General features: G+C 37.7%; 1 protein-coding gene across 1 annotated transcript; it reads left to right on the top strand.

The window, feature by feature from the left end:
* Window positions 1–36,428: 36,428 nt before the first annotated feature.
* On the top strand, window positions 36,429–103,115 carry LOC117326381 (unhealthy ribosome biogenesis protein 2 homolog). Its single transcript, XM_033883115.1, has 29 exons — window positions 36,429–36,585; window positions 43,799–43,925; window positions 44,355–44,489; window positions 52,264–52,407; window positions 53,818–53,951; window positions 55,477–55,600; window positions 55,798–55,889; window positions 58,378–58,620; window positions 60,565–60,673; window positions 62,582–62,733; window positions 65,443–65,606; window positions 66,394–66,572; window positions 68,438–68,677; window positions 70,714–70,860; window positions 72,439–72,596; window positions 75,212–75,343; window positions 76,332–76,424; window positions 77,832–77,946; window positions 82,260–82,496; window positions 84,418–84,525; window positions 85,899–85,997; window positions 86,958–87,206; window positions 87,539–88,066; window positions 90,556–90,678; window positions 92,936–93,055; window positions 94,463–94,643; window positions 95,457–95,556; window positions 98,198–98,309; window positions 102,480–103,115. The coding sequence occupies exons 3-29, from the start codon at window positions 44,487–44,489 to the stop codon at window positions 102,633–102,635; spliced, it is 4,242 nt and encodes a 1,413-aa protein (XP_033739006.1). The 5' UTR covers window positions 36,429–36,585; window positions 43,799–43,925; window positions 44,355–44,486; the 3' UTR covers window positions 102,636–103,115.
* The last annotated feature ends 2,116 nt before the right edge of the window (window positions 103,116–105,231 follow it).

The following is a 105,231-nucleotide window of genomic DNA, read 5'->3' as shown; positions in this document are numbered from 1 at the left end:
ATTACATCCGAGTCCCACCAAACACGACTGTCATTAGAATCACGCGCACGTAGGCCGCCTAAAATATTTTTATTTGTCATCCTTCATTACTTTGTATTATTGGAATTATTGCATCTTAAACCTGTGTACTACAACAGATATAATACCTGTATCATCTACAACAGATATCATACCTGTATAATCTACAACAGATATAATACCTGTATAATCTACAACAGATATCATACCTGTATAATCTACAACAGATATCATACCTGTATAATCTACAAAAGATATCATACCTGTATCATCTACAACAGATATCATACCTGTATAATCTACAACAGATATAATACCTGTATCATCTACAACAGATATCATACCTGTATCATCTACATCAGATATCATACCTGTATACTACAACAGATATCATACCTGTGTACTACAACAGATATCATACCTGTGTACTACAACATATATAATACCTGTATAATCTACAACAGATATCATACCTGTATCATCTACAACAGATATAATACTTGTATAATCTACAACAGATATCATACCTGTATCATCTACAACAGATATAATACCTGTATAATCTACAACAGATATCATACCTGTATCATCTACAACAGATATAATACCTGTATAATCTACGACAGATATCATACCTGTATCATCTACAACAGATATAATACCTGTATAATCTACAACAGATATCATACCTGTGTACTACAACAGATATCATACCTGTATAATCTACAACAGATATCATACCTGTGTACTACAACAGATATCATACCTGTGTACTACAACAGATATCATACCTGTATAATCTACAACAGATATCATACCTGTATAATCTACATCAGATATCATACCTGTGTACTACAACAGATATCATACCTGTGTACTACAACATATATCATACCTGTATAATCTACAACAGATATCATACCTGTGTACTACAACAGATATCATACCTGTATAATCTACAACAGATATCATACCTGTGTACTACAACAGATATCATACCTGTATAATCTACAACACTTATCATACCTGTATACTACAACAGATATCATACCTGTGTACTACAACAGATATCATACCTGTGTACTACAACAGATATCATACCTGTGTACTACAACAGATATCATACCTGTATAATCTACAACACTTATCATACCTGTATAATCTACAACAGATATCATACCTGTATCATCTACAACAGATATCATACCTGTGTACTACAACATATATCATACCTGTATAATCTACAACAGATATCACACCTGTGTACTACAACAGATATCATACCTGTGTACTACAACAGATATCATACCTGTGTACTACAACAGATATCATACCTGTATAATCTACAACAGATATCATACCTGTATAATCTACAACAGATAGCATACCTGTGTACTACAACAGATATCATACCTGTGTACTACAACAGATATCACACCTGTATACTACAACATATATCATACCTGTATCATCTACAACAGATATCATACCTGTGTACTACAACATATATCATACCTGTATAATCTACAACAGATATCATACCTGTATAATCTACAACAGATATCATACCTGTATAATCTACAACAGATATCATACCTGTGTACTACAACATATATCATACCTGTATAATCTACAACAGATATCATACCTGTGTACTACGACAGATATCATACCTGTGTACTACAACATATATCATACCTGTATAATCTACAACAGATATCATACCTGTGTACTACAACATATATCATACCTGTGTACTACAACATATATCATACCTATATAATCTACAACAGATATCATACCTGTGTACTACGACAGATATCATACCTGTGTACTACAACAGATAGCATACCTGTGTACTACAACAGATATCATACCTGTATAATCTACAACAGATATCATACCTGTATCATCTACATCAGATATCATACCTGTATACTACAACAGATATCATACCTGTGTACTACAACATATATCATACCTGTGTACTACAACAGATATCATACCTGTGTACTACAACAGATATCATACCTGTATCATCTACAACAGATATCATACCTGTATAATCTACAACAGATATCATACCTGTATACTACAACAGATATCATACCTGTGTACTACAACAGATATCATACCTGTATAATCTACAACAGATATCATACCTGTATAATCTACAACAGATATCATACCTGTATACTACAACAGATATCATACCTGTGTACTACAACAGATATCATACCTGTATAATCTACAACATATATCATACCTGTGTACTACAACAGATATCATACCTTTATAATCTACAACAGATATCATACCTGTGTACTACAACATATATCATACCTGTATACTACATCAGATATCATACCTGTGTATTACAACAGACATCATACCTGTGTACTACAACAGATATCATACCTGTATAATCTACAACAGATATCATACCTGTATAATCTACAACAGATATCATACCTGTGTACTACAACAGATATCATACCTGTATAATCTACAACAGATATCATACCTGTATAATCTACAACAGATATCATACCTGTGTACTACAACAGATATCATACCTGTATAATCTACAACAGATATCATACCTGTATAATCTACAACAGATATCATACCTGTGTACTACAACAGATATCATACCTGTATAATCTACAACAGATATCATACCTGTATAATCTACAACAGATATCATACCTGTATACTACAACAGATATCATACCTGTGTACTACAACAGATATCATACCTGTATAATCTACAACATATATCATACCTGTGTACTACAACAGATATCATACCTTTATAATCTACAACAGATATCATACCTGTGTACTTCAACATATATCATACCTGTATACTACATCAGATATCATACCTGTGTATTACAACAGACATCATACCTGTGTACTACAACAGATATCATACCTGTATAATCTACAACAGATATCATACCTGTATAATCTACAACAGATATCGTACCTGTGTACTACAACAGATATCATACCTGTATAATCTACAACAGATATCATACCTGTATACTACAACAGATATCATACCTGTGTACTACAACAGATATCATACCTGTATAATCTACAACAGATATCATACCTGTATACTACAACAGATATCATACCTGTGTACTACAACAGATATCATACCTGTATAATCTACAACAGATATAATACCTGTGTACTACAACAGATATCATACCTGTATAATCTACAACAGATATCATACCTGTATACTACAACAGATATCATACCTGTATAATCTACAACAGATATCATACCTGTATAATCTACAACAGATATCATACCTGTGTACTACAACAGATATCATACCTGTATACTACAACATATATCATACCTGTATACTACATCAGATATCATACCTGTATCATCTACAACAGATATCATACCTGTATAATCTACAACAGATATCATACCTGTATCATCTACAACAGATATCATACCTGTATCATCTACAACAGATATCATACCTGTATAATCTACAACAGAAGTAGATAGACATGCATTCAAAATAGGCCACATCAACGGAAAGACATTTCAAACTAGGTCATATTGACAACAAATATGATTCAAACTATGTCATATTGACAACAAATATCATCTAATTTAGGTCATATTGTAAATAAAGACAATTCAAAGTAGGTCCAATTGTCAACAAATACGATTCGAATTAGGTCATATTGACAAGTATGATTCAAACTAGGTCATTGACAACAAATACGATACAAACTAGGTCAAATTGTCAACAAATACATAATGTACCATTCAAACTAGGTCATATTGTCAAAAAGGACAATTTAATCATAACTTGTGATTTCCATTGTTAGAGGACTTTAAGTCCTGTAGTTTATAGAAAACGATTACAACGATAGTGACTTGTCCCTGTCCTTTATTACCAAACTGTATCTATCTACAAAATAAAAATAGTCACTTCGCTAACAAACTCTGTCTACAAAATACCAATAATGGTCACCTCACTACCAAACTCTATCTATCTACAAAATAATAATAATGGTCACCTCACTACCAAACTCTATCTATCTACAAAATAACAATAATGGTCACCTCACAACCAAACTCTTATCTATCTACAAAATAACAATAATGGTCACCTCACTACCAAACTCTATCTATCTACAAAATAACAATAATGGTCACCTCACTACCAAACTCTATCTACAAAATAACAATAATTGTCACCTCACTACCAAACTCTATCTACAAAATAACAATAATGGTCACCTCACTACCAAACTCTATCTACAAAATAACAATAATGGTCGCCTCACTACCAAACTCTATCTATCTACAAAATAACAATAATGGTCACCTCACTTCCAAACTCTATTTATCTACAAAATAACAATAATGGTCACCTCACTACCAAACTCTATTTATCTACAAAATAACAATAATGGTCACCTCACTACCAAACTCTATCTACAAAATAACAATAATGGTCACCTCACTACCAAACTCTATCTATCTACAAAATAACAATAATGGTCACCTCACTACCAAACTCTATCTATCTACAAAATAACAATAATGGTCACCTCACTACCAAACTCTATTTATCTACAAAATAACAATAATGGTCACCTCACTACCAAACTCTATCTACAAAATAACAATAATGGTCACCTCACTACCAAACTCTATCTATCTACAAAATAACAATAATGGTCACCTCACTACCAAACTCTATTTATCTACAAAATAACAATAATGGTCACCTCACTACCAAACTCTATTTATCTACAAAATAACAATAATGGTCACCTCACTACCAAACTCTATTTATCTACAAAATAACAATAATGGTCACCTCACTACCAAACATTATCTACAAAATAACAAAATGGTCACCTCACTACCAAACTCTATTTATCTACAAAATAACAATAATGGTCACCTCACTACCAAACTCTATTTATCTACAAAATAACAATAATGGTCACCTCACTACCAAACTCTATATCTACAAAATAACAATAATGGTCACCTCACTACCAAACTCTATTTATCTACAAATAACAATAATGGTCACCTCACTACCAAACTCTATCTATCTACAAAATAACAATAATGGTCACCTCACTACCAAACTCTATTTATCTACAAAATAACAATAATGGTCACCTCACTACCAAACTCTATCTACAAAATAACAATAATGGTCACCTCACTACCAAACTCTATTTATCTACAAAATAACAATAATGGTCACCTCACTACCAAACTCTATCTATCTACAAAATAACAATAATGGTCACCTCACTACCAAACTCTATCTATCTACAAAATAACAATAATGGTCACCTCACTACCAAACTCTATCTACAAAATAACAATAATGGTCACCTCACTACCAAACTCTATCTATCTACAAAATAACAATAATGGTCACCTCACTACCAAACTCTATTTATCTACAAAATAACAATAATGGTCACCTCACTACCAAACTCTATCTATCTACAAAATAACAATAATGGTCACCTCACTACCAAACTCTATCTATCTACAAAATAACAATAATGGTCACCTCACTACCAAACTCTATTTATCTACAAAATAACAATAATGGTCACCTCACTACCAAACTCTATATCTACAAAATAACAATAATGGTCACCTCACTACCAAACTATCTATCTACAAAATAACAATAATGGTCACCTCACTACCAAACTCTATTTATCTACAAAATAACAATAATGGTCACCTCACTACCAAACTCTATTTATCTACAAAATAACAATAATGGTCACCTCACTACCAAACTCTATTTATCTACAAAATAACAATAATGGTCACCTCACTACCAAACTCTATCTACAAAATAACAATAATGGTCACCTCACTACCAAACTCTATCTACAAAATAACAATAATGGTCACCTCACTACCAAACTCTATCTACAAAATAACAATAATGGTCACCTCACTACCAAACTCTATTTATCTACAAAATAACAATAATGGTCACCTCACTACCAAACTACCATATAATCAGTATAATAACTACCATCACATTACTACCCTGTTATCAGTGTAATAACACCCATCACATAACTTCCCTGTTATCAGTGTCATAACACCCATCACATAACTTCCCTGTTTTCAGTGTCATAACACCCTTCACATAGCTACATTGTTATCAGTGTTATAACACCCACCACATAACTACCCTGTTATCAGTGTAATAACACCCATCACATAACTTCCCTGTTATCAGTGTCATAACACCCTTCACATAGCTACATTGTTATCAGTGTAATAACACCCATCACATAACTTCCCTGTTATCAGTGTCATAACACCCACCACATAACTACCCTGTTATCAGTGTAATAACACCCATCACATAACTACCCTGTTATCAGTGTAATAACACCCATCACATAACTTCCCTGTTATCAGTGTAATAACACCCTTCACATAGCTACATTGTTATCAGTGTAATAACACCCATCACATAACTTCCCTGTTATCAGTGTCATAACACCCACAACATAACTACCCTGTTATCAGTGTAATAACACCCATCACATAACTACCCTGTTATCAGTGTAACAACATCCATCACATAACTACCCTGTTATCAGTGTAATAACATCCATCACATTACTACCCTGTTATCAGTGTAATAACATCCATCACATAACTACCCTGTTATCAGTGTAATAACATCCATCACATAACTACCCTGTTATTAGTGTCATAACACCCATCACATTACTACCCTGTTATCAGTGTCATAACACCCATCACATTACTACCCTGTTATCAGTATAATAACACCCATCACATAACTACCCTGTTATCAGTGTAATAACATCCATCACATAACTACCTTGTTATCAGTGTCATAACACCCATCACATAACTACCCTGTTATTAGTGTTATAACATATCACATAACTTCCCTGTTATCAATGTAATAACACCCTTCACATAACTACCCTGTTATCAGTGTAATAACATCCATCACATGACCACCCTGTTATCAGTGTCATAACACCCATCACATTATTACCCTGTTATAGTGTTATAACACCCATCACATGACCACCCTGTTATCAGTTTAATAACACCCATCACATAACTACCCTGTAATCAGTGTAATAACACCATCACATAGCTACGGTGTTTCCAGCGTTATAACACCCATCCCATAGCTACCATGTTATCAGTGTCCTAACACCCATCACATAATTACCATGTTATCATGGTCATAACACCTATCACATAGCTATCCTGTTATCAGTGTTATAACACCCATCACATAACCTTGTTATCAGTGTTATAACACCCATCACATAATTACTCTGTTATCAGTGTCATAACACCCATCACATAACTACCCTGTTATCAGTGTAATAACACCCATCACATAACTACCCTGTTATCAGTGTAATAACACCCATCACATAACTACCCTGTTATCAGTGTAATAACACCCATCACATTAACTACCCTGTTATTAGTGTCATAAACACCCATCACATAACTACCCTGTTATCAGTGTCATAACACCCATCACATAACTACCCTGTTATCAGTGTTATAACACCAATCACATAACTACCCTGTTATCAGTGTAATAACAACAATCACATAACTACCCCTGTTATCAGTGTAATAACACCCATCACATAACTACCCTGTTATCAGTGTTATAACACCAATCACATAACTACCCTGTTATCAATGTAATAACACCCATCACATAACTACCCTGTTATCAGTGTTATAACACCAATCACATAACCACCCTGTTATCAGTGTCATAACACCCATCACATAACTACCCTGTTATCAGTGTAATAACACCCATGATATAACTACCCTGTCATCAGTGTAATAACACCCATCACATAACTACCCTGTTATTAGTGTCATAACACCCATCACATTACTACCCTGTTATCAGTGTCATAACGCCCATCACATAACTACCCTGTTATCAGTGCAATAACACCCATCACATGACCACCCTCTTATCAGTGTCATAACACCCATCACATAACCACCCTGTTATCAGTTTAATAACACCCATCACATAACTACCCTGTTATCAATGTAATAACACCCATCACATAACTACCCTGTTATCAATGTAATAACACCCATCACATTACTACCCTGTTATCAGTGTAATAACATCCATCACATGACCACCCTGTTATCAATGTAATAACACCCACAACATAACTACCCTGTTATCAGTGTTATAACACCCATCACATAACTACCCTGTTATCAGTGTCATAACACCCATCACATAACTACCCTGTTATCAATGTAATAACACCCATCACATAACTACCCTGTTATCAGTGTTATAACACCCATCACATAACTACCCTGTTATCAGTGTCATAACACCCATCACATAACTACCCTGTTATCAGTGTTATAACACCCATCACATAACTACCCTGTTATCAATGTAATAACACCCATCACATGACCACCCTGTTATCAATGTAATAACACCCACAACATAACTACCCTGTTATCAGTGTAATAACACCCATCATATAACTACCCTGTTATCAGTGTAATGACACCCATCACATAACTACCCTGTTATCAATGTAATAACACCCATCACATAACTACCCTGTTATCAATGTAATAACACCCATCACATAACTACCCTGTTATCAGTGTAATAACATCCATCACATGACCACCCTGTTATCAGTGTCATAACACCCATCACATTACTACCCTGTTATCAGTGTAATAACACCCATGATATAACTACCCTGTCATCAGTGTAATAACATCCATCACATAACTACCCTGTTATTAGTGTCATAACACCCATCACATGACCACCCTGTTATCAGTTTAATAACACCCATCACATAACTACCCTGTCATCAGTGTAATAACACCCATCACATAACTACCCTGTTATCATTGTAATGACACCCATAACATAGCTACCTTGTTATCAGTGTCATAACACCCATCACATAATTACCCTGTTATCAGTGTCATAACACCCATCACATAACTACCCTGTTATCAGTGTAATAACACCCATAACATAGCTTCCTTGTTATCAGTGTCATAACACCCATCACATAACTACCCTGTTATCAGTGTAATGACACCCATCACATAACTACCCTGTTATCAATGTAATAACACCCATCACATTACTACCCTGTTATCAGTGTAATAACATCCATCACATGACCACCCTGTTATCAGTGTCATAACACCCATCACATTACTACCCTGTTATCAGTGTAATAACACCCATGATATAACTACCCTGTCATCAGTGTAATAACATCCATCACATAACTACCCTGTTATTAGTGTCATAACACCCATCACATGACCACCCTGTTATCAGTTTAATAACACCCATCACATAACTACCCTGTCATCAGTGTAATAACACCCATCACATAACTACCCTGTTATCATTGTAATGACACCCATAACATAGCTACCTTGTTATCAGTGTCATAACACCCATCACATAATTACCCTGTTATCAGTGTCATAACACCCATCACATAACTACCCTGTTATCAGTGTAATAACACCCATAACATAGCTTCCTTGTTATCAGTGTCATAACACCCATCACATAACTACCCTGTTATCAATGTAATTACACCCATCACATAACTACCCTGTTATCAGTGTAATAACACCCATCACATAACTACCCTGTTATCAGTGTAATAACACCCATCACATAACTACCCTGTTATCAGTGTAATAACACCCATCACATTACTACCCTGTTATTAGTGTCATAACACCCATCACATAACTACCCTGTTATCAGTGTCATAACACCCATCACATAACTACCCTGTTATCAGTGTTATAACACCAATCACATAACTACCCTGTTATCAGTGTAATAACACCAATCACATAACTACCCTGTTATCAGTGTAATAACACCCATCACATAACTACCCTGTTATCAGTGTTATAACACCAATCACATAACTACCCTGTTATCAATGTAATAACACCCATCACATAACTACCCTGTTATCAGTGTTATAACACCAATCACATAACCACCCTGTTATCAGTGTCATAACACCCATCACATAACTACCCTGTTATCAGTGTAATAACACCCATGATATAACTACCCTGTCATCAGTGTAATAACACCCATCACATAACTACCCTGTTATTAGTGTCATAACACCCATCACATTACTACCCTGTTATCAGTGTCATAACGCCCATCACATAACTACCCTGTTATCAGTGCAATAACACCCATCACATGACCACCCTCTTATCAGTGTCATAACACCCATCACATAACCACCCTGTTATCAGTTTAATAACACCCATCACATAACTACCCTGTTATCAATGTAATAACACCCATCACATAACTACCCTGTTATCAATGTAATAACACCCATCACATTACTACCCTGTTATCAGTGTAATAACATCCATCACATGACCACCCTGTTATCAATGTAATAACACCCACAACATAACTACCCTGTTATCAGTGTTATAACACCCATCACATAACTACCCTGTTATCAGTGTCATAACACCCATCACATAACTACCCTGTTATCAATGTAATAACACCCATCACATAACTACCCTGTTATCAGTGTTATAACACCCATCACATAACTACCCTGTTATCAGTGTCATAACACCCATCACATAACTACCCTGTTATCAGTGTTATAACACCCATCACATAACTACCCTGTTATCAATGTAATAACACCCATCACATGACCACCCTGTTATCAATGTAATAACACCCACAACATAACTACCCTGTTATCAGTGTAATAACACCCATCATATAACTACCCTGTTATCAGTGTAATGACACCCATCACATAACTACCCTGTTATCAATGTAATAACACCCATCACATAACTACCCTGTTATCAATGTAATAACACCCATCACATTACTACCCTGTTATCAGTGTAATAACATCCATCACATGACCACCCTGTTATCAGTGTCATAACACCCATCACATTACTACCCTGTTATCAGTGTAATAACACCCATGATATAACTACCCTGTCATCAGTGTAATAACATCCATCACATAACTACCCTGTTATTAGTGTCATAACACCCATCACATGACCACCCTGTTATCAGTTTAATAACACCCATCACATAACTACCCTGTCATCAGTGTAATAACACCCATCACATAACTACCCTGTTATCATTGTAATGACACCCATAACATAGCTACCTTGTTATCAGTGTCATAACACCCATCACATAACTACCCTGTTATCAGTGTCATAACACCCATCACATAACTACCCTGTTATCAGTGTAATAACACCCATAACATAGCTTCCTTGTTATCAGTGTCATAACACCCATCACATAACTACCCTGTTATCAATGTAATTACACCCATCACATAACTACCCTGTTATCAGTGTAATAACACCCATCACATAACTACCCTGTTATCAGTGTAATAACACCCATCACATAACTACCCTGTTATCAGTGTAATAACACCCATCACATTACTACCCTGTTATTAGTGTCATAACACCCATCACATAACTACCCTGTTATCAGTGTCATAACACCCATCACATAACCACCCTGTTATCAGTGTCATAACACCCATCACATAACTACCCTGTTATCATTGTAATAACACCCATCACATAACTACCCTGTTATCAGTGTCATAACACCCATCACATAACCACCCTGTTATCAGTGTCATAACACCCATCACATAACTACCCTGTTATCAATGTAATAACACCCATCACATAACCACCCTGTTATCAATGTAATAACACCCATCACATAACCACCCTGTTATCAATGTAATAACACCCATCACATAACTATCCTGTTATCAGTGTAATAACATCCATCACATGACCACCCTGTTATCAGTGTAATAACACCCATCACATAACTACCCTGTTATCAGTGTTATAACACCCATCACATTACTACCCTGTTATCAGTGTTATAACACCCATCACATTACTACCCTGTTATCAGTGTCATAACACCCATCACATAACTACCCTGTTATCAGTGTAATAACACCCATCATATAACTTCCTTGTTATCAGTGTCATAACACCCATCACATAACTACCCTGTTATCAGTGTAATAACACCCATCCTATAACTTCCCTGTTATCAGTGTAATAACACCCATCACATAACTTCCCTGTTATCAGTGTAATAACACCCATCACATAGCTTCCATGTTATCAGTGTAATAACACCCTTCACATAACTTCCCTGTTATCAGTGTCATAACAACCATCACATAACTACCCTGTTATCACACTTTTAATCATCAGATATATTTGCGTTGAATTAAAGTTTCAATGTCTCAATTCATGACGCCATGCATGAAGCTTCTTTGCAGGAAGGGAAACATCAAAATATCAACGAAATATTTATTAACACACTCGGCATGGCTAAACTAACACACTCCCTGAGTACGTCGGAACATTATTTGTTAATTATCGTGTATCTTATGGAGCCGGTCTTGGTAAGGTGCCCACTGATTCGGTTATACCACAGTACGGACAATAGAAAATGTATATGGCCCTCTGATTCGGTTATTGCAATGAGTGTATGGCCCACTGATTCGGTTATGACAATGTGTGTACGGCCCACTGATTCGGTTATGACAATGAGTGTATGGCCCACTGATTCGGTTATGACAATGTGTGTGTGGCCCACTGATTCGGTTATGACAATGTGTGTATGGCCCACTGATTCGGTTATGACAATGTGTGTATGGCCCACTGATTCAGTTATGACAATGTGTGTATGGCCCACTGATCCAGTTATGACAATGTGTGTATAGCCCACTGATTCAGTTATGACAATGTGTGTATGGCCCACTGTTTCGGTTATGACAATGTGTGTATGGCCCACTGATTCGGTTATGACAATGTGTGTATGGGCACTGATTCACTTATGACAATGTATGTATGGCCCACTGATTCACTTATGACAATGTGTGTATGGCCCACTGATTCGGTTATGACAATGTGTGTATGGCCCACTGATTCACTTATGACAATGTATGTATGGCCCACTGATTCAGTTATGACAATGTGTGTATGGCCCACTGATTCGGTTATGACAATGTATGTATGGCCCACTGATTCAGTTATGACAATGTGTGTATAGCCCACTGATTCGGTTATGACAATGTGTGTATGGCCCACTGATTCAGTTATGACAATGTGTGTATGGCCCACTGATTCAGTTCTGACAATGAGTGTATGGCCCACTGATTCAGTTATGACAATGAGTGTTTGGCCCACTGATTTAGTTATGACAATGTGTGTATGGCCCACTGATTCAGTTATGACAATGTGTGTATAGCCCACTGATTCGATTAATACAAGATGTCTATGGCCCACTGAATCGGTTGTACTATATCGGCTAGCTCATATCTTTCTTCACCAGAACCATCGATCTCGGAGATCGAGTAGCCCTGGCTACAAACTTATTTGAAATGCTGACAAGACAATTTACTATATAACAATCACGGGGAATTGAAATGGCATATTGACTCGATAAATATGTTGTAGTCTGTGTCGGTCGAGAGTTTCTTGATAATTTGATTGTGTGCCAATAACGAGGGTCCATATACTGCCAACAAGAGCTTGGAACTGTTGCGCCCAACTGGACGGAACACAATGGTGTCGGTACAGATTTCTACCTCATTGGCCTACACTGGCGCTGGTTCTTGGAATGATTATAAAATGTCAGCTACAGTAGCGAGGATAAGGTTGATAATTATCTAAGTTTAACTAGCTGCCTGTATGATGTTGGCAGGACATTGTAAAACATTGACCAACACTACATGTATCACGTACACTTAAAAAAAATATTTCTCGAAATATTATTTCAGCAATGAAACCCTGTATCATTTTACAGCATTAAATTACCAGCAGACGAAAATCGATGAAATGTGCAAACACCATATGGCAATATAACTTTTAATGTAACAAGATGGCGGCCATATACGGTATCAGATTTGTAGTCAGATATGAAAATACATTGTAGTTTTACATCCCGTGACCAGACGTTTAATCTCGAGATAGCGAAGGTACAGTACCACAATTTGATTCAGAGCGTCGCCCGATGTGAGGGCAGGGCACCGAGACTATTAAAGGTAATCGATGGCGATGATAAATCTTCCTTCAACGTTTTCTCAACTTTCCGCACGAGCGCACAGACCAAAATCGTTCGAATTGGCATAAAATTGTCAGGAAAATAATCGTTCGAAATCCCACATTACGGCACTGTCAAGTTTATCTGGATAAACGAGTTCATGGGATATTATCGAACAAATGAGAGGTCGTATGTCTGTCTCCTACAGCCTCCGCCCAAGGGAGTGTAACAATAAGGTGGAGTTTTACAGGGTAATTACTTAAGGAAACTCGACATACAGAGCACGTGCTGGTCAATCTCGATCGCTAATTAACCGGTCAACTATCGCTGACCGGTAGTATTCCGGCGCTCGACATATTGCTTTTAATTCTCTCGACACAACCATCATGAACACCGAGATTGTTATAAACTTGGAACGTCTTTCCTTATTCACACATGAATGTTACCGACAAAGCACTGTTTGTAGTAAAGCATTCTAAAAATTGATTTTTTTATGTTTTATTCGCTTTTTTAGTTTGAAATGCCTGAAAAAGCGGCTTTATACCAATGAGTGTTGCGTTTCGATTTTCAGTCACGCGATGGACTCGACCAAATTACATGTGGAAATGATTCACGATGACAATAACATCTTCATCACGTTCACTCTGAATTTATAAGGTGTATAAATAACTCATTGGTCGTGTCAAACCCATGTTCGCACGCGATTACGATGTGAATTGAGGTGAGCTTAGGTCGGCCGCCCGCTAACAACACGGTGTGACTTTAGGGGGGAAATGCCCGAATACCTCGCGTGCTGGCGCGTGTTAGAACCGTTGCATGGAGTGAGCACGTTCTATCGTGGATGGTCTGACATTTAGGCGTCCTGATATGGTGGTGTCACTGTCTTCAGGTCAGTACCTCTACCATGTATCAATTCCAGCAGAGTTATTTAACAGAACGATGCTATTACATGTGTAAGTTATTACGATTGAAGATCAACTTTAATCTTTTATCTGTAGTAATATCAAGGTTATCTCTATAGAACGTCCGTGCTGTGGATCTATCTCGGTTACTCTCTACGTCATTGTGTATGTCGTCAATTCAAATCCACAATTAACCACTTCCGGTACCAGAACATCATCTCAAATCAATCACTTCCGGTGGCAGTTCCTCGCTACAGATAAATATAGTAACGACCATTCCCTTTTAGAGTCAGTGTCGTGATGGTAGCTGACATCCAGTCTCTTGAAACTAACATCATTCCGTGACCACCTGGTTCACCTCAACTGAAGTCAATTCCCGTATGTAAGCCTTAAAGCATTTTTTCTCATATACTTCACAGAGTTATACCGTGGTTGCCAAGCAAAAGATCACGGGAGGCTAAAGACAGCTTGCACGCGCTATATGACGTTGCTCGCAATAACGTAACGTCATCATTATACGTTGAGGAATCATGTCGTAAAGTATGCCGTCATTAATTTTGACGCATATTCCAAGGAGCATTGAAGATAGCGCGATGAAAAACTTTGATAAAAAGCTTACATTTGCCTGCAAGCATGTGAGAAAACTAATCAAACATGAGTCTGTTCCGCAAACAAGGATATCCCAACCCTCGTGTAAGAGTTTGGCTGGGCAGCACTCAGCAAGCCAAACCGACTTGCCATTTTTGTTTACACTCGAGTAGAGATATCCACGGAACAGACACATGTTAAATTCTATTGGTCAATTGCTTCAGAACTTGATGAAACGAAATCACGATCTCTCTGAGATCATATAACAAATAAAAACCTTTGTTTTCCTGTCGTGTCGCAATGAGTCTAGACAGTAACAATTCAGTATACACTACAGTGGACCCGCGATAATCCGGACGCCGATAGTCCGGAAAACGCGCAGTCCGGACGGAAGTGCACGGGAACGGATTTCCGTAACGTTATTTGTATTCACCAGTCCGGAAATTTGGATTCTGATTCCGGAACCCCATTTTGGGAACGGAACGTACTAATCCGGACGATTTTTCACCACATGGAAGGGAAAATGTCGGGGCAAGTCACCCGTGTCGACAGCTGTACAATCCCTCGCTTGACACTGTGCGTAGTCATAGCGATCGCTGCCAGGTCATAGCCGCAGTGCTATATTATCGGAATAAAGTTCACTCTTATACAGTAATATTATGTTTCCAGATTACAACTTTTTCTATGTGTTTTCTTGGTAATTCATCAGCTTGGTCTATTTCCAAGTGAAACCGGACACTTTTCAACTCTCGGCCTTATTGGGACAATCGTCGGTATGAAAATGTTATACCGGCCCTTTCGGCCTTTACAATTCCTGCGACAAACGTCAGAATGGCAACTGCCATACCAGCCCTCCCAGCCTATACATTTCCAGAGACAAACGTCGGCATGGTAACTGACAGTCGATATCAGAATTTAACAAATTCCAGACATGCCTTAAGGAAATACCGATATTGATTGATGAAAGTAAATTATCATGCTCGATAACAAAGGACAAAAAAAATGAAAAAAAAACACAGGAGAACGGTTTTGTGATTTTGTGAATTGATACGGAAGATATCTATTTCTCTGTTGGCCTATTACGGCTATTTGGCTAAGTACGAAATACACTATAACATTGCTTATCGCCTAATGTTGTTAGGAAATGCTGAATTCAAAAGTAAATTTTCATTATTGGAAATATCTATTCTCATATATATATATATATATATATATATACAAGTTAATTCGGTAAAGCGTTCTTACAAATAAAGAACAATGTACATACATTAGAAAATAAATACCAATTATCTAAATAACACTGACCAGCAATCTGGGGGGTTGTAAAAATGGTCATATATGTTTGTTTTTTTCTGTGTTAGATTCGTGCTACAATAACCAGCGTTAATTTCCACTGATCTGTCTACAGGTTGTTTACCCCGAGACAGGTGATCGGCTCCTTGTATCAGTTCATGTCTTTAGCCATACATGTAACTAAAATTAAATGATGGTCAATTTGTCTAATTGACTAATTACGTGATTAAAGAATCAAACTAAGACTCCATGTAACAGTTAAAATGATAATAAATAAATGTGCCATACACAACCTCCCTCTCAGACACTCCCGAACGCTAATGATAATTTTAAATTTTGGCGGGAAAAGAATAAACTTATCGGCCAATGAGGTGGTGTTTCACTATCTGAACCAAGTTCCTTAAAGTTATAATCTGGTGATGTTTGTGTGGATTTATTTGAGGAATTAAGGTTTGAGTTAGGTACTTCATTGATACCAGAATGAAGAGTTATAGCTAAAGATTCGGAAAACAAATACATACGTTCCTAACGTATATTATACGTTATTAAAAATAGAAGGTGTATAGTAATTAATGCGCGAAGTGCAAACAGGAAGGAATTCGTCATCTGGGGTTTCCCAGCCCACTGTTCAGGTCAAATCACTGCTCGAAGGAAAAGAACGAACCCCTCCCCCTCCCAGCCCGGCATATTCACATTCTTGTACATAATGTAAGTGTGTATGTTGGGGAGGGATGGGAAGGGAGGGGTGGGGGTGGTTGGGGGGGGGGGGGGGGGGGGGCGTTTTGGTGGGGGTGCGGGGATGGTATGTTAAATATTCTCATTCTTTGCTTGAATGGGGATGTATACTTAGGTTTCTCTCTTAATATGCCTATTTATGCGGAATAATTATCACTGGTCTTAGGTTTGCGGGGAAGTCGTAATTATCTCTCTATAAAGTCGTCTTGTGGGGAATATAACCCATAATTCTTCAAGCCGACTTGCTAGTTGTTCTAAAAATAGCACATTTTCAACTTTTGGCGGCAACTTACAAATTTTCGCATCCGGATTCTTTTCAAATAGTGCTTGGATTTATGGGGAATCAGAGGAATCCCCCATAAAACCGATTATTCCCCACAATGTTGGTCAAAAGTCTAATTATATTCCCCATAGGCATGGTATTGCGAGTCTCTTTCTCTCTCTACCCCGCGCGTGAAGAAGCCGAAGAGTTAACAGTCGTTTCGTCCCAAAATGATTATACCTGGATACAGGAAAAATCTGAAGAATCAGAGAGTACGAGATAACCAGCTGGTAACATGAAAACTGTCATCAGAATTTAGTTACAGTGATATGAACTACTTAGAAATGTATAGAAACTTGTGGGCGATATTACATAGAAACTTGTTGGCGATATTACATAGAAACTTGTGGGCGATATTACATAGAAACGTGTGGGCGATATTGCATAGAAACTTGTGGGCGATATTACATAGAAACTTGTTGGCGATATTACATATAAACTTGTGGGCGATATTACATAGAAACGTGTGGGCGATATTACATAGAAACTTGTGGGCGATATTACATAGAAACTTGTGGGCGATATTACATAGAAACTTGTTGGCGATATTACATAGAAACTTGTGGGCGATATTACATAGAAACTTGTGGACGATATTACATAGAAACTTGATTACAGAACATCATGATGCACTATCGTCCATGAAATGGTAATAAATATAACAAGTATGTTGTGTATAAAGTCTGGAAAACTCTCGCAGTATTCTGTAGAGAATCCAAATTGGCCAATGTCCATGAGAACAAAGTTATATAACATTATATATCAAAAGTGTACAAACCAGAAATTACGGGTGCCGAAATCACCACGTGATACTGGCTGCCAGGGACTGTAGATGTTGTCGACGACGGGAGGCGACCAAATTTGAGTCTCGGACAGCAGCACTGTGATGTAAGAAATGTGAGGAATGCTGATGGGGATGTCCGAATAAAAACAATAGTTTAACAAACAAACAGATAGCAGCATGGAATCCTAGGGCGGAACAAAGCCTTGAACTTTCGTACAAATCTCGAGGGTAGCGGGTTTGTAGGTTGGTAATCCAGTATCTCTCCATCGAGCGACGCTTCCTTTCATCCCAGGTAGGGCTAATATCAATAGCAACTACCTGCATGTTCTTCCAGCTATGACTTGGTAAATTAAGATGCCTTGCCCTGTTTTCGTATAATAACGGCGAATTAAATAGTATCCATTTTACAGAAATATATCTAATCAACACCAACAAAGAAATACAACTTAATAAAGGCTTCTGAAAATGATAGCAAAAGTTACATACCCAATACAGGAATACGAAATAACTACTTCGGGGTACCATTTATTAGTTATTTACTTTGGATAAAAAAGCGATTGGAGGGTGATTAAAACATCAGGTTCGTGTAACAGTATATTCTTGTTTTCAAGCAAGCGTAATTTTGGTAAACTGTCAGCTTTGGATTGAAAGAAAACAAATCCGAACTCTTCTTCGTTAGAGGTACGAAAGAAATCGCTGGCATCCACCTTAATACCTGCACGTTGGATCAATGTTGTTGCCAATGTCCCAGGGCAGTAATTCATTATAATGGCTTTACTTGGTGACTCAAATAATTACCTGCGTGCCTGCTACTGCAACAACAGTACACTTGAGTTTGTATTTGATTTCTGTGTTAAATATGGTAGCGCTAAGTGGCGTGTAGCCCTCGTGCGCAGACACACTGCACGCGCATGTGCACCGTATTACTGATAACATCCTTAGATTCTGGTGTATAGGATGCGTGGTAACTCCCTGTGGGACTATTTTCGTTTCACTCTATACGAGATTTGTTCACTGCATCCAGAGGAATGGTTTTTAAAGTTCAAAGCAATTACTTTCTCCTGTGACATTTCCTCTTTTACACGACGGCTATACCATAGTGTTATCTCTGTAATAGTGCTGCTGATATCAAATAGCGTTAGATTATGTCACTTGAAAGTCAGAGAATATTTAAAAACTGCGTGGATGCACAGCATCACATGCACGTGAAGTGTACAATGATGGTAGACAATGATTTAGCTATGGCGTACATTGTATACGACATTTCGTATTTTGGGTTTCTCCTGATGTTAGGGATTGATATTAATTTGTCCCTGTCCACAGAAAATAAGCATTCATGTACTGGTTCCATTTTGTGGTTAAACGTTACTTAACGAAATTCCTGAACTATAAAAAATCGTAGGAAAGTATTACCGAGTCATTCTGTAATGCTTTCCCTCGGAACATCTTAAAATAAGGAAGATTGATGAAACTGGCCCTTGGTATTTCTTCTTTTTAAAGATTTTGAAGAATTTCACTCCTGTCGGCTTTTAAGCAAAGTTAATTGTTTCGTCATCCTCATGGATAAATCAGAACACGTGGAAAGAAGACAACAGACGAAACTAAAACCATACGTCATTCCAATATAGATGGCATAGATAGTTTGTTGAAGGCAACTTTCTGTGTGTTTCAAGGTCAAAATAAAGGTCAGAGTAACCTACTTTTGAACCAAGACATGTCGCCTGGAAGGACTTACATGTAGCTACACGTATATAGGTGAACACGTGCCCTAAGTATGAAGTTCTAATGACAAGCCGTGTACGAGGATGGACGGATACATATCCCTATATAGCTATAGTCCCCCGGTTCTCGTGGTGTTATTTATAGATCGTTATTAACATAATACTGTCAAACATGGTGTTATTTATAGATCGTTATTAACATAATACCGTCAAACATGGTGTTATTTATAGATCGTTATTAACATAATACTGTCAAACATGGTGTTATTTATAGATCATCATCAACATAATACTGTCAAACATGGTGTTATTTATAGATCATCATCAACATAATACTGTCAAACATGGTGTTATTTATAGATCATTATTGACATAATACTGTCAAACATGGTGTTATTTATAGATCATTATTGACATAATACTGTCAAACATGGTGTTATTTATAGATCGTTATTGACATAATACAGTCAATCATGGTGTTATTTATAGATCATCATCAACATAATACTGTCAAACATGGTGTTATTTATAGATCATTATCGACATAATACTGTCAAACATGGTGTTATTTATAGATCGTTATTGACATAATACTGTCAAACATGGTGTTATTTATAGATCGTTATTAACATAATACTGTCAAACATGGTGTTATTTATAGATCATTTTAAACATAATACTGTCAAACATGGTGTTATTTATAGATCATCATTAACATAATACTGTCAAACATGGTGTTATTTATAGATCGTTATTGACATAATACTGTCAAACATAGTGTTATTTATAGATCATTATTGAACATAATACTGTCAAACATGGTGTTATTTATAGACATATCTGACATAATACGGTCAACATGGTGTTATTTATAGATCGTTATTGACATAATACTGTCAAACATAGTGTTATTTATAGATCATTATTGACATAATACTGTCAAACATGGTGTTATTTATAGATCATCATAAACAAAATACTGTCAAACATGATGTTATTTATAGATCTTCTTAAACATAATACTGTCAAACATGGTGTTATTTATAGATCATCATCAACATAATACTGTCAAACATTGTGTTATTTATAGATCATTATTGCCATAATACTGTCAAACATGGTGTTATTTATAGATCGTTATTGACATAATACTGTCAAACATGGTGTTATTTATAGATCGTTATTGACATAATACTGTCAAACATGGTGTTATTTATAGATCATTATTGACATAATACTGTCAAACATGGTGTTATTTATAGATCGTTATTAACATAATACTGTCAAACATGGTGTTATTTATAGATCGTTATTAACATAATACTGTCAATCATGGTGTTAGCTATAGATACGTTTTGATATACATGTATAGATAAATCCTTATGGTCGTATATCAGATACAACGTTGTAGAGAAGACAATAAAACAACCCAAAAGTGTACATTTTGATATGAATAAGTAAGAAGTGATAATTACGTTACAAAGCATCTCATAATCCATTGTTTTCGAGTCCTGCCAAATAATACAAATATATGAACATGTAGTATACAGAGACGTTATAAAGTGTTGGGACACATTTTTAATGGATTTCCACAGCCTTGTAGAGAACTACTTACTCGTTCCTCTGAGTATTTTGTATAATTGTCCGTAGCCACTTAAGGGATATTTAACGTTGCATTTTAAAAATTAAATAGCAACGGCATTATTAGTAGTTTAAACCTATTTTATTAACATATAATAATGACAAAGGGATTAGTCAGCAAGTTTTACCAACTTATAAACGACTTCTCCCATAATAATAACAAAATAATAAACAATAACATAGTCACATGATGGCATATACAAATATTCAGAAATATGATAAAGAAACGAAAATATAACAAGTGACATTATTCTAAATGTAGTAATAAAGAACAAAAGAACGAGACACTTCTTTAGTACATAATTATGTGCCTATTTTATGAAAATTCAGCACTTACGAAAAAAATATCAGGTGAAGAGCTTATAATTGTCTACTAGCGGATTTCAAGAACATCGAAAAACAAAGTCATAAACAAGAGGCCCATAGTGCCTGCTTCGCTCACCTGATTTTTTCAGTAATGATGGCAAAATACTCTAATATGAGCTATACTAGATATTGCAAATAGTTTCCTACTTTTGAATTCCCTTTCCATACAATAGTTTAAACTACAGGTGGACCAATCCTGTCATTCTTGAAAAAGGAAAAAAAAGTGTTTGTTTTTGGTTTTTGTTATTATTTTTTTGTTTTGCTATACAGTCGAACCTGTAATAGCAGACACCCTTATATAGTGGATACCTGTCCATAACGGACAGTACCAGGAATCCCAAATGAAAATCACTATTTAAGCAATGAACAGTGGTTTTAATGTTGTTATTGTCGATATGGCAGCAAGATGTATGGTGGGCAAATGGCATAGGAACCCGTTATGTTAAAGGGTTCCCATGCTACATTTGCCCACTATAACAACATTAAAACCACTGTTCAATACTTATATTTACATTGTCTTACCATTTTCGTCCACTTTGAAAAAAACTAAACCAACACAAAAAATCCCGCCTTTTTTAATGTCACATGACCCACTGGGTGTTATAGCCTGAGGCACTGGGTGTTATAGGCGTATAGTGGCAACTGCCTCTTAGCATTGTGTCAATGGGGAAATGTGGAGCAAATGTAAATATATAAATATCATGTATATAGCGGACACCTTCTTAATGCGGACAGCATGAATGTTCCCCTTTCGGATGTCCCCTTTCGGGTGTCCCCTTTTCTACCACCCCAAGAGTGCCACATCCTTTTATACAACATTAGATCTCTTTCGGCCAATTACGCTTCCGACCAAATTTTATCAAAATGCATTCAACTGTTCAAGACGAGTGGGGATTTAAATGATTAATCACTATTTCCCCTATTAGGCCCTACCCCATTAAAGCCACACCTTCTGTTTATTCATTAGATCTCATTGGCTATTATGCTCCAGAGAAAATTCCATCAAAATCTATTCAGGCGGTCAGGACTCCTCCCCTCAAGCCCTTGGACAGCCACAGCCTCCGTTTATTTAACTCTTCCTTCGCCAATTAAATCCTGACCAAATTTCATCAAAATCCATTCGGACGTTCAGGACAAGTAGCGATTAAAAGGATTTAACTCGATTTCCCATATGGGCCCCGTCCCTCCTACCCTAGGTGAGTCACACCCTCCGTCTATTAATGTTTGCCCAATAATGCCCCAGGCCAATTTTCAGCCAAATCCGTAAAGGAATTTTCATCAATTTCCCATGTAAGGCCCTGCCACTCAAGCTCCGGCGGAGTCACAGCCTCTTTTTATACAACGTTTGATCTCCTTTACCTTTTGTCTAATAGTACTCGAAACAAAATTTCATCAAAATTCATTCAGGCATTCAGGACTAGTATGGAGCTTACCCCAATTTCCGCTATTTTGCCCCATCACTCCAGCCCCAGGGGAGCCACACACCCCGTTTATACAACATTTGATCCCTTTGCCCAATAAAACCTAGGATTAAACCTATTGGGCAAAGGGGGTCAAACGTTGTATAAACAGAGGGTGTGGCTGGTTTAATCTTGTTCCTCTCCCAAAACTGAAAATCCAGGTAACAATTTTTTTTTTTTTTTTTTTTGACAATCAGGATTTGTTTACACAGGAGTCTGATTATACCATATACATATATTTTTTAACTGATATATATTTACGATATATCAGCATGATTTACCTGTACAGGTAACGGGAAGTTTGATTTACCTGTACAGGTAACGGGAAGTTTGATTTACCTGTACAGGTAACGGGAACTTTGATTTACCTGTACAGGTAACGGGAACTTTGGATTTACCTGTACAGGTAACCGGAACGTTGATTTACCTGTACAGGTAACGGGAAGTTTGGATTTACCTGTACAGGTAACGGGAAGTTTGATTTACCTGTACAGGTAACAGAAAGTTTGATTTACCTGTACAGGTAACAGAAAGTTTGATTTACCTGTACAGGTAACAGGAAGTTTGATTTACCTGTACAGGTAACAGGAAGTTTGATTTACCTGAACAGGTAACAGGAAGTTTGATTTACCTGTACGGATAACAGGAACTTTGAACGAGTGGGGTAAATTATGCAATATTTTGATGCTGCGCACTCGTGAAAAAATATCAAAATGCTAGCCACACTCGTAAAATATATTTGGTATTACTGAACACACTGTTAAATATCCTCTAAACATTTCTCGCTACGTACTATTTGAAATAAATGACTAAGATTTTACTATCCTAAATACATGTAGTAAATTTTGTTTCTTCTTTTTGAAATTGATCAGATTCGATTTCGTTTAGGTTAAACGGTCATAAAGTACAGCCCTCGGCCATTTGAACTAAACTCACAAGCCATTCAAATATACTCAAATATACCAAAATATACTCAAATACGAAGAAAATTCACTCACATAGCCTCATTCTGTGTGTAACATGGTAACTAATGTGTGAATATTGCAACATAAGGCATGAAAAGGGAGGTAACTCTTTTCCATATACATTCTCGCACTGAAACAAGTCCCCGAAGAAAATGTGTTTCTTGGGTTTGTAGCTATTTCCTGAGTAAATAACACACCCAATGGGTACTTTCTATATACGAGAATAAAGAGTAGGGTATTGAGATTTAAAAAATTAAAAATATACACTCTTGGTATAAATAGAAAGATTATATCCATTTAAAGAATCGGTCTTGGTTAACATGTATTTTTTCTAAGGAGTCTTCCAGACTCTTCTTTCTAAATATATTCAATTATTTTTGTTAATCCATCAAAATACTCCGGATGATTTTTTGGCATTAAACAATAATTGTCATAAATTATAGGGAAAGTCTTTTGTCCATAATTATCTAACTGTCACTCATACCCGAAATGTAACAATTTTCATATTAGTGACTGCATGTGTACATGTATTTGATGCATTGTAAATGGAAATTTTGGTTAAAGCAACATACTCTTAAAGAAATGTTTACATTTCGAGCTCTTTACACTTTTCATACTTAATATATACCCAACAAATTATCGCGAATCAAAAACTGGAGGAAAATGTGTATTTATGAAAGTAAATTGGAAATTCCCAAAAATAACTGGGCCCGACAGACCAAGATTCTATACGAATTAGTCCCATAATGCAACGGGCGGAACAAAGAAACGTAAAAGGGACTGGCATCGGCAAACCCCGAGTATTTCCGTAGGAAAGGAAATGCTTCGTTGGAACTTAGCGAGAAAGGAAAAGGGAATAGACTCGATATCAGATTCTGTCGGACGTCTATTGTATTGGATTGCTGGTTATCCTTTGAACATTGTCAACTTCACCGATCTAAAAGTTTATCGATGTTTGGTTGTATGCATATTGCTACATTTTAGAATTAAGCATTTTGTTTATTTTGTTCAGTCATTACGCGAATATTCTGTTAATATGTTTAAATGAAAGCATTATTATGCAAAGTTCACGTATACTTGATATGTAAACAACGGCCATGTGTGTAGTGTATACGTCTCTGTTTGTGCAGTGCACTTTGATACAGCCTCGTTCTCGGCTTCGTGACAAATCTCGATAAAAATAAATGCGGCGATTGCGAGTTATTTTTATACACTGATGTCTCAAGGACTCCCCCGGTCAAGCTCATATCCAGTGGTCATGCGTGCAACTAGATTTTTATGTTATCTCGGAGAATGTGGCTTTGATTAATCAAACAATGCATACGGTGTCATTTTAAATACTGGATATATTGTCTGGGAGTGTAGGACAAAAGCCCAAAACTACAGGGACACTTTAACGAAACTTGGCATGTAACAACACACTAGAACATGAGGATATTATTTATATCCTTGATGGGGCTGTGCCCCTAGGGACTTGAGAGGTCGGGAAAATAAGGGAAAATAGGGGAATTGTTTGAAATCTTTCATTTGTAAGAATGACAAAGATGTTTTCATCATTAGGTGCACACACGGGTTCCTAACAGTAATTACTGTCTATCTGTCTTCGTGTGTGTCCATCCAAATATTTAGTTCATTTCTGTATTAATTGACGAATTAATTGACCAATTAATTTAAATGAAATTCATTTTTTATGCTCAGTCCACAAAAATACACACTGACATCAATATAAAATCAAGGTCTTTAGGTCAAATTTTGTATATTTTCACTGGTGAATGTTTTGTTATGATATTATGACAAAGTTGGTTGGAATTGATCAAGTAGTCAACTGACCAAATTGATAATGTTTTACAATCCCACCATCGTCATTATCATGAGGAAATTCCACATAACATAATATTGTATGATACGAAAATCGAAAATAAGAATTAAAAAATAATGATTTAATGTATAATCCAGGACTAATACATTTACATAATATGCAGGACACAGTGCGAAGTCAAAGTAAGATATATGATCATTTCCATTTTCATTTTCAGGTGGTCTTCGAATTCTAAGACAGCATTAAAATACAAATGTGATGGCATTACCATTTTATATTATTGCTTTAACTTAGAAATCAGCAAGGTTAAGAAAATTATATGGTAGACAAAGTTTAGATTCAATTTATGTATAAAATATTTGTTGTTTTCCCTTATGCAGATACTTATAGAGCAAAGAATATGTACATTATGTCAAGATAATGATATTGATGATGAATACCATTTTATTCTCAAATGTAAATTTTATAACAATATTCTACGTACATACATTAAGCCACATTATTATAGAAGACCAAGTGTTTTTAAATTGATACAATTATTAAGTGTTCAAAATGTTTCTGAATTGAGTAAGCTAGGAAAATTCCATTATTTAGCGACAAAACAACGTTCCAAAACTGAAAATCCAGGTAACATTTTTTTTTTTTTTGGACAATCAGGATTTGTTCACACAGGAGTCTGATTATACCATATACATATATTTTTTAACTGATATATATTTACGATATATCAGCATGATTTACCTGTACAGGTAACGGGAAGTTTGATTTACCTGTACAGGTAACGGGAAGTTTGATTTACCTGTACAGGTAACGGGAACTTTGATTTACCTGTACAGGTAACGGGAACTTTGGATTTACCTGTACAGGTAACCGGAACGTTGATTTACCTGTACAGGTAACGGGAAGTTTGGATTTACCTGTACAGGTAACGGGAAGTTTGATTTACCTGTACAGGTAACAGAAAGTTTGATTTACCTGTACAGGTAACAGAAAGTTTGATTTACCTGTACAGGTAACAGGAAGTTTGATTTACCTGTACAGGTAACAGGAAGTTTGATTTACCTGAACAGGTAACAGGAAGTTTGATTTACCTGTACGGATAACAGGAACTTTGAACGAGTGGGGTAAATTATGCAATATTTTGATGCTGCGCACTCGTGAAAAAATATCAAAATGCTAGCCACACTCGTAAAATATATTTGGTATTACTGAACACACTGTTAAATATCCTCTAAACATTTCTCGCTACGTACTATTTGAAATAAATGACTAAGATTTTACTATCCTAAATACATGTAGTAAATTTTGTTTTCTTCTTTTTGAAATTGATCAGATTCGATTTCGTTTAGGTTAAACGGTCATAAAGTACAGCCCTCGGCCATTTGAACTAAACTCACAAGCCATTCAAATATACTCAAATATACCAAAATATACTCAAATACGAAGAAAATTCACTCACATAGCCTCATTCTGTGTGTAACATGGTAACTAATGTGTGAATATTGCAACATAAGGCATGAAAAGGGAGGTAACTCTTTTCCATATACATTCTCGCACTGAAACAAGTCCCCGAAGAAAATGTGTTTCTTGGGTTTGTAGCTATTTCCTGAGTAAATAACACACCCAATGGGTACTTTCTATATACGAGAATAAAGAGTAGGGTATTGAGATTTAAAAAATTAAAAATATACACTCTTGGTATAAATAGAAAGATTATATCCATTTAAAGAATCGGTCTTGGTTAACATGTATTTTTTCTAAGGAGTCTTCCAGACTCTTCTTTCTAAATATATTCAATTATTTTTGTTAATCCATCAAAATACTCCGGATGATTTTTTGGCATTAAACAATAATTGTCATAAATTATAGGGAAAGTCTTTTGTCCATAATTATCTAACTGTCACTCATACCCGAAATGTAACAATTTTCATATTAGTGACTGCATGTGTACATGTATTTGATGCATTGTAAATGGAAATTTTGGTTAAAGCAACATACTCTTAAAGAAATGTTTACATTTCGAGCTCTTTACACTTTTCATACTTAATATATACCCAACAAATTATCGCGAATCAAAAACTGGAGGAAAATGTGTATTTATGAAAGTAAATTGGAAATTCCCAAAAATAACTGGGCCCGACAGACCAAGATTCTATACGAATTAGTCCCATAATGCAACGGGCGGAACAAAGAAACGTAAAAGGGACTGGCATCGGCAAACCCCGAGTATTTCCGTAGGAAAGGAAATGCTTCGTTGGAACTTAGCGAGAAAGGAAAAGGGAATAGACTCGATATCAGATTCTGTCGGACGTCTATTGTATTGGATTGCTGGTTATCCTTTGAACATTGTCAACTTCACCGATCTAAAAGTTTATCGATGTTTGGTTGTATGCATATTGCTACATTTTAGAATTAAGCATTTTGTTTATTTTGTTCAGTCATTACGCGAATATTCTGTTAATATGTTTAAATGAAAGCATTATTATGCAAAGTTCACGTATACTTGATATGTAAACAACGGCCATGTGTGTAGTGTATACGTCTCTGTTTGTGCAGTGCACTTTGATACAGCCTCGTTCTCGGCTTCGTGACAAATCTCGATAAAAATAAATGCGGCGATTGCGAGTTATTTTTATACACTGATGTCTCAAGGACTCCCCCGGTCAAGCTCATATCCAGTGGTCATGCGTGCAACTAGATTTTTATGTTATCTCGGAGAATGTGGCTTTGATTAATCAAACAATGCATACGGTGTCATTTTAAATACTGGATATATTGTCTGGGAGTGTAGGACAAAAGCCCAAAACTACAGGGACACTTTAACGAAACTTGGCATGTAACAACACACTAGAACATGAGGATATTATTTATATCCTTGATGGGGCTGTGCCCCTAGGGACTTGAGAGGTCGGGAAAATAAGGGAAAATAGGGGAATTGTTTGAAATCTTTCATTTGTAAGAATGACAAAGATGTTTTCATCATTAGGTGCACACACGGGTTCCTAACAGTAATTACTGTCTATCTGTCTTCGTGTGTGTCCATCCAAATATTTAGTTCATTTCTGTATTAATTGACGAATTAATTGACCAATTAATTTAAATGAAATTCATTTTTTATGCTCAGTCCACAAAAATACACACTGACATCAATATAAAATCAAGGTCTTTAGGTCAAATTTTGTATATTTTCACTGGTGAATGTTTTGTTATGATATTATGACAAAGTTGGTTGGAATTGATCAAGTAGTCAACTGACCAAATTGATAATGTTTTACAATCCCACCATCGTCATTATCATGAGGAAATTCCACATAACATAATATTGTATGATACGAAAATCGAAAATAAGAATTAAAAAATAATGATTTAATGTATAATCCAGGACTAATACATTTACATAATATGCAGGACACAGTGCGAAGTCAAAGTAAGATATATGATCATTTCCATTTTCATTTTCAGGTGGTCTTCGAATTCTAAGACAGCATTAAAAATACAAATGTGATGGCATTACCATTTTATATTATTGCTTTAACTTAGAAATCAGCAAGGTTAAGAAAATTATATGGTAGACAAAGTTTAGATTCAATTTATGTATAAAATATTTGTTGTTTTCCCTTATGCAGATACTTATAGAGCAAAGAATATGTACATTATGTCAAGATAATGATATTGATGATGAATACCATTTTATTCTCAAATGTAAATTTTATAACAATATTCTACGTACATACATTAAGCCACATTATTATAGAAGACCAAGTGTTTTTAAATTGATACAATTATTAAGTGTTCAAAATGTTTCTGAATTGAGTAAGCTAGGAAAATTCCATTATTTAGCGACAAAACAACGTAATAACGCCATTTAATTGTTTAATTTACTATATGTCAGTCTACAGTGTCTATAACGTACATGAACTATTGTGTACTGCCATATATAATGACGGTATGTTCATTTTTATAATATATAGAGGATATTGAATGGTTTCCCGTTTAATATAACATATATTTCACGAGTATGACAGAATATCGATATTTTCACGAGTGCGAAGCATGAGTGAAAAATATCGAAATATTCTGTCAGACCAGAGACATATATACGAGTGAAATATATGTTATATTTAACGGGAAACCATTCAATTTTCTTTTTATTGCATTTCATAAACTTAAAAACAAAATCAAAAACATCGAAATATTAATAGTGTCAGAAAGTGCGGGAATTAGTAATGACGTCATCTCTTTGTGACGTTACTCCAAGTCAACTTGACGGCGCCATTTTGAAAGGACTGATCAACGCAATATTTAAGAGTTGTCTGCTGTTATAGGAGAATCTGTGCATGAATAACTAACATCAAGTGAGTATTTTGTCAAAAACTAGTCTAAAATTTTCAGAAATACAGCTAAATAACCCATTTATCTATCTCCGCTTCGACTGGAAAAATCGGCAAGTTTCAACGAGGTGAATACAAAGGTCCGCTCTGATTGGTCAAAAACGAGAAACCTTATATTTTCACTGCAAAACTTATATTTCCACTGCAAAATCTTATATTTTCACTGCTCATCGCTGCAGTGAAAATATAAGTTATTAGTTTGATAATTTTCTATATTTCACTGGCAAAAATGCAATAAATAGTAATACTAAAGTGTACGTATACATACATTGTATGTGTATATTAAGCGTAATGGACATGTACTTTAGTAATTGTGTACTGTGTCATACTATATTACATTGTATTGTTTTGTAGTGTTGAATCTGAATCTATACAACGAAATAGATATCTGACTTTGTAATTTGTATTGCTCTTCACGTATATTACGATTGTGTATATTATTATACATTGTATGTACTAACGGGCAATATGGCCCACAGTTAATAAAGAAATTGACTAAAATGACTATTCATATATTTACTTGACAATGGGATTATACACAATTAATTCAACTACATATATTATAGTTACTCCACCCATTTTTAGACATCTACACTTACACTTGCAATTATGGAAGTTATTTCTACCATATTTGAAAATTAAGTCATGTACTCACACCTGGGGAGATGATTGACATGCCTGTGTAACTTACACTAATTGGCCAGTTTATTAAAACATTTCCTGAGGCTATACCTGTACTGTCCAGGTAATAAAAGGGTGTCACACCTGTGTCAGCAGGGGGGTTCCTATAAGTAATGTAGACCCCCATTTTTCACCTGTGAGATAGTATACTGAGGATTTCCTAAAACTGTCTTTATAACTTAAACCAGGTATAACTCAACTTGAGGGGGTCTTATGTCCTACACATGTACACTCCACTAGCAAAAATAGGGCCACCCCAGGAATTGATTAGATTAGAAGTTATCAGACCAAAAAAATCAACTATTAGATAAAAGTCCATTTGCTGAAGATATTTTCTGTAAAGTGATTAGGGAATTATGGATGGCAGTTACTCCTGTTTTCTATATTGCACCCACTTAAATGTCTTGAAGAAGGAAAAAATAGTCAGGATTTTATTGGTGACTTTTGTATATCTTATAGCATTTTAAAGATGCATAATTAATTCAAATAGCTGTCCATTTTGCAACATTCGGATTTCCGTTTTCCGGTTCCTTCTTTTACTTTCTCTCAAAGCGATGCTGTGAAATTGTTAAAAAGCAGAGACATGTAGAATATCTGATATATACGTCTCTGGGTAAAGTGAACAAATGGTATTTTAAATATGACCAAACACAATGTTCAAAAATACTAATGTGTCCATTCTCTAGAGGCAACGACCATTTCAGGTCCATGATTCCAATCCATTTCGGTAACTCTGTTGAAAATCAGAATGAAAAATCTCGAAGATAAAAAATTGATCAAACACTTTCATGTCTAAAAAAAACCCAGTTATATTTCATCAAAGACCTAAATTAGTATATAAGTCTCTGATTTTATGTATGACTCAATTGTATACTAAAGAATACTGTACAGACACTATTCTATAACTAATACTAATAGCAATTTAAGGTAAACTTATTGATATACACATCTCTGATTTCGGTAGTTCGTCACAATCGGAAATTGGGTCGCTAATTATCAGGTAATTGGATAATTATTTAGAATACTTTCAGGTAAAATAAAACAAAAATATTTTGCATGAGACCTCTACACCAGGAAATTCTATATCAGGTCAATTCTCTAATGAAAATTCAACTGAGACGGCAACCCGGTCGAGAATCGCGAACGATTGAACAAATAAACCCGTAATATTTTATATACGATACAGTATGTACATATAATATTAGGTATATTATTGAGTGTATTGGAGTAAAAAGCCAAAGCCGCCCAAGGGCAAAAAGTCTCGTCTGTTCGCGGAGATAGATTAAAGAGACGGACAAACCCGACTGACGATGATGTAGGGGAGATCACTCTGCATTACATACGACCTTATTGGAACTCTCCTGTGTGGAAAAGAAGATGGCAGCGCTGTATGCAGGCACGTGGAAATGTTTATGTTTAAATTTTTATACCTGTAAACTTGAATGTTGGCCTGTTTATAAGCCTTAAAGGTTCTCGATGTCTTTTGGGATTGTGTTTATAACTGGACATTATTCCAGTGTACATAATGAACCGACTTTTCTATGCAATAACGAACTTTCTGGCTGCCTTCAACTGTAAACAGACACTGCACACTTCAGTTTTATTTCGATAGTTGTACTTTCAAGCTGTGACAAACATGACGTCCATGGTGATCCTTCACGGGTCCTCTGTCACGGGTAACGTAACGGATCCATGCAGTCCGTCAGGAATGTTAATACTCCATGCGTAATATGTGTAATGAATTAGGAAGTAGGCTAATATGATGTTTGGTACCATAAATATTGTGTGTCAAACTGGTAATATGATGCTTTGGTACCATAAATTGTGTGTCAAACTGGTAATATGATGTTTTGGTACCATAAATTGTGTGTCAAACTGGTAATATGATGTTTGGTATCCCAAAATGAGTGTAAAACTGTACTTTAATATATAACATTAAATAAAACAAACTTGAATTTAATTTTTAACAACTATTACTGGTATAAATAGTTTATTAGATCAGGGAGTGATGTACTCCCTCTGACGAAGGACAGGGAGTAATCTAGATACTTCTGAGATCATTGTATGTATATATACTTGCAATAATCTGTTCGTCTTCTCCGCTCGGAAATTCCAGATACGGAAATGGAAGGCTCCACGCTTTTGCGTTGTTGAATGAATTCTGATATGTTGTTTACTTTTACAAATTGTTATAATAATTTTGTCTATAATACCTTTGAGGATAATCTGGTTTTCATTGACTGGTGATTTAGTTTTAAAAACTACTGTTAGCTTACCCTGGGCCACCTTAAGCTTGTTTTTATTCACACAGAGTGCCTCATGTCATAGGTGATCGGAGTCTGTAAAGCACTAAGAAGCACTTGCATACAGTCAGACTATAGGGACAAACGGCGCATTGAATAAGCCTTGAAGCAAACATCGAGTTATGCAGAGCATTGTAAATCTGTAAAACATGTCCTGCGCATCATTTATAAATTGTATCTGAAATATACATTACTATGCTATATGTTAATTGTCAAAGGAGCTTCTATATGTCTCGCGCCAAAGTCTTGGGCATAATGCAACATTCATGGGAGTTTTGTGTACATCTTTTTTTTTCTAGAGATTTTTTTTTCTAATTCTAAGGCGTTAATTACGCTTGTATGCCCCTTATCTCAAGTGCTGTATATAAACATTATATTACATCGTCATGGAATGGGAGGCTATTACTATTAGTACCAGAACAAGGCTTCTATATACAGAAGATATATAGATAAAATGCCATTTTCGACTAAGGGAAGACTTATTTTGTTCCAAAGCATAAGGTGCCGAGACTCAAGATTGGCGTGCTGATTGGCACAGGTTAACCAACAAGATTGGCGTGCTAATTGGCACAGGTTAACCAACAAGATTGGCGTGCTGATTGGCACAGGTTAACCAACAAGATTGGCGTGCTAATTGGCACAGGTTAACCAACAAGATTGGCGTGCTAATTGGCACAGGTTAACCAACAAGATTGGCGTGCTGATTGGCACAGGTTAACCAACAAGATTGGCGTGCTGATTGGCACAGGTTAACCAACAAGATTGGCGTGCTGATTGGCACAGGTTAACCAACAAGATTGGCGTGCTAATTGGCACAGGTTAACCAACAAGATTGGCGTGCTGATTGGCACAGGTTAACCAACAAGATTGGCGTGCTGATCGGCACAGGTTAACCAACAAGATTGGCGTGCTAAATCTGCTAATTGGCACAGGTTAACCAACAAGATTGGCGTGCTGATCGGCACAGATGGATTAACCATTAAGGAACAGTACTAGTAGGCCTTTCAAGAAGCTCTAATTTTTGGCACATCTACAGTCAAACTTCGAAACAGCGGGACTTCGAATTATTCATGGTTGACAATAGATCGATGTTTTCTTGATAATGACCATATCTGTTAACGTTACATGTCCTCAGTGTCTTCGTGTTGATCGTCGCCTGTCAGGCTCACATCGGTTAATTTATACCTCAAACACAACAAAATAAAAATTCTTTTCATTAATTATACCTAAGCATTTTATTAATTAAACAAAATATGTATCGGTTACAAAACACGTATATCGCATTTAACAGATAAAGCAAAAGAAGTAGAATGCACACTTACGTAAGTCGTTAGGCTTTTCTGCTAAAGACACATGCGTTTACGTTATGTGAATATAAAATACCGAATGCCGATCGGTTGGAGAATGCATGATTGAATGACAAATAATCGATTGACTTGGATATTTATGTATAAGTTTGAAACGTGACACTTTGAATATGAGTGAAGCTATCGCTAATTGTTTGTGTTTAAAATTGGTCCGGTTGTTTTACAGTTCCGTAAAATTTACTCACCGACCGCTGATTTCAATGGCGGCGGTGAGTAAATGAGACGACTACCGAAATGTTTTACCGGAGTGGTTAAATGTCATGGCTTCTAAATACACCTTTTATCTATCAATTTGGTCTGATTATTAATTAACCCCATGACCGGGAGTGACAACACACGCTATCGTTAGCCCTATTGTCAGTCAGGGCATTTGGGGGAGAGGTGTGAAATCTTGGCGCAGGGGTCACGACAAACACCTGTCCAGTGGTCAGTACAGGTAAATTTTTTGTTCGAATCATGAGATGTCAATTACCTATAATATCATAGCTAACGGGTCATGAAAAAAGTTTGATACATCGAAAACTTCGATTTATAAAAATTCGAATCATACATAGTTTCGTTAGTAGTGTTATATAGTGAGAAAATTCGGGACCAAGCAAAAAGTTCGATTCAGCGAGAAATTCGAATCAACGAAGTTCGAATCATCGAGGTTTGACTGTATATTGATATTGAAAACATTCCGTTAATCTGAGTTTCCGCTGGCTCTTAAACCAAAAACGTTACATTGTAGACAACAGAATGGTCTACAATACAATGTACGTATATAGGTTTCTGATTAAGATCGACTTTCTAAGTCTATGTGTGTTAAATGAAATCAAAGGAAAACTGATCTGTTAATCTAGGCCTGTACCTTCGACTGAAGGCCCGAGATGGTTCAATACCTGATAAGGTAAAACTGACCCTATTTGCCTGGAAATCCGAGCGAGCTTTCATCCCAAACAAGGAACAGGTGTTGATAGACTTTCTGTGTGGATTACTGGTCAACAAGAAAAAGTAAGTATGCTTAGATCTTAAAAAAACACTCTATGTGGGTTATATATATATTGGTCAACAAGAAGGGTAGACTTTCAATGTGGGTTATTGGTCAACAGGAAGAGTAGGTTTGGTTTGGTTTGGTTTATTTAGTTTTAAGTCCTATTAACAGCTAAGGTCATTTAAGGATGGCCTCCCGTGCGTGCGTGCGACATGCATGCGTGTGGTGAATGCGTATGTGTGTTTTGGGAGGCTGTGGTATGTTCGTGTTAAGTCTCCTTGTGATAGGCCGGAACTTTTGCCGATTTATAGTGCTACCTCACTGAAGCATTATACTGCCGAAGACACCCAGCAGCACACCCCACCCGGTCACATTATACTGACAACGGGCGAACCAGTCGTCCCACTCCAAATATGCTGAGCGCTAAGCAGGAGTAGCAACTACCTTTTTTAAAGACTCTGGTATGTCTCGGCTAGGGGACAGAACCCAAAGCCTTCCTCACAGCGGCGAACGCTCAACTAAAGGCCAAAAGTGAGGCATTGTCAAGGAAGACATTAGGAAGAAGAAAGTTAAGAAAGAAGAGAAAAGATAAGATCCCAAATTTAGTCGCCTCTTACGATCGCATGCAATGGGGGCAGCAGGTACAATTCTTATGCCCTACCTGCAGGGCAGCAAGAGGAGTAGACATTCTATATGGGTTATTGGTCAACAAGAAGAGTAGACATTCTATGTGGGTTATTGGTCAACAAGGAGAGTAGACTTTCTATGTGGGTTATTGGTCAACAAGAAGAGTAGACATTCTATGTGGGTTATTGGTCAACAAGAAGAGTAGACATTCTATATGGGTTATTGGTCAACAAGAAGAGTAGACATTCTATGTGGGTTATTGGTCAACAAGAAGAGTAGACATTCTATGGGGGTTATTGGTCAACAAGAAGGGTAGACATTCTATATGGGTTATTGGTCAACAAGAAGAGTCAATTTTCTATGTGGGTTAATGGTCAACTAGAATAGTAGACTTTCTATGTGGGTTATTGGTCAACAAGAAGAGTAGACATTCTATGTGGGTTATTGGTCAACTAGAAGAGTAGACTTTCTATGTGGGTTATTGGTCAACGAGAAGAGTAGACATTCTATGTGGGTTATTGGTCAACAAGGAGAGTAGACTTTCTATGTGGGTTATTGGTCAACAAGGAGAGTAGACTCTATGTGGGTTATTGGTCAACAAGGAGAGTAGACTTTCTATGTGGGTTATTGGTCAACAAGAAGAGTAGACATTCTATGTGGGTTATTGGTCAACAAGGAGAGTAGACTTTCTATGTGGGTTATACAAGAATAGTAGACATTCTATATGGGTTATTGGTCAACAAGGAGAGTAGACATTCTATGTGGGTATTGGTCAACAAGTATAGTAGACTTTCTATGTGGGTTATTGGTCAACAAGAAGAGTAGACTTTCTATGTGGGTTATTGGTCAACTAGAAGAGTAGACTTTCTATGTGGGTTATTGGTCAACAAGAAGAGTCAATTTTCTATGTGGGTTAATGGTCAACTAGAATATTAGACATTCTATGTGGGTTATTGGTCAACAAGAAGAGTAGACATTCTATGTGGGTTATTGGTCAAGAAGAAGAGTCAATTTTCTATGTGGGTTATTGGTCAACTAGAAGAGTAGACATTCTATGTGGGTTATTGGTCAACTAGAAGAGTAGACATTCTATGTGGGTTATTGGTCAACAAGGAGAGTAGACTTTCTATGTGGGTTATTGGTCAACTAGAAGAGTAGACATTCTATGTGGGTTATTGGTCAACTAGAAGAATAGACATTCTATGTGGGTTATTGGTCAACAAGGAGAGTAGACTTTCTATGTGGGTTATTGGTCAACAAGAAGAGTAGACTTTCTATGTGGGTTATTGGTCAACAAGAAGAGTAGACTTTCTATGTGGGTTATTGGTCAACTAGAAGAGTAGACTTTCTATGTGGGTTATTGGTCAACGAGAAGAGTAGACATTCTATGTGGGTTATTGGTCAACAAGGAGAGTAGACTTTCTATGTGGGTTATTGGTCAACAAGTATAGTAGACTTTCTATGTGGGTTATTGGTCAACAAGAAGTAGACATTCTATATGGGTTATTGGTCAACAAGAAGAGTCAATTTTCTATGTGGGTTAATGGTCAACTAGAATAGTAGACATTCTATGTGGGTTATTGGTCAACAAGAAGAGTAGACATTCTATGTGGGTTATTGGTCAAGAAGAAGAGTCAATTTTCGATGTGGGTTATTGGTCAACTAGAAGAGTAGGCATTCTATGTGGGTTATTGGTCAACAAGGAGAGTAGACATTCTATATGGGTTATTGGTCAACAAGAAGAGTAGACATTCTATGTGGGTTATTGGTCAACAAGAAGAGTAGACATTCTATGGGGGTTATTGGTCAACAAGAAGGGTAGACATTCTATATGGGTTATTGGTCAACAAGAAGAGTCAATTTTCTATGTGGGTTAATGGTCAACTAGAATAGTAGACTTTCTATGTGGGTTATTGGTCAACAAGAAGAGTAGACATTCTATGTGGGTTATTGGTCAACTAGAAGAGTAGACTTTCTATGTGGGTTATTGGTCAACGAGAAGAGTAGACATTCTATGTGGGTTATTGGTCAACAAGGAGAGTAGACTTTCTATGTGGGTTATTGGTCAACAAGAAGAGTAGACATTCTATGTGGGTTATTGGTCAACAAGGAGAGTAGACTTTCTATGTGGGTTATACAAGAATAGTAGACATTCTATATGGGTTATTGGTCAACAAGGAGAGTAGACATTCTATGTGGGTATTGGTCAACAAGTATAGTAGACTTTCTATGTGGGTTATTGGTCAACAAGAAGAGTAGACTTTCTATGTGGGTTATTGGTCAACTAGAAGAGTAGACTTTCTATGTGGGTTATTGGTCAACAAGAAGAGTCAATTTTCTATGTGGGTTAATGGTCAACTAGAATATTAGACATTCTATGTGGGTTATTGGTCAAGAAGAAGAGTAGACATTCTATGTGGGTTATTGGTCAAGAAGAAGAGTCAATTTTCTATGTGGGTTATTGGTCAACTAGAAGAGTAGACATTCTATGTGGGTTATTGGTCAACTAGAAGAGTAGACATTCTATGTGGGTTATTGGTCAACAAGGAGAGTAGACTTTCTATGTGGGTTATTGGTCAACTAGAAGAGTAGACATTCTATGTGGGTTATTGGTCAACTAGAAGAATAGACATTCTGTGTGGGTTATTGGTCAACAAGGAGAGTAGACTTTCTATGTGGGTTATTGGTCAACAAGAAGAGTAGACTTTCTATGTGGGTTATTGGTCAACAAGAAGAGTAGACTTTCTATGTGGGTTATTGGTCAACTAGAAGAGTAGACTTTCTATGTGGGTTATTGGTCAACGAGAAGAGTAGACATTCTATGTGGGTTATTGGTCAACAAGGAGAGTAGACTTTCTATGTGGGTTATTGGTCAACAAGTATAGTAGACTTTCTATGTGGGTTATTGGTCAACAAGAAGTAGACATTCTATATGGGTTATTGGTCAACAAGAAGAGTCAATTTTCTATGTGGGTTAATGGTCAACTAGAATAGTAGACATTCTATGTGGGTTATTGGTCAACAAGAAGAGTAGACATTCTATGTGGGTTATTGGTCAAGAAGAAGAGTCAATTTTCTATGTGGGTTATTGGTCAACTAGAAGAGTAGGCATTCTATGTGGGTTATTGGTCAACAAGGAGAGTAGACATTCTATATGGGTTATTGGTCAACAAGAAGAGTAGACATTCTATGTGGGTTATTGGTCAACAAGAAGAGTAGACATTCTATGGGGGTTATTGGTCAACAAGAAGGGTAGACATTCTATATGGGTTATTGGTCAACAAGAAGAGTCAATTTTCTATGTGGGTTAATGGTCAACTAGAATAGTAGACTTTCTATGTGGGTTATTGGTCAACAAGAAGAGTAGACATTCTATGTGGGTTATTGGTCAACTAGAAGAGTAGACTTTCTATGTGGGTTATTGGTCAACGAGAAGAGTAGACATTCTATGTGGGTTATTGGTCAACAAGGAGAGTAGACTTTCTATGTGGGTTATTGGTCAACAAGAAGAGTAGACATTCTATGTGGGTTATTGGTCAACAAGGAGAGTAGACTTTCTATGTGGGTTATACAAGAATAGTAGACATTCTATATGGGTTATTGGTCAACAAGGAGAGTAGACATTCTATGTGGGTATTGGTCAACAAGTATAGTAGACTTTCTATGTGGGTTATTGGTCAACAAGAAGAGTAGACTTTCTATGTGGGTTATTGGTCAACTAGAAGAGTAGACTTTCTATGTGGGTTATTGGTCAACAAGAAGAGTCAATTTTCTATGTGGGTTAATGGTCAACTAGAATATTAGACATTCTATGTGGGTTATTGGTCAAGAAGAAGAGTAGACATTCTATGTGGGTTATTGGTCAAGAAGAAGAGTCAATTTTCTATGTGGGTTATTGGTCAACTAGAAGAGTAGACATTCTATGTGGGTTATTGGTCAACTAGAAGAGTAGACATTCTATGTGGGTTATTGGTCAACAAGGAGAGTAGACTTTCTATGTGGGTTATTGGTCAACTAGAAGAGTAGACATTCTATGTGGGTTATTGGTCAACTAGAAGAATAGACATTCTGTGTGGGTTATTGGTCAACAAGGAGAGTAGACTTTCTATGTGGGTTATTGGTCAACAAGAAGAGTAGACTTTCTATGTGGGTTATTGGTCAACAAGAAGAGTAGACTTTCTATGTGGGTTATTGGTCAACTAGAAGAGTAGACTTTCTATGTGGGTTATTGGTCAACGAGAAGAGTAGACATTCTATGTGGGTTATTGGTCAACAAGGAGAGTAGACTTTCTATGTGGGTTATTGGTCAACAAGTATAGTAGACTTTCTATGTGGGTTATTGGTCAACAAGAAGTAGACATTCTATATGGGTTATTGGTCAACAAGAAGAGTCAATTTTCTATGTGGGTTAATGGTCAACTAGAATAGTAGACATTCTATGTGGGTTATTGGTCAACAAGAAGAGTAGACATTCTATGTGGGTTATTGGTCAAGAAGAAGAGTCAATTTTCGATGTGGGTTATTGGTCAACTAGAAGAGTAGGCATTCTATATGTGGGTTATTGGTCAACTAGAAGAGTAGACATTCTATGTGGGTTATTGGTCAACAAGGAGAGTAGACTTTCTATGTGGGTTATTGGTCTACAAGAAGAGTAGACTTTCTATGTGGGTTATTGGTCAACTAGAAGAGTAGACTTTCTATGTGGGTTATTGGTCAACGAGAAGAGTAGACATTCTATGCGGGTTATTGGTCAACAAGGAGAGTAGACTTTCTATGTGGGTTATTGGTCAACAAGTATAGTAGACTTTCTATGTGGGTTATTGGTCAGCAAGAAGAGTAGACATTCTATGTGGGTTATTGGTCAACTAGAAGAGTAGACATTCTATGTGGGTTATTGGTCAACAAGAAGTAGACATTCTATATGGGTTATTGGTCAACAAGAAGAGTCAATTTTCTATGTGGGTTAATGGTCAACTAGAATAGTAGACATTCTATGTGGGTTATTGGTCAACAAGAAGAGTAGACATTCTATGTGGGTTATTGGTCAAGAAGAAGAGTCAATTTTCTATGTGGGTTATTGGTCAACTAGAAGAGTAGGCATTCTATGTGGGTTATTGGTCAACTAGAAAAGTAGACATTCTATGTGGGTTATTGGTCAACAAGGAGAGTAGACTTTCTATGTGGGTTATTGGTCAACAAGAAGAGTAGACATTCTATGTGGGTTATTGGTCAACAAGAAGAGTAGACATTCTATGTGGGTTATTGGTCAACGAGAAGAGTAGACATTCCATCTGGGTTATTGGTCAACAAGGAGAATAGACTTTCTATGTGGGTTATTTTTCAACGAGAAGAGTAGACTTTCTATGTGGGTTATTGGTCAACTAGAAGAGTAGACATTCTATGTGGGTTATTGGTCAACTAGAAGAGTAGACTTTCTATGTGGGTTATACAAGAATAGCAGACATTCTATATGGGTTATTGGTCAACAAGAAGAGTCAATTTTCTATGTGGGTTAATGGTCAACTAGAATAGTAGACTTTCTATGTGGGTTATTGGTCAACAAGAAGGGTAGACATTCTATATGGGTTATTGGTCAACAAGAAGGGTAGACATTCTATATGGGTTATTGGTCAACAAGAAGAGTATACATTCTATGTGGGTTATTGGTCAACTAGAAGAGTAGACTTTCTATATGGGTTATTGGTCAACAAGAAGAGTAGACATTCTATATGGGTTATTGGTCAACAAGAAGAGTATACATTCTATATGGGTTATTGGTCAACAAGAAGAGTATACATTCTATGTGGGTTATTGGTCAACTAGAAGAGTAGACTTTCTATATGGGTTATTGGTCAACAAGAAGAGTAGACTTTCTATATGGGTTATTGGTCAACAAGAAGAGTAGACATTCTATATGGGTTATTGGTCAACTAGAAGAGTAGACATTCTATGTGGGTTATTGGTCAGCAAGGAGAGTAGACTTTCTATATGGGTTATTGGTCAACAAGAAGAGTAGACTTTCTATGTGGGTTATTGGTCAACAAGAAGAGTAGACATTCTATGTGGGTTATTGGTCAACAAGAAGAGTAGACATTCTATGTAGGTTATTGGTCAACTAGAATAGTAGACTTTCTATGTGGGTTATTGGTCAACAAGGAGAGTAGACTTTCTATGTGGGTTATTGGTCAACGAGAAGAGTAGACATTCTATGTGGGTTATTGGTCAACGAGAAGAGTAGACATTCTATGTGGGTTATTGGTCAACTAGAAGAGTAGACATTCTATGTGGGTTATTGGTCAGCGAGAAGAGTAGACATTCTATGTGGGTTATTGGTGAGCCAGTAAAAGTTAATACAAATATATACACAGGAGTGTCACATTTTCATATCAAATTTTCAAAAAGGAAAGAAAAGTTCCTTTTACAAATTTTACCTGTTTCTGGTTGTTCATTTATAATAAAGACATTTCATTATAGTTTTAATTTGTGTAATAATTTGTGTTTTTGATCAGAAAGACCCAAGAAAACATAAGTACAATAAAAGACAAGAAAAAAATAACTCGTTTTTAAATGTATCACACTGTTTATCATCAGAATACTGTTTTACAGGAATAAAGTATCAGATGAAGATAGTGTGTTGGTATTGAAGTGTTTATCTGACATTTTACACACACAAAAAGCACATCAGCCTAGCAAATATGGAAAGACAATTATCATCAAACCTTCTATCTGTCAGGTGAGTATCAAACGGAACATAATTCAGAGGTTATTTGAGTTAGGAATTCAAATGTATGCTGGTTTACTGACAACGGAACATAATTCAGAGGTTATTTAAATATGGGTAGGAATTCAAATGTTTGCTGGTTTACTGACAATGAAACATCCCTCAACTTATGAATATGATTTATTCGATAACATTATTATTCACTTGACAACATGTTTTATGACAATAATTTACTTGAGGACATGTTTTATGACAATAATTTACTTGAGGACAAGTTTTATGACAATAATTTACTTGAGGACATGTTTTATGACAATATTTTACTTGAGGACATGTTTTATGACAATGATTTACTTGAGGACATGTTTTATGACAATGATTTACTTGAGGACATGTTTTATAACCACCATTTACTTAAGAATATGTTGTTTCACCCTCCAGGTCCTGATAAGCGCCCTGACGGATCCTAAAGTTTATTCAGACCCGACAGTCCTCAGCCTTGTGATTGGCTGTTGCTATGCTGTAATACATTCACAATGTCTGGCCTACGTCTTCACAACCAAGTACGACCATATGGTAAGTGTCCACTTTATAAGTCATGGAATATCTTACTGAACCAGAACTGATTTAGATATACAAACATCTTACTGAACCAGAACTGATTCAGATATACAAACATCTTACTGAACTAGAACTGATTTAGATATACAAACATCTTACTGAACCAGAACTGATTCTGATATACATCTCACTGAACCAGAACTGATTCAGATAAACATACATCTTACTGAACCAGAACTGATTCAGATATACAAACATCTTACTGAACCAGAACTGATTCTGATATACAAACATCTTACTGAACCAGAACTGATTGATTCAGATATACAAACAGCTCACTGAACCAGAACTGATTCTGATATACAAACATCTTACTGAACCAGAACTGATTCAGATATACATACATCTTACTGAACCAGAACTGATTCAGATATACATACATCTTACTGAACCAGAACTGATTCTGATATACATACATCTTACTGAACCAGAACTGATTCCGATATACATACATCTTACTGAACCAGAACTGATTTATACTGGTATATGTGTGATACATTAATTACATTTATACTGGTATATGTGTGATACATTAATTACATTTATACTGGTATATGTGTGATACATTAATTACATTTATACTGGTATATGTGTGATACATTAATTACATTTATACTGGTATGTGTGTGATACATTAATTACATTTATACTGGTATATGTGTGATACATTAATTACATTTATACTGGTAAATGTGTGATACATTAATTACATTTATACGGGTATATGTGATACATTAATTACATTTATACTGGTATATGTGTGATACATTAATTACATTTATACTGGTATATGTGGGATACATTAATTACATTTATGCTATTAATTACAGTTATACTGGTATATGTGTGATACATTCATTACATTTATACTGGTGAATGTGTGATACATTAATTACATTTATACTGGTATGTGTGTGATAAGTTAATTACATTTATACTGGTATATGTGGGACACATTAATTACATTTATACGGGTATATGTGTGATACATTACCTATACAACATGTTATAAGTACTATATATATATATACGTACTATGTTATGTACCTGTCGTTGTATATAAATTGTATATATGGCGTTTTTTCAATGTTTTGGTTTTTCCTAGATAAGCATTATTTTTCACAATACCAACTTAAATGATTTATCATTAATTACCTTTCTTATCATGTTGTTTCTCCTTCCTCTCTTTTCTCTATTTGTTCGTTCTTTGACTTTTCTATCATCTGATCTATCTATACTGTTATATCCAAGATATACTTGTTCACACGCAATGTTGTATACATCCCGTGCGAGACTACCTCGTACGTGCGCGTCCGGTCGTGTCCCTATGCCTTGTATTGTATGTGTATTTGACAATGGGTAGCAGCCTAGAAAGCTATAGGGCCGCGATTGGACTTTTTTATATAAACGCATACGGTCTAGTCTGTAAAAAGACTTTTATTACTATTAGACAAATATTAACATCGCTTCTAAAAGGATGCAAGACAAATATCTATATGTACCTTCCTACATGTAAAAGTATTTTAATTATGCAAAGACTATTTCAAAGTTATCTTAGCAATAACTTATACCCATTTTTTATCATATTGTTGTTGCTTATATGTATGGATGTTGAACGAAATCCAGGTCCAATAACTAATGAGCTCTCAATCTTCCACTTAAATATTAGAAGTTTTAGAAACAAAATAGACTATATCGCAAACATAGCAAGTGATTACAATATAATATCACTGACAGAAACTCACCTTGATGATAACATACTTACTCGTGATATAGAATTACAAGGTTTTAGTGAACCGTTCAGGGCTGATAGAAATTTTGCTGGAGGTGGAATCCTAGTATATGTTTCATCTCAAATAAAAGCTAATAGACGCTTGGACTTATAAATTCCTAATAGTGAGTTAATATGGATACAACTAGATTTTCCGCATAGTAGTATCTTGGTGTGCACAGTGTATAGACCTCCAAATACCATTAATGCCTTTTGGGAATTATTTCGTGCATCAGTAGAGAAAGCTCTGGATTTATCGTTAAAAATAATTATTGTAGGTGATTTAAATGTTGATATGCTCACTGTATCAAGGCAACATCCTTTATCAGATATTTTGAATGATTTTAATTTGAACAATGTTATAAATGATCCTACTCGGATAACAGTCAATAGTGAAACTCTTCTTGATCCAGTAATTATCTCAGAACAAATTAAAACTATTGAATCGTCCGTTTTACCTATAGATAGAACTATCAGTGATCATGAAGCATGTCTTGTATATATAGAAATACCGTGTAAAATCAATGTAGCTTTTAAACGTGAAATATGGTGCTATAAACAATCGGATTTTAATGAACTTAACAGGAAAATTGAAAATTTTGCTTGGGATGAAATGTTTAATGAGACTGGAAATATTGATGATGCTTGTGAAAAGTTTACCAATACATTTAAATCCATGGTTAGCACGTGTATTCCAAAAAAGTGTATTACTATTAGACCTAATGATAAGCCATGGATGACGTCTGAACTGAGAAAAAGCATTCGAGTACGAGACAGACTACATAAAAAATGCAGAAAAAGTAAGCGCGATACAGATATTAACTCTTTTAAAAGAGCTAGAAATAAAGTCAATAATATGAAAAAATATGCACGTGAATCATTTTATAATAATGTAGAAGGGCTTATTGACAGTTATGTAATATCGGACCCAAAATCGTATTGGAGATTGTTAAGAAGGTTATTAAAAACTAGCGCCAAATCAACTGAAATTCCTTCACTGATTGATCCAGTTCATGGCAACATTGTATATGATGACTTTAAAAAGGCTGAAGTGTTAAATAATTATTTCTCATCTATCACAAATCTTGATGACAGTGATACTATAGTTCCATCTTTAGATTCTAGAACAAATTCTTCTTTGTCATCTATTCAAGTTAGCAACTCGGAAATCAAAGATGTTTTGGAAGTATTGAAATTAGGTAAAGCTCCGGGTAATGATGGCATTAGCCACCATATGTTAAGATATACTGCAAAAACAATATGCAAACCCCTTGAACTATTATTTAATATGTCTTTGTCAAAATGTATATACCCGTCCCTATGGAAACAAGCAATAGTTATGCCTTTATATAAAAAAGAAGACAAACACTTGCCTTCGAACTACAGACCTATCTCCCTTCTTTCAGCCGTAGGGAAAGTTTTTGAACGAGTCATCGTTAAGCATATTCACAATTATTTTTTGGAAAATTTATTGTTCTATTCAAGACAGTCAGGTTTTATGTCAAACCATTCGACTGTGCACCAACTTATTGAAATTTATCATAATATCTGTTTAAATCTAGAGGAAAAGAAACATACTTGCGTTATATTTTGTGACATTTCCAAGGCATTCGATAGAGTTTGGCATAAAGGTTTGATCGAAAAGTTAAAATCTTATGGTGTTACAGGACAGTTTTTGAAATGGATAATTAACTACCTTCATTCCAGGCAACAACAAGTGTTTACAGGTGGATCTTTTTCTAATAGTCAGGTTCTTAAAGCAGGCGTACCACAGGGTTCAGTATTAGGCCCACTTTTATTTTTAATATATATAAATGACATATCAGAAAATCTAATCAGTGTATCAAGGCTTTTTGCTGACGATACATCTTTGATTTTTGGCTCTAGTTCATGTAATGAAATTAAACAAGTCATGAACCACGACCTAAATTGTATAAATGAATGGTCTAAGAAATGGTTAGTTACTTTCAATTCAAATAAGACAGACGTACTATTTATTTCAAATATTTTAAAAAATCACAATTTAGAACTGATGTTAGGTGATGACGTTTTAAAATTTTCAGATAAACATAAGCACCTTGGAATCACATTTAGTGCTGATGCGAAATGGAGTGATCATGTTGAAATTATTTGCAAAAGTGCTTCAAAAAGAATAAATGCTCTAAGACAAATCAAATTTTTGGTAAATAGGAACATTCTTGGCAAAATTTATAAATGTTTTATCTTGCCTTTAATGGAATATGCTTGTGAACTTTGGAGTGGATTAACCAAAGCAAACATCGAATCACTAGAGAAACTTCAATTAGAAGCTGCCAGGGTGGTAACAGGTCTACCAGTATACGCTAGTAAACATTCTCTATATTCTGAAACAGGATGGGAAACATTAGAAACAAGACGAAAACGGAGAAATCTAACATTATTTTATAAAATGCATAACAAGATAACTCCTTCATATTTATATACATTACTTCCAAGATTAGTAGGTGACAGAACTCCATATCCTCTAAGAAACAATAATAACTACACAATGCTAAATTATAATCTTACCAACGTACACTAGATCATCATTTATACCAGCAACCACAGAAATATGGAATAACCTTCCTGAGAATACCAGAAACCAGACAACAGTTAAAAGTTTTAAAGGTGCTATAACACCTCGTGAAAATAATCTAAATAATACCCCAGATTTCTTTAGTTACGGGACTCGACGCCTTAACATCATATTAACAAAACTTAGACACAATTGCAGCCAGTTAAATTATGACCTATATCGTGTTAATCTTGTAGAATCTCCATCATGTGCTTGTGGTTACCCATGTGAAAACTCTTTTCATTATTTTTTTCAATGTCCAAATTACACGAATATTAGACGTATAATGTTTGATCAACTCTTACATCATCAGCCTATTCGCTTGCATTTATTGTTGTGTGGAAACGTAGACCTGACGACCGCTGAAAATGAATTCATTTTTCGAACAGTTCAAAATTTTATTCAATTTAGTGACCGTTTCTAATTCATGCATTCGTGTGAACATCTATATCTCTATGTTTATTCTAACTTTAACCTATGTCTTACTTAGAATATGTAATTTGATAATGTTTATATTGTAATATGTTCATATGATGATATGTTAATTCACCAGTATAATTAATTTCGAATGCGTGGTACACGGACAAGAAACCTAGGAAGGAAAAGCTTGATATAAGAGAATGTTCCATGGATTGTGTTTACTACGAACAATTGATAAGTGACCTGTTTTGAATGTGTAGCTAGATAGTGCCACGTATTATTATTTATTATTACTCTGGCCTAACAATTAATAATTTGTGCACATTATTCATGAACATTTCACTTAGTAATTTATAAAAAATATCAATTTTCATCTTCTCATCCTGATTTCTTTACATCTGTCCCTTTTCCTTCCAACTATTTGCTATCTTTCTATATAAATCAATGTAATCATTTTGTGTCGTTATCACACTTTCTGTAACATATATTTGTGGAGAGGGCTTTTTCTAAGTTGTAATAACTTGTGCCCGATCCTTTTGTTTATAACAATAAAATATTTTCAAATCAAATCAACTGATTCAGATATACAAACATCTTACTGAACCAGAACTGAATCTGATATACAAACATCTTACTGAACCAGAACTGATTCCGATATACATACATCTTACTGAACCAGAACTGATTCCGATATAAAACATCTTACTGAACCAGAACTGATTCCGATATACATACATCTTACTGAACCAGAACTGATTTAAATATACATACATCTTACTGAACCAGAACTGATTCAGATATACAAACATCTCACTGAACCAGAACTGATTCAGATATACAAACATCTTACTGAACCAGAACTGATTCAGATATACATACATCTTACTGAACCAGAACTGATTCCGATATAAAACATCTTACTGAACCAGAACTGATTCGGATATACATACATCTTACTGAACCAGAACTGATTTAAATATACATACATCTTACTGAACCAGAACTTATTCAGATATACATACATCTTACTGAACCAGAACTGATTCTGATATACAAACATCTTACTGAACCAGAACTGATTCAGATATACAAACATCTTACTGAACCAGAACTGATTTAGATATACAAACATCTAACTGAACCAGAACTGATTCTGATATACATACATCTTACTGAACCAGAACTGATTCAGATATACATACATCTTACTGAACCAGAACTGATTTAGATATACAAACATCTTACTGAACCAGAACTGATTCAGACATACATACATCTTACTGAACCAGAACTGATTCTGATATACATACATCTTACTGAACCAGAACTCATTCTGATATACATCTCACTGAACCAGAACTGATTCCGATATACAAACATCTTACTGAACCTGAACTGATTCCGATATAAAACATCTTACTGAACCAGAACTGATTCCGATATACATACATCTTACTGAACCAGAACTGATTCTGATATACATCTCACTGAACCAGAACTGATTCCGATATACAAACATCTTACTGAACCTGAACTGATTCCGATATAAAACATCTTACTGAACCAGAACTGATTCCGATATACATACATCTTACTGAACCAGAACTGATTCAGATATACAAACATCTCACTGAACCAGAACTGATTCAGATATACATACATCTTACTGAACCAGAACTGATTCTGATATACAAACATCTTACTGAACCAGAACTGATTTAAATATACAAACATCTTACTGAACCAGAACTGATTCAGATATACATACATCTTACTGAACCAGAACTGATTCTGATATACAAACATCTTACTGAACCAGAACTGATTCAGATATACAAACATCTTACTGAACCAGAACTGATTTAGATATACAAACATCTTACTGAACCAGAACTGATTCAGATATACATCATGTCTCCCTGTCAAGTCTCCAGATTTGGGCTGGAGCCCGCAGGTTATATAATAGGATTATATATTATATAACCTCTACAGAACAATGTAAAAACATTGAGGATACTTATGGCTATGGAGAACGGAATTTGTTTAATGTGCTCAATAATTTGGTATGTTACGAGCCTTTAGTCAACTGGTATATACAAGTACTTAATGAGCTCAATAATTTGGTATGTTACGAGCCTTTAGTCGACTGGTATATACAAGTACTTAATGAGCTCAATAATTTGGTATGTTACGAGCCTTTAGTCGACTGGTATATACAAGTACTTAATGAGCTCAATAATTTGGTATGTTACGAGCCTTTAGTCGACTGGAATATACAAGTACTTAATGTGCTCAATAATGTGGTATGTTACGAGCCTTTAGTCGACTGGTATATACAAGTACTTAATGAGCTCAATAATTTGGTATGTTACGAGCCTTTAGTCGACTGGAATATACAAGTACTTAATGAGCTCAATAATTTGGTATGTTACGAGCCTTTAGTCGACTGGAATATACAAGTACTTAATGTGCTCAATAATGTGGTATGTTACGAGCCTTTAGTCGACTGGTATATACAAGTACTTAATGAGCGCAATAATTTGGTATGTTACGAGCCTTTAGTCGACTGGAATATACAAGTACTTAATGAGCTCAATAATTTGGTATGTTACGAGCCTTTAGTCGACTGGTATATACAAGTATTTAGTGTAACAAGGTCATTTCATATAACATAGCCACAAGTTTCAGATTCTGTTTATCACAAAGCTCATCATTATAAGAATTTATTTTGTAAGAACTTTCAAATATATTTCTCTGTGAGGCCAAATTCCACTCAGGCAGCACACAATTTTCTCAACAAAGACAATTATGCAAAATTATAGATTCATGATGACATCATAACGTATGTGTGATGTCACAGTAGTGTTATTACTCAGGTGTATTATGCTACATATAACATGGTGGAACGGGTATACAGATCAAATGATTTATTTGTACACAAACAGGCTGGGTTGTTATCAGCCCTGGTTCAGATAGCAGTCAGACATGTCAACACGGGTCGCAAACTTTCCACAGAACTTGTGGAACTTCTGGAGAAAGTCATACACATCTACAAAGGATCCCAGAGAGCTCACCCAAACCAGAAACAGGTAAGTTTACTATTATCCAAGAGAGCTCACCCAAACCAGAAACAGGTAAGTTTACTATTATCCCAGAGAGCTCACCCAAATCAGAAACAGGTAAGTTTACTATTATCCCCAGAGAGCTCACCCAAATCAGAAACAGGTAAGTTTACTATTATCCCAGAGAGCTCACCCAAACCAGAAACAGATAAGTTTACTATTATCCAAGAGAGCTCACCCAAACCAGAAACAGGTAAGTTTACTATTATCCCCAGAGCTCACCCAAATCAGAAACAGGTAAGTTTACTATTATCCCCAGAGAGCTCACCCAAATCAGAAACAGGTAAGTTTACTATTATCCCAGAGAGCTCACCCAAACCAGAAACAGATAAGTTTACTATTATCCAAGAGAGCTCACCCAAACCAGAAACAGGTAAGTTTACTATTATCCCCAGAGCTCACCCAAATCAGAAACAGGTAAGTTTACTATTATCCCCAGAGAGCTCACCCAAATCAGAAACAGGTAAGTTTACTATTATCCAAGAGAGCTCACCCAAACCAGAAACAGGTAAGTTTACTATTATCCCCAGAGCTCACCCAAATCAGAAACAGGTAAGTTTACTATTATCCCCAGAGAGCTCACCCAAACCAGAAACAGGTAAGTTTACTATTATCCAAGAGAGCTCACCCAAACCAGAAACAGGTAAGTTTACTATTATCCCAGAGAGCTCACCCAAATCAGAAACAGGTAAGTTTAATATTATCCCCAGAGAGCTCACCCAAACCAGAAACAGGTAAGTTTACTATTATCCCAGAGAGCTCACCCAAACCAGAAACAGATAAGTTTACTATTATTCCCAGAGAGCTCACCCAAATCAGAAACAGGTAAGTTTACTATTATCCCCAGAGCTCACCCAAACCAGAAACAGATAAGTTTACTATTATCCCCAGAGAGCTCACCCAAACCAAAAACAGGTAAGTTTGCTATTATCCCCAGAGCTCACCCAAACCAGAAACAGATAAGTTTACTATTACCCCAGAGAGCTCACCCAAATCAGAAACAGGTAAGTTTACTATTATCCCCCAGAGCTCACCCAAACCAGAAACAGATAAGTTTACTATTACCCCAGAGGGCTCACCCAAACCAGAAACAGGTGAGTTAACTATATCATCTTACCAGCTTTTCGAAAGCTTACCTGAAACAGACACAGGAGGTTTTATCATTTAATCAGTTAATGAGAATGGAGAAGACTTTATCAATCTGTGTTTAACAAAACAAATGTATATTTGATGCTTTATTTAATTGTGTCACTTTTTTATAACAAATGCAAGTGATCTTTTCAATGATCAATATATTTGTCTTTCAAAAGGCATATTCAACTTCATTTAACAATTGTCAAAAGAGAGTACATTTTGATTATTAATCTTTTTTAACAGGTGCTGCAGATGGTGACTTCTAAGCTGTTGGTGCCAGCGATTATGTTTTGGGGTTGTACTCGCACAGACAAGTCTGATATACAGCATTTAGCCAAAACTCTTATAAACATCATACAAAATGGAATCTTTGACAAGTAAGTCAGCAGTAATGTAAATCAGACCAAAATCATTTAAATGAGTTGACTACCATGTCGACTATAACTTACCTGGACAGTTGTCTAGTGAGGTGATTACCATGTACAACTATAACTTACCTGGACAGTTGTTTAGTGAGGTGGTTACCATGTACAACTATAACTTACCTGGACAGTTGTCTAGTGAGGTGGTTACCATGTACAACTATAACTTACCTGGACGGTTGTCTAGTGAGGTGGTTACCATGTACAACTATAACTTACCTGGACAGTTGTCTAGTTACCATGTACAACTATAACTTACCTGGACAGTTGTCTAGTTACCATGTACAACTATAACTTACCTGGACGGTTGTCTAGTTACCATGTACAACTATAACTTACCTGGACGGTTGTCTAGTGAGGTGGTTACCATGTACAACTATAACTTACCTGGACGGTTGTCTAGTGAGGTGATTACCATGTACAACTATAACTTACCTGGACGGTTGTCTAGTGAGATGGTTACCATGTACAACTATAACTTACCTGGACGGTTGTCTAGTATTGTATTGTGATAGATATTTATGACGTATTGTGATAGATATTTATGACGTATTGTGATAGATATTGATGACGTATTGTAATAGATATTTATGACGTATTGTGATAGATATTTATGATGTATTGTAATAGATATTTATGAAGTATTGTTACAGTAATAAATATTGATGACGTATTGTAATAGATATTGATGACGTATTGTAATAGATATTTATGATGTATTGTAATAGATATTGATGACGTATTGTAATAGATATTTATGATGTATTGTAATATATATTTATTATGTATTGTAATATATATTTATGAAGTATTGTAATAGATATTTATTAAGTACAATGTATTGTAATAGATATTTATGACGTGTTGTGATAGATATTTATGAAGTATTGTAATAGATATTTATGAAGTATTGTAATATATATTTATGAAGTATTGTAATAGATATTTATGAAGTATTGTGATATATATCTATGAAGTATTGTAATAGATATTTATGAAGTATTGTAATAGATATTTATGACTTATTGTGATAGATATTTATGATGTATTGTGATAGATATTTATGATGTATTGTAATAGATATTGATGACGTATTGTAATAGATATTTATGACGTATTGTAATAGATATTTATGATGTATTGTAATAGATATTGATGACGTAATGTAATAGATATTTATGAAGTATTGTGATAGATATTTATGATGTATTGTGATAGATATTTATGATGTATTGTGATAGATATTTATGATGTATTGTAATAGATATTGATGACGTATTGTAATAGATATTTATGACGTATTGTAATAGATATTTATGACTTATTGTGATAGATATTTATGATGTATTGTGATAGATATTTATGATGTATTGTAATAGATATTTATGATGTATTGTAATAGATATTTATGATGTATTGTAATAGATATCTATGAAGTATTGTGATATATATGTATGAAGTACTTATTTACTATTAACAGGGACCACCAGGTGAGCTTCACTATGTATCTCAGTACTGTATGTGGGGAAGGCGAGTCCATGGCCTTTTATCTCAAAACCATTGAAAACCTCTTCAGCACAATATCCAGCATACTCGACGGCAAGGTAAGGACTTATCTATGTATCTTGTGATGTAAGTGTAGACATATTGTCAATGCCTTGTTTAATAAGTATGTCACAGGTTACACATTTTTATTCTTTATAAAGATATAAGTGTATATCTATAGATGTTTTATGTGATGTCAAAATATGATTTATAGTGGATGCCTTTAAAATAATCTTTTCCTGATTTTTGTTTATAGTATTCGCTTAAACTAACATCTGACAGGAGTATGAAGTTGTTTACACTGGATTATCTCCCTTACTTCTTCAACGGTTTTATTCACCACAAATGGTAAGTATTTTATATAAATATACCCTACTTCTATACACTATATGGAGTTTATAGTACAGTAAAACATAGTTATAACGAATTCTCAGGGGACCGACTGAATCAGTTCGTTATATTGATAGTTCGTATAACGTATACGCGTATTACGAATTTTTTTGTTTTTTTTCCTAAAAACTTTGCTGTATGAAAATATTAAAATAAAAATACAAGGAATTAAAAATTAAAAGCGATGCAATTATTTTAAGTCAGTTATAACTTTCTGTCAAAACTTTTCGCGTGAGGCAAGTGTGTACAAAGTACTAAAAGCATCTGACATATCATTTTGAAACTCCAGAAAACAGCTTATCTCGTGTAAATAACCACTCGCCGTAGCACCACTGATTACAGAATCTTCCGCATCTGTCTGTATTTTCTCCTCGTCCTCGTCCGAATGTTCATAACGTCTTTTACAACATCTGCATCAGTCATCTCCGTAGAATTACTGATGAAATCAGTCGCGGTGACCTTTACCCCGGAAGTCTCGTTTTCATTAGCTCTCAGTCGCTTGATGATAAAGCCATTGCGAAACATACATGTACTGTGTACACACTAATTAGACATCTAAGAATGGATTAACAACTCGACATAAACATCGATAAAACAACTCACTTTATTCAGAAGTCATTGAAAACACAACTCACCGATTCAATAGGCGTACAAATATATATCCTGATATTGCCATCGGGCGCTTCTTGGTGACATGGTCATGATCACGAGGGCATGAATTTCCATCTTGGAAGATGGGTTCGTACTATAGTGTTAAAATAACATGGAATTTCAGCCGACAGGACCGCTAAATTGGTTTGTTATAGACAATATTTCGCTATGTGAAATTCGTGATATAATTATAGAATTACATTGATGTAAGAGGGAGAATAGCTGGGGAATGGGGATCAGTTCGCAATATCCATAAAATCGCTATAAGTGTGTTCGTACTAAACATGTTTTACTGTATAGATATACTTTGACACACTTTGAATAGTTGATATTAGAAATTGAAATTAGTTCATGCTTAAATCAGATCAACTTTCCAAGAGCAATTAAAAATTGTACATTCCAATCTAGATAATATAAAGAATCTTCATTTTGTTAAGCATGTATCGGAGAGGTTCAGTAAATAGGTTTAAGATTGAGTACAGATTGGGCTATTTATAGCAGTAATTACCTACAACCATCTATAGATGGTTCTCTTTTACAGAGAGGGAGACATGTTATAATAAACGTGGGACATACCCCAGCCTCTCAAAATACAAACAAACCGCAGCCTCTCAAAACACAGACATACCCCAGCCTCCCAAAACACAGACATACCACAGCCTCCAAAACCACAGACATACCCCAGCCTCCCAAAACACAGACATACCCCAGCCTCTCAAAACACAGACATACCCCAGCCTCTCAAAACACAGACATACCCCAGCCTCTCAAAACACAGACATACCCCAGCCTCCCAAAACACAGACATACCACAGCCTCTCAAAACACAGACATACCCCAGCCTCTCAAAACCCAAATATTTTAACCTCATGCATGTATCGCGTATTATCCCCATATTAATACTAGTTCTTCCGTTTTCTAATGCATTCTTGTCCTGGCCCTGACTTTTGATATGTTATAGATATCACAATGAAACATGAAAGTATCTGGTTCCCTTCATCAGCCAAAGGCCACATCACCTCAACCACGGGGCCGCGGTGGTCGAGTGGTTAAGGTGTCCCAACACTTTATTACTAGCCTTCCACCTCTGGGTTGCCAGTTCGAAACCTATGTGGGGCGGTTGCCAGGTACTGACCGTAGGTCGGTAGTTTTTTTCCGGGTACTCCGGCATTCCTCCACCTCCAAAACCTGGCACGTCCTTAAATGACCCTGGCTGTTAATAGGACATTAAACAAAATAAACCAAACCAAACCTCAACCACATTGGTAATGGTATAAACATACAGAGAAATCAGCTACCTTTTTGTATGTTTATTACTACAGCAACTCGGATAATATCACAGCCCATGTATGTTTATTATTACAGCAACTCGGATAATATCACAGCCCATGTATGTTTATTATTACAGCAACTCAGATAATATCACAGCCCATGTATGTTTATTATTACAGCAACTCAGATAATATCACAGCCCATGTATGTTTATTATTACAGCAACTCGGATAATATCACAGCCCATGTATGTTTATTATTACAGCAACTCAGATAATATCACAGCCCATGTATGTTTATTATTACAGCAACTCAGATAATATCACAGCCCATGTATGTTTATTACTACAGCAACTCAGATAATATCACAGCCCATGTATGTTTATTACTACAGCAACTCGGATAATATCACAGCCCATGTATGTTTATTACTACAGCAACTCGGATAATATCACAGCCCATGTATGTTTATTACTACAGCAACTCGGATAATATCACAGCCCATGTATGTTTATTACTACAGCAACTCGGATAATATCACAGCCCATCGCCTGTTCCTCTACATCTGCTCCCTGATTGGTGTAAAGCTTGATGACAGCGACCCCTGTGAACAAGCATTAGACCCCGCACTTCTAGGGGTGATAACCGGTCTACTGAGGATGGCCCACGAGGCAGATATTTATCATGTTGCCAACGACAACGCGGCCGGTGGTCAACAACTACAGGCTTATAGGACAGTTCTGGACGTCATACTGCGGAGCGACAGGTAAGAACAGCTCAGTATATGTGGGTGGGCAGGTGGCAAGGTATATATATCGAGGTTACATAACGAGTGGTTGTTGGATATGAAATTTATTTCACACGAGTAAGTTATTTTTTAAAAGTTACAAAAGACACGAGCTTTAGCGAGTGTATTTTGTAACTTTAAAAAAATAATTTACGAGTGTGAACTAAATTCCATATCCAACAATTACGAGTCATGTGACTTGTTTCTACCACTATAATATCACCTTGAATCAAAGGGAAATGTGGCCATGTATAATTTCGTGTATGCAAATAAAGTGTACCGGTGATGTCCGGGACCATGTGATGTGACGTCATTCGATTATTGATGACGTCAATAACAATTGCATCTTGGTCAAAGTTTGAATTCTTGACCAATCAAAAGACCGGATGGTCATATACCACTAGTGGTATTTAAGATATATTTATCCAACGGTCGGCATATTTATACAATGGCTTGAGAGTGGAATAACACGGCGTATTGTGGTAGAAATTACTGTCTTCTTTCACCAAGGTGACCTGGATTGGATTCAATCGTGAGACGTGTTTAAGGTACTGGGGCTTCCTCTTTCGTTGATGCCTTTGTTCACTTCCATCCAGGCCAACTGGAGTGATTATTAATATACAATTTATCTATGACTTATATTTGTAAATTGTTGTATTTTAGAAATGTTCAATGTTATAATTTTTATTATGGTGTTGAATCGTCTGGTTTCTTGTTATCGACTCCCAGTATGAGGGTCCAGTATGAGGGTAACCAGAAGTGCCAGGGACCTTGAAGGTTTCTCCAACTAGTGACTGTTATATACAAACTCATTCAGACAAGGTTGGCACAACATTTTACTTCAGAAGTGTTTTAAAAAAAGATGGATTTAAAATTGGCAACATGTTTTGTTACTATATAATTATACCCCCGCAACGAAGTTAGTGGGGTATACTGGAATCAGGTTGTCCATCCGTCCGTCCCTCCGTCCGTCTGTCTGTCTGTAGACGCATTTTGTCCGGACAACTCCTCCTAAACGGATGGGCCAATTCCGATGAAACTTCACACGAATATTAATGATCATATGTAGATGTGCATGCCGCTTTATTTTTGTTCAAAATTATGGTTGCTATGGCAACTGGTCACTATAAAAAGGTTTTCTGATAAGAACCATAACTTTTAAGTTTGTCCGGACAACGACAACTCCTCCTAAACCGAAGGGCCGATTTCAATGAAACTTCACACAAATATAGAGGACCATGTGTAGATGTGCATGCCACTTTTTTTTTTTTTTTTCAAAATTATGGTTGCTATGGCAACTGGTCACTATAAAAAGGTTTTCTGATAAGAACCATAACTTTTAAGTTTGTCCGGACAACGACAACTCCTCCTAAACCGAAGGGCCGATTTCAATGAAACTTCACACAAATATAGAGGACCATGTGTAGATGTGCATGCCACTTTTTTTTTTTTTTTTTCAAAATTATGGTTGCTATGGCAACTGGTCACTATTTTACTGGGTTATCTTAGTTAGCCTCTTATTAACAGTTTCAATTCACCATTGACTCGTGCAGATTGCGGGGGTAATAGTCAGCCATCCTGGCGACAGTTCTAGTTATGTTATGCTGATATAGTTTTGGAAAGGCGGGGCCGTGGTGGCTGAGTGGTTGAGGTGTCCCGACACTTTATCACTAGCCCTCCACCACTGGGTTGCGAGTTCGAAACCTACGTGGGGCAGTTGCCAGGTACTGACCGTAGGCCGGTGGTTTTTCTCCAGGTACTCCGGCTTTCCTCCACCTCCAAAACCTGGCACATCCTTAAATGACCCTGGCTGTTAATAGGACATTAAACAAAAACAAACCAAACCAAATAGTTTAGATTTGGAAACTGAAAAACAAAGATTTTATGACCAAGATTTTGATTTATAAGAGGTACTAATTACAGATGTCCTGCAGTGTACAGCTGCCTCCAACAGTTGTTGTATCTCAACCACATGATCTTGGAACCGAGGATAACAGAAGTTCTCGCCTTGTGTCTTCTGAATCCGGCCCAGGTATTAATAACATTGTACTGTAAATCACTTATATTTCGCGTGGGATTTATTTTTTTCGTTAATTCGCAAGGAGATTACAACACAAATTCAAATCCCTTGCGAATATTTATATTTGAATGACAAGAATAAGTGGCGTCCATTTTGAATCTACCGTAATATTTAGTTGGTGAACAGCGCATGTGGGTTAATGTTGCATTTATAATTAAAAAGAACAAAAATCGTCATGTTTTCATATAAATTCAATATTGAATGATTTCCCGGTCAGTTCTGTTTGTTTTCTTGATCGGATTTTAATGTTAGGTGTCCAACGTCTTTATCGGGATGTTTTTGTCGGTCCTCCTGTTCTCGCGTGGTCACGTGACCGGCACGAAGGACTACATTAACACTTGGTCGGTAAATATGGCCAGAGCACCCGACCAACGTATTTTGTCGTACAAACAAATATGATGCAATTATTCATCGTGCTAAGAAACCGAGAAAAAGTGCTGTACATTCTTCTATTTATTCAAGTATGGTTACATAACGGCGTTATAAACTGGTCTTAATTGACGAAGTGCCGATTAATTGACTACTTTTTAAGTAATTTTGACGATGTTTGTCATTTTCGTAAGAATGTACAGCACTTCTCGTTGTTCTCATACAATTACCTTCACGCTCTTTCCTGTTTCATAGTTATTGATTTAGGGTAGTCGGGTGCTCTAGAACGATTTATAGAGCAAGTGCTAATGTTCATTCTCCAATATTGGAACTCTTCAGTGTTTTAAGTATCGAAATCGGCATATAGAAAAGAACAAACGTTAATAAACGAATGCAATGGATCGTAATTAATTCAAATAATTATTTACAGACGATTTCCAAAGACATCAGGTATAGTTAGACGTTTTCGGCTGTACAAACAAGTTTGTAAATTCGACACTGTGATAAAACCACCGTCCTCGTCGTTGCCATGACAGCCGATCGAAGCTCCGATCACGAATGCACTGTCAAAGTGAAAGTTGAAGTATTTTTCGCAACATGCCGTTTAAACTTAAAATTACATTCACACCTCATATTGATTGGGGTTGTTTAATCATACCTGATCAATTGAATTGTAAGAAAACTAACAAAAACACTAAAAAACACAGAATGAAGCCTTCGTGTCAGGCAGTGCAGACACAACGCGGGATCTGTAAACAATGTGACGTCATTGGAATGTACAAGTTGCAACAATGTACAACAATGTATTTTTTACATGAATACACTAATGAGCAACAAAACGGGACGCAACATTAACCCACATGCGAGACATCGCCGTTAAATTTATAATAGAATAATAGATTATATACTTGTATCAGATTGTAATTTCATATCACAAAACACTATATATGAACGGACGTGATAGCTTTACTTACATTGAAAACAACTCACTTCACTCTCCACATGGAAATATCGCCGACCTGTTAACGTCATTCGCGAATTTAAAGTCATTTTGAGTTCAGAATTTGCGAAATTATGTATTTGCGAATAAGTCGAATGAGGTGAGTTCGCGAAATTAAGTACTCTCGAAATATAAGTGATTTACAGTATACAGCCATCCGAAATGTCATGATAACATGATGACTGCTAAGATCAGTAACCATAAGCAGTGATAAATGTTCAATTTTGAGAATAATAGGGAAACAAGATGGCTGAATGCAGCCATCTTGGATTAAGACAGTTGGAAGAATTTTATCACTATTTCTTGAGTAGTATAGGAGGATATGTTTTTCAAACTTCTATTTATAGTTTCGGTCCCCATAATCGTGTTCTGCACATCAGTCTTGAAACCTGTCAAAAAACAAAATGGCTGACTTATAACTGGCATTGTTTACGTTGTATCATTGACTTTACTATCGCAACGTTTTCAAAGGTCTGATTTCTTATTTTCAGCAGTGTGATGTGGCTGACAAATTTCTCACAGAACTGATAACCACTTATGGCAAGTTACGACAGGTTCCAAAGTGGATAGAGAAAGTCTTGGTGAGTGTGGAACAATCTAAACTTACAAGCTGGCCAGGCTTTCCAACTTTCTTCTGTCAGAGGTGAGTTTTTGTAATTACAGGACTTACGATATGTACAGGTGGACATTTTTGTCCAGTTTATTTATATTTATTAGCCCACCATCATCAGATGGTGGGCTATTCAAATCGCCCTGCGTCCGTGGTCCGTGGTCCGTCCGTCCGTCCGTCCCTCCGTCCGTCCGTAAACAATTCTTGTTATCGCTAATCCTCAGAAAGTACTGAAGAGATCTTTCTCAAACTTCATATGTAGGTTCCCCTTGGTGCCTAGTTATGCATATTGCATTTTGGGACCGATCAAAAAACAACATGGCCGACAGGCAGCCATCTTGGATTTTGACAATTGAAGTTTGTTATCGCTATTTCTGAGAAAGTACTGAAGGGATCTTTCTCAAATTTCATATGTAGGTTCCCCTTGGTGCCTAGTTATGCATATTGCATTTTGGGACCGATCGGAAAACAAGATGGCCGACAGGCAGCCATCTTGGATTTTGACCATTGAAGTTTGTTATCGCTATATCTGAGAAAGTACAGAAGGGATCTTTCTCAAATTTCATATGTAGGTTCCCCTTGGTGCCTAGTTATGCATATTGCATTTTGGGACCGATCGGAAAACAAGATGGCCGACAGGCAGCCATCTTGGATTTTGACCATTGAAGTTTGTTATCGCTATTTCTGAGAAAGTACAGAAGGGATCTTTCTCAAATTTCATATGTAGGTTCCCCTTGGTGCCTAGTTATGCATATTGCATGTTGGGACCGACCGAAAAACAAGATGGCCGACAGGCAGCCATCTTGGATTTTGACCATTGAAGTTTGTTATCGCTATTTCTGAGAAAGTACAGAAGGGATCTTTCTCAAATTTCATATGTAGGTTCCTCTTGGTGCCTAGTTATGCATATTGCATTTTGGGACCGATCAAAAAACAACATGGCCGACAGGCAGCCATCTTGGATTTTGACAATTGAAGTTTGTTATCGCTATTTCTGAGAAAGTACTGAAGGGATCTTTCTCAAATTTCATAGGTAGGTTCCCCTTGGTGCCTAGTTATGCATATTGCATTTTGGGACCGATCGGAAAACAAGATGGCCGACAGGCAGCCATCTTGGATTTTGACCATTGAAGTTTGTTATCGCTATTTCTGAGAAAGTACTGAAGGGATCTTTCTCAAATTTCATATGTAGGTTCCCCTTGGTGTCTTATTATGCATATTGCATTTTGGGACCAATCAGAAAACAAGATAGCCGACAGGCAGCCATCTTGGATTTTGACCATTGAAGTTTGTTATCGCTATTTCTGAAAAAGTACAGAAGGGAGCTTCTCAAATTTCATATGTAGGTTCCCCTTGGTGCCTAGTTATGCATATTGCATTTTGGGACCGATCGGAAAACAACATGGCCGACAGGCAGCCATCTTGGATTTTGACCATTGAAGTTTGTTATCGCTATTTCTGAGAAAGTACTGAAGGGATCTTTCTCAAATTTCATATGTAGGTTCCCCTTGGTGTCTTATTATGCATATTGCATTTTGGGACCAATCAGAAAACAAGATGGCCGACAGGCAGCCATCTTTGATTTTGACCATTGAAGTTTGTTATCGCTATTTCTGAGAAAGTACAGAAGGGATCTTTCTCAAATTTCATATGTAGGTTCCCCTTGGTGCCTAATTATGCATATTGCATTTTGGGACCGATCGGAAAACAAGATGGCCGACAGGCAGCCATCTTGGATTTTGACCATTGAAGTTTGTTATCGCTATTTCTGAGAAAGTACAGAAGGGATCTTCCTCAAATTTCATATGTAGGTTCCCCTTGGTGCCTAGTTATGCATATTGCATTTTGAGACCAATCAAAAAACAAGATGGCCGACAGGCAGCCATCTTTGATTTTGACAAATGAAGTTTGTTATCACTATTTCTGAGGAAGTACTGAAGGGATCATTCTCAAATTTCATATGTAGGTTCCCCTCAGTGCCTAGTTATGCATATTGCATTTTGAGACCAATCAGAAAACAACATGGCCGACAGGCAGCCATCTTGGATTTTGACAATTGAAGTTTGTTATTGCTATTTCTCAGAAAGTACTGAAGGAATCTTTCTCAAATTCCATATAAAGGTTCCCCTTGGTGCCTAAATCTTAAATTTCATATATAGGTTTCCCTTGTTTGAAAAGTACTAGAGGTTTCTTCTGAATTTACACAGACTAGTAAGACTTAGAAGAAGAGAAAAGTAGAGAAAAGTAGAGAAAAGATCAATCTGACATGGAACCTATGAAGAACATTCAATGGTGGGCGCCAAGATCCCTCTGGGATCTCTTGTTATATATTTAACTTAGTATGTAATGTAAGATAGGGCCGCGGTGGCTGAGTGGTTAAGGTGTCCCGACACTTTAACACTAGCCCTCCACCTCTGGGTTGAGAGTTCGAAACCTACGTGGGGCAGTTGCCAGGTACTGACCGTAGGCCGGTGGTTTTTCTCCGAGTTCTCCTGCTTTCCTCCACCTCCAAAACCTGGCACGTCCTTAAATGACCCTGGCTGTTAAAAGGACGTTAAACAAACAAATGTAATGTCATCAGTTAGATTTCTAATTCAGTTTTCATTTTAGTGAAATTTCACTAAAATGAAAAGTAGTTGCATAATCAGACATTTTCTTGATAATTATAAAGATGTCATTACTAATCACGGATTGAGCTGTGTGTTACGTGAGATCCCATCATAAGATTATTAATGATTGTAGGTTTAATGAGGTGGTGCAGTCTCTCCCCCAGGGGGCAACAGTCGACATTTGGGGCAACTTACTCAAGGTGATCACCACCAAATACCTTCCACAGCTAATGGCCGACTCGGGTAAGGGAGATATGGATTGGAATTACAAATATACATCAAGTACAACTACGTCAGGTACGATTAGCATCCATTTATGTTAATACATTGCAATCCAGGTATTCATATCATCGTATGGACGACTTCCACAATAATCATGTCAGGATATCGGATTGACTATCACTCTGACGCTGTTGTGGCGCAGCGGTATAAGCTGCGGGTATTTCTGGCTAGGCGATTGGGTGCCGTAGAGCGTGAGTTCGAGGCCCGGTCAGGGCACAAGCAATAAAGTTGTCTTCCTTCGTCAATTGTGTTACTATGTTATATATCAAATAATTAGCACAATGTATCATATACACTATGTGTTGGTGATCCGAAGATAAATATTTGAATTTCCAGTCGTAGATGTATTCAATGAATATTTGTGATATGTGTACAATTTGCATCCATGTATGTAAATACATTGCGATCCAGGTATTCATATCATCTAATAAACAACTGCCACTATGATCATGTCAGGGTATCGGGCCGAATATCACTCTGCCATTGTAATGTTCTTTTTAAGAATGCCGATGTGGCACAGCGGTATCTGGCTAGGCGATTGGGTGCTGTAGATCGTGAGTTCGAGGCACAGTCAGGGCACGAGTCAAAAAGTTGTCTTCCTTCGTCAATTGTGTAACTGTGTTATATCTCAAATAATTAGCACAATGTATCATATACACTATGTGTTGGTGATCCGAAGATAAAGATTTGAATTTCCTGTCGTAGTTGTACTCGATGAATATATAAATATATCTCGAAACTGATGAATCTTATTAAATTGTGTATTGTGTATTGTGTGTATTGTGTATTGTGTTGTCTACAGGAGACAGGGGAGGTAAGCTGGTCTGTGTTGCTGACCTTGTACAACTTTACCTGAGGAATGTACGGATAGCAGACTACTCCATCACAGATCTGACCTCCGCCAAGGTCGACCAGCTGATGACAACAATGGAAACTGACGTTCTGGTTTCCCTTTTGGATTTGTGTTTAGAGAAGAAAGATGTATGACACTTCTGTGTAAACTATAAACTAGACTAAAAACCTGTACTGGACAACACTTGTGTGTAAACTATAAACTAGACTAAAAACCTGTACTGGACAACACTTTTGTGTAAACTATAAACTAGACTAAAAACCTTCTGTACTGGACAACACTTCTGTGTAAACTATAAACTAGACTGAAAACCTTCTGTACTGGACAACACTTTTGTGTAAACTATAAACTAGACTAAAAACCTTCTGTACTGGACAACACTTCTGTGTAAACTATAAACTAGACTGAAAACCTTCTGTATACTGGACAACACTTCTGTGTAAGCTATAAACTAGACTAAAACCTTCTATACTGGACAAAACTTCTGTGTAAACTATAAACTAGACTAAAAACCTTCTATACTGGACAACACTTCTGTGTAAACTATAAACTAGACTAAAAACCTTCTATACTGGACAACACTTCTGTGTAAACTATAAACTAGACTAAAAACCTTCTGTACTGGACAACACTTCTTTGTAAACTATAAACCAGACTAAAAACCTTCTGTACTGGACAACACTTCTGTGTAAACTATAAACCAGACTAAAAACTTGTACTGGACAACACTTCTGTGTAAACTATAAACCAGACTAAAAACCTTCTGTACTGGACAACACTTTTGTGTAAACTATAAACTAGACTGAAAACCTTCTGTACTGGACAACACTTCTGTGTAAGCTATAAACTAGACTAAAAACCTTCTATACTGGACAACACTTCTGTGTAAACTATAAACTAGACTAAAAACCTTCTGTACTGGACAACACTTCTGTGTAAACTATAAACTAGACTAAAAACCTTCTATACTGGACAACACTTCTGTGTAAACTATAAACTAGACTAAAAACCTTCTGTACTGGACAACACTTCTGTGTAAACTATAAACTAGACTAAAAACCTTCTGTACTGGACAACACTTCTGTGTAAACTATAAATTAGACTAAAACCTTCTGTACTGGACAACACTTCTGTGTAAACTATAAACTAGACTAAAAACCTTCTGTACTGGACAACACTTCTGTGTAAACTATAAACTAGACTAAAAACCTTCTATACTGGACAACACTTCTGTGTAAACTATAAATTAGACTAAAAACCTTCTGTACTGGACAACACTTCTGTGTAAACTATAAACTAGACTGAAAACCTTCTGTACTGGACAACACTTCTGTGTAAACTATAAATTAGACTAAAAACCTTCTGTACTGGACAACACTTCTGTGTAAACTATAAACTAGACTAAAAAAAAACCTTAAAATAAGCAGGATTTTAGACAAATTGATAGAGAATGGATTTAAATGCATATGTTATCATAGATTGAAAACGAGTCAATATTTCTAATGTTGAAATCCCTGTGTCTGATTATGCTAATTCTTTATGGCGTGTTGTATATTTATAGTAACCATCCTAACTCTCGCGTTCTGTCCTGTATAATTGATGTATTTTTACAGATGTCAATCTACCTTACCCCTGGGGAAACTGATCCTGTGTGTCATGTTAATTTTTTAGGTATTTTTACGGTCCTCTGTTAAATATTGAACAGTCCTCGGCTGTACCCTTTGTTTCATGTTAAATTTGTAGGTATTTTTACAGTCCTCACTGTACAATGTATGTCATGTTACATTTTTAGGTATTTTTACGGTCCTCGGCTGAACCCTTTGTTTCACGTTAAATTTTAGGTATTTTTACGGTCCTCTGTTAAACCCCTTTGTTTCATGTTAAATTTGTAAGTATTCTTACGGTCCTCACTGTACAATGTGTTTCATGTTAAATTTTTTAGGTATTTTTATGGACCTCGGCTGAACCCTTTGTTTCATGTTAAATGTTATAGGTATTTTTACGGTCCTCGGCTGTACCCCTTGGGACTCTCCTCTTGTGTAACGTATGGGGAGAACTTCGCATGCTGATGGGACACTACAAACAAAAACTGCCAGGTTTACAACTGACCAACCTGGCTGAGGAGAACACGGTCAGTCCGGTCATTCTTCATACCTACTGGTCAGCTGATAATTGGGCAAAGCTGCAGAAGGCTGTTGACAAGTCAAAACACAAGAGTGTGAAGTACTGCTGGGTAAGATGTGTTGTCGATCTCACTGAGTTTGATAATCATTTTATATTGTGATATGTGTCTGAGGAGATCGTCGATCTCACTGAGTTTGATAATCATTTTATATTGTGATATGTGTCTGAGGAGATCGTCGATCTCACTGAGTTTTGTGATCATTTTATATCGTGATATGTGTTTTGAGGAGATCGTCGTTCTCACTGAGTTTTATAATCATTTTATATCGTGCTATGTGTCTGAGGAGATCATCGATCTCACTGAGTTTTGTGATCATTTTATATCGTGATATGTGTCTGAGGAGTGACATGTAAATAATGAGTTATTCCTGTACATCTGTCATAGATATCTCATTAAGATTGAAATAATTATATTCTTATAGATAAAGGTTCACGAGTCCAAAGTTTGGGGTAAATTAAGTTACGGATATCAATGGTGACAGAAAGAGTGAAAACAAAACTGGCAAAGAATAACTGAAATCAAACCAGTTGTTTGGAATTGTGTGATTAAGACAGTTGTATGGAATTGTGTGATTAAGACAGTTGTTTGGAATTGTGTGATTAAGACAGTTGTATGGAATTGTGGGATTTAGACAGTTGTTTGGAATTGTGTGATTAAGACAGTTGTATGGAATTGTGTGATTAAGACAGTTGTATGATATTGTGTGATTAAGACAGTTGTATAGAATTGTGTGATTAAGACAGTTGTATGGAATTGTGGGATTTAGACAGTTGTTTGGAATTGTGTGATTAAGACAGTTGTATGGAATTGTGGGATTTAGACAGTTGTTTGGAATTGTGTGATTAAGACAGTTGTATGGAATTGTGTGATTAAGACAGTTGTTTGGAATTGTGTGATTAAGACAGTTGTATGGAATTGTGTGATTAAGACAGTTGTATAGAATTGTGTGATTAAGACAGTTGTATGATATTGTGTGATTAAGACAGTTGTTTGGAATTGTGTGATTTAGACAGTTGTATGGAATTGTGTGATTAAGACAGTTGTATGATATTGTGTGATTAAGACAGTTGTATAGAATTGTGTGATTAAGACAGTTGTATAGTTTGGTTTGGTTTGGTTTATTTTATTTAACGTCCTATTAACAGCTAAGGTCATATAAGGACGTCCTCCCGTGCGTGCGACATGTATGCGTGTGGTGAGTGTGTATGTGTGTTTTGGGAGGCTGCGATATGTTCGTGTTAAGTCTCCTTGTGATAGGCCGGAACTTTTGCCGATTTAAAGTGCTATCTCACTGAAGCATACTGCCGAAGACACCTAGGAGCACACCCCACCCGGTCACATTATACTGACAACGGGCCAACCAGTTGTATAGAATTGTGTGATTAAGACAGTTGTATGATATTGTGTGATTAAGACAGTTGTATGGAATGGTGTGATTTAGACAGTTGTATGGAATTGTGTGATTAAGACAGTTGTATAGAATTGTGTGATTAAGACAGTTGTATAGAATTGTGTGATTAAGACAGTTGTATGATATTGTGTGATTAAGACAGTTGTATAGAATTGTGTGATTAAGACAGTTGTATAGAATTGTGTGATTAAGACAGTTGTATGATATTGTGTGATTAAGACAGTTGTATGGAATCGTGTGATTAAGACAGTTGTATAGAATTGTGTGATTAAGACAGTTGTATAGAATTGTGTGATTAAGACAGTTGTATAGAATTGTGTGATTAAGACAGTTGTATGGAATTGTGTGATTAAGACAGTTGTATGATATTGTGTGATTAAGACAGTTGTATAGAATTGTGTGATTAAGACAGTTGTATGATATTGTGTGATTAAGACAGTTGTATGGAATTGTGTGATTAAGACAGTTGTATGATATTGTGTGATTAAGACAGTTGTATAGAATTGTGTGATTAAGACAGTTGTATAGAATTGTACGATTTAGACAGTTGTATGGAATTGTGTGATTAAGACAGTTGTATGGAATTGTGTGATTAAGACAGTTGTATGATATTGTGTGATTAAGACAGTTGTATGATATTGTGTGATTATATCTAATTATTATGTTGTTACAGGATCTGCTGACTCACCAGGTACTGAGGCTGACGTTATTGTCAGTTACACCTTCATCAACCAATGTTTTGCCTCAGCTGACCAGAGTACTAGATAGACTGTTCCTGGGGTCGACTGATAACACGTCGAGTAATGACTGGGATGGAACGGTAAGATTGTGTACGTCGAGTAATGACTGGGATGGAACGGTAAGATTGTGTACGTCAAGTAATGACTGGGATGGAAAGGTAAGATTGTGTACGTCAAGTAATGACTGGGATGGAACGGTAAGATTGTGTACGTGATGGAACGGTAAGATTGTGTACGTCGAGTAATGACTGGGATGGAACGGTAAGATTGTGTACGTCGAGTAATGACTGGGATGGAACGGTAAGATTGTGTACGTCGAGTAATGACTGGGATGGAACGGTAAGATTGTGTACGCCAAGTAATGACTGGGATGGAACGGTAAGATTGTGTACGTCGAGTAATGACTGGGATGGAACGGTAAGATTGTGTACGTCAAGTAATGACTGGGATGGAACGGTAAGATTGTGTACGTCGAGTAATGACTGGGATGGAACGGTAAGATTGTGTACGCCAAGTAATGACTGGGATGGAACGGTAAGATTGTGTACGCCAAGTAATGACTGGGATGGAACGGTAAGATTGTGTACGTCGAGTAATGACTGGGATGGAACGGTAAGATTGTGTACGTCGAGTAATGACTGGGATGGAACGGTAAGATTGTGTACGTCGAGTAATGACTGGGATGGAACGGTAAGATTGTGTAAAGAGAACTACTCATGGATGATCAGTGTTAACTCTTTCCATAACGTTGTCGACATAAATATGCTCTCCCCTTCTCCACTGTCGACTTTCGTCCACATAAAAATGCTAATCCCCTTCTCCACTGTCGACTTTAGTCAACATAAAAATGCTAATCCCATTCTCCACTGTCGACTTTCGTCAACATAAAAATGAAAATCCCCTTCTCCACTGTCGACTTTAGTCAACATAAAAATGCTAATCCCCTTCTCCACTGTCGACTTTAGTCAACATAAAAATGCTAATCCCATTCTCCACTGTCGACTTTAGTCAACATAAAAATGCTAATCCCCTTCTCCACTGTCGACTTTAGTCAACATAAAAATGCTAATCCCATTCTCCACTGTCGACTTTCGTCAACATAAAAATGAAAATCCCCTTCTCCACTGTCGACTTTAGTCAACATAAAAATGCTAATCCCCTTCTCCACTGTCGACTTTAGTCAACATAAAAATGCTAATCCCATTCTCCACTGTCGACTTTAGTCAACATAAAAATGCTAATCCCATTCTCCACTGTCGACTTTCGTCAACATAAAAATGAAAATCCCCTTCTCCACTGTCGACTTTAGTCAACATAAAAATGCTAATCCCCTTCTCCACTGTCGACTTTAGTCAACATAAAAATGCTAATCCCATTCTCCACTGTCGACTTTAGTCAACATAAAAATGCTAATCCCATTCTCCACTGTCGACTTTCGTCAACATAAAAATGCTAATCCCATTCTCCACTGTCGACTTTCGTCAACATAAAAATGCTAATCCCATTCTCCACTGTCGGCTTTAGTTATCACAAAAATCCTCTCCCCCTTCCCAACTGCAAAGGTCATTTTCCTTTTCTTCTTTATTTTGAAGAGTAATAATAAACAAATGCAGCCAAAATTAATTCTTTTGTAAACATTCAAAATACTTTTTGTACAGGTATTCAGTGTTACGGAGCGGAATTACAATACAGCTAAATGGAGCTTGCTGGAGACAACACTACCCCTCGTTTCTCAGTGTTTAGAAGACCGACATGTGAAGATTATCGCTGATTTTATAGTACAGCAGTATCTGGCAGATAATGTATCATGTCAAAGGTAGGGTGACGTCCAAAGTTCTGTAGCCACTCTGTAACTAAAAGGTAGGGTGACGTCCAAAGTTCTGTAGACACTTTGTACACTAAAAGGTAGGGTGACGTCCAAAGTTCTGTACATGTGTAACTAAAAGGTAGGGTGACGTCCAAAGTTCTGTAGACACTTTGTACACTAAAAGGTAGGGTGACGTCCAAAGTTCTGTAGACACTTTGTACACTAAAAGGTAGGGTGACGTCCAAAGTTCTGTACATGTGTAACTAAAAGGTAGGGTGACGTCCAAAGTTCTGTAGACACTGTGTAACTAAAAGGTAGGGTGACGTCCAAAGTTCTGTAGACACTGTGTAACTAAAAGGTAGGGTGACGTCCAAAGTTCTGTAGACACTTTGTACACTAAAAGGTAGGGTGACGTCCAAAGTTCTGTAGACACTGTGTAACTAAAAGGTAGGGTGACGTCCAAAGTTCTGTAGACACTGTGTAACTAAAAGGTAGGGTGACGTCCAAAGTTCTGTAGACACTATGTAACTAAAAGGTAGGGTGACGTCCAAAGTTCTGTAGACACTTTGTAAACTAAAAGGTAGGGTGACGTCCAAAGTTCTGTAGACACTTTGTACACTAAAAGGTAGGGTGACGTCCAAAGTTCTGTAGACACTTTGTACACTAAAAGGTAGGTTGACGTCCAAAGTTCTGTAGACACCGTGTACACTAAAAGGTAGGTTGACGTCCAAAGTTCTGTAGACACCGTGTACACTAAAAGGTAGGGTGACGTCCAAAGTTCTGTAGACACTTTGTACACTAAAAGGTAGGGTGACGTCCAAAGTTCTGTAGACACTTTATACTCTAAAAGGTAGGGTGACGTCCAAAGTTCTGTAGACACTTTGTAACTAAAAGGTAGGGTGGCGTCCAAAGTTCTGTAGACACTGTGTAACTAAAAGGTAGGGTGACGTCCAAAGTTCTGTAGACACTTTGTACACTAAAAGGTAGGGTGACGTCCAAAGTTCTGTAGACACTGTGTAACTAAAAGGTAGGGTGGCGTCCAAAGTTCTGTAGACACTGTGTAACTAAAAGGTAGGGTGACGTCCAAAGTTCTGTAGACACTTTGTACACTAAAAGGTAGGGTGACGTCCAAAGTTCTGTAGACACTTTGTAACTAAAAGGTAGGGTGATGTCCAAAGTTCTGTAGACACTATGTAACTAAAAGGTAGGGTGACGTCCAAAGTTCTGTAGACACTCTGTAACTAAAAGGTAGGGTGACGTCCAAAGTTCTGTAGACACTTTGTACACTAAAAGGTAGGGTGACGTCCAAAGTTCTGTAGACACTTTGTAACTAAAAGGTAGGGTGATGTCCAAAGTTCTGTAGACACTATGTAACTAAAAGGTAGGGTGACGTCCAAAGTTCTGTAGACACTCTGTAACTAAAAGGTAGGGTGACGTCCAAAGTTCTGTAGACACTTTGTACACTCAAAGGTAGGGTGACGTCCAAAGTTCTGTAGACACTGTGTAACTAAAAGGTAGGGTGACGTCCAAAGTTCTGTAGACACTTTGTACACTAAAAGGTAGGGTGACGTCCAAAGTTCTGTAGACACTTTGTAAACTAAAAGGTAGGGTGACGTCCAAAGTTCTGTAGACACTTTGTAAACTAAAAGGTAGGGTGACGTCCAAAGTTCTGTAGACACTTTGTACACTCAAAGGTAGGGTGACGTCCAAAGTTCTGTAGACACTGTGTAACTAAAAGGTAGGGTGACGTCCAAAGTTCTGTAGACACTTTGTACACTAAAAGGTAGGGTGACGTCCAAAGTTCTGTAGACACTTTGTAAACTAAAAGGTAGGGTGACGTCCAAAGTTCTGTAGACACCGTGTACACTAAAAGGTAGGGTGACGTCCAAAGTTCTGTAGACACTTTGTAACTAAAAGGTAGGGTGACGTCCAAAGTTCTGTAGACACCGTGTACACTAAAAGGTAGGGTGACGTCCAAAGTTCTGTAGACACCGTGTACACTAAAAGGTAGGGTGACGTCCAAAGTTCTGTAGACACTGTGTAACTAAAAGGCAGGGTGACCTCCAAAGTTCTGTAGACACTTTGTAACTAAAAGGTAGGGTGACGTCCAAAGTTCTGTAGACACTTTGTAACTAAAAGGTAGGGTGACGTCCAAAGTTCTGTAGACACTTTGTACACTAAAAGGTAGGGTGACGTCCAAAGTTCTGTAGACACTTTGTACACTAAAAGGTAGGGTGACGTCCAAAGTTCTGTAGACACTTTGTAACTAAAAGGTAGGGTGACGTCCAAAGTTCTGTAGACACTTTGTAACTAAAAGGTAGGGTGACGTCCAAAGTTCTGTAGACACTTTGTACACTAAAAGGTAGGGTGACGTCCAAAGAGCCAAGTCCCTGTGAGACCTCTTGTTATAGTAAGTTTCTGTCTTGATATAAAGAATACATTTGATTTTTATTACACTGTTTGTTTCAGTTTGTAATGATAAGTTTTATAGGTGTAATGTAGACTTTTTTGCGGATAAATCTTCATTATGTGTCAACAATCCAGTTTTGTATTTAAAGCCAATTAATAAAATGTAAAACCTTAAAAAGTTTGCTTTTCTAATAGGAAGATGTTTTTTTTCCCAGAGTCTGCATGAAGTCCGTTGTTGACAGAATCATTCAGGGATATGTATTGAAGCAGAATCGAGAAATCCAGTCATGTATCCTGACCATGATATGGAAGTCTATGAGCACAGTATTACAACCTAGTGCTACGATGTAAGTTTATTTACTATATACCCAGAGGAATTTCCTCAGGTTTATAAGAACCCCTCTCCTATCCAGAGGAATTTCCTCGTGTTTATAAGGACCCCTCTCCTATCCAGAGGAATTTCCTCGTGTTTATAAGGACCCCTCTCCTATCCAGAGGGATTTCCTCGTGTTTATAAGGACCCTTCTCCTATCCAGAGGAATTTCCTCGTGTTTATAACGACCCCTCTCCTATCCAGAGGAATTTCCGCAGGTTTATAAGGACCCCTCCCCTATCCAGAGGAATTTCCGCAGGTTTATAGGACCCCTCTCCTATCCAGAGGGATTTCCTCAGGTTTATAAGGACCCCTCTCCTATCCAGAGGAATTTCCTCAGGTTTATAACGACCCCTCTCCTATCCAGAGGAATTTCCTCGTGTTTATAACGACCCCTCTCCTATCCAGAGGAATTTCCTCGTGTTTTTAAGGACCCCTCTCCTATCCAGAGGAATTTCCTCGTGTTTATAACGACCCCTCTCCTATCCAGAGGAATTTCCTCAGGTTTTTAAGGACCCCTCTCCTATCCAGAGGAATTTCCTCGTGTTTATAACGACCCCTCTCCTATCCAGAGGGATTTCCTCGTGTTTATAAGGACCCCTCTCCTATCCAGAGGAATTTCCTCAGGTTTATAAGGACCCCTCTCCTATCCAGAGGAATTTCCTCGTGTTGATAACGACCCCTCGAGGAATTTCCTCAGGTTTATAAGGACCCCTTCCCTATCCAGAGGAATCTCCTCGTGTTTATAAGAACCCCTCTCCTATCCAGAGGAATTTCCTCAGGTCTATAAGAATTAAGAAATTATGGTATAATACATAACTTGTGTAATATTATTCACTTAAGGAATATTTAGTAGTAAATTGGTAACTCCAGCAGATGGCCAGCAAAAGACATCTCCAGATGTAAAATCTGGCACTCAAATCAAATGTCTATTAATTTAACATAATGTATTTATGTTTCAGTGGTAAAAAGAAAAAGAGCTTTTTGTCAGTAGTTCAGTCAGTGTTGGGAGATCTAGGGGACTCTGACCAGGTGTGGACACAGGATATGGACAGGTAAGGGTACAGGTGTGGACACAGGATATGGACAGGTAAGGGTACAGGTGTGGACACAGGATATGGACAGGTAAGGATACAGGTGTGGACAGGTAAGGATACTAGTGTGGACACAGGATATGGACAGGTAAGGATACAGGTGTGGACACAGGATATGGACAGGTAAGGGTACAGGTGTGGACACAGGATATGGACAGGTAAGGGTACAGGTGTGGACACAGGATATGGACAGGTAAGGGTACAGGTGTGGACACAGGATATGGACAGGTAAGCTTAGGGTACAGGTGTGGACACAGGATATGGACAGGTAAGGGTACAGGTGTGGACACAGGATATAGACAGGTAAGGATACAGGTGTGGACACAGGATATGGACAGGTAAGGGTAGGATATAGACAGGTAAGGGTACAGGTGTGGACTCAGGATATGGACAGGCTAGGTAAGGGTACAGGTGTGGACACAGGATATGGACAGGTAAGGATACAGGTGTGGACACAGGATATAGACAGGTAAGGGTACAGGTGTGGACACAGGATATGGACAGGTAAGGATACAGGTGTGGACACAGGATATGGACAGGTAAGGGTACAGGTGTGGACACAGGATATAGACAGGTAAGGATACAGGTGTGGACACAGGATATGGACAGGTAAGGATACAGGTGTGGACACAGGATATGGACAGGTAAGGATACAGGTGTGGACACAGGATATGGACAGGTAAGGGTACAGGTGTGGACACAGGATATGGACAGGTAAGGATACAGGTGTGGACACAGGATATGGACAGGTAAGGGTACAGGTGTGGACAGGTAAGGATACAGGTGTGGACACAGGATATGGACAGGTAAGGGTACAGGTGTGGACACAGGATATGGACAGGTAAGGATACTAGTGTGGACACAGGATATGGACAGGTAAGGATACTAGTGTGGACACAGGATATGGACAGGTAATGATACAGGTGTGGACACAGGATATGGACAGGTAAGGATACAGGTGTGGACACAGGATATGGACAGGTAAGGATACAGGTGTGGACACAGGATATGGACAGGTAAGGATACAGATGTGGACACAGGATATGGACAGGTAAGGATACAGGTGTGGACAGGTTCTGTAAGGATACAGGTGTGGATGCAGGATATGGACAGGTAAGGACATAATTGGTGACACATAAAAAACATAATGTACACCTGCGTTAGACAGGGTATCAAGTTGACTCTTTACTTTTAACAATTTCAGAAGTCATAATAGTGAAACAGGTCAAATAGACATTTATCTTCAATCTCAAAAGTCAAATCTTATTTTAAGGGTCTACTGCTCTGTTTGGTGAATTTTGTTTTGATCTTTTAAAATACAAAATGTATTTAATACATCTTTCACTGTTCTATGGTAAACTTTTGTAGCAAGAAGCTAGAGTTTCTACAGAGAATTACGACAACTGTTAGCAGCCTTCTGAGTAGTGATAGTGATGTTGAGGTGTCGCCAGCAGCCGTATCCTCTCTAGGCAGGATGATACAGGTAAGAGTATTGTATAATCGTCCCTGTACATAGTACTCAAGGCAGGATTATCTTTCCTGGTACAGTATACGTACATAGATATAACAGACCGTATAAAAATGGTAAAATCAAAGTTATTGTTTAACATATGATCACAGTCTCGCCCAGTAGAGATGAAGTTGTTTTGAACATGTACAATGTATGCACCTAACTACAATGTCTGACCAGGTTGGGATTCAGTCCCACGACCTCCACACTCTAGACAGATGACCCACGACCTCCACACTCTAGACGGATGACCCACGACCTCCACTCTGTAGACATATGACCCACGACCTCTACTCTGTAGACATATGACCCACGACCTCCACTCTGTAGACATATGACCCACGACCTCCACACTCTAGAAAGATGACCCACGACCTCCACACTCTAGACAGATGACCAGGCTGGGATTCAGACCCACGACCTCCACACTCTAGACAGATGACCCACGACCTCCACACTCTAGACGGATGACCCACGACCTCCACACTCTAGACGGATGACCCACGACCTCCACACTCTAGACAGATGACCCACGACCTCCTCACTCTAGACGGATGACCAGGTTGGGGTTCAGTCCCACGACCTCCACACTCTAGACAGATGACCCACGACCTCCTCACTCTAGACGGATGACCAGGCTGGGATTCCGTCCCACAACCTCCACACTCTAGACAGATGACCCACGACCTCCACACTCTAGACGGATGACCCACGACCTCCACACTCTAGACAGATGACCAGGCTGGGATTCCGTCCTAGACCTCCACACTCTAGACAGATGACCCACGACCTCCACACTCTAGACGGATGACCAGGCTGGGATTCCGTCCCACAACCTCCACACTCTAGACAGATGACCCACGACCTCCACACTCTAGACGGATGACCCACGACCTCCACACTCTAGACAGATGACCAGGCTGGGATTCCGTCCTAGACCTCCACGCTCTAGACGGATGACCCACGACCTCCACACTCTAGACGGATGACCAGGTTGGGATTCCGTCCCACAACCTCCACACTCTAGACAGATGACCCACGACCTCCACACTCTAGACGGATGACCCACGACCTCCACACTCTAGACGGATGACCCACGACCTCCACACTCTAGACGGATGACCCACGACCTCCACACTCTAGACAGATGACCCACAACCTCCACACTCTAGACAGATGACCCACGACCTCCACACTCTAGACAGATGACCCACGACCTCCACACTCTAGACAGATGACCCACGACCTCCACACTCTAGACAGATGACCCACGACCTCCACACTCTAGACGGATGACCAGGCTGGGATTCCGTCCCACAACCTCCACACTCTAGACGGATGACCCACGACCTCCACACTCTAGACATATGACCCACGACCTCCACACTCTAGACAGATGACCCACGACCTCCACACTCTAGACAGATGACCCACGACCTCCACACTCTAGACAGATGACCCACGACCTCCACACTCTAGACAGATGACCAGGCTGGGATTCAGTCCTATGACCTCCACACTCTAGACGGATGACCCACGACCTCCACACTCTAGACAGATGACCCACGACCTCCACACTCTAGACAGATGACCAGGCTGGGATTCAGTCCCGCGACCTCCACACTCTAGACATATGACCCACGACCTCCACACTCTAGACATATGACCCACGACCTCCACACTCTAGACAGATGACCAGGCTGGGATTCAGTCCCACGACCTCCACACTCTAGACAGATGACCCACGACCTCCACACTCTAGACAGATGACCCACGACCTCCACACTCTAGACAGATGACCCATGACCTCCACACTCTAGACAGATGACCAGGCTGGGATTCAGTCCCACAACCTCCACACTCTAGACATATGACCCACGACCTCCACACTCTAGACATATGACCCACGACCTCCACACTCTAGACGGATGACCCACGACCTCCACACTCTAGACGGATGACCCACGACCTCCACACTCTAGACGGATGACCCACGACCTCCACACTCTAGACAGATGACCCACAACCTCCACACTCTAGACAGATGACCCACGACCTCCACACTCTAGACAGATGACCCACGACCTCCACACTCTAGACAGATGACCCACGACCTCCACACTCTAGACAGATGACCCACAACCTCCACACTCTAGACAGATGACCCACGACCTCCACACTCTAGACGGATGACCAGGCTGGGATTCCGTCCCACAACTTCCACACTCTAGACGGATGACCCACGACCTCCACACTCTAGACATATGACCCACGACCTCCACACTCTAGACAGATGACCCACGACCTCCACACTCTAGACAGATGACCCACGACCTCCACACTCTAGACAGATGACCCACGACCTCCACACTCTAGACAGATGACCAGGCTGGGATTCAGTCCTATGACCTCCACACTCTAGACAGATGACCCACGACCTCCACACTTTAGACGGATGACCCATGACCTCCACACTCTAGACGGATGACCCACGACCTCCACACTCTAGACAGATGACCCACGACCTCCACACTCTAGACAGATGACCAGGCTGGGATTCAGTCCCGCGACCTCCACACTCTAGACATATGACCCACGACCTCCACACTCTAGACATATGACCCACGACCTCCACACTCTAGACAGATGACCAGGCTGGGATTCAGTCCCACGACCTCCACACTCTAGACAGATGACCCACGACCTCCACACTCTAGACAGATGACCCACAACCTCCACACTCTAGATAGATGACCCATGACCTCCACACTCTAGACAGATGACCAGGCTGGGATTCAGTCCCACAACCTCCACACTCTAGACATATGACCCACGACCTCCACACTCTAGACATATGACCCACGACCTCCACACTCTAGACAGATGACCCACGACCTCCACACTCTAGACAGATGACCCACGACCTCCACACTCTAGACAGATGACCCACGACCTCCACACTCTAGACATATGACCCACGACCTCCACACTCTAGACATATGACCCACGACCTCCACTCTCTAGACAGATGACCCACAACCTCCACAATCTAGACAGATGACCCACGACCTCCACTCTGTAGACAGATGACCCACGACCTCCACACTCTAGACAGATGACCCACGACCTCCTCACTCTAGACAAATGACCCACGACCTCCACACTCTAGACAGATGACCAGGCTGGGATTCAGACCCACAACCTCCACACTCTAGACAGATGACCCACGACCTCCACACTCTAGACAGATGACCCACGACCTCCACACTCTAGACAAATGACCCACGACCTCCACACTCTAGACAGATGACCCACGACCTCCACACTCTAGACAGATGACCCACGACCTCCACACTCTAGACAGATGACCCACAACCTCCACACTCTAGACAGATGACCCACAACCTCCACAATCTAGACAGATGACCCACGACCTCCACACTCTAGACAAATGACCCACGACCTCCTCACTCTAGACAGATGACCCACGACCTCCACACTCTAGACAGATGACCAGGCTGGGATTCAGACCCACAACCTCCACACTCTAGACAGATGACCCACGACCTCCACACTCTAGACAGATGACCCACGACCTCCACACTCTAGACATATGACCCACGACCTCCACACTCTAGACAGATGACCCACGACCTCCACACTCTAGACATATGACCCACGACCTCCACACTCTAGACAGATGACCCACGACCTCCTCACTCTAGACAGATGACCCACGACCTCCACACTCTAGACAGATGACCCACGGCCTCCACACTCTAGACAGATGACCCACGACCTCCACACTCTAGACAGATGACCCACGACCTCCACACTCTAGACAAATGACCCACGACCTCCACACTCTTGACAGATGACCAATGACCTCCACTCTCTAGAAGGATGACCAGGCTAAGATTCAGTCCCACTGCCTTCACACTCAGATCCTCTAACCTTTTGAGCGACCTACATTCATAGACACCAATGTTCAGCCCTGTCAAATTCTGCTTCCTTGTTCTCCTTCTACAAAGTCTACAACCCAAAGTCACATCCTACACAACCTTATTTGAGTATTTAGTTGGACACCAAATGTGACAGGGAAAATGCTATAAAATGAACAGACTAGAAACAGCTAGACTTACACTTAAATCATTTGAGCTATCTGGTTGTTGGCGCCCAGCCCAGTCCAGCTCTGCTACAGAAATATAGGATATCTCTTAATCAAGCTGATAAATGAACCAAGTATAATTGATTTAACAGCTCAGACTCATCCTTTTATTTCACAGCTTTTGTCTTTATTGCCAATAGAGGTATTACATTCCTCCGACCAGCACAGATGTATTTTGGGACTGACCATCATTTTACACACATTACACGGATCAGTTGGTACTAATACCGCAGTGATAGAGAGGTGTGCCGGCCTTATGGCTGTTATTTTGGAAGCAGGACACACACCTGTGTTTCAGATACTGGACCTGGCTACCTATTTGGATTGGTTGGACAAACTGTATACATCTAGTCAGGTGAGGAATCATACCATTGATGTATAGCATTTCATGAACAACGAACACCCAAACGACACATACCAACAACAAACACCCAAACAACACATACCAACAACAAACACCCAAACGACACATACCAACAACACATACCCAAACGACACATACCAACAACACATACCCAAACGACACATACCAACAACAAACACCCAAACGACACATACCAACAACAAACACCCAAACGACACATACCAACAACAAACACCCAAACGACACATACCAACAACACATACCAACAACACATACCAACAACACATACCCAAACGACACATACCAACAACAAACACCCAAACGACACATACCAACAACAAACACCCAAACGACACATACCAACAACAAACACCCAAACGACACATACCAACAACAAACACCCAAACGACACATACCAACAACAAACACCCAAACGACACATACCAACAACAAACACCCAAACGACACATACCAACAACAAACACCCAAACGACACATACCAACAACACACACCCAAACGACACATACCAACAACAAACACCCAAACGACACATACCAACAACAAACACCCAAACGACACATACCAACAACAAACACCCAAACGACACATACCAACAACACACACCCAAACGACACATACCAACAACAAACACCCAAACGACACATACCAACAACAAACACCCAAACGACACATACCAACAACAAACACCCAAACGACACATACCAACAACAAACACCCAAACGACACATACCAACAACAAACACCCAAACGACACATACCAACAACAAACACCCAAACGACACATACCAACAACACATACCCAAACGACACATACCAACAACAAACACCCAAACGACACATACCAACAACAAACACCCAAACGACACATACCAACAACAAACACCCAAACGACACATACCAACAACAAACACCCAAACGACACATACCAACAACAAACACCCAAACGACACATACCAACAACAAACACCCAAACGACACATACCAACAACAAACACCCAAACGACACATACCAACAACAAACACCCAAACGACACATACCAACAACAAACACCCAAACGACACATACCAACAACACATACCCAAACGACACATACCAACAACACATACCCAAACGACACATACCAACAACACATACCCAAACGACACATACCAACAACAAACACCCAAACGACACATACCAACAACAAACACCCAAACGACACATACCAACAACACATACCCAAACGACACATACCAACAACAAACACCCAAACGACACATACCAACAACAAACACCCAAACGACACATACCAACAACAAACACCCAAACGACACATACCAACAACAAACACCCAAACGACACATACCAACAACACATACCCAAACGACACATACCAACAACACATACCAACAACACATACCAACAACAAACACCCAAACGACACATACCAACAACAAACACCCAAACGACACATACCAACAACAAACACCCAAACGACACATACCAACAACACATACCCAAACGACACATACCAACAACAAACACCCAAACGACACATACCCAAACAACACATACCAACAACACATACCAACAACACATACCAACAACAAACACCCAAACAACACATACCAACAACACATACCCAAACAACACATACCAACATAACATTAAATTCTCCACCTGATTAATTTCTTGTCATCATTGGCAAAGGTTTAATGTTCAAAGCTAACCACTTTTTATAAAAAATACAGAATATATTTATAAATATTATTGCATAATACGCACTTTATTGAAGAATATGCTGTGGATAAGGTGATGCTATACAAAATTAATTTTTCTATTGAAGAAAATAATAATAATCCAGAATCTCACCTCCTGGAAACCTTGTAGTATAGACCATTGTATTGTAGGCCTTTGTCTCCATGGAGATGAGGATGAGACTGTTACTGGAGGTGACCTGTAGGACTGTGGTGTTAGATTACAGGGCTGTCACCAAACTCTCAAGTTACACCGACAAGGTATGTACGATATGGCTCTCCCCGACAAGGTATGTACGATATGACTCTCCCCGACAAGGTATGTACGATATGGCTCTCCCCGACAAGGTATGTACGATATGGCTCTCCCCGACAAGGTATGTACGATATGGCTCTCCCCGACAAGGTATGTACGATATGGCTCTCCCCGACAAGGTATGTACGATATGGCTCTCCCCGACAAGGTATGTACGATATGGCTCTCCCCGACAAGGTATGTACGATATGGCTCTCCCCAATAAAGTGGTCATTCACATTGTATGATCACATTCTCCTTAGTTACGATTGTGTACAGTAAAAGTGCCCTGAAAAAGTGTAAAGAGGAAGAAGCTCTGTATAAAGACTGTTTCTGGCTCCCTCAGGGGCCTATGGGGTAGGGCTCAATAGGCAAGATGTAATTGCGAATTCTTGAAATACTTCTTCTTCTGAATGAATAAGAGGATTTGGTCTAAAGTATCCATGGGTGCAGGGGGCTGCGGTGGCTGAGTGGTTAAGGTGTCCCAACACTTTATCACTAGCCCTCCACCTCAGGGTTGCGAGTTCGAAACCTACGTGGAGCAGTTGCCAGGTACTGACCGTAGGCCGGTGGTTTTTCTCTGGGTACTTCAGCTTTCCTCCACCTCCAAACCCGGCAAATCCTTAAATGACCCTGGCTGTTAATAGGACGTTAAACAAAATAACCCAAACCAAAGCAGGGGATCTTTTTTTATAAACAATAGGTCTGACCCCCAGAGGTTGACGGAATGGGTCCCTTCTTTGATTCTTCTTCTTCGATGTGAATGATAGGATTACACCCCTGTTTGGTCTGGATCATCCTTGGGTTAAGGGGAAGATATAAAAAACAGATCTCCGCTCTCCATGGATTGGAGGGCCAGGCCAAAAGAAATACCATATTAGTACTTTTGAGCTGTTTTTGACATATTTAGCATTGAATCACTTAAAATGGGGTTTGATTGCAATGCATGGTACTGTAGTTACAGGTTTCAAATATGGGAAAGTATTTGTGATATAACTCTAGAGTGTTTTGCCGTAATCACCGAAATTCATATGAGCGATGCAGTCCTCATGGACTATTTGTTTAATTGTCTTTTTAACAATTGTGAAAACTGTATAGACCACTTTATATATACCAATTATATAATAGTATACATTGATTATTTTCTGCATATCATAGTACAGGAGTTATCTACTTAATAACAAAAAAATCACTCACGACCAGGCTATGATGATGTGGTCTGACGTGTGTTTTATCAATCGTTGATGAGATGTGACAGGATTAAAATGATATAGCGAGGTAAGTGTACAGACACACATTTATAAAAATTATAATAACAAGCACATTCTTCTTGTTCCAGATCAGGGAAAAGATAGCAGACTTTCAGAGAAGGAATATTGATAACAGTTTGGATGGTTGTATGATCATAGCTTCTTGCTGTCTAAACCAGCTAGAAAAAGTACGTCTTTTGTCACCTGTCCGTTAATTAGCTCACCTGGTCCGAAGGACCAAGGTAAGCTTATGCCATACCATGGCGTCCGGCGTCCGGCATCCGTCGTTCGTTCGCTGCCTGTCTGTCGTCCATCCGTCAACAATTATCTTGTTCTTCGTAACCGTTGATCAGAATTAGACAAAATCTGACTGATAGCATTATATCATGGGGTGGAGATGACAAATTGTACAAACGGTGGGTGGGGCTGCAGGGCGGCGCCAAAAAGGGTCAATTTGGCTTAATTGATATAAACGACTTCTTCTATAGAACTAAGCAATGGATATCACTCATATTTGTCTGGAAGCATCGTTATTGGGTGGGGATTAAAAATTGTACATATGGTGTGGCTGACCCCTTGGAGGATTGAGTGGCAAGATCAAAAAGGGTCAATTTCGCTAAATTAGCGACTAATCTCTGAAACTAAGCAATGGATATCACTCATATATGATAGGTAAAATCCTTATTGGGAGGGGATCAAAATTTTACAAATGGTGAGACTGATCATCCGGGGCCTGAGGGACAGGGCCAAAAGGGGTCAGGGCCAAAAAGGGTAAGTTTGGCTAAATTGCTATTAACAATTATCAATCATATTTGACTGAGCAAACCTAGGGGTTGGGGATTCAAAAATTATGAATGGTCCAGCTGACCCTCAGGGGCTCAGGGGCTGAGGGACTGGGTCTAAACGAGCAAGCATTTTAGACACATTCTCCAGGTATTGCTCTCATTTAGATAATTATCCTGTTCCAAAATGTTGGGGTCAAAATCACAAAGGCATCTGAAATAAAACAACCAATTTGTTGTTGTTGTTGTTGTTGGGGGGGGGGGGGGGGGGGGGGGGGGGGGGGGGAGTTAGGGTTTAAAATGTGATTTTAAAATAAAGAAAAATCAGAGATATTGTATAATAGGTATTGTATTTTTGTTGACTAGTTGCTGAACAAGTCCTTCATACCTGCCAATGTGAGAGAAATCTGTGAAGCCTGCCTTACGCAGCTCATCAGTGTGACGATGAAGTTTGTTACCTCTACTAACAATGATCCAACAGGGCTTCCGTTGGCTGCCATCAATTGTTATACAACAGCTTTGAAATGCTGTCCCTTCTCGGAGGAGGTGACAGTAAAGACAGTCCAGGACAGTTTCGACCTAATGCTGAAATGGTCTTTGAAAGCTCTACAACAGGTAATATTTATTGCTACATGTCTGAGATTGACATTAAACTGATTTATTTAACCAAATTATATTGTGATCTTTAATGCAATTCTATAACGATGTGCAGACAAACTGGTTTTTTTTTTCAATTTGAAACATGATTTGTACCACAGTTACGTTTTTTTGTTTTTTTTTGGTCTTTCCATTTTTTTGCAAAATTGAAACAAGACATACATCACAGCATATTCAGCTACTGTACAATTGTATAAAATTGTGCATATATCAAGCTTATATTCATCTGTAAATCCATATACCACATGTGCCTGTTCCTAAATGTAAGTTCTATATTTTACATTATACAGGACGATGCCAGTGAGAGTAGCCAATCAGAAGCCCTGAATCTTTTATCTGTGATCTGCTGTAACCATGGTAACCTAACGGAGCGGTTCACTACAGACCACAAATATCTGGTCTGGGACATACTTATGGACAAGTTTAAAAGGATACTGGTGTCACAGAAAACAACAGATGATGGTCTGGTGTCACAGAAAACAACAGATGATGGTCTGGTGTCACAGAAAACAACAGATGATGGTCTGGTGTCACAGAAAACAACAGATGATGGTCTGGTGTCACAGAAAACAACAGATGATGGTCTGGTGTCACAGAAAACAACAGACTCTATGGATAGTGTTGATGTAGAAACTGACCAACCGTCTCTACCTAATTGGAGAGTTCATAGGAGGATACTTCTGTACAACGGTCAGTTAACTGACCACCACTGGACACCTGTCATCTTGACCCAGCTCCAGGAGACTGTGGCTGCTCTGGTGCCTTCCTGTGAAACTGACCAGTTCCAGGCTATGATAAACAGCCTCCTTAACCAAACCGTGGGTATTTAATGAAATATTTATCTGTCACCCAAATTATATTCCATATCGACTGTATACTACCATTTGGTAACAGTTCAATGCTTATATTTACATTCATAAAGATTTTTTTATTTACTGTAGGTTATGAACACGTTTAAATTTGCCGCTTACCCTATCACTGACGTCATCAAGCTCAAATACCGGAACAGCCGAAATTTCCAGAAGGAATAATATAGTCCCTCATGACGTTAATAGTAGACACATATAATGGTTTTTGCACAAATTTGGCTTTCTTTTATATTTCATATACCTTTGTAGGTATCGTCAAATCGTTAACCAAACCATGGGTGTTAAATGATAAATAGCCTCCTTAACCAAACCATGGGTGTTTAATGATAAACAGTCTCCTTAACCAAACCATGGGTGTTTATAATGATAAACAGTCTCCTTAACCAAACCGTGGGTGTTTATAATGATAAATAGCCTCCTTAACCAAACCGTGGGTGTTTATAATGATAAACAGTCTCCTTAACCAAACCGTGGGTGTTTATAATGATAAACAGTCTCCTTAACCAAACCGTGGGTGTTTATAATGATAAATAGCCTCCTTAACCAAACCGTGGGTGTTTATAATGATAAACAGTCTCCTTAACCAAACCGTGGGTGTTTATAATGATAAATAGCCTCCTTAACCAAACCGTGGGTGTTTATAATGATAAACAGTCTCCTTAACCAAACCGTGGGTGTTTATAATGATAAATAGCCTCCTTAACCAAACCGTGGGTGTTTATAATGATAAATAGCCTCCTTAACCAAACCGTGGGTGTTTATAATGATAAATAGCCTCCTTAACCAAACCGTGGGTGTTTATAATGATAAACAGTCTCCTTAACCAAACCGTGGGTGTTTAATGATAAATAGCCTCCTTAACCAAACCGTGGGTGTTTATAATGATAAATAGCCTCCTTAACCAAACCGTGGGTGTTTATAATGATAAATAGCCTCCTTAACCAAACCGTGGGTGTTTATAATGATAAACAGTCTCCTTAACCAAACCGTGGGTGTTTAATGATAAATAGCCTCCTTAACCAAACCGTGGGTGTTTATAATGATAAACAGTCCCCTTAACCAAACCGTGGGTGTTTAATGATAAATAGTCTCCTTAACCAAACCGTGGGTGTTTAATGATAAATAGCCTCCTTAACCAAACCGTGGGTGTTTATAATGATAAATAGCCTCCTTAACCAAACCGTGGGTGTTTATAATGATAAACAGTCTCCTTAACCAAACCGTGGGTGTTTATAATGATAAATAGCCTCCTTAACCAAACCGTGAGTGTTTATAATGATAAATAGTCTCCTTAACCAAACCGTGGGTGTTTATAATGATAAATAGCCTCCTTAACCAAACCGTGGGTGTTTATAATGATAAATAGCCTCCTTAACCAAACCGTGAGTGTTTATAATGATAAATAGTCTCCTTAACCAAACCGTGGGTGTTTATAATGATAAATAGCCTCCTTAACCAAACCGTGGGTGTTTATAATGATAAATAGCCTCCTTAACCAAACCGTGGGTGTTTATAATGATAAATAGCCTCCTTAACCAAACCGTGGGTGTTTATAATGATAAATAGTCTCCTTAACCAAACCGTGGGTGTTTATAATGATAAATAGCCTCCTTAACCAAACCGTGGGTGTTTATAATGATAAATAGCCTCCTTAACCAAACCGTGGGTGTTTATAATGATAAATAGTCTCCTTAACCAAACCGTGGGTGTTTATAATGATAAATAGCCTCCTTAACCAAACCGTGGGTGTTTATAATGATAAATAGCCTCCTTAACCAAACCGTGAGTGTTTATAATGATAAATAGTCTCCTTAACCAAACCGTGGGTGTTTATAATGATAAATAGCCTCCTTAACCAAACCGTGGGTGTTTATAATGATAAATAGCCTCCTTAACCAAACCGTGGGTGTTTAATGATAAACAGTCTCCTTAACCAAACCGTGGGTGTTTATAATGATAAATAGTCCTCCTTAACCAAACCGTGGGTGTTTATAATGATAAATAGCCTCCTTAACCAAACCGTGGGTGTTTATAATGATAAATAGTCTCCTTAACCAAACCGTGGGTGTTTATAATGATAAATAGCCTCCTTAACCAAACCGTGGGTGTTTATAATGATAAATAGCCTCCTTAACCAAACCGTGGGTGTTTATAATGATAAATAGCCTCCTTAACCAAACCGTGGGTGTTTATAATGATAAATAGCCTCCTTAACCAAACCGTGGGTGTTTATAATGATAAATAGCCTCCTTAACCAAACCGTGGGTGTTTAATGATAAATAGTAGGGTGACTTTACAATGTAACATTCTGATACAAAGATGTGTAATAGTTGTTGATGATTTGTAAGGACAGGGGAGATATATAGATGCTTTAATCTTTGAAATCATGATCATGTGGTTTGTATTTTTAGCTAATGCTTAGTTGACTCCATTTGTAGGGTATGGAACACGTGGAGACAGGGATACAACAGCTGACATCCATTCTATACATCTGGCAGCAACTCCTCAACTTTGACTTGTCGCCAGAACAGAGCTGTGTGGTAGTTCATGCCGTGAAGAATGTAAGTGATACAGATAGCTGTATTTATACTCCCTTTCCGTCAACTTAGTAAGAGGGAGAAAATGCAGTAATCACTTCATCTGTGTCTGTATCCTTCAATCTATTAGTGTTATCTTTGTGTGCAAAATATCACATGAACCTCCGGAACTCCTGAATTATTTTATATACCATATATATATGATGTCTACATCTACACTTGATCAGCTTTTGTTGGTCAAGGTTGAAAGTCCCACTTTAAAATAAAAAGCTGCATTCAAGATATCTCTTGAACCCTTGGACAGATTTCTTTGTTTAGATTTGGGGGTTGGTTGGTTATTCTTTGTTTAGATTTGGGGGTTGGTTGGTATATCTTTGTTTAGATTTGGGGGTTGGTTGGTATATCTTTGTTTAGATTTGGGGGTTGGTTGGTATATCTTTGTTTAGATTTGGGGGTTGGTTGGTATATCTTTGTTTAGATTTGGGGGTTGGTTGGTATATCTTTGTTTAGATTTGGGGGTTGGTTGGTATATCTTTGTTTAGATTTGGGGGTTGGTTGGTATATCTTTGTTTAGATTTGGGGGTTGGTTGGTATATCTTTGTTTAGATTTGGGGGTTGGTTGGTATATCTTTGTTTAGATTCGGGGGTTGGTTGGTATATCTTTGTTTAGATTTGAGGGTTGGTTGGTATATCTTTGTTTAGATTTGGGGGTTGGTTGGTTATATCTTTGTTTAGATTTGGGGGTTGGTTGGTATATCTTTGTTTAGATTTGGGGGTTGGTTGGTATATCTTTGTTTAGATTTGGGGGTTGGTTGGTATATCTTTGTTTAGATTTGGGGGTTGGTTGGTATATCTTTGTTTAGATTTGGGGGTTGGTTGGTATATCTTTGTTTAGATTTGGGGGTTGGTTGGTATATCTATGTAAGCTTTGGTAGTGGGAGATGTTATAGAAGTATGTATATATACAGGTTACACAGGATTTTTCTCAATATTCATATGTATACATAAGTTCCCATTGGTCCCTAATTGTACTCATCTGATTTTGTGTTTGATCATTTGGTTCAAATGTTACTCCTATATGGGCGTAAACATCAATTTGCTTAATTATAATTATTATAGCTCTTAGATGTATAGTCTTTTTGTGTGTATACAGTTTTTATACGCCCGACGAAAAACGGGACGTATTATGTTATCATGTTGGCGGGCGGGCCGGCGGGTGGGTGGGCACATACATATGGTGTCCGGACCATAACTCCAATACTACTCCATACTTGACACAAATATACATCTTGATGAGCCGGAGCGTTGCATACCAAAATCATGCCCCTAACCCCCGTATTTGCGGAGTTATTCCCCTTTGACGATTTTACTTGTCCGGACCATAACTCCAATGCTACTCGACCCAGGCTCTTCATACTTGACACACATATACATCTTGATGAGCCGGAGCTCATGCCCCTTACCCCTGTATTTGCGGAGTTAATCCCCTTTGATGATTTTGTTATTGCTCACCATTCACTTAATAATGGTATTAGGAGGCTGATTCTTTGCAAAGAGGTTCTTTTAATGTATATATTCTGTATATAAACATGTGAACTAATTTTTGTGTTGTTGTGTCTAAACCAAGGTTTTCCCATTTTTGCAACATATATACATCTCATCATTTAAAGTTGCCCTTCGGTTTCGACTACACACCATTATGTGTATCAATATCTCCGTCCAACTTTCCAACAATGATACTTCATCTTAAAGCATTACAACCTGTGAAACTACCCCCTTCCAAGTGTCAAATATTGCGGCGGGCGTATGTTGTGGCCCTCCAACGGGCCCTTGTTGTGTGTGTATACAGTTTTTGTGTGTGTATACAGTTTTTGTGTGTGTATACAGTTTTTGTGTGTGTATACAGTTTTTGTGTGTATACAGTTTTTGTGTGTGTATACAGTTTTTGTGTGTGTACACAGTTTTTGTGTGTGTATACTGTTTTTGTTTTTGTGTGTGTGTATACAGTTTTTGTGTGTGTATACTGTTTTTGTTTTTGTGTGTGTGTATACAGTTTTTGTGTGTGTATACTGTTTTTGTTTTTGTGTGTGTATACAGTTTTTGTGTGTGTATACTGTTTTTGTTTTTGTGTGTGTGTTATACAGTTTTTGTATATGTATACAGTTTTCGTATGTGTATACAGTTTTCGTATGTGTATACAGTTTTTGAGTTCCTGATGGATTCTAAGGCAACACGTCCACTTGTGTGTAATTTAAAGTTCATGATCCTTGTGTCTTTGTAGTTGATGTTGAACTGTGTGTCACTGTTACAACACCTACACTGTTCAGACGATGAAAGGTTGATCAGTTCTCTGGCCGTCCCCATACTCACAACACAGGTCCGGATGCTGGAGTTAGGGCCTGTAAGTATATACATTATATCTCTGGAGAAGTACGCTTGTTTGTATCGTATTATGCTGTATTCTTGGTTAAATCTGAATAAAATATGATTAGATAACTAGGTATGGTATGAACCGAGTAAAATTTGATTAGATAACTAGATATGATATGAACCGAGTAAAATATGATTAAGTGAGAGAAATGAGCATAGTAAGAGAGGATATGGTGAAATGTTGGTTATAGTTATTATGGAATGTACTCAGAAGTATGGTACAATCAAATGAACTGTTTAAGTAAGGTACAATCAAATGAACTGTTTAAGTAAGGTACAATCAAATGAATTGTTTAAGTACGGTACAATCAAATGAACTGTTTATACGGTACAATCAAATGAACTGTTTAAGTACTGTACAATCAAATGAACTGTTTAAGTACTGTACAATCAAATGAATTGTTTAAGTATGGTACAATCAAATGAACTGTTTAAGTATGGTACAATCAAATGAACTGTTTATACGGTACAATCAAATGAACTGTTTAAGTACTGTACAATCAAATGAATGTTAAGTACGGTACAATCAAATGAATTGTTTGTTGTTGGAGGCAAATGTAAATTTTGAGAAATCTCATTATCATTCTTTGATGTTTTCGTTGAATATATTACCCTTACTCGATCACCGGCCATGTAAAATGGAAATGGATGGTATGTGTTTGTTAATGTAACAATGCCTGTATGGGAGAGAGGCTTACATATCAATCAATGACTTTAGTACATGAATATATCATGGGTTAATTTGAATCACTTACCACCCAACTGACCACCACGGTCACCTGTCTGTACTAACTGACCACCATGGTCACCTGTCTGTACTCCTAACTGACCACCATGGTCACCTGTCTGTACTCCTAACTGACCACTATGGTCATCTGTCTGTACTAACTGACCACCATGGTCAACTGTCTGTACTCATAACTGACCAACATGGTCAACTGTCTGTACTAAATGACCACCATGGTCACCTGTCTGTACTCCTAACTGACCACCATGTTCACCTGTCTGTACTAACTGACCACTATGGTCACCTGTCTGTACTAACTGACCACCATGGTCACCTGTCTGTACTCCTAACTGACCACCATGGTCACCTGTCTGTGCTCGTAACTGACCACCATGGTCACCTGTCTGTACTCGTAACTGACCACCATGGTCACCTGTCTGTACTCCTAACTGACCACCGTGGTCACCTGTCTGTACTCCTAACTGACCACCATGGTCACCTGTCTGTACTAACTGACCACCATGGTCACCTGTCTGTACTCCTAACTGACCACCATGGTCACCTGTCTGTACTCCTAACTGACCACCGTGGTCACCTGTCTGTACTCCTAACTGACCACCGTGGTCACCTGTCTGTACTTCTTTGTTGTAGAAACTGATGTCGTCACACACCGCCTCTCTGACCCTCCATTGTTGCCAGTTCATTCCCCTGGATGGCAGAACAAGCTTTGTCCCAGCATTCCACGCTGTGTACAACGTTCTGAACGCGTTGTTGGTCCACCACACAAATACTGTTTACCAAGTTATTCCCTCTTTCCTCAGCAGTACAAAACATATCCTTTCACACATAAAAACTGGTCTTGTTGAAAACTGATATCAGTTCTTGTCTGGGCAAATATTCCAAAACTAGCAGATTTTAAAGAAAAGGTGTCGCAACTTGATGTTATGTTTTCCAATTTTGATATGACTTTTTGTTTAAACATCCTAACAATCACCTAAATGATTGGCAAGTTATTTTCAGCAAGTGTCTGTGTACTTGTATAATCAGTCCACCATGTATGACCAGGGCTTTTTTTGGGCCGAATTTCAGCCCTATTCCCCACGGTAAAATTGGATATTTTTCCCAATCTGACCAGTTAAAATCCCCAATCGAATGATCTATAAAAAAATTATGTCTTTAAAAATCAGGATGATGTCGTCCCGCCTACGTTTTAATGGTTATTCTGGCCTGATAAAGGGAGATAATGCTCTAGAGTCTAAATAAATACAGCATGGATCCATGTTTGTGTCTACTTGTTATTTTTACCATTATGTCCATTTTTCCTAATTTACCTGTTGCCGTACATTTTTTCCCAATCCCAAAGTAGATCAGTATATGATGTATGACCAGTATATCATGTATGACCATGTTTGACCAGTATACATATGTATATCATGTATGACCAGTATATTATGTAGCCGTACATATTTTGGGATATATCGGAGATTATCGGTACAACCAGTTTCCCCATCAGATTTATTATGTAACTGATTTCCTTCAAACTAAGTATAATCCAAAGGACATATAGATTTTATTACACTTCATACCTATAATGTTATAAACAGAATATATTATAAACTGTATGTATTTTCCTTAACTATGTCACGGCTGTTAAAAGTGGTGGTAAACCGTGGGGACCAGGAGAGGATTGGACAGGATCAGGACAAATTAACCAAGCTGATTGGCTGTGCCCTTCTCTTTGATAGGTATAGTATTGATGACTATGTAAAACTTTACACTGGATTAGGTTTATACTAAGTCGGGTGGTCAGTAATGTAAAACTATACACTGTATTATATTTATACTTTGTTGTGGGGATCAGTAATGTAAAACTGCACACTGTATTATATTTATACTAAGTCGGGGAGGTCAGTAATGTAAAACTGCACACTGTATTATATTTATACTTAGTCGTGGGGGTCAGTAATGTAAAACTGTACACTGTATTATATTTATACTAAGTCGGGTGGTCAGTAATGTAAAACTGCACACTGTATTATATTTATACTTAGTCGTGGGGATCAGTAATGTAAAACTGTACACTGTATTATATTTATACTTAGCAGGGTGTCAGAAATGTAACACTGTATTATATTTATACTTAGTAGGGTGTCAGTAATGTAAAACTATACACTGTATTATATTTATACTTAGTTGTGGGGGACAGAAATGTAAAACTGTACACTGTATTATATTTATACTTAGTAGGGTGGTCAGTAATGTAAAACTATACACTGTATTATATTTATACTTAGTTGTGGGGATCAGTAATGTAAAACTGTACAATGTATTATATTTATACTTAGTAGGGTGTCAGTAATGTAAAACTGTACACTGTATTATATTTATACTTTGTCGTGGGGATCAGTAATGTAAAACTATACACTGTATTATATTTATACTTAGTCGTGGGGGACAGAAATGTAAAACTGTACACTGTATTATATTTATACTTAGTCGGGTGGTCAGTAATGTAAAACTGTATTATATTTATACTTAGTAGGGTGTCAGAAATGTAACACTGTATTATATTTATACTTAGTCGTGGGGGTCAGTAATGTAAAACTGTACACTGTATTATATTTATACTTAGTCGTGGGGGTCAGAAATGTAACACTGTACACTGTATTATATTTATACTAAGTCGGGTGGTCAGTAATGTAAAACTGTATTATATTTATACTTAGTCGTGGGGATCAGTAATGTAAAACTGTACACTGTATTATATTTATACTTAGTCGTGGGGGTCAGTAATGTAAAACTATACACTGTATTATATTTATACTTTGTCGTGGGGATCAGTAATGTAAAACTGTACACTGTATTATATTTATACTTTGTCGTGGGGATCAGTAATGTAAAACTGTACACTGTATTATATTTATACTTAGTCGTGGGGGTCAGAAATGTAACACTGTACACTGTATTATATTTATACTAAGTCGGGTGGTCAGTAATGTAAAACTGTATTATATTTATACTTAGTCGTGGGGATCAGTAATGTAAAACTGTACACTGTATTATATTTATACTAAGTCGGGTGGTCAGTAATGTAAAACTGTACACTGTATTATATTTATACTTAGTCGTGGGGGTCAGTAATGTAAAACTATACACTGTATTATATTTATACTTTGTCGTGGGGATCAGTAATGTAAAACTGTACACTGTATTATATTTATACTTAGTAGGGTGTCAGTAATGTAACACTGTACACTGTATTATATTTATACTTAGTCGTGGGGGTCAGTAATGTAAAACTGTACACTGTATTATATTTATACTTAGTAGGGTGTCAGTAATGTAACACTGTACACTGTATTATATTTATACTTAGTCGTGGGGGTCAGTAATGTAAAACTGTATTATATTTATACTTAGTCGTGGGGGTCAGTAATGTAAAACTGTACACTGTATTATATTTATACTTAGTCGTGGGGGTCAGTAATGTAAAACTGTACACTGTATTATATTTATACTTAGTCGTGGGGGTCAGTAATGTAAAACTGTACACTGTATTATATTTATACTTTGTCGTGGGGATCAGTAATGTAAAACTGTACTCTGTATTATATTTATACTAAGTCGGGTGGTCAGTAATGTAAAACTGTACACTGTATTATATTTATACTTAGTCGTGGGTGTCAGTAATGTAAAACTGTACACTGTATTATATTTATACTTAGTCGTGGAGTCAGTAATGTAAAACTGTACACTGTATTATATTTATACTTAGTAGGGTGTCAGTAATGTAAAACTGTACACTGTATTATATTTATACTTAGTAGGGTGTCAGTAATGTAAAACTGTACACTGTATTATATTTATACTTAGTAGGGTGTCAGTAATGTAAAACTGTACACTGTATTATATTTATACTTAGTAGGGTGTCAGTAATGTAAAACTGTACACTGTATTATATTTATACTTAGTAGGGTGTCAGTAATGTAAAACTGTACACTGTATTATATTTATACTTAGTCGTGGGGATCAGTAATGTAAAACTGTACACTGTATTATATTTATACTTAGTCGTGGGGATCAGTAATGTAAAACTGTACACTGTATTATATTTATACTTAGTAGGGTGTCAGTAATGTAAAACTGTACACTGTATTATATTTATACTTAGTCGTGGAGTCAGTAATGTAAAACTGTACACTGTATTATATTTATACTTAGTCGTGGAGTCAGTAATGTAAAACTGTACACTGTATTATATTTATACTTAGTCGTGGAGTCAGTAATGTAAAACTGTACACTGTATTATATTTATACTTAGTCGTGGGGGTCAGTAATGTAAAACTGTACACTGTATAATATTCAGAAATGTACATTGTGTTTCAGGTTGTGTCAACTTATCGGTACACATAAACGTGACTTTAGTAAAGTAGCGGGTTACCTGGTGTCGGATTACGTGGGTGAAGTTCAAAAGGTCACTCTACATCCTGATGTCAAGGTCAGTCAATATAGAAAGGTCACAGCAACACAATGTTAATTATTTAAGATTAAGCTGTAGAATGGTCAAAGAATTCCTTTCGATGGGTTGAAATAAAACAAAAGATATCATTATGATATCCTCTTTACTGTCAACCAATGTTTTCATGGTACAATGGATTTCATTCGATGCTCTTTAATGACGAGAGTTCAGTTGGTTTGATGCATTATGGGTAATGACAGGAAGTGTAATATATGTCACAACTTCTCATTCACTTTTATTAGCTCACCTGCCCGAAGGGCAAGTGAGCTTATGCCGTGGCGCGGCGTCCGTCGTCCGTCCGGCGTCCGTCCGGCGTCAACTTTTCCATTCAAGCAACTTCTTCTCAATAACCAAAAGGCCCAGAGACCTAATATTGGGCCTGTAGCATGCTGGGGTGAAGGGCTACCAAGTTTGTTCAAATGAATAACGTTGACCTTCATTCAAGGTCACAGGGGTCAAAAAGGCTAAAATCTTTAAACGACTTCTTCTCAATAACCAAGAGTCCCAGAGAGTTGATATTAGGTCTGTAGCATGCTGGGGTGAAGGGCTACCAAGTTTGTTCAAATGAATGACCTTGACTTTCATTCAAGGTCACAGGGGTCAAATATGCTAAAAAAAAATTAAACGACTTCTTCTAATTAGCCAAAAGACCCAGGGACTTGATATTGGGTCTGTAGCATGCTGGGGTGAAGGGCTACCAAGTTTGTTCAAATGAATGACCTTGACCTTCATTCAAGGTCACAGGAGTCAAAAAGGCTAAAATATTTAAACGACTTCTTCTCAATAACCAACAGATCCAGAGACCTAATATTTGGTCTGCAGCATGCTAGGGTGAAGGGCTCCCAAGTTTGTTCAAATGAATGACCTTGACCTTCATTCAAGGTCACAGGAGTCAAAAAGGCTAAAATATTTGAACGACTTCTTCTCAATAACCAAGAGGCCCAGGGAGTTGATATTTGGCCTGAAGCATGCTGGGGTGAAGGGCTACCAAGTTTGTTCAAATGAATGACCTTGCCCTTCATTCAAGGTCACAGGAGTCAAAAAGGCTAAAATCTTTAAACAGCTTCTTCTCAATAACCAACAGATCCAGAGACCTAATATTTGGCCTGCAGCATGCTAGGGTGAAGGGCTCCCAAGTTTGTTCAAATGAATGGCCTTGACCTTCATTCAAGGTCACAGGAGTCAAAAAGGCTAAAATCTTTAAATGACTTCTTCTCAATAACCAAGAGGCCCAGGGAGTTGATATTTGGTCTGTAGCATGCTGGGGTAAAGGGCTACCAAGTTTGTTGAAATGAATGACCTTGACCTTCATTCAAGGTCACAGGAGTCAAAAAGGCTAAAATCTTTAAACAACTTCTTCTCAATAACCAAGAGTCCCAGAGACCTAATATTTGGCCTGTAGCATGCTGGGGTGAAGGGCTCCCAAGTTTGTTCAAATGAATGACCTTGATCTTCATTCAAGGTCACAGGAGTCAAAAAGGCTGAAATCTTTAAACGACTTCTTCTCAATAACCAAGAGTCCCAGGGAGTTGATATTGGGTCTGTAGCATGCTGGGGTAAAGGGCTACCAAGTTTGTTCACATGAATGACCTTGATCTTTATTCAAGGTCACAGGAGTCAAAAAGGCTAAAATCTTTAAACGACTTCTTCTCAATAACCAACAGTCCCAGGGAGTTGATATTGGGTCTGTAGCATGCTGGGGTGAAGGGCTACCTAGTTTGTTCAAATGAATGACCTTGACCTTCATTCAATGTCACAGGGACCAAACAGGCTAAAATCTTTAAACGACTTCTTCTCAATAACCAAGAGTCTCAGGGAGTTGATATTGGGTTTGTAGCATGCTGCGGTAAAGGGCTACCAAATTTGTTCAAATGAATGACCTTGACCTTCATTCAAGGTCACAGGGGTCAAAAAGGCTAAAATATTTAAACAACTTCTTCTCAATAACCAACAGTCCCAGAGACCTAATATTTGGCCTGTAGCATGCTGGGGTAAAGGGCTACCAAGTTTGTTCAAATGAATGACCTTGATCTTCATTCAAGGTCACAGGAGTCAAAAAGGCTAAAATCTTTAAACGACTTCTTCTCAATAACCAAGAGTCCCAGGGAGTTGGTATTAGGTCTGTAGCATGCTTGGGTAAAGGGCTACCAAGTTTGTTGAAATGAATGACCTTGACCTTCATTCAAGGTCACAGGGGTCAAAAAGGCTAAAATCTTGAAGCATGCTTTCAAATAACTGCAGGATCCATATATGAAAAGATCACTGCATTGCAGGTGAGCGATTTGGGCCCATTGGGCCCTTGTTCGGTCATCTGAGACGAAGTCTAATCTAATCGCCTTTTATTCGGTCATCTGAGACGAAGTCTAATCTAATCACCTTTTGTCCGTCATCGTGCGTTTGTAAACAATTTATATTTTTGATTTCTTCTTCAAAACTGCTTAATCAAAGTCAGTGAAATTTGGCAGAAAGCTTCTATGGCTGAAGGTCAACCAAAATTGCGAAGTATATTATCCCCACCCCCCAGGGGCATGCGGGGTTGGACCAAAAATGGTAAAATTGACTAAAACTTCAAAATTCTTCTTCTCTACTCTCAGATATGGTAGAATCAAACACTTTTCATAGATGGAAGGGTCTTATGGTGCTTTACCAAAATTGTGAATTTCATGACCCTGGGGTCTCATGTTTTTCCCTGGAGAGGGGTTAACTTTACTATAGTTTATATAGAAAAATCACAATTTTGACTATTATTTGTTGGATTTGTATTGGAACTCATCCTAACCTGGTTAACATTATCAGCATGGGATAACAGTTTGATGGTATGCACATGCTGGCCCTGACTGACCCCCAGGGACTGGTGGGCTGGGTTAAAAAGGGTCAAATTGACTGAAATTTCAAAAATCTTCTTCTCCATACCCATATAAGATAGAATCAAATACTTTTCAAAGATGGAAGGGTCTAATGGTGCTTTACTTAAATTGTGAATTTCATGACCCTGGGGTCTCACGTTTGCCCATTGGGAGGGGGTAAACTTTGCTATAGTTTATATAGGGAAATCACATTTTTGACTATCATTTGTTAGCTCACCCGGACCGAAGGACCAAGATGAGCTTATGCCATACAGTGGCATTCGTCGTCCGTACGCCGTCCGTCAACAATTGACTTCTTCATAACCACCTATCAGAATTTGACCAAATTTTGTGAAAAGCATCGCTATGGGGTGGGGACTCAAAATTGTACAAATGGTGGGGCTGACCCCCCGGGGGTCTTAGGGGCGGGGCCAAAGGGTCAATTTGGCTAATTGATATAAACGACTTCTTCTCTGACACAAGCTCTGTATATTTTACATTCTCCGATAGTATCCCATGGGGTAGGGATTCCCAAATTGTACAATGTTGGGGGCTGACCCCCTCTGGGGGCTAGGGGGTGGAGGGGGGGGGGGGGGGGGGGGGGGGGGGGGGAGGGTAGGGTCAAAAGGAGTCAATTGGTTCCTCTGAAACTAAGCAATGGATATCACTCACATTTGTATGGTAGCAATCCCTTTGTGGTTGCGCTCAAAGTCAATTTCATTTCATGGATTAATTGTACTTTTTGACATAAAAACCACATTTGTATGGTAGCATGGTTATGGGATGGGTATTCAAAATTGTGCAAATGTTGGGGTTAACTTCCCGGGGGCTGAGGGGTGGGGCCAAAAGGGGGTCAATTTGGCTGAATTGACATTTTTAGAATTACAATAAAACCAATGTACATTTGTTTCATATCTCATGAAACCAGGTGAGCGAAGCAGGCCCTCTGGGCCTCTTGTTTGATTTCTGTTGGAACATTCTGAAGTCATTCTAACTTTCTTAAAATTATCAGTATGGGATGACAGCTTAATGATATGCACATGTTGGCCCTGACTGACCCCTAGGAATGATGGGTGGGGCCTAAAAAGGGTCAATTAGATTAACCTGAAATATTTCAAATCTCAGGTGACCGTTAAGGCCCATTGGCCTCTTGTTTCACATTATGTGAAGGGTTGGAAATTGTGGCTATAAACACACAGAAGAGTACACTTGATATTTGTCTTCTGTGGCTGTGAATCAGGTACATATGTTATGAATCGGGTACATATGTTATTAATTATAGTAATGTTGATTTCGTTTACAGAAGACCCTTGTTCCTGCCGTGTACAAGCTACTGGACCTCTGCGACCGATTTACTATTTCCCAACTCCACACTGTTCTACAAACAGGTGTGAAGGAAGTGTTCAAGATTCTTTATGAAGACTATACAAAGTATTTCAAATACAATGAGAAATCCTGAGAAAACCCTTCGAATAGGACTTACTGAAGTATCAAGGAAAATTCTGAGGAAGGGGAGACAACTCTCACAGTCCTAAGCAAGGTTTTCATCAACTACTCCCCAGGTAACATGAGGAGTTCCAACGCTTTATAGGCTCGAGTTCCAGACCAAGAATCAGTATTTGATTGATGGAACGTTGATGAAAAGACATATTCAACACAGAATTATCAAAAATGAAACTATGGAGTGTTAGAGATATAGAAATCAATGTCCTCTATTTCCCATTGTGTAAGGAGAGATATGACTGTCACATGTCCAATGTTGAGTTGGATTAATAAAAGAGAAATAAAAGAAATAGAAGATCCAATGATATCATACAGAAGTTCCTCCTGATCGATTACAGCTGTGTTGATTTTCACATTAGACTGAAGAATATCTGTGATATACACGGGTTACATCAGTTCATTTTCACAAAGAATACAATAAAAGTATCATCTGTTATCCCTGTTTATTTCATTTCTATTTCAAGATATTGATATTATATTGAGAAATCCGTGGTTTGTCATCGATCTGTCAGTCTTTTTAGCGCAATTTCTTGAGAAGTGCTTGAAGTATTTTTCTCAAATATCATAATTATGTAAGTTCCGCTCCTAACTGTCTCCATTTGATATCAAGTCTGATCCAGTAAATGGCAAGTCGTCAGATCAATTTTATTCAAACTTGGTCAAGTGGGGGAACTCGCGCATATTCTTTAAGACATTAAGTGTATCCAGAACCATTACATTGTAGACTTAATTATGGATTCTGATTGGTCAAAATTGAAAATTGAGTAAAAAATTGATATTAATGTTTTGAAGGATGGCAAATACAATGGTTTTATTTTCTAAAATGATAGATGTAATTTGATTGTTCTGGTAGCCATGAAAAACGTAATGATAAGAAAAGTTTAATCTGGGGTACTCCACCAATTTAAAAGAAACTACACAGGATTGTAAGGACAATGTACAGATGTGTTTTCTGGTTAACACGGTAGGTTTTCTGGTTACCATGGTAGGTTTTCTGGTTACCAAGTAGGTTTTCTGGTTATCAAGTAGGTTTTCTGGTTACCAAGTAGGTTTTCTGGTTACCATGGTAGGTTTTCTGGTTACCAAGGTTTTCTGGTTACGGTAGGTTTTCTAGTTACCACGGTAGGTTTTCTGGTTAACATGTAGGTTTTCTGGTTACCAAGTAGGTTTTCTGGTTACCAAGTAAGTTTTCTGGTTACCATGTAGGTTTTCTGGTTACCAAGTAGGTTTTCTGGTTACCAAGTAGTGTCTGGTTACCATGGTAGGTTTTCTGGTTACCACAGTAGGTTTTCGGGTTACCAAGGTTTTCTGGTTACCATGGTAGGTTTTCTGATTACCACGATAGGTTTTCTGGTTACCACGTTAGGTTTTCTGATTACCACGGTAGGTTTTCTGATTACCACGATAGGTTTTCTGGTTACCATGGTAGGTTTTCTGATTACCACGATAGGTTTTCTGGTTACCATGGTAGGTTTTCTGATTACCATGGTAGGTTTTCTGATTACCACGATAGGTTTTCTGATTATCACGGTAGGTTTTCTGATTACCACGGTAGGTTTTCTGATTACCACGATAGGTTTTCTGGTTACCATGGTAGGTTTTCTGATTACCACGATAGGTTTTCTGATTACCACGGTAGGTTTTCTGATTACTACTGGTAGGTTTTCTGGTTACTATGGTAGGTTTTCTGATTACCACGTTAGGGTTTCTCATTACTATGGTAGGTTTTCTGTATCAACATACTTATATGTATGATTCACTCATTTCTATAGCTGTAGGATTTGTTCCCCCACCCCTAGTTAATGTAAGACTCCACCAGCGAGGACACGTTTGAGTAATTCAACTCGGATTTCGTAATTTTTTTACTAAAATGTGATTTAAAGGCGGTGTCCACTTATCATTATTAGTCAGGAATTCCGATCTCTCATCAACAACAGAAAGACAGAAATAATAGCAGGGAAGATCCCCTTTGAAAAACAAGAAACTGAAGATAAAATCCATTGTATTTGATAATGGCGATTTGAGACACTGACTCCATACATAAATTGTATATTGTTTTAAATGACAAATTTACTGGTAATGAAATTTCTTGAAATAATTTAATAATTTAAGCTTAAAGGGACATCACGGTAAAAACGTTTCAATTTTCAATGAATGTACGCCTTTTGTTCATTTCCAGTTATGTTTCTGTGCTGTCCCAATGTTCACAGTCGATCCTCATGTCCAGCTTGACCACTTGATTTAGTTGGGAATCCCCCTCTAAATTTAGCGCGGAAATTATTTTTAAATCATCACGTAACTGTTTTGAAATCGAGGCAACACAAACACACGATAGTTTACAAGGCGAATTGGATTAGTTGGACAACGATATTATACAGTGGTTTAAATGTTAAATAACACGTTCTGTATATATTCCGGCACATATATTTATGTGTAAATAAGTGTAAACACCGTACATATAGTATAGTGACAGTAGCGATGTACTGGTACAGACTGTATAAATATTACCGAGTTTTTGTAAATATTACCGAGATTGTCATGACCTACTATCC

The sequence above is a fragment of the Pecten maximus genome, chromosome 4, assembly GCF_902652985.1.
Source record: "Pecten maximus chromosome 4, xPecMax1.1, whole genome shotgun sequence".
NCBI classification, from domain to species: domain Eukaryota; kingdom Metazoa; phylum Mollusca; class Bivalvia; order Pectinida; family Pectinidae; genus Pecten; species Pecten maximus.
This window is presented reverse-complemented; position numbering and strand designations above follow the sequence as displayed.

Coding starts and splice junctions, on each gene's coding strand:
- LOC117326381 (XM_033883115.1), top strand. Junction 87,207..87,538: donor CTTTGAAAGCTCTACAACAG/GTAATATTTATT, acceptor TACATTATACAG/GACGATGCCAGTGAGAGTAG. Junction 93,056..94,462: donor GGATGCTGGAGTTAGGGCCT/GTAAGTATATAC, acceptor TCTTTGTTGTAG/AAACTGATGTCGTCACACAC.